At 37.2% G+C, this 141,614-nt stretch overlaps 1 protein-coding gene across 15 annotated transcripts; it reads right to left on the bottom strand.

Moving 5' to 3' along the window:
- Positions 1-3,167: 3,167 nt before the first annotated feature.
- ZNF638 (zinc finger protein 638) lies at positions 3,168-114,341 on the bottom strand. Of its 15 annotated transcripts, none has more exons than XM_081069438.1 (28): positions 114,166-114,331; positions 57,642-59,157; positions 53,217-53,278; positions 51,474-51,512; positions 50,342-50,637; positions 48,378-48,655; positions 44,367-44,513; positions 43,377-43,499; positions 36,831-36,889; positions 36,562-36,614; positions 33,710-33,760; positions 31,634-31,705; positions 30,740-30,826; positions 30,416-30,484; positions 29,782-29,819; positions 28,337-28,468; positions 26,314-26,442; positions 25,015-25,056; positions 24,409-24,543; positions 22,657-22,782; positions 18,209-18,246; positions 12,881-14,087; positions 12,209-12,274; positions 9,891-10,845; positions 8,995-9,099; positions 6,451-6,549; positions 5,553-5,671; positions 3,168-4,250 (listed from the first exon to the last, which is right to left on the bottom strand). In XM_081069438.1, exons 1-28 carry the CDS (start codon positions 114,279-114,281, stop codon positions 4,185-4,187), a joined length of 6,225 nt encoding a protein of 2,074 aa, XP_080925564.1. In that variant the 5' UTR covers positions 114,282-114,331; the 3' UTR covers positions 3,168-4,184. The 15 variants fall into 15 exon arrangements, with proteins under 15 accessions (XP_080925564.1, XP_080925563.1, XP_080925569.1 ...); XM_081069437.1 differs by having other exon boundaries at positions 29,782-29,822; XM_081069443.1 differs by lacking the exon at positions 114,166-114,331 and adding an exon at positions 76,403-76,535.
- Between the last annotated feature and the right edge of the window lie 27,273 nt (positions 114,342-141,614).

Below are 141,614 nucleotides of genomic sequence, written 5' to 3' on the forward strand. Positions count from 1 at the left end.
TTAAAGAAATGGCTGACTTCAGATCTGGGACAGAAGCGTTATCAGGTGAACCTGCAACATCTTCATTGATGGGTAGTAATAAACCTATGAAAATTAGTAGTGTCGCGTTAAAAGGAATGAGGAGTCAAATCAAAAAGGCCCAAAACAGGATAATCTGAGCATCAATAAAGTTGACATTACGAAGGTCTGCAATACCAAACATGTTAAAATTCACGAATTCAAATTAATACTTAAATATTTCCAAATTTGGTGAATGCCAATGCAATAATTCATTGTGGAAAAAAATGGTAAATAAAAATGTGTCAATATAAATATATATCATGTTTCTTTTACATAAATTATACCACTGAGTATCCAAATAGCAAATGAGAGCAAGTTTCTCTTTTTGGAAAAGTATTCCAGCTTATACATGAAGAACATAATTAAAATATTATTGCTTTGCTGCAATGCCTAATGAACCAATAAATGCATCAAGGCTCTGAGTATGAACTGCACCTAATATCGCAAAGAAAACAACCAGATATTTTGTGCCTTCTGATCAGAAGACCACATAATTGTCTGAAGAAGTCTTGCCAAAAAGAAAGAAAACCAAATTCTGATCAAGTTTCTATATTCGATTACCAATTTATAAGATATATAGAGGACAGAGGAATATGTTAAAATTACACTACAAGGCTGCAATCAAAAAATTCAGACTGTGGCAAACCCTTCAGCAAGGCTTCTCAAACTATGAGATGGCTCAGTTTATTTTTCCTTTTCTTTTCCCCCTAATTTCTAATTGATCATGGACTAATACTTAGTAAAATACAGAAAAAATGATTTGTAAAATAGAAAAAAAATTAAAAAAACAAAAAAACATATAACCCCCATTTTTTATTGAATTAAACAAACAGACATAAAGTCACTGTCAAAGTGTGATAAAGTTCCTGAACACTCTCAGTTTCTGTACTTTAGTCACCACAAACTGGTACCAAACAGTTCGTGGACTGGCATCAGGTTGCAAAGACCGTATTTGGAGCAGCATGGCTCTGTAGAACCAAACATCTCATTTCTTCATCAAATAAATTCCAAGAACAGAGTCTATATAATTAAAAATACTAAAAATAACTTAAAAGACCTACTAAAGCCAGTCACAATACATGGATGTTATTTGGATCTTGATATAAACACAGTAAAAAACAGAAATCATTTATGAGACAGGAGAAAACCTGAACTAGATTTTACTTAAATAAAAATTATTTTAATGTTATTGGTTACGATAAAAAGAATCTTTCAGAAATACATAATGAAACATTTATGGGTAAAATGCCATGCTGAGATTTACTTTAAAATAATACAAGAGGTGACAGTAGAGATATATATTTGACCTTGAGCTGGTAATTGTTGAAACTAGGTAATTATATAGTACATAAGGGTAAATTATCCTATTTTTAATATGCTTGATATTTTCCACAATCAAATAAATAAAATACTGAAGTAAAATTTTAGAACTTTAAATCCCAACTCTCATATATTTTTAAAAATAATTCAAAAGCAAGCCACAATCCAATTATATCCATTAACCAGCGAATAAGCAGAAACTGTTATGTAAATGGAACTCAGTATGCGTAGTGTAAAGAAAGGAGGTATTTCAAGGTTTTCTGAAAAACTCTAGAACAATTCTAAAATTATATGTAAAGAGTGTATGTTTATTTTTATAAAAACACAAAACTTTTGTATTTGGAGCCCAATGATAAAAATTCTGTCTTAAGTGCAAAAAGCAGCAGAGAGAAACATTATTTACTACGTACAGCTATCAATATCTGTCACTAGGATGAACACAAGTATTATCTCTCTTACCATATTTATGTTTCAGTGGTTCTTTTTGTAATTTAGAATCCCAAATTCAAGATAACCAATTTGAAGGAAATAAGAGTTTCACATTCAAAGTCTTAAAATTAAACTCCAAGGTAAATCCAATCAAGATTAAACAGGTCATAACTTCTCTGATTTTAAAAGCTTCAGAAGCAGTCCCAGGAGAAGATTCTTTACAAGTAAGATTCTTTTGGGAATTTATATATATATATACATATATATATACATATACACACACATATATGTATATATATATGTGTGTATGTGTATATATATATATATATATAATTAGTTTGAGGTGTACAAAGCAACGTAGTAAAGACATTTAAATCCCTCATAAAGTGATAACCCACCCCCCCAAGCTACTGCCCCTCTGACATCTTATATAGCTGTTACAGTACCATCGACTACCGTGCCTCTGTTGTACTCCACATCCCGTGACGATACATACACCTATATATTTAGTTATAGTTGACATTCAGTATTACTTTACTTCAGCTTCAGGCGTAGAGAGCATTGAACACTCTATGAAGTGATACCCCTGATAAGTCCAGTGCCCATCTGGCACCTTTAAAAGTAAAGATTCTTGTTTACTCTGTGCTGCTTTAGCTTGCTGGCATTTCATTCTCCAAACGTTTACCATGTTTCCCCGAAAATAAGACCTAGTTGGACCATCAGCTCTAATGCATCTTTTGGAGCAAAAATTAACACAAGACCCGGCATTATATTATATTATTATCATATTATACCCGGTCTTATATATTATATTATAGAAGACCTGGTCTTATATTAATGTTTGCTCCACACATGAGAGCTGGTCCGGCTAGGTTTTATTTTCGGGAAAACACGGTAACAGCTCTTCTCCCACTTATTACCTCATTCACCTACACAGTTTTAATTACCACAGACTCTTGGCACTCACAACCCATACCCCTCCCCAACCCATTCCTCAGTCTGTAGCATGTAGTATTTTATCATTTTGCACAGGCTGTGGCTGTCTGAACTGAATGTACAGATGAGTTTGGTAAGCAACAACAAAAAGCTGCTGGTTTTTGTTCTTCACTCTATTCTTGTGGACTGTGAGGTAACTCTTATGCTGTGATAGGAGTAAGAGAGCTATAAAAGTAGTTGTTTTTATTTGCCTCCGCTCACCTTCTATTATTAATTGGTACACGCTAATCTTGGAAGAGCTGAGAAATCAGATACTGAAACAATTCAAAGTCAACAGACTTACGTCCGAGGCATGGCCTAATCTAAAAATTTATAGTACAGGGCTGTGCCCAGCATTTAACAATCCACTGAATTCTTTTTTTGTACCCTTTACAACTTCTTACAAACATTAAATAATTCAAATGTTTAAAAAGCGACTCTAGTGGTGCACAGGAAGTAAAGGCTGCTTTGTCTTTGTATTTTCTGGCTAATACTAAATGACTTGCTACTACATTTAAGTAGCTACTTTAAATGGGTATGGCAGAAATAGTAGATATTACCAGAAGCAGAAAAAATACCTTCCTAACACATTACAAAAAAAATAAGTAGAGTTTTACTCAAACAGACTTGGGCCAAACATGCTGCAAACTAATTTCAGCCAGAAAAATTTAGAGTTTTAAGAAATCTTTGACCTGTATATGAACAGTTGAAGAAAAGTACAATACTATCATGCTACCGTGTTTCCCTGAAAATAAGACCTACCCCGAAAATAAGCCCCAGTTAAGATCGTCAGCGAGAAGGACGCATTTAGTACGTTATGACAATGTTCCAGAAGATGACCTGACTGTAGTTGGATAAGTGTAGATTGTTGTACATGAAAAAATAAGACATACGCCCTAATGCGTCTTTTGAAACAAAAATTAATATAAGACCCAGCCTTATTTTCGGGGAATTATGGTATAAGACCTAGTCTTATTTTCGGGGAAATACGGTAGAAGACCCAGTCTTATTTTCAGGGAAACACGGTATGACTTCCAGTAATACATGAAGAATTCCCAAATATCCCAAGTCATAACAGTTACAGAGAAGCCTGTCTGCAATCAGAGGCAAGCAAGTCTTTAATAAATCAGCCACAAACACAAGATGGTATTTTAAATATACAGTAGGAACATTTATTTTAACACTTCTAAAAGATATTTCTCCATGCCTGATGATTTGATATAAAAATCAAACCCATCATACTTTCCCCATCAGTCTCTCTACATCAAGGGTAATCAGAAATTTGTACAACATGAATATTTGCTTCTGAAACAAAAATTACAAATTAAGTGAAAACAAAAATACACAAATCAACTGGACCCTAAACAAATTTCTAACGAATTCTTTCCCCTTTCACCCAATCACCTAGAGCTTCTTTCTTCCACCTCATTCTGCTCCTTTTCCTTTTTTTGCTTGGCCATGAACTTCTGTTGAAAGTAATTTGCAATATAAAATATTATTAGATGTTGCTTTGCTGTGTGTACAAACAAATCTAAAAATTTCATTTACAATTTAAAACAGCCTGATCCTATAAAGATTAGCGACACAGTGCCTTATACTGACATTCCTCCCTTCATCAGTCATCTGATACTTTATGATATACCGTGCATCATGCTCGATGCCTGGGGACTGACTCGGTTGTCAGCAAGATAGGTAAGGCCCTTTACCTCATGAAGCTTTCATTGCAGTGGGGGGAGAGAAACAAAAATTAAATAAGGTAAATTCTGGGTGGTAGTAAGCCCTATAAAGGAAAAAAATACAATAAGGTGATGGAGACTGACCCTTTTTTGGGGGGTAGGGAGAGTTCTATTTTAGCTAGGTCTTTTTTAGGCAAAGGCCTTCCTTGGAAGCTGATATTTAAGTCGAGACCTAAAATACGAGGAATAGCCAGCAATGTAAGCGGGACTGGGAGAGGACAAAGGAACAGCAATACAAAGGTGCAAAGGGGGTCTTTCGTGTATGAAAAAGAGGCAGAAAAGCTGGAACACAGCAATGAAAGGCTTGAGCTTAGAATAAACTAGAGCTAGGTTCAAATCCTAGGTCTGCCACTAACTAGCTATGTGACCTTGGGATTAGACACTTGGATTTAGATACACTTCAAGTCTGTTTCCTCAACTTTAAAATTGGAATGATAGGCATCTACCTCCTAACATTGATGGAGGGGACTAATTAAGTTCCCTGCAAATAAAAGCTCAAACATTAGATTAGTATCTGTGCCATAGATTCAATATAGAGGATGTGTAAAACCACTAAACAGGAGAAATCAGAACTATGGCTGATGACGATTTTCTAGAGTAGCACTCCCCGAAGATATACACAACTTGGAAAAAAGGGAAGGAGATGTTATAATTACATCAGTTTAGGAAATGGGTTGAAAACTTAAGTAATTCCTTCTGACTAGACAATTCAGAAACTTGAATACGCTGTGTTCATGACTCTGCAACAGGGCATCAGTATATATAGCTTCCCACACTGAACGGAGTGTCACATGGGACTAGTGAGCTACAGAAGCTCCTCTGGCAAATGCTGCCAGAAGAAAAGAAACAGACTAGAAGTTACTGGTAAGGTACAATGAAGGAGAGGAATAGGAACTGGGACTTAATCAACTGGCACAAACCTTCAAAATTCTCTTAAAGGGAAAGACTATACATTTTTGGGTGGACACTTTAGTTTGATTACAATACCAACACCTGAAGATTTTATGAGGAGTTAAAATTAAAAAAACTTACCTCTGTATTTTGCTTATGACGTGTACTCTTGCAGTGATTTGTCATTGCTTTTTCACCTGAGTAGAAGAGGGAACAGATTGGACAGAAGAATCCAGCCTTCGGTACAAGAAAGTCCAAATCTAGAGGACAGGAAGACAGGGGGGAAAGAGAAAGGAGGAAACTTTACATTAATTTATCTATAGCTATGCTAATCAATTTATCTAAACATGACAAACATACCAAGCACAGTATATACTTACATACAAACATAATACACAGTGCTATAGATCTCGGGATCAAGAGCAATTAAGCTTTTAATCACAAAACCAAAGTCTTTATTTTATTTTTTAACAAATTCCGTAATATTCTAGAGCCTCCAGAAATGCCAGGGAATTCCTTCAGAATAGCTATTCATTGGAAAAGAATCTCATAGAGAGTCTTTGAAATAAACCTCTCTGGAATTCCCTATTAAAATTAAACAGGAAGAAAAGGCAGAATGATGGGCAACTGACTGCTTGAGGAATATTCTGGGTAAACACCCAAGGAGCCCCTCAGATCATCTTAGTTACTATGAACATAGTTTGCTAACTAAGCTTTTCAGCATGTTCTACTTAAGTGCAATTGTTGCCTGAGCAAATGTAATTCAATTCTTACCAGAGCAGCAAAAAAACAAAATACCAGGAATAAAAAAAGAGACATATCCCAGGCTTCAAGAGTACAATAAAAAATATCCTTGCCAGGTTAAAACACAGCGTAATAAACTGTTTTCAGAAATGCCAATGTGCAAAACTTTGCAACTTCCACTCTAAAATAACCATCTAAGAAGGTTAAACCATTACTCATCTAAACAACAGAACCCTTATTATGGTACTGAATTTTTATTTCATATGGATAAGGGAAAATGTCACTTTTACTTTACCTCCGGGGACATCAGCTGCCACTGACTTCCCTACAGAGTCCTCAGTCTTCCTGCGTTTTCCTTCTGGTTCTGAATCCTTCAAGCCAGATTCTTCGTCACCTACAGTCATTAAGTTTTTTAAAGAAAACATTATTCAAAATAGATTTATAGATTTTGTGAAGCTAACATTAGATAATCCCCACCTTCAAAGACTAATTTATGGCTCATCTTCCTAAGTAAATCTTCCTTGGTTAATCCCACCTGACCACTTCCAAGATTCCTTAATGTAAGGAATAAATGGGTAAATCTGTTTAATCTTATTAAATGGGTTTAAAGGGAAAAGACTAAAGCTAATATCTTATTTCATTTATAAATTGTTCCAGAAAGAATTTAAAGGGTAATGGAAGAAATTCCAGTTCTATAATTACTGTCAACAGTTAACTCGTACATGCAAAGTACTGGGTTGGGAAGAGTGTGGCTTAAGGGGAAAAGGACATGAGCAGAGACTAATTCTGATGCCCTGTACTGAGGCCCTTCTAAACAGGAGAGGAAAAAAACGCCCAAATACCTTAAGCCTAAACTGGACTAAGATCCTTGGTTAGACAGAACCACAAGTTAAAATACAAATGCTAACGCCCAGCAGAGTGAATAATATGTAAGCAGCACTCAATGTTAGCACACACTGCATAATATGATTTGGGGAGAGGACAAAAACAGAAACTGGCTCCAAGTAATCCTGGTCATCCTCAGTAGCTGAAATACCTTATCAAACACATTTGCTTCTTGCCATTCCAAAGGCACATTTATCTCATAATAATAATAAATTATATAATAATTTAAGTAGATTAAAGCAAATATTTGAAGTTTAAAAAATGACTTTTTCTTTTTTAAAAAAACATCTTCAACTTTTATTTATTTTTTTCATTGGGGAATATTGGGGAACAGTGTGTTTTTCCAGGGCCCATCAGCTCCAAGTAGTTGTCCTTTAATCTAGTTGTGGAGGGCGCAGCTCAGCTCCAAGTCCAGTCACCGTTTTCAATCTTAGTTGCAGGGGGCACAGCCCACCATCCCATGCGGGAATTGAACCGGCAACCTTGCTGTTGAGAGCTCGTGCTCTAACCAACTGAGCCATCCGGCCGCCCCAAAAAATGACTTTTTCTTAAGCTAGAAAACATTGTCAAACATATTGTCTCTAAAATAATGGAAATAAATTGTTACACAAGCAGTAAATAAATCGTCTTTCTCTGTTCTTCTTTCTTCAACTAAACCATTACCTATTGCTTGGTTATCAGGAGAGGTTACAGAGAAGGGACAAGACAGAAGAATATCCACTTGGTAATGGGAGAGAGCTTCAAGAAAGAAAGCATGATCAACATGCAGAGAACTCAAATAAGACTAAATAAGGAAAAAAACACAATTTAAATCAACTTTAACAATCCAATGGAGGTTTTTATCAACATCAATTTCAGGAAGGTGGTTCAGAAAGAATACAAAATATATCCAGTTCGATGGTAGATGAAATAAAAATAGGTGCTCTTTCTAAATGCTTTCCTCTAAAAAAAGGAAAAAAGGTGGGAGCTAGAAGGATTCCAAGGTTCAGGGCACGGTTTTTTAAATGGGAAAGACTTGGGAATATTTTATTTGTGAGAAACCACTGTAGGTAAAACACAAGCTGGCAGACAGGGGAGATCGTATATTTGCTCTGGTAAATAGAAATGAAAACAAGGTTATCCAGTGAGGATGGGCTAGGTGATGCAGAGGAGGGAAAGGCTTATATTACAACTGATTAGGAAATGGGAAAGGAAGGCCTGTAATTGATTGTGGAGCAGCACTGAGGGCCCAGATGTGATCAGGTTCAATGAACTTGGACTGAATCACAGTTGATAGTTTTTCTGTAGAGAAGATAGAAAAGCAAGAGGGCCAAGAGGGTGCTGCAAAGTGGTACAAGGGATCCTCTTACAGAGCTGTTTAAGTCATTCAGGTAGTTGATATTTTGCTTTACCTCTTGGAATCAATAAACTTGAAATCTGGAACCGTGTACTTTTTCTCTACCGTTTAGCATTTTGCTATGAATATAACGGACACAATTACAAATATTGGTTGTGTGACTAGAGTGCTCTCGCCCACTTACATACTGTTCCCTATTTGTTTCAACATAAATTTTATTAATGTTGTTAAGACACCTTAATTCATTGGCTGGATGCTTGGCACCATCCACAAAGCAAGGGATCTGGTGTACAAGTAAGAGCTAGATAATAAATGATTTCTACTTGATGCTACATGGTCAGAATAACCTTTCATGGAACATTTCCACAAATCTGTCACATGTCACATTCTAACAGGATCACCTATTATTCTATTATCCCATTCCATTACGTTCCATTACCTCTCTAAATTACAAAGATAAAAGTCTTTATCCAGAGCTAATCATTATAAAGCTGCCTCCTCTCCCACCCCCGCTCTATTTCACTGTTTATACTGCTCTTAGATGGCAGATCTTTGGAACTTCACCATCTCCTCTGTGTTAGTGTTACTCTCCTGCCCCTTCCATCAATCATGTTTTACCTTTACTAATTTGCAAGGCCTCTTCATCTTGCACTGGTTCTGTTGCAACAGCCTTTTCCAATGGTGGCGTTTTCCCAATTCTACCTCTCCTGGTTGGCGTTTTAGCTTTAAAGAGAACATCTAATTTATTGCTATAGTAACAATACTTAAATTGCTTTTAGCTCTGAACAACAATTTTAACACCTTTTTTGCCAACAAGATAAAACTCAAATTTGGGAAAGAAACCTATTTCTATTATAAAATACAAGAATTCAATAAAAAATATTCAGTATTGGTCTAAATATTCTTTTATTTTCCCATTTATCTTGTTCCAAACTATACCTTCCTACCTGCTTTTCCCAAAGAACCTACACATGTTTCTATTTTGTTCCACAAGCCTGTGGGACCTTCCTAGTATTTTTTATTCTAGTTAACCCTTTCAAGATTTTCTCATTGGAAATTATTTTGATCTCCCTTAAATGCTGAAAGTAAGCTGCCCTATTAGTCTATACTCTCAAAATATTACTTAAAAGTGAAATGGTACCTTCGTGAATTTTTCTAAAACCAAAGTCTAAGCAAAAACTCGGAAGTACTATAAACATCATTCTACAAAAGATGGTTTTCCCAATAATACAAATAGACCATTTTCATCCCAATTCTAATTCAGGTACTCTAGTTTGCTTTCTGGTTTGGTCTTCTTTTCTTGAAGTATAATAACTTGAGACAAGGTCTACGCTGTAACTAAAAGAAATCTGTGAAACTTGTGCACATTTCTTTGGAAAATATCACTCATAATTATTTGTTGCCTTCTTAAATCAAGACAGAGTAAAGTACTAGTAATGCTGCAACGTACATTTTTAAAAATTTAAATGTAATGCCCTGGTAAAACAGGAAAACTACCACTTCTAAATATGTACCTGTGAAATGCCTTTCAATCATCGTTTTCAGATCTTCTTCCACAATGTTCTCACTTACTGGACCCACTTGGGACAAGGTTTCAAGTTTTGTCTTCCTAGTGTCCAGTGCTCTCTTTTTTCTATCACCTCTTTTATCGGTGGGGTGGTCAATTTTGCTCTGTGCTAACTCAACTTTTAAATCACTGTCTCCATCTTCCTCCTCTCCAACTTCATCAACAGTGACAAAATTAAGCTCTTCCTTAAGGGTGTTGAAATCTGCCAGAGAGTCTTCATCCTCTTCAGTTACTTCATCCAAAGTTACTAAGTGCAGCTCACTGCTGTCGTCTTGTATTTCATCTACAGTAACTAAAGTAGAAGGGTCTTCAGGCATCTGAGAAGAAATGAACCCAATGGAATCCCTTCCATTATTTCCTTCATTTCCTTTCGTATTTAAAGTGGCAAAGCTTATGTCTGCAGACTCACTTAAAGGTAACTCTTCTACTTCTCCGATTTCATCCACAGTTACCAAGCATTCTTGTTTGAGAAGATCTTGTTCTTCAGCCACTGACAGTACAGTAACGTCTTTAGGTTCGCTGTGGGTGATGCAATCATCTTGCTCAATTAACTCATCTAACGTAAGAAGTGAATTTGAGTTTTTTACCATCTCTTCCACATTTATTTCTTCTTCATCAATTACTTCATCCACAGTGACTAGAGCCGGTGCTAGACGTGCACTAGCATCTTCCTCTTCCCCTATCTCATCCAACGTTACAAACGACAATTCTCCTTCAACAACATGCGGGGCCGAAGTTTTCCCCGTCTTCTTCCTTAAGTTAAGTTCAGAGGGGGGGATATTTTTGACAGCTTCTTTCCTTTTTCCCTTTAGTGGATTCTGCTTGGCTTGCAAAGGATTCACTTCTTCTATAACCTCATCCACAGTAACAAATTCATCCAAATTAAATGAAAATAATGGTTCCTGTTAGAAAGGTTTAAAAAAAAAATCACAAAATTGTGAACTACTGATAAATGGCTGGGTTCCAAATAGTCCCAATATATATGCATGAAGTATCACTTGTCAATTTCAGTGCAGAGAAGTTTCCTAAAGGCTGAAATTAATTATTTTTAAAATCCCTACAAACGAATCAGCTATAATTCACAAAGTAAACAATGCCAAAGGTAAGAATCCTAGTAATATCAATCTAACTCCACCTTTACTTAATTTCAATGATTACAATGATTTCCTAAATGAGGTATGAGATTTGAACTATTATACACAAAAAATACACTTAAAGCATTTATCAAACAATATAATGTAAAGAATTTACTGTTTCATTTGTTAAATATCTAACAAAGTGTTCTAGAAGACTTAATGACTAATAAAAACTCTTCAAATGTAGCTAGAAAGTAAACAGCTACCTAGACTGCTCCATTGACCAATTTATGTATAATGCATATTTTAAGATATGCTGCACTAAGATATAAAGTTTACATATTGATAAAGTTATATAGAAAATTACTAAGACTTAATGCCAAATATTACTCACTTGAAAAAAAAAGTATCTGTAATTTGAAAAATGATACCAATACTAAAGAAAATTAATTCCCAGCAGGCTTCTTACACATGAAGAAGGCTATCAACAATCAATTACCAGTACAGACAACAATTATATTAGAATAGTAATTATGGGTGGGGAAATCTGTAAGCAATTGTGTTACCAACTTATTAAGCCAATATGCTTACTTTTGCTTCTTAAACTACTAACATTTCCCTTTGCCCCAATAAAATAGGCTCAAATTCATCCCCTACCAGGGGGGGAAAATGACTGAAAAAACATTCTATGAATGGTAGAAATCTAAACTATCAAACAACCAAATATAAAATGTAAGAGGTTTGTTTGGCAGTAAACTCAGTACCAGGAAAGTAAACACTAGAGCCCACACACATAGAGTTCAACTGAACCCCGCCAAAATGCCCATCTATTTGGAACTGCCGCCAAATGTGGAGGATTGCAGTCAAACACCAGCCAGTCTCCTCTCACGTAACATATGATTTTATTCTGTAATATCCAGTTTATAACCTATTCTTATCAATATGACATTAAAGCTATTTTCCTACTCTATTCTCTTTCTTTCCCTGGGTAACTTTATGCCCTGAACAAATTAACCTAGTTCAAAGTCAAAAACGAATTAGTGGTAGGGTCAAAAAAAAAAACCCCAACATTTCATTCCTGTTCTTTGCTCTACATCAAACTCATTATAGGAGAGAGAGACCACTGCAAGATGAACTCTTCTATGGAGGGATGGAACAGAAGGGTTAGTATTAGTGAACTGTTTCTTACCTCTTTACATTTGGAAACTCCACCTGCGGTGCCTTTAGGATTCTTAGTGTTTTGCCCAGCCAAATTCTGAAATATTAGTAAAAAAAAAAAACACACAGAAAAACAGAATTTACAAGTAGGCTATTAATGTTCTTTAAAAAAGGATAATTCAAATAGCAAACATTATTCAAACACATTCAGTTATGCAAATATTTAACAGATAACACCAAACTAAGTCAACAGTCATGTAACAGTATAGGCAGAGTCTGTAAGTTGTGGTTAAATTCAGTTTTACTGACCTTTCCCAACAATGTCTAAGTTGGACAATCACTAAGCTGATAATGGAAGCTTCAATTTAAAACAGAAAAATAGTTTCCCGTTAAGAAGTAGAATGCTAAATCACCTCAGGAGACTCACTGCAGACTTTTTTTTTAAAACCACAAAGTTATGTTTCTGACCACATTTTATCCAAATAATGCTTTTCGAACCTGCTAATAATTATGAATGTGAGCTTAATATTCTAAATGCTTATTGGCTTAAATCAATGAAATCGTTAGGAAAGGGAAATGGGAGCTTGGGAGTGGAGTGAGGAGATGGAAGTAGAAAACAAGATTACATCTCCTACTCCACAGCTACAACAGCAGTCCTAATCACTTCAAAAATACACGGAGCCATTCTTCCTACCCTCCTCACCTTATTGTTGCTGTCATCCCGTTTCATGATGAAAGGTCTAGCCTCTGTTTCCTGAGATTGTTTTGTAATATCCAGTTTAGAATCCTTGTCTTGCGGGGCTGAGATCCTTCCACTGCCCACTTTGGTAATACCGCTCAGAGTGGGTTTGAATTTACTGCTGCTTTCAGCCAACCTGGCACTTGCAGGTTTAAGCAGACCCAATTCCTTGGCTGCAAGTTTCTTTTCAGCATTTATTTGATCTCTGAGTACAGATTTCAGAAAACTTTTCTGGTTTTCAGATTTTGAAGCTGTAGTTTTTGCCTTTGGAGAAGAGACCATAGTAGCCTTGATGCCTGATTTACTGCTGGGTGCATTTGATGCAGCCAGCATACTAGTTTTATTAGTTTCATCAGGATTACTACTGGCCTGGCCTACTCCTTTTTTTGGGTATGCCTTGATCACAGTGTTTTCTGCAGGCTTTTCTTTCACTGATGCCACAATCTTTTCCAACTTCTCTGCAACCATCCTAGCGTCATTCTTTTCAGCCTTCTCTGTTTCTATTTGCAGGTCCATTTTGGTTTCCTTAGTATTAAATTCATTTTCTTCACCCACATCACTTTTTTCGAAAATTTCCTTTTTGCTCACTGCCTTCTCATCCCCAGCGGAAATTCCTGGTACTAAGGCCACAACAGAAGTAGATGGTACTATTTCTGAAACAGTTTCATATTTGTCCACTTCAGCTACAGCTTCTATCATAGACTGTGTAATCCCAGAAAATAAATCTTCTGCTTCAGATGGAGATTCTTCTAGAATTCCTTGGATGTTCCTTTCTTCTATAAATGCGCCGTCAGACGTTGAAAATTCTGTTTTAGGATTAATCATTTTTTCCTCTTCCTTCTCAAAGTCACTGGTGTACAGCTGCTGATTTATAACAGACTCCTCTACATTTTCAGTGAATAATTCAATACTGGTTGGAGTGCATGCTACAAAAGGTATTTCCACTTTGACCTCCTCTCCTTGAGTTTCAACTTCCAACGTTTCAATAACAAAGTCACAGTTACACGGTGTTTTTTCAGGTTCTTCCTCACAAGGCTCTTCCTGTTGTACAGAAGTTTCTATTGGAATGTTGGGAACAGTTTCTTCTTCAACCTCACTAGGTTTAACAGAGGGACTATCAGCTGCTGTTTGCACCTCACTTTCATCAACTTGGCTGTTTTTCAAGTCAGGGCTAAAAGCATTTAAAAACAAACAAAAAAACACAAACAAAAACACAAACAAAAATCAAACTATGATGAGAATTCAACCATTATAAATAATCCTGTTAATGCCAATTGTTAAGACTTCCGGATGCTTTAATAATAAGCACTGGGAAATCCAGTCAATCAGCATTAAAATGGTTAAGATGTTTTGATGTAAATATGTAAACAATTTAGTATTTTTAGAGATTTCCTCCATTGCACTGAAGATTTCTTTCTAGTTCAAAGGAAATGGCAAAATTACAAGCTTTGACAGGATCCTTTTACTCATGTAAGTTATAACCATTTTTTTTCTTTCTGTGTCAAGTTGGCATCTCATATCCAAAGGCTGAGTGAAAACTCTCAAATTATTAGGTCCTATCTATCCAACAGTGGTACCTGAAATAATAAAATGTGTATAGTTCTATAATAAAATTAACAATCCATGCACTGAATATTATAAGTGAACCTTACCTAACAGGAACATAAATAGAATCTGGTAGGGAGAAAAAGCCATACTTTTAACCAAGTCACTTCTTTTTTATTTTGACGTGAGACAGATTTGTTTTTAATTTCCCAAGAACTGTATTTATTAGTACTATTTAAGAGAAAACTTTCTCTGTATATTTTCAATACTCTGTTGGAGAGATATAGTTAGAGGTAAAACTGATAGAATCACCTTCATAAATATGTAGTTTTATTATAAAACATGTGTCTTTGGCTACATTATGAGAAGGAGTATGTTAAAAGCAATTCTTCCAGTTACCAAGAATAATTTAAAACTCCAATATATACCTTAAAAATGTAAAAGTAAAATTATTCAAAAGAAATGGAGAAAATACACGGCAAGTATATGTGTGTAATCAATCTTATTTCATTGTAGTCTTCCCAAATCCACCGTAAGCGAAAGTTTGTGATTCTGTAATTCAACTACTTTCACTGAGACAGAATAAACTATTATATTAATGCTCCATAGATTCAGACGTAATCTTGACGAGTAACAAGGACAATTCAAGCTTGCAAAAACAGTGTACAGCATGCTATCACACAAAGTTCCACAAATACACATTAACTTAATGACATCAGGAGCAGCAGGTAGAAGGAAGAAACCAGAAAGTGATCATGCCATATCAATACCTCATAGTAAAGAGTATGACTTTTTTCTCCTACTTTGGAAAAAGTGCTACCACATCAGGGTCTAGTAATTTGAGCCAATAATAAACTGGTTCTCTCCCTAAAGATGGTTAAGTTTAAACTTCCAAAGAAGGAAACTTTTCTAAGAGATCAGAAAAACACCTTCTGATGAAAAGTTATAAAGACAAAGAGTTTGAGATTTTTATTTAAGTTAAACAGCCAGTAACCACAGACCTTAATCAACACGTATTCTATTCATTTGTGTAAGCTACCCTTTGTTTGTTGAAAAGGTTTTAAAGGTTATTTGAAATAATTCACATACATCCCTTATATTTAAAAAATACCAAAGGCTGATTTTAAGTGTTCCAAATTCTCAGGACTAGTCAAAAGAAAACTTGTGGCCAAGCACAAATATGACAAAAACAAGAAAAAGTTGTGACATTAAGTTACAGCAGTTAGGGAAATATTATTTATCGAAATGTAAGCTTCTGTTTTTAAATTACAAGACTCATCTCCAATAGTGAAGATTAAATTCAAATTCCTGCTTATTACTGAACTGCACATTAACCCTAATGCCTTTACAAATCAGGGCTATACTATACAAAAGCTCCAATCTACTGGGCTAGAAGAGTACCAAGGGAGATTTTGATTCCTGGCTCTCACATATAGCAAGTCCTTCCCCTTTATCATATTGAAAACTTGTCAATTAAATAAAGCTATTATCTTTTATACAAAATGAATCGCTTTGCAGCATTTCCACATTTCAAACAGAGAGCACCCACCTACTTGGAAAAATGGCTTAATTCTGTATTTGTTCTTGTGTGTTGGTCTTTTAAAATTACAGTGCTTTCTTTGTTGAATTTACCAAAAACTACTATCTATTTTTCTGGCTAATGTGGGAAAAAGTCTCAGTGTTCATCAAGTTAGTTTGGAAAGTCAGTTTGAAATGTCAAATAAATGAAATTATTAACACTAGAATCAAACAATCAGTTTTTCAAAAGATCAAAGGAAAACAATCATATTTTGGGAAAAGGCACAAAAAAGGATTTCAGGAAGGCATTCAGGATATAGGTGTCAATTTCCCACCCTATGTCCCACCCCCAACCCGCCTTCATACCAGAGTTTCAAAATCTTCGAAAAGGCATACAATAAAAGCTGGGCATGAGAACAAATGTTAACATTATACCATACACATTCCGAGAAACTTTAGACTTAAAATACTTGAGACTAGTATTTCTTTCAAAGGGCCACTGGATACGTCCCCTCATTATTAAAGAATTGGTGAAAAATTCATCTTGCATCCTTATTCAGAGCCTTAATCACATGATAAATAATGTTTACAAGGGGGGATGAGAAGAGGCAAAATGTAAAGTATTATTAAAATATTAATAGATCCATGTGAGATTCCTTTTAAACAGGAAATATACTTAAATACTTTAATTATAAACAAAAGAATAGTATACATTACGAATTAGCACCTACAAGTGCTTTAAAAAAAAAGCACCAGTATTTTCTCAGGATCATTTTACTCCAATAAAAAAATGTGAAGTATTCGGATTACACGCATCTGTTTCCCTAATGTCATAAGTTAGGAAAAAAATGACTGTAAAATGGGAATTTAAGTTATTAATGCTAGAATTTTTAAAATCAATTTTTAAGGTTAGACAACTATCTCTAAATTCATTAAGAAATACCTTTGATTTTTAAAAGGTAAGTCAAAACAATGAGAGGGAAAAAATGATCAAAACATAGATAATACCTATTCTTACAGACCTGAAAAAATCTTTGTCAAATGAAAGACATAAAATGGATTTATCAAAGAGCCTACTTACTTACCAGCCAGAGTTACTGTGGCCAAACTGCAGGCTTACCTATATGCTACTACATGTGTCATTATTACTTATTTAGCCCTTTCTGGGCTTTTATATTAAACACTTGTAATATTACTTCTTACGCATGTGAATGTAATTGGTGTGATGATGTACAATTCAATGCAAACCTGAAGTTACCAACATATTTTAATGTACTCATAACCATCTTTATCATTCAAAAGTCTCATTGTATAATAATTACAGAGAAGAAAAATCCGTAAGACATCCTGTTTTTCAGGCATATTAAAATTAGACATTGCATCAAATAATTAAACTCTACATATTTAAACACCTTCAAACTGCTCTTTCAAACTTAAAAGTTCTTACTACATGAATTCTAACAAATAAGGGTAAATTACTTAGTATATAAATGAGGGGAAAGAAGTCTTAATCAGTAAATCCCAATAAACAAGAGTAAAAGGAAGGTTACTAATTGGTGGAGCAGAGGCGGTGATAAGGGTGGTTTCATCAGGATGAGAAAGTGACTAAGAACAGGGTGCATCATATGAGCTCAAAACAAAACTGTGAGTCACAAGTTTGTGTAGATTATGGAGAACAAGCTTTCATTCTATGAAAATATAAAGCAGCGTACATATTTCTTTATTTTACAAATATCCCTTCCACCATCCCAGTTGTTTTTGAAAAGTATCAAAGTATATGATGAATATTATCCTTTTTGGTTTTAAGTCAATGAAATTTTAAAAAGATTATGCAAAAATATTAAATTGGAATAAAAAAATCTAGCAATATAATACTGATCAGAGTCAAGTTGTTCAAGAACCTTAGCAAAACATTTCATAAAGAAGTCCTAATTATATATTTAATTCAAATTGTGTTTACTTTTTCTATAAAGAAACCAGTAAATACCTGAGACAAAAACAAACAGCAACAAAAAAACCCGAAAAATAAAACAAAAAAAACCCAAAACCCTTGATCAAACAAAACCAAAGAGAAAACCACAACACTCATATCCTCGTATATGTATGTACAAAATGAAACACGTAAAATACGAATTTTTTGTTACATGTGAACAATTACTATAAAATACAGAAATAAAATTCAGTAATTAAATACCGTATGAAAATGTTAGCAAACTTAAAGCAACATACCTTTCTTTTTCTAGTTCTTGGTCTTTCACAGATTGAGCCTGCAACATAATTCCACACTGTATTAGACGCTATTCTATTGGATTTTAAATATTTAACCCATCAATGCAATGAATTCTAGTTCTTAAAAATTTAAGCTAAAAAACAAAACTACACCTAAAAAATGTACTAAAAGTTAGTTATCAGTTTCCACATAACTATTAGGTTCTAGAAATTTCTCTCATTAGTTAGGTTATGCAGAATAACTGACACACAGTAATTAGGTTCCTCAAAGTTGATATAAATAAGAGACAAATTTTGAACTTTGAAAGCCTGGAAATACCACCTTTTGCTAAGAATAAAAACAATCAACCTGAAATATCAATGTATTCATTGTGCAGTTACTAATTAAAAATACTTCTATTTATAAGGGAAACCAGTTGTCTTAAAAGGCTTTCTACTCAAAACACCTATACGTGCTGGGTGAAATTTAACAATAATCTTTTTAAATATATGTCTGAACCAATAAGAAAGTCAGGTCATAGGCCCCCAAATGGAAGTAGAATTAAAATTCAGTGTCTCTGTACCAAACACTAGTCCACGCACTTTGGACACATCAGTGAACAAAATAGCAAAAATATATGCCCTTTAGAGCTTGTATGTACTAGCTGAAGGCTTTTTCTGTGGTAATCACGTGCACTGAGTTGAGAATCATCTTTCTCTAGATTTTGTCAAGTTAAAAATTGAGAATTGTACTTTAATAAGAAATTGAATAATGTGCAAAGAGAAGATGCCTGGTGAGGGTATTGGGAGTCCCAGAGTAGAGGCTTTCTTTACTGGGTTGTTCTGGTGGGGTATCCAGTCTACATTGTAATGATCTATAACACCAACTAAAGATGGTAGTTGATAAGCACCATCCACAGTGTTTCTAAGCTATCTCCCCATTCATGGGAGAAGCTGTTAGAGGAAAACGAAGACCTATATGATAGTAGAGGAAATCTATATCAGATATAGTCATTAACTTGTTTATTTATTTATAAACAAATACAAGAGAAAAACAAATGCAACAGAGAACAAGCATACAAAATTGGCTGACAGTATTGCAGAAAATTGAAGGGTTCTGAAGAATTTTTCTGGAGAAAAAAAATCAGTACACAAAATCAGTACATGTGTTATTTCCAGAAAGACAGAATACTAAAATTGAAGAGAAGAAATAATCAAAGAAGTAATAAGACGAAAACTTGCTTCAGGTGCAGGAACACACTAATCTTTAGATTTTATAAATTCCTTTATAAAGTACTCTAAGCAGGATATAGGAAATAAGTTCCAAACCAAGATAAAACCTCGCTCACTACACTAGCCATACTGATTCTTCTTGGATATTCTTGAATCACCAACTAGGTCCTTAAGACCTTAGCTCTTCTAAAAACCTCTTCTCCTTGATAATATTCATAGAGCTTGCACTCTTCCTTCCTTCACATTTCTCAAATAACTCTTTTTCGGGGGGCTATTCCTGACCATTCTAAAATACATAGCCCCCATTCATCACTCTCTATCCTTTTATCTTGATTTGTTTCTACACACCTCATAGTACTTTTTACCACCCGACATTACATATATATCTACCATGTTTCCCCGAAAATAAGACCTGGATGGACCATCAGCTTTAATGTGTAATATTAGTTTTGGCTCCAAAAGATGCATTAGAGCTGATGGTCCGGCCAGGTCTTATTTTCGGGGAAACACGGTATATCTTATCTACTTATAGTCCACATCTTCCACTAAAATATAATAAACTCTTTGAGAACAGGGACAACAACTCCTCAGTTCATCAATGTATTCCAATGTCTAAAACAGGGCTGGCATAGAAAAGGAATTAAATATTTGTTTAATGACACTTTCAGGGAGGAAAAAAATAGAATACATAAAGGTATGATTGGAATCAGCCTTCTCAACAGTACAGGTTAGGAAAAACAACCATCTGAGCAAAGAATTCTCCACCTAGAAAAACTATTAATGAAATATGTGAAGGCAAAATAGTCATTTTCAAATATGGAGGGAGGGATTCATATTTGAAAGTTTACGGCCCATACATACTTTCTGGGGAAAAGTATTTGAAGAGGTATTCTAGCAAACAGAAAAGTAATCCAAGAGAGTGGGAGATACAGAATCCAAGAAATAACTAAAATAACTCAGAAGAGCAACAAAATCAAAGATGTATGGTTGTTTAACAAAGCAAATGGCCATCAACTTAGAAGAGGAAGTCAGAAAAATAGCTCTTAGAAGAGAGGGAAAGTCTAACAAATACTGATTAAGTTATATGACCTGAATAACCTGAAGACAGTCTTTATTCCTCATAATGACAAAAAACAGTTCCTTAACTGTATAGAAAAAGCCATAAGCTAAATACTAAAGAAAATAAAAACATAGCATCATTTTGAGAAATGATTGGGAATATAACAAAGTCACACCTAAGTGTACAAGTTATAGACACATATTTCCTTCTTTATAGACCCACTCCCAGTATAACTTAATTCTGCAGTAAATATCTTCATAATCAAGATGTCAAAAATGTAGACATTGGTTTTTAGTACTTAGAATTATGCCTTTATGCTTCATATGCAGGGCAACTATAATTACAGAACTAAAGGTTAAAACATACTATATGTAAAAGTAACTTACAGGTAACAAAAATGGGAAGAGGTATTTGGAGAGGGTAATATAAGGATGTTACGTAACTGATTATAAACACGGTAAATTAAAAACTATTATTTAAAAACTCTGGGAGCAAGACTCATTTCAGTTTTATAGTCTATTCCTTAACTTAGACTTTCACTCTCATACAGACCATTACAATACTTTGAAATTAGTCTACCTGCCTCTACTATCCATTTATTGAATGGCTATAATATACAGTATGTGATATGCTCATGATCATGAGGCCGGTTTATCAGTGGTGTAGCTAATACTTTCACAATAAGCCAAATGGAATCTCCAATTTAATAAGTTGTAAGAATACGGTTCTGGGTAAGGGCTTGGAAAGTAAAGTATCAATTTAGGGAGAGGTTGGAGTATCTGAGGTCTTACTTCCTGTCATCAGTTTTGGTTCAAATAAACTCATAAATTCTATCTCCCTTAAGCATTCTGTCAACACTGGATGTTGAATTGCCAACTGTTTGTTACGATTTAGATGTTTAAGTTTCTTAGTGCTTTACAGTTTGTGTGTATGTATTAATAAAACATTTCTTAACAGACTCTTAAAAAAAAATTCTAGGGCAGCTAAATGACTCAGTTGATTGGAGTGCAAGCTCTGAACAACAGGGTTGCCGGTTCAATTCCTCCATGGGATGTTGGGCACACCCTGCAACTAAGACTGAAAATGGCGACTGGAATTGGAGCTCAGCTGTGCCCTCCACAACTAGACTGAAGGAAAAAAACTACTTGACTTAGAGCTGATGATCCCTGGAAAAACACACTGTTCCCCCCGCCCTCAAAAAAATCTGGAAAAAAAAAATTCAGGTAGAGGTTTTATGTAATTTTCATTTGTTTTATTTTCTTTAAGTCTAAAAGTTTAGGACCCTATTTCTAGAAGAAAAATTTCTCTACAGTCAGTGTTTACTATAATTCTGAACTTAGATGAACAGGTGATAACTTGAAAATATCAAAAACACAATGTGTAAAAATATAATGTTCTGTGAAGGAAAAAGGCAAAAAAGTTTAAAATTGTTTTTCTGAAATTATCAGGTTAGACAACTCTGAATTTGTGCTAATATCAGTACCTATCATGATGCATTTACTTATAGGCACTCTATTTCATTTGGTTTTAATGGGGGAGTTTTCCTTTTCTTGAGCTAGCACAAGATTTTTGGGAGATAAACAAATGAAAAACATGCAGACACCAAACCTAAGTCCAATTGATTACTCGCTGTTATTGAGATACAAAGAAACGATTAGAGAAAACATGAGTTTGAATTTTATTCTTGCAAAGGTGGAGTATTCATAGTTTTCATACATGTATTATTACTGTGTAAGCCAAGAACCTGTAAAATCTTATTTCTTATACAAGAAGAGTTTATAAAAATTTTATTTAAACAAATAAAAGAATAAACAAACTTCTTTCTAGGATATAGCGAAAATGTACTCATAGTAACCTCTGCATTCTAGAGACAATCATGTTACATCTAGTTACATCAATGGAATCACTACATACTTACGTCCAAAGTAAGATTTATGCCACATTTTTCAAAATTACCTCAATTTATTCTCAAATTTGTACTGCTCCATAAAACATAAAAATTGTAGTGCTTTAAAAACAATTTTTTAAACGAAATAATACCTAAACTCAAAACCAGTTTGATTACTGCCAAGAATAATTCTTGCAATTCTCTTCATAAGACATCTTCTAGCTTTGGGAGAATGACCTTCACACTTTCATTTTTCTAAAAGCACAAGTAGATACAAAGAAATCTTACCTCTGATATGTCCACCTTTGGAGATAATGTGCAGGTCAATACATGATCACCTATGTTCTGTGGATTTTGTTTCAGAAAGTTGTACATTGACCGAGCAGATTCAGGACTATCTAACTGAAGAATTGCCTTGGAGAAGATAAAAAAGTTTAAGTATGAATAGTTCCTAAAGAAATTCAAAGTAGAATTACCATATGATCCAGCAATTCCAATTTTGGTACATACCCAAAAGGACTGAAAGCAGGGACCAGAACAGATATTTGTACCAGCATTATTCATACCAGCATTATTCATAAGAGACAAAAGGAGATAGCAACCCAAGTGTCCATCAACAAATGAGTAAACAAAATGTGGTATATACATATAATGGAATATTAATCAGCCTTAAAAGGGAAGAAAATTCTGATATGTGCTACAACACATTCTGGAAGATATTATGCTAAGTGAAACAACCAGTCACAAAAGGACAAATGCTGTATGAGTCTACTTATATAAGATACCTATAGTAGTCAAATTCAGAGACAGAAAATAGAATGGTGGTTGCCAGGGGCTAGGAAGAGGGGGAATGGGAAATTATTGTTTGATGGATAGAGTTCCAGTTTGGGAAAATGAAAAAAGTTCTGAAGATGGATAGTGGTGATGATTGCACAACAATGTGAATATATTTATTAATGCATCTGACATTTAAACATAGTTAAATGGTAAATTGTTATACTTTATCATAACAAAAAGCTTTCTTTTTAATATTTTAAAGTATGAATATTTTTTTCCAGTTTCAAATATGTGATTACAAAGGTAAGGTTGATCCTTAGTTCAAAGTACTAAGTCAATACAAAATTGAAAAGGATGGTACATAATTTTTAAAACAAGAGAACTAAAGATGTCTAAAGTAAAGGCTCAGAATTTCTTATGCTATCTGTCATCTCCCTCCCATCTTACATTATTTTTTCAAGTACCAAACATGCTCTATGTATCAGTCAGAAGCATGTCAAAAAAATTAATAACTAGTTATTGGTCAACCAAGTACTTTCTATGAAGCAAATACTGCAATCTTTCATATGAAATCCTACCTTTCTAGGGAATATAAGGTTGATCAAAATCTACTTTAATCTGAATGTATCTGAATTAAATATTAAACACAGAGGACATAGCAAATGTAAAGAAGTTAACGATTTCTTTTAAGGAAAGAAGCCAAAGCATAGAAGGAATGTTATTTTATACTCTCCATATAATTAAACAGAGACCTAACTCTTTGTTTTATGGCTGGAAGGGACTTTAGAAAATACCTGGTAATACTGTTTCATTTTACAAATAAGAACTGAAAGTGTAAAGCAACTTAGCCAAGGTACTGTATTATGTTGGTGCAAAAGTAATTGCGGGTTTTGCAATTTTTTTACCTGTTAAACCACGATTACTTTTGCACCAACCTAATACGAAGGTAGTTAAGGCTAGATTAACTCAAGTCTAAATTTCCCCGTGAGACAATGCTCTTTGCACTATACTACCTTTCTCCCTTGTGCAAGTTTTATTTCCCCTTAAAACTAGAAGTTCTGAGGAGAGACAGCAATCATCTCTTTCTTCTTGTCACAGCCCAGGAGAAAAATATGGTGGTCATCATAATTCTGCTAAGAGGTTGAATAACGTTTACAGGTGCTTCACTTCAGAAGCTGAATTAAAAGTCGCAGACCATATGAATATAGGGATGTTTTATATTCTCTACAAAATATACAGCTGAAAAAGAAGGGACCTCGTTACCTTGTTTTTATTACTCATGAATACATGGTGATCCACTTTTCCAAACTGAAGTCCGACACAAAGTACATACTGAAGCCCATCTTCTGGTAAGTTATCAAGATGTACAAATTGATTGTAAATTTTATCTGTATTTGCCTGTATTTTAAAGAGACAGCATAGAAAAAGAAAAATACAGCTGAAGTATAAAACTGTAAAACAGGTAACAGTAATTTAATTTTTCAGAGGTCAAGTGATATCCTCTCGCAAGACTAAAAACATGACCACGTGGGCGAAGATAGAGAAATCGTAGTTTTAGATCTGAGTAATCAGTGAGCTGATACACTGAAACAGGAGATACAATCTTACCTCTATCAACATAATATTTACCCGAGACATCCTCAGACGGGTATTGACAATTTGGCCACTTCATATGGCTCTACTATATGGAAAATATTTCATTCACCACAGGGACTACCATCATCCTTTATTTCTTATTTTACCAAGAGAAGACTCATCTGAAATCTCCATCACCTCAATATTTAAAAATTTCTAACAGGGGAACAAATAAGCCAACTAATGTTTCCATCAATTAAACAAGTGTACAAAAGCAGTTGATGCAAAACTCACCTCTGGGTCATTTTCTTTAATCAAAGTTGTAAACATAGCTTCCTAGGAAAGCAAAATAGATCAAGGTTGAAGGTGTAAGCTCTTCCTAATTCATGTATTTAATTAGTCAAGATTTATAATAAAATAACTTACATGAATAAACGTTAAGCACTATATCATAAAATAATCAGCAAAAGCTTTGTTCCTTCCAAAAGCTTTCCCTCTTCCTAAACAAGTTATACAAGTCCCACCCTACCCATACACCTTAATTTATCCTATTCCACGTAGTACATTAAAGATTAATAAGGTGGTACCATTTAAGGGAGGACACTCAAATTCACATACAATGAGTAAGAGATTTAATTTAGCAGACAGAGAATTCAAATTATAAAACAAAACGTTACGGAAGCAAAGTAGAGGATGAGGAAGAACAGAAATGTAGAGTAGTAAAAAACAGCACAGGGTATTAAGTGTACAGCAATTTGGTGTTGCTGAATTATAAAGAGGCCAAGAGTGGCATGTGACAAGGATGTCACAGCTGGCTAATGGAAGGCTCACATGTATAGGAAAGGAACTGGATCTTATGAGACTACGGTGAAATTTATTTTTCTCTATAATACCACCGACATGTATAAAAACATCCCAGCAATTACATCACATAAAGTGATTCTCAATGGAAGGCATTTTCAAATTACATCTATTTCTACCTTGCTCTAGAGATTCTAACATATTCTGCCTCATGCCTCTTAGCAGTTGATAGGAGCATACACAGAAACAATGACGAGTTCCTAAATCAGTTGAATTAGACTAGATTTGAATTTTATGTCAGCCTCATGACTTTGTGGAGAAAGTTTTTGAGGGAGACAAAACTAAAGGTAGAAGATACAAAGAACCACTTTAGTGGGAGGTTTTATAAGGTGAAGCAATGATGGATGGCATGAACAGGGAACAAACTCCAGACATATTTAGGATTTAAAAGAGGCAAGACCCAGGGATGAACTCTTTGTAAGAAATAAGAAGAAAAAAACGAAGACAACCTCTATGACTCTAGTTTGTATGACAGATAATGGCAAGGGATAAGAGTAGACAGTATCTATAGTTTTTAACGTTTTCTCCAATCGAATGTACATGAGGGACAAGACTCCCTCAGTATGGAAGTAACTCTCAAACAGTGAGACAAGACAGCAGAGAGATGGAAAGAAGCTTTCTCACTGTCTGAGAGAAAACATGTGAACCAAAGAAGAAAACTAAAAAACATAACAGACTATAATAATTCTGATAAAAGTTTTTAATAAAAATGATTGTAAGTCTATTATTTACCTCGTCTTTTACATTCATGCTTTCTGGAGCCATATTTATTGAGAGTTGATTTCCATCCACTGATATTGGAAAGCAGGTATAAAATTTTATCATAGAATCTGCAGATTTCCTATTTATTTCTATAATTGCCTTTTAAAACAAATTACAAGAATGAGAAAATAAATGTCTTATTTAAATTACTTTTTCTTGAAAAGATTTAATACTTAGGAGTCAAATGAATTGAATAACTCAGTAAATATTTCTAAGATAAAAAATGTATTCCTCAGAAAGATGAGGCCAAATTTCAGAATATTATAACCATAAGCAAAAAACAATAAATGACTGAACTCATACGGCAACAATAAAGAGAAAAATAGGAGTAAATGACATTAAGGAAAATCTTATTCATCACTGTATCCTTAGTACCTACGAGTAGAGTAGTGTCTAGCATGTAGCATTTCATGAAAATTTGTTATGTAGATAAATTTAATAATAAAATATGAGAAATATGAGAAATGAAAGAACCAAAGGAATGTGTAATGATTGTCAAGTGATTTTTAATTTTGCTGTTTTCATAGGTGTAAAAGTGGAAGTTCCACACATTTTGGTTTTAATTTTCATGCCTAGTTAAGCAGAGCTTTTGATAGTTAATGAGGTGGAAATCTCCCATATATTTGTTTATAGTTGTAACTGTTTAAAAATGAATTGTGTCTTTATGTCATTTGCCAACTTATTTACTGAACTTTTAAATATTTTACAGCATAATGTGTACATGGATGTTTCCCCATTTTACACAGATATTTTAAATTCATTTCTATTTTGCTTTCATGTTAATTTTACAAATATTTAAAATGTTTATATAATTGAATCTAATACTTCTCCAAATATCTAGGAAACTATTAAATCTCCAAATAGTTAATAATTCTATTCAACTAATAAAAAAGGGGCCAATAATAATGTAGATTTTCTCTATTTGGATTTTATATTTAATGTATCTAATTATACATATACTTTGATAAATGATGTGAAGTATGAATTTGAATTACTTGTTCTGAGAGTTCCAGGATTTTTTGTTTATTGTATTGTCACATAAAAAAATTGTAATAAAAATGTATTCCTTTTTTCTATGTCTCTAAACATAGCAAATAATCTGCTTTTAACAGCTTTACTGAAATATAATTTACATATCATGAGGTTTACCAGTTTAAGTATACAATTCAATGGTTTTTAGCATATTTACAAAGTTGTGCAACATTCAAATAATCTACTTTTAACACACGTACTGTGAAATTGCATATAAACTCACTTATACTAACTCTCCTCTCCTACTGTTTTCTTAAGCACACTTGCTCCAATTACCATAAATACTCGTATGTCCTACTCTGCTCTCAAAGATCTCTAGTGATCACCAATTATTTTCTACTGTAACACAACTTTCCACCACTCTAATGGTATTGTTTCCACTATATAAACTTTCCTGATATCTCACCTTCTATAAAATACCTTGCACAATTAGTTCATTATTAACAATACATTTTGTTTTGTTTTAAAATTACAAAAACAATACATACTTACCATATAATACTTAAAACATACAAATAAACCTAGGTTATTCTAAGTACTGATGACATCATTGGTTTGAGTCTGAAAATGGTCACTTTCCATTTGAGTATCATTAATAAAACAACAGAAATACTAGCAAAAAAGTGCTCTGCAAAATTTTATAAGTCATTGAAAAAATTCTGTATTAACATATTAACATTTTAAAACATTGTAAAACATTTAAAACATGTAAAACATTTTCTATTGAACCAAAATTTTGAGCAAAACTTTGACATATTAGTAAGCCATTCCTCTCCATCATTAAAACTTAAAACTATGATTAGAATAATATACAATCAGGGATATCTGTTTAATAGTTTAAAAATTCCTTAGCTTAAAACAGCTTAATTATTTTGAGGTGCTGCTTTTAAAACCTTTCTTTTTTGTGAACTTAATGTTTTTCGAAATGTGCTTGCAGAGAAGAGCTATTATCAACTCTTACCTTTTTATGAGATGATAAAATCAAAATAGCCTTTATATCACCAAATGGTTTTGCTAGATTGTAAATTTCTTCTATAGAGTATCCTTTATTTGGCAAATTAGAAATAAGTACCACACACATTTCCTCTGTTTCCTTCAAAACAAATTCAAGAATTTACATTAAAATTTCTTTAACTGTTTTTATATTTACTTAAGCTTACTCTGTAGATCATATTACGTTAGTATTTAAATTGCATTTACTACTACTAAATCTTATCAATTTGGAAGGCCAGACTGAGCCTCAACTTAAAAACAAAATGCATCTCTCCTCTCTTTAAGTACAGAGAATGAGTCCAGTCCTAGCACTTGTCATCCAGGAAAGGTCTTTCATTTCCTTTTTCAACCACTGTTTAAAAATACAGTTTAAAAACACAAGTCTGCCTGTCTCTAACTACAACTCCTTCTTTTCATAAAAACAATCATTTTCAGGCAATATAAATAAGCTTACCTAGTCTTTTAGGATTCTTACCCCATAACTCAATTCCCACTACAGAGTAAACACTTTCATAGATCTTCTCTCAGATCTATTTTTATTCTCCAAGATGACTCTTTGATCAATGCCAATTTTTCCTTTAGTGGATGTTGGGGAAATCCCCAAAGATATACAATAATAAATTTGGCAAGTTGTGATTTTTTCCTTTGAAAAATAGGTGGGAAGTAATAATTTTCATAAACCAGTTGAGAATTTTAACTAGCATGTTGATTATATTCATAAATGGTTCCTTCTTAAGTGCTTTTAGTAAATCTAAAATACTGTATTAGTGCTTCAAAATATTCTTCCTAAAACAAAACAGGAAGACATCTTTATTTACTACTTGAAAAATGGATCTACCAGTCAAAAGTAAACTTATGCTTAGCATCTGAATGATCTCAATATCTTAACCAGTAGAATCTAAATCAATGAAATTTTTATACACTCATAACAACAGATATAACCACAGGAAAAGAGTAGCCTTTATGCCCTCCCAATAAAAATGCAAACCCCACTTGCTCCTCTAAAAACACAAGAACAACTGGTATTCTAAATATCAACAAATCTCCCATTTGCCTCTAGGAAGAAAAGATTTCACAAAATCCCACTGGCACTAATTTGACAACCTGCTGTGTATGCAAACACCCACTCTGGGCTCACTTTGCTCTCAGTGAAAAGTAATCCTCAAAACCATGTACAAATTGATATCCTGGTTTCTAAACTTTTGTGACTTATTCTGCAGTTCAAGGTTTTTGAATTCAAACCATACTTTAAAAGTCACAAATAACCAGGATATTTCACCATGCCAAATCCTGTACATTTTTTACATGGATTTATAGTTTTAAAAATATATATACGTATATATAGAGAGACAGAGACAGAGAGACAGAGAGCGATTTAAGCTTTAAAAAAATACGTAAAATATAAAAACTGACCTTGTTCATTGTTTCACTTTCTGTGGCCACCAACGCAGCTTCTTTGGACACACACAAAAAATAAGAATTCATGCACATGTATTTATCAAGATCCCACAATGTATTAAATAGTAACTAAATGAAAATGCATACAACTGAGAAAAAGAGTAAAGAATTTTAATAGAAAATAGCTACAGATGTAACAATGGCTTTTAAATAATACAATTGTATTCCTTCTGAAAACAAAATTAAGTGATATAGTCAATATATTAATCATAACCATTGAGATATGACCCTGGTGTTAAAATTTTTTAAATATAACTATACATACCCTATTTCTCCCAAAATAAGACCTAGCCCGACAATCAGCTCTAATGCGTCTTTTGGAGCAAAAACTAGTAATACAAGACATGGTCTTATGTTATACTATATAAGACCCGGTCTTATATTACAGTAAAATAAGACCGGGTCTTGTATTAATCTTTGCTCCAAAAGATGCATGAGAGCTTGTCCGGCTAGGTCTTAATTTCGGGGAAACAGGGTATGTACATGTGTATACATACACACACACGTACATGACACATAAAATTACTTTATTTTCTTAAAAATGTAACTTTCTATTTTTAAACATAAGAGAAAACTTCTATTGGCCTACCTGAAACAGTTTCTTCAACACTTTTTTCAATGGCTTTGACTTCCACACTGGTCTTTATTTCAGAGTTTTCTGCATAAAACAGTCTGCTTTAATAGTCTAGAAAAACACTAATATAATTAAACTAATGAATCTAAACAGGAACTTTAGCTAGTTTATCCTGTCACTTCAAATCTCCTTAGGCTGACCTGATTTAAGTCAAAGCTAACACAAGTTTCTCTAACAATCCCTTTGAAGACTTTTTAAGGAATTTCAAAATATACCTTAAATGTACAGTAAGAGGATCTAAAGAAAAGCAAGCACTGGATGACAGCATTTCAAGCTTACCTGGTACAGTCACAGGTTTATTGGTGTCTTTGTTTTTGACAAGGCCAGCCTTTTTGACATCTCGAGACTCCTTTCCACTAGATTTTGCTGTTAAAATTAAAATTGAACCATTATTCTAAGGGTCTGTTCAGTCATTTAGTATGTTTCATACTAACATACTAGTTAATAAGTAGCTCAACTTTATTATAAAAGCAATTCTGTGTAAATATTTCCATTTATTTTCAATATCTGTTTAACAGTAAAATTAAAACTAAATTTAAACCGAGATACAATTTTTGTTGATGGCCATTAATGAGCCACAAATTTCACTCATGTGTGACAGAGCACACATTATAATCACATACACACAAGAATATTTGATAATTTCTACAAAGGTTCTTTAAAATTGTATTAGTCTATTGGAAAAATAGTAATAGTAAATAGATCATGTTGGTGTCAACATGTTACATTTACTTAAAATAGTATTCCATTTCTTTATATAGGAAATACATTTTTCTAACATGGAAAGAAAAATATCTTTTTACAATAACAAACATCAGAAGAATTATACAAGCTGGGGAAGGTAATATGAAGTGACAACTCTAAAAAAATGAGGAAACAAGATTAAATAATTTGTACGAGGAAAGTGGCAGAGCAGCCTGTGATTATGTAGCTGTCAAAAATAATTCCAACACAAAAATCTATCTACAAAGGTAGATACTGTCGAAGACCAAAGTATCAAAAATTAAAAGTCCTGTATGTTTCAGATTTTAATATCAAAGTAGTATCTACTATAAATTACAAGATACTATTAGATGCTACAAATTATATAAATTTAAAACTTGTTTTTGATATATTGTTTAAAGCAGAATTAAGAATATACTTAATAAAATCTCCCCTTCCCGACAATCTTACCTGTTTTGATTGAAGCTTTATTACCTTTAGCAGCTACTGTTACCACAGATTTTACAGAACCTGCTGATTTCCCTAAATCACAAAAGTTGTAGTCAAAATTGGTTTATTTAACTAGTATCAACAATCCCCAAAGCATATCACAAAGAAAGAATATTAAGGCTGTGTTTTATTCAAACCATAAAATGCCATCATCTTTGGGTGCATGGGCCATTTTCTAAATCTAGCAATGATGATAATGTCTTCAGTAAGAAAAACATTACTGAAATGAGAATTTACTTCCCCAATGGGGTACCAAAAAATAGCATTCAGGCAAGTGAAATAAATCTCTGAATGTGTAGATCAACTAGAAGCAAAATGACTAACCGAAAGGATATAAAAACAACCCCATGTAGCTTTTAATGGCTCCCAAAGCAATTTTTTATATTTAGGGTCTCCCAGCCCATGTTTCCTTGGCTCCCAGTTGATTGAAAAGCATTCAAGAGCACCTACATCATGGTCAGGCCATATAAAAATTACTTACTCTGACTTATTTCTAGTGGGCCCTATCTGAACAGGACTATGTACATTACTCTGACCTTTCTTTTTGCAGGTACATATATTACAGGGGCTTATCTTCCAAGATGAAGTTTATAACGACTGTGATCATCAATGTGTCACTGAAAAGACCACCAGAAAGCCCCAAACCCTTTCCATTTATAGAACAGGAGGTTAGCTCTGAAAATTAGGATTCATTACTAGTAAGGTAGTATTATGAGAAAAAAGCCTGGGTCAGAAAGCAGTAGGTCCAAGTTGAATTCCAAGTTGTGAAGACTTGGGGCATTAAATGATTTCTGGGCACGTTTCCTCATTTATAAACTAACGTGGTAACTGCCATAATTACCTAACAGGACCCTGGGAGAATATGATAATGCTTTCAATTGTTATAATACAAATAAAAAGAATTATTGACATGAACAAAAATCAATTGAAATAGTTTACAAATCAACCCTTTATATCCAAAGACAGACCCTAATTTTTGCCCAAATTTTTACCAATACCTGTCACTTAATCAGTAATGTCTTAGTCATTCCCAAGTTTTGTCACATTGTAGTAGCCTGGGTCCCAATGAGCCTTTAAATTATTTCCTTCACCTATCTCTATGTTACTACCACAAGTCAATTCACTTGACTACTTCAAGCTGGGGACAAAACTTAAAGAAAAAATATCTAGAATTAATTTCCAACAGTTAAATGGGTAGCTAGTGGCTTTATCACCCTTCCCCAAATCTCCACGAGTAATATTACTATCAAAGTAATATCAAACTGTTTGCTAAACAAATGTATCTTCAAAGCAAGCTTTCTAGCCAACTCTGACCCCCTCAGATTACTGCTTCTAAGAAATTATTATATGAAAATTCTAGCTCTGCCACTAACAATGTTATTTGCCAGTTCAAAGCAGCTTCCTTTCCTTTCTACCATTATGGGGGAAAATTTAATACAACACTGATCTCCAACCACTCAAAAAAGATGACCCTGAATTAACTGGCATTTATCGTAAATGGGAGGGAAAATAGGATAATTCAGAGAAAGGGGGAGAAAAAATGAAAAATTATTTTAAAAACTGCAATAGCCCATAAAAACTGCAAAGACAACATAATTTGCTGTAAATTTATCTGGACTATTTTATAAAAGAAAGTAAACAGAGAATGTCCTGTTAACTCAGTTGGTTAGAGTGTGGTGCTGGTAACACCAATGTTGCCGGTTCTATGCCCACACAGGCCACTGTAAGCTGTGCCCTCCTTAAAAATAAATAAATAAAATAAACAGAGAGAAGACCTCAATGAAAGAGAAAGAGGGAAATATCTCTGATACCCACCATAATAGTTTCCCAGTTAAATTGTCTTACTTTGATAATTACTGTAAGGAAAGAGCATTATCTGAGAAATTTCCTTTCTCAAAATTTCTAGATGACTATAAATTTCAAATTTACTATACACTCAGCACATACTACGTCACGTGAAATCCAAGACTACTGTTATATACTTCTTAAATAATTTAAAGTTGACTAACATGTCTAGAAAACTAACAGAAAACATACCTGAAGATTTATTCACTTTGGCTACAGATGTCTTGGCTTGTCCAGTTTTGGCTAAAATAACAAGAAAAATGTATCAACAACACATTACAAATAACATCATTTAGATTTAGGAAAGAGCTAACCTGGCAATGATTTTGAAAAAACACTGCACAAAACATCCCTATACTCATCTTTGTATAACCATGGAACTGTATAAATTCTTACACATGGACTTGCTGACATAAGTGTAACACCTGGGAGGTTTCTTTTCCTTATTTTCTGTCTTCTAGCACAGATTATGCCCCTTAACAAATCATTACCTTATTCTACATAATAAATTCTAACTCTAAATAAAACTAACCTTGGATCACCTTCACCCTGTCATAGCACTTTTCCATGTTTATTATTTGGCAAGTTACAATGTTAAGCTACTTGAAAATAGAGATCATGCCTATTTGATAGTATCCTCATCCTTTAAAATGTGCCTCCAGTTATGGGTACATAGAAGGTGCTCGATAAGCATTTTTATTTCTTTTTAATTAGTACTGGTTAAGGGTTCTAAAGATTCCCTTTCTGATTAAATTATACTTTTGCTTCCTCTTTGTACTTCTCTTTAAACTTTTAGACTTGTGCTTATAATCAAAGTTCTCTTTAAAACTACCTAATTAACTTCCCATAACTATTCAATCTGACATTTCTGATCTCAAAACGATATCCTGCACCCTTATCTTTCCCACCTGACACTTCCTCAGTCTTATTTCCAGGCTCTTTATCTTTCTACATTTATATTGGAAGGGAGTAAGTACTCAGCTTAAAGCACTTCTCCCTCTACTCACTACTTTTATTATGTTAGGACCATTACCAAAATTTAGACCTTAAACTTAACAAAAAATTTCCTTAGTATTTCACTTTCAATGCTCTGTGATTGGCTACCTAAAGGATAATTCCAATAGATATTCTTTGGTAGCTGAAATGTGGCAATTTTGAAATCTAAGCTTATGGTTTTCCCAAGTTCAAATAAATCACTGCATCTAAGTTTTCCTTTATAATCAATATTACCACGCTCTTCTAGTAAAATCCATCCAACCCAAACCTTGAGATTTAAAATTACTTTAATTTTTATATTCTATCCACTAAAAAATTCTATATAACAAAATTCAGATTTTACCATTCCGCACACCATTTTAATTAACCTTTTTATATTAGATTCTAATTACCTCAAAGTGAATCCCAACTGTGTTTTCTCAATAGGATTTTTCAATCTCCATTTATCCAATCTATATGAGAATCCTAAACAAGTAGTGGTTCTTTACTTTCTGTGGCAATTTTCCAGAGTCTGTACTAATTATTACTAGGTCTTACACAGGAAACAATGGGGTATACCTTAGCCAAACTTAGAAAACAGTGGGTTAAACAAAGATAAGTAAGTTTCTTTCATTCAAGGCTTCGTAAAATGAATGTTTCATGGACTTTTTAAAGGAAAAAGAAAATCTGTAATACATATCCCAAACTTTATCTGATCCAAAACATCTCCCTGAAATTAGCCTTTCACACGTTTTGAGAAATGGTATTAATGGGGTCAAATTTAAAAAACTTCCTAGCATGACTCTTCAAGGCCTTCTATAAAGAGATTCCTCAATTCTGTTTCCTTTGTTATATCATCTCCCTCACTCAAGTATCTTCTGCCTCTATAGATACCTGTTTACGTGTTCACATTTAAAACTTTAGTCAAAATTTACTGCCTTCCAGAAGCCCACCACAGTCATCTTCTCTCACTTCCAATAACTTGAGTATAATATCCAACTAACCATTATGGGAAAATGACATTTTCTATATAATCCAATTGTCCAGTCACCAGAATATTAGTTTTAGTACCAAAAACTCTCAATCTATTCTGAATAAAAATCCAGGACACACTAAATACCTGCCTTTCCAAAAGAGAACATACAAAACACACTTTAACTTTCTGAATATGTTTTATGCCTACTTCATTTTAGGTTTTCAGTCTTATCCTTCACTGTTAAGCTGTTTAATTCTTACTAGACTCAAGAGGGTATTATTTTGGCAATAACTTCTTTGTCTCCACCTTTCCAATCCTAAATGGACTGAGGAGAAAGTAACCCAGTTTATTAAAACTGTCTGTACAATTCGTTTAGTTAGATTCGTAATAAAGATCTGAAGTGCTTTCCTGAGTGTAAAGAAACAACTTTTAGCACATGAGTATAACAACATCTATTTCTATTTAGTCTTTTTTGTTTACTTTTTGGTTTTCAGCACACTTTCAAAAACAAAGGGGATCAGACAAGCAATCTTACCATACTTTGTTTTGTCCCGTGGGTTTATTGGGAGAGAATGAAGGGATGTATTGCAAAACTAACTTAAACAGCTATTAACTATATAGAACTACCGTATTTCCCCGAAAGTAAGACCTAGCTGGACAATCAGCTCTAATGTGTCTTTTGGAGCAAAAATTAATATAAGACCCAGTATTATATTATATTATATATCATAACTAATGTTATGTTATAGAAGAACTGGTCTTATATTATATAAGACCCAGTCTTATAGTAAACTAAAACTGGGTTTACATTAATTTTTGCTCCAAAAGACGCATTAGAGCTGATTGTCTGGCTAGGTCTTATTTCTGAGGAAACACGGTATGACAGGCATTCTCCATACATTATCTCGAGTCCTTATATTTATTCAAGAGGTCCCATAATTACATAGTAATAAAACAGCTGAATACAGGGCCAGTGTAGGTCCCTACTACTAACACACAATAAATGTTTTCCTAGTATCATCTTGCAAAAAGTTTCCAGTACACTGACAAAATATACTCATTTGTAGAAGGAACATTAAAAGTAACAACTTACTAGCAGAAGCTGAAGTCACAGTTTCAACAGCTTTGGAAACGTCTGTATCTTTTCTATTTAAAAGAAGAAAAATTTAACAAATTCTAAGTTCTAAAACTTATAAAGATGTAAAGTTTAATCTAAAAAAAGTTTAAAATAATTCAATTTGAACATTGTCCCATTTAAGCTGGAGTCTGAGTAATAAAACATTAAAAATGCAGTTATAAAGTTAAACATCTTTAATTCACATGCAAATTCATTCTCACATATGAAATCATGGAATCACTTACTTTAAAGTAGATGCAGATGTTTTCTTTGACTCTCCTATCTTTTTCTTCACCTCTTTGTTCTATGAAGGAAAAATATTTTGAAGAAAATTTAGTTTCTTCCCCAGTTATAAAAAGCTTTCAAAAATACAGAAAAGCATAAGAAATACAACACAATCTAAAATTGTCTAACCCTAAAATATAAATACATATTACCTTTTATACTTATATAGAATAAAAATATTTTCTTCAATATGTGATCATATGGCACAATTTTACATCTCACCTTTTACCACTCATCTACATTTTCTTATCATTTTCCTTCAAAAACATTGTTTCAAATAGCGCTACAACATTTCCAACGTCAAATTGCTATCACCCTGGTCCAATCTACCACAACATCTGTTGCTCTGATTACAATAGCCTCAGAATGGTCTCTGCTTCTGTCCTTGCCGTTTCACCCATCCCCACTCTATACTCAGCATAGGTATTGCCAGTCCCAGACTCAAAACGTTTCATCATACTCAGAAACAAAAGCTGATACTTAACAATGGCCTACATACCGTTTCCCCGAAAATAAGACCTAGCAGGACCATCAGCTCTAATGCGTCGTTTGGAGCAAAAATTAATATAAGACACAGGGTTTTATATTAATTTTTGCTCCAAAAGACACATTAGAGGGTCTTATATTAATTTTTGCTCCAAAAGATGCATTAGAGCTGATGGTCCGGCTAGGTCTTATTTTCGGGGAAACATGGTATGTGAGCTTACACCCCACATTCCACCTACCCTCTCTGGCCCCAAATCAGCACATACCTCTTCCTATACTTCTCTCCTTCTAACTCCTAGCATCCTTCAGCATCCTCAAACAAGCTACAGAAGTATGTATCTCAAGCCTTTTGTAGTTGCTGTTCATTCTGTCTGGAATGCCTTCAACCCAAGTAACGGCTTGCTCCCTCACCACCTTCAGGTGTGTTCTCAAATATCACCTTTTCAATGAGCCCTTCATAACTACCTGATCGAAAGTTACATAGCTCCTCATTCTCAACAAAAGCACTTCTATTTCCCTTTTTTGCTATTTTTCTCTACAGCACTTGTTGATAACAGACATAATATGTACACATTTATGATTTCCTTGTGTTCCTTCTCTTGCTACCCCTTGAAGTTAAACTCCGTAAGAGCAGGGACTGTTTTGTTTTACTGACTACTGTCTCCAGTGCCTAAAATCGTGCCTGGCAATTACTGAACATTCAGTAAATATATGTTAAATTGATCTGCTCTTCATAATAACTGTCATTTTATTTTACATTTTCTGTTCTTTTTGGGCAGCCTTGCCATTTCCTTTCGCGCTATATGGGATTTTTATACGAAACACCTGCACCACTCTAATTATTTAGAAGATATATATCCTCTTTTCATTCTACTAGTGGTTATCTTCAATTTTCAAAAGGAATCAGAAATAATTGATTTCCTCTGCATAAGTTTAAAAATTTAGCCCTTACCTCTTGACTATATACCAATTTTTGACAAAAATATTTTTCGTAATGTTTTACAATTTATTTTATAAAAATATGCTTAATTTTAGTTCAGTTTCATTGCTTTATTACCAATCATTTTATATCATAACTTCTGTATTTCTTAATGTTCTTCATTTGTATAGCAATATTTTAGGAAAGATATACAGATGAAATAACTTTATAAGCCCACCCACGTCTGAGAACTGTCATAGCACACCGTTTGGTATTTGACTTGAAATAGATGTATTGAACTACAATGAATCAATCTCTCTTTCCATTCAACCTTGAAAATTTGTTGTTCTGCTGTCTAAGTCTCCACTATTCTTTTTTATAGTTACATTGTTTCTGGCTGGATCACTATAGGTTGCACCTCTATTAACTATGAAATTTAAAATATTCGCCAGTTTTTTTAAGTGGCATCCTCTTTCTGGAATTCCAGTTAAATGCAGATTGGGTCTCCTAGATATGTCTACTATGCCTTTCCACTTCATCATTTTAGGCTCTTCAATCTTCACTAGTAGACTAAATAGATTACAGGTTCCAAGAAGGTTGGCAGCACATCTGTTTTGTTCACCACTGCGTCTTCTGCAGATACCAGACACAATGCTTGAAACGTAACAGATATTTCAAAAATAGGTTCTGAATTCAAATGAAATCAAATTCTCATCTGAATTCTAACTGTACCATTTTTTGTTTCATCTTTTTGTTACTCATTAGATTTTCCATAATGCTCAAACCAGTGTTCACGGCTTCCCAGCACTGTTTTTCATTTCCACGCAATCTTCTTGGAATTTAAGTTGACTACGTGCTCCAGGTTTTAGATGTAATATCCCCATGAATCTTGCCGAAACACAATGGAAATTTTTAAAGTCTTGTGTTTTTTGTTTTTGCAGAGTTGAGCTACAGCAATATTTCATAGTTACTTTCAACAGTTTGTTGAAAATCTGATCATATGTTTTTCTAGATCAATGGCTCCTGCTTCTTTACAGAAATTGTATGGACATGTGTCCATTTCTCTGGGGGGAAAAAGAATGGTTGCTGTAATCATATTATTGGTAGTGGTGGTGGAAAGAGTAGCTCAAAAAAACGTTAAGAATCATTGTTAAGGACTGAGGTCTAGGCTGGCCTACAATTCAAGAATAGGTAATTGAGTTTCTGTCAGAGTTGTGTAGACCCATACTTTAATCCTTCAGAGTTAAATACAGGGATATAGGAAATTTTTACCTTTTCTGTAATATTTCTTTACTAATTTCAAGAAGCAGCAAAATGGAGAAAATGTTCTCTGAATCACAGCCAAAGTCAAAGGCAGTCCTAATACGAAACATCAAATGTGAGCAGAAAAGTTTTTTCTTAGTTTTGAGTATTCATGCCAAAATTAAGATCAGGATCAAAAATATTATAGCACTGCCATTCTTTTTCCTAATTTGGGCTTCCAGCCTCTTTTGGACTCACTCTGGCAAGAAAACTTGAGGTCTTCCCCTGTGGTAATAGCCCTGAAAGATTGTTCCCACTTCCAATCTGAAGAAGCTATAACCAGAGTTCAGTTGGGAGTCCCCTCCTGTCAATCCCGAAGGCTGCTGATCTATCACAAGGAGTCTTGAGTTAGTCTTTAAGGCTCCTGTAATTCAGCACCATCCAAACCATATTTAGCTGAAGAACATCAATGTTTCTGAAAGGTAGACAGCATGTTTTCTAGTTTCCTGTGCTGATACTTTCAACTACTCATTTTTATTAAAATCAGGACAGTAAATATGGTTAGACTCTTGAATTTTTGTTGCTACCTTACCAAACTCATCAAAAAGTCACCCAAGAGAATTATTTTTATCTATACAAAATACTCTAATACCCGAAATGTACCCTTACCTATTTTCCAGATTAAACTTTTCAGAATTAAAGACTGACCTGACAACCCTCTCCCCCCAGTTCTCCAAATTTAATAAGCCAGGTGTTGCTCAAAGGGTCACTGGTATAATGTTTCTCCTTTCTATTTTCAAGGTTGCTGATCTACCTAGAACTGTTCTATTACCTCAACAGACAGATGACTACTAGATGAGTTCTCTAACTGGACTTCAATGATCTTTTCTCCCCTTTAATCAAAGCTTTCTTTGCCTTCAGAGTCATTAGCCCGACTAAAGTCATTCTTCCAGATGAATCTTTCTAATCCATCTATTTTCATGTGATACCTCTACTCCAAACCTTGAATAACATTTAACTGTCTACAGGATAAAGTTTATGTTTTTAAATTATACGTTCAATTCTTGCTTTTCCTTAACCTCATCTGCAACTAAAGGTGGCTATGTGTCACAGTTCTGGTAAATCAAATGTGGGTAAAAGTCACTGGGAAAATCATTCTCCCCAGAAAAAAAGAAAAAGAAAATCAAAATCCATTTTGCTCTTAAGATTTTTATCCTCTTTTTTCTTCTGCTTAGAAGTGAGAAATGATACTAGGAGGCACAGCAACCACCTTACAACTAAGGATGAAAAGTACATGCTAAAGATGGTGGAGCAGATAAACAAAAAGGCTGGGTTCCTGAAGATATTATGGAGCTGCTATACCAAACATGGACTACCTAACTGCATATTTCCTATCATAGGTAAATAAACCTCTTACTTGTTTAATAAACACTTGTGACGTTTCTATTGATTGAAAATAAATTCTAAATGATAAAATTGGTAATCTCTAGGGTTACCATATAATCCATTATTCAAATCAGGACAATGAGAATAAATGGATGGCATGTTGCAGGTATAAACTACCACGATGGGTTCCTCTAGCAGTTAACTAATCAGAAAACAGTAAGAATGAAAAAATAAAGATCCAGGCCAGCCTGGTGGCTCAGGTTGTTGCAGCACAGTGCTCCTAACGCTGAAGTCGCCAGTTCAATTCCCACATGGACCAGTGAGCTGTGCCGCCGTGAGCAGCCGGGGGGTGGCATGAGCTGCTGACTGCTGTCGTGTGCTGCCGTGGGCTACCGTGTGCCGCCATGAGCGGCCAGTGGCCAATGTGAGTTGCCGGGAGCCGTTGTAAGCTGCCGTGGGCTGCTGTGTGCTGCCATGAGCGGCCGGCAGCCAGTGTGAGTGGCCAGCAGCCCAGCAAGAGCTGCTGACCAATGACCGGAGACAGACTGCCTTAGTGGGGGGCAAAAGGGGGGAGCAAGGCTCATATACCAGCATGGACCAGGGAGCTGTGTCCTAGATAACTAGACTCAGAAACAACGGAAACACCAGTACACTCAATTATGAGACTGTAAATCATTACAGCTACTTCATGGGTGACCTGGTACTACCTATTACTGTATATCCCATAACCCAGCAATTCCACTATAGATATCACCTTAAAAAACTCTATCATAAATATGTAAGGAAGACTTTTGAAAGCCATAATATACTAGGAAGTTAAAGTCCTATAGTAGTAAAAAATTAGAAATAACCTAAATATCAAATATATAAGGAACTGGTAAAATAAATGTGGCATACTCATACAAAGTAATACCACACAGAAGTTTTAAAAAAATGAGAAAAATCGACATGCACTAACATGGTTAGATCTCCAAATCAAATTTGATTGAAAAATATATTACAAAGCTCCTATAAAGCAGGCATTCTTCAGTAAATAAAAAAAAGTAAAAGAGCACACATACGCAAAGCAAAACTTCCTGGACGTTTCATATTGCTTGTCTAGACATTATCCGGGGCTATGTAAACTGAAGCATCGAAAGTGATCTAGAGAGACTAAACCCATAAACACTGAGGCAGCTAAGGAAGCAAAATGACCAAAAGAATGCATACTTCAAGACTGTATTTATATCAAGTTCAAAACAGGCAAAACCCAAACATGGCATTAGAAACCAGTAAGGGGCTACTTTGGGGCAGAAGAAGGGATGGTTGTAAAGATTTGGAAGAAGTACACAAGGGGCTTCCAATATGTTACCAATGTCACAGTTTGTGACCTCGGTAGAGGTTTCACAGATATTTGCTAATTTGGGTTAAGTATTTTCTCCTAGTCTGTTGCTTGCCATTTAATACCGTGTATAGGCTATGTTGTCATGCACCACATAACAACCTTCGAGCCAATGACGAACCCCATATAACAGTGGTCCCATAAAAAACCCCAAGAAAATTCAGTGAAAAGATTAGCAAAAGCTTTTGCAAACTTCAGCAAGCTCTTTGAGAAGTTTGAAAACATGGACCCCAAAACTGAAAGGTTTTCATTGACAGAGAGAAATGTTCATGATGCATTATCTGTTTACACGCAAATCTATGATGAAAAAAAGAAACAAACTTAAACCATCAGGAACATATTTCTGAAAAGAGTGACACCTCCTTAGGAAGAGCCTCAAACAGGTCCTTCCAGAGGTATTCCAGAAGAAGCTAATGACAAGAGCTGAAAATTTTTAAAATTTTTAAAGTTTATAAAGAATCTACAGTAAGCTAAGTTTAATTTATTATTGAAGGAAAAAACGTTTTATATATTTACTGTGGCCTGAGTGTACAGTGCGTATAAAGTCTGAGATAGTGTCCAGTAACTATCCTTCACATTCACTCAGCACTCACTCACTGACTTACTCAGAGCAACTTCTAGTCCTACAACTTCCATTCATGGTACGTGCCCTATATGGTATAGCATTTTTTAAAAATCTTTTACACTGTATTTTGACTGTGCCTTTTCTATGTTTACATATACAAATATTGACCACTGTTTTACAATTGCCAACACTATCCAGTACAGTAACATATGCTGTACAGGTTCGTCCTGCAGGAGCAATGGGCTACACCACGTAGCCTACGTGTGTGTGTAGGCTATATATACCATCTAGGTTTGTGTAACCGTATGCTGTTCACATGATGAAATCACCTGACACATTTCTCAAAATGTATCCCCATCGCTCAGCAACACATTACTACATATGGACATATATGCTAATTTCAGTGTATTTGAATTTATACACAATCTGTTGTTTAAACATTTATGTTCTATGCAGTTTTCTGTATATGTCAAACTTAAGCAAAAAACTTACAACAGTGAAACAAGTAAGATCCAAATGTAGTTTACCTGTACTTTTTTCTTTCCGGGAACACATACTTTCACATTTTTCCCTTTCACCAAAAGAGGTGTTGTTTCAATGTACTTCATGACGGCATTAACTGCCTCTTTAAATTCCATTTTTAAGTAAGCCTATAATAAAATGTATTATTAGTAAAAAATTTAACATAAAAATTCTCTGCATGACTTAATAATACTACATTGTGGAACATAAAACTATGAAATTATCTCAAGTCCTGGCTTTATCGCTTTTGGTTTTGCTGAAGTATAATTTAATCTTTAGGATGTTTTCACATATGAATTTCTGTACCATTACCAAGATAAGAAGAGGGAAACAGGGATCCATGGCAAGCTCATGGAACAGTAAGAAATGGGAAGGCAGGGCTCAATAAATAATCAGGGATAAGGCAAGATCTGGTCATCTGCTTGAAGTCTGACATTTTTAAGGCTTCTTACAAATAAAACACTACCCACTGTGTTCCCTTTTCTTATCTCACAACTTTATGTTACGTTTAGTCTAAGATTGTTCATAGTATTGGTGAACCTTATTATGGGAGTTACAGGAATACAACCCACATGTAAAAAAATACTGTTAAACAAAATCAGTTGTTTTAGTATAACCTTACTGGTGTGATAAAGGAAGAGCTGGCAAACCAAGGCCCGCCACCTGTTTTCGTAAAATAGGTTTTTTGAATACAGCCATGCTCATTCATTTACACATTATCTATGGCTGTATTACAATGACAGAGTTAAATAGTTGCAATTCTATGGAGTGCAAAGCATAAAAGTTTACTATCTGGCCCTTTACAGAAAAAAGGGTGCTAACCCCTATTCTAAACAGTATTTTGAGACCATGTTCATTTGAACCCAAATTATTTCCATAACTCTCAATTCACAATTATGTATGTTATACATGTAATAAAAGCAGCTAAATGATCCAACAAGTCTTTATAAAGTAATGACTTTGTATGCATTTTTAGAACAGATTGAATGATTCACCTCCTTTCTATATGGAACAATCAGGACATCATTAACTTTTCCAAATGGTTGAAATAGTTTTCTAATATCTTCTTCAGTATAGCCATCCTCTGGTAATTCAGATATAAGAAGAACTGAACCATAATATAAAGGTTGGTCTTTCCGAACCTTTTTGTGGGATGGAAGAAAATTTAAAATAAAGCAAATTAAGGCACAAAGTACAGTAATAACAATTCCCAATAAAAGTTCTTCTACCATTAATCTTAGTTGTTTAAACTGTTTTCTAAATATTTTAGCACAATTAAAACAAATTTTACATGCTAAAGTGGTTAAGAAATGTATTTTATAATTCACCACTCACATCCAACAGTGGAAATGAATTTATACATAACCAATCACAGATGCTTTTTTCTGTTTAGAAGAATTTTATAACAAGCAAGACCTGTTAAATGGTCCAAAACTATTGCAGCATGTTTTCTATATGAATCTGCGTGGCCCATCAATAGTGAAGCTGAAATTACAGCTTTGTTCACTCTGTGTTCTAATAATTGAAAATGATGTATTGACGGGCATAATATTTTAAAAGATTCATATATTATACATACAACTTCCATGAACTGTAATGTCAAATTTACACCTATGTTAAAAAGTAACTTTAAAAAAGAGTTTCAAAACTCCCACCGCCACAATTACAAATTGACAGTTACAAGATATACAGTAGAGCACAGGGAATATAGTCCACATGATGTGATAACTATGTATGGTGCCAAATGGCTACTAGACTTATCAGGGGGAACAGTTCCTAAGTTTTAAAACTGTCTAACCACTATGTTGCATACCTGAAGCTAATATATTATTGAATGTCAAAACTATAATTGAAAACTAAAATTTTTAAAAAGTAACATAAAGATATAAATTGATACAGAGGTACACTGATACATAGGAAAAGTCACAGAGGGCTCTGCCAGGGAACCCGCCTCAGACAAGGTACACCTGACTCTCACTGCAGCCAACTTTCTCAAGCACAGCACTTGCCTCCCCTTTGGAAGCAGATGCCCACTTCCAGCAGAAAAACCTGTGTCTGCCCTGTTCCACGCCCCCCCCCCAAAAAAGCCTGACTGGGTCCAGATCTGCTTGGGCATCAAAACAGAGTTAAGTCTCAAAATTAGTCTCACAGAAGATAAAACATGGCTTTGGAAGAAGCGCAAAGGAGCAGCAGAGTAACTCTTTCTGATTGTTCTCTGGGTCTCCATGTGTCCTGAGCTTTCATCCCATTTATTGTCTCAGTATCAAAAACTAGGCCCAGCCTGGAAAAGGGAGACAACTCTGCTCTAGGCAAGCACCTAGTTTACTCAGAACACATTGCCCCATTAGATAACCTCAAAGTCACATGTAGGACCCAGGACGAGCGGAGTAACTGAAACAGAATGGCCAGGAGTGACACTGTTATTTATAATAAGAATTATATTTTTGGTCTTCATCCCCATTCCTGTCACAGAGCTCCTGAAATCCTTGGAATTTCCTAAGTGATGAGAGCAATAAAGGTGTGTTTTGTTGCAACCCACCCCCCAACCTCTGGGGAGGGCAAAGGGGCTAGGGATTGAGTCCCATCACTAATGGTCAATGATTCAATCAACGATGCCTATGGAATGAAGCCTCCATAAACCCCAAAAGGACAGGGTTTGGAGCGCTTCCGGTTGGTGACTACATGGAGGTGCTGGGAGAGAGGCGTACTCAGAAAGGGCCTGGAAGCTCCGAGCCCTTTCGACACCTTGCCCTATGCATCATCCAGCTCTTCCTGAGTTACATGCTTGTATGAAAAACTGGCAACCTAGTGAAAAAATACAAAATAAAAACTCCCACTGCCACCACCTAGAAATCTTGAAACAAAAATGAAAAGAACTACTGATTCAGCCTCTTCAAAGACTAATTCAGCCTCTTCAAAATTTTCCCTATACTCAACATTTCATCCCCACGCTGTTCAAAATTATGTAATTACAGGTTGATAATTTTAAGTTTATCCTTCTAAATGTAAGTTCTTTAGGGCAGGGAACTATAGTTGTTGAAAGTACTTAAAACAATGTTCAGAGTAATGTGTACCTAAATACTTGAAGACTTGTTAATACCGTGTTTCCCCGAAAATAAGACCTAGCTGGACAATCAGCTTTAATGCATCTTTTGGAGCAAAAATTAATACAAGACCCGGTCTTATTTTATTATAAGACCGGGTCTTATATAATATATAACGTAATGTAATACCAGGCCTTATATTGCTCCAAAAGACATGTTAGAGCAGACTGTCTGTAGAGGTCTTTTTTAGGGGAAACAGGGTTCGCCTATTACAATAAACTAAATATTTGATAATCTGGCCTATTAGCAGTTACTCTGCTAATCTCAGGATGCTTTATCTATTATTTACTACAATAGTAATTTAAAATTACACAGACAAACAATGCCTCAGTATTTTAACTAGCAGGTTAAAAGTCAAAAAACACCAATAAATCAGTACCCAAAAATACAGAATACCAGGTGTGATTAAAAAGTAACGTGAATGTTTACATTTAAAATATATATATATATATATATATATGTAGGCAGCCGATGGCTCAGTTGATTAGAGCGTGAGCTCTACAACTAGATTGAAGGACAATGAGTTGGAGCTGATGGGCCCTGGAGAAACACACTGTTCCCCAATAAAAGTAAATAAATAAAATAAATAAAAATATATTACAGTAAAAGACACATTGTCATTAACCCCCCTCACTTCAAACATACTTATCTCATCGTTCTTGCCACTTTCTGAAGCAGTTCTAGAAGCCCTCTTCTGTGAGTATCTTTAATTGCGCTATTATGGCTGCCTTGATGTCCTGAATCAATTCAAAACGTTTTCCTTTCATGGCCATTCTGACTTTGGGGAAGAGCCAGAAGTCACACGATGCTAGATCCAGTGGATAAGGTAGATGAGAAAACACCGTAATGTTTTTATTTGACAGAAATTGCTGTACCAGAAGTGGTATGTGACACAGAGCTTTTCCACTGTGATTACAAAATACGGTGAATGCTGCTGCTGAGTAACATCCAATGGAAAGGCAGAGATCTTCCATTTGGGAAGCGCAGCATTGAACCTTAGTTAACAGTGTGTAACAAGTTTTAACTTGTTCTGTGCAGTCAGTCAGATTTGAGCTAAAGTTCAGAGAAGGTATGTTTTTAAAGTGTGCCATAAATCATCTTCCATCATGACAACGCTCCATGTCACACTTCACTTTGGTATACGGCAATTTCTGTCAAATAAAAACATTACGGTGTGTCCTCATCCTCCATATTCACCGAAGCTGACATGGTGCAACTTCTGGTTCTTCCCCAAAGTCACAATGATTCAGGCAGGACATTGAGGCAGCCACAACAGTGCAACTAAAGACACTCAAGAAAGACGACTTTGAGAACTGCTTCAGAAAATGGCAAGAACCATGGAATAAGTGTGTTGGAAGCAAGGGGGAGTACTTTGAGGAAGATTAATGGCAATGAGTCTTTTACTGTAATTTTTATTTAAACATGAACCGTACTGTTTGATCACATCTCATATTCTACACTGGACAAAAGAGTATTTGAGTTCTGAACTGAACTGCAAAAGGTATAGAACAGGTTGAAAATGATCAATTCCCTGTACAGATTCACTTTTATAGCTTACTAACAAAGATTACAAAAACTCACTGGTGATTACATTCACTCCCCAATCAAATAGCAAAACTCATCATGATCTGCTTGTGTAGCTAGTCCAAAACAACAAACCATCAAAATGTTCTCACTTTTGATACATCAAATGCCAAACCTCTAGAAATTAAGTTACAAGATTTTGAATTGTTGGTTTTATTATATTCATGAGACAAATCAACAAAAAAATCCATACCAACGTTAACAAGTTATGATTTCAAATTTTGGGAAAACGAAAATAAAAAATTCAGACAAATGTTTTCTCATTGTCATAATAGCAAATCTATGCACACACTTGAACTAACAAATTAAAGTACTGACCTTACGCTGGAGAGAAACAGGTTTATTGCACACCTGTTTACATTCTGCTAACGTGCCATCTTCAAGATTTTTTGATTTGTAACGAGTAGAATATCCTCCTAAATTTGAATCATTCTTTGCAGAGCTTATAGATTTAACTGATGGTTTTGATCCACTGCCAGTTTTAGGCTTTTGTGCTGGTGACTGTCCTTTATCAACTGCTTCCAGATGTTTCTGCTTATTGAGTTCCAACACATGCCCAGATCGTTGTGCTACATCTTCTAATGCTCTTTTTCTATCTAGTAAAAGGGATATAAATACAACCTTAATGAAAAAGAACTCAAAATAGGAACTATGTCACCACATTACAAAAGAATTCCTCAACTACCCAAACGTTTACCACATACAGCCACTGTCAGGTCAACTACGGAGCATACAAGCAAGGTCAGACAATTAAGCTCGCGAACTCATCCTAGAAAAAGTGCTACATACCTGAATATCACTCAGCTCATTGCTGAATATCACTACAGTCACCTTCGAAGTACTACCCTTGGGAAGCTATGCACCGACACCAGCGCCTAGTCTACCCTTCAAAGCAACTTTGGAACTCGTTTTCTGGAACGGCTAGAGTTGTCATCGTATTACCCTTGATGTCCTGAATATCATCAAAGTATCTTCCTTTCAACATTTCCTTTCTCTTCGAGTAAAGAAAGAAGTCATTGGAGGCCAGATCAGGTGAGTAAGGAGGATGTTCCATTACAGTGATTTGTTTACTGGCTAAAAACTCCCTCACTGACAGTGCGATGTGAACTGGTGCATTGTCGTGATGCAAGAGCCATGAACTGTTGACGAAAAGTTGTCATCTAACTTTTTCACGCAGCATTTACTGCACTTCCAAATAGTAAACTCATTTAACTGTTTGTCCAGTTGGTACAAGTTCATAATGAATAATCCCTCTGATATCAAACAAGTTCACAAACTTAATTGTCAGACCTCACACACACATAAAAATATCTAGTCTTTATTCACTCAAAAGGCCTTTACATGAAGTTCCTTTATTCAGTGAGCTTCTCTTACACCAGTGGTCCTCAAATGTTTGGTTTCCATATTCCTTTACACCTTTAAAAATTGAGGACTCCATAGAGCTTTTGTTTACATTCAATTTATCACTATTGACCATATCAGAAATTAAAATGGAATTTAAAACTAACTATTAATTCACTTACTAATAATAAACACCTGTGTTAACATAAATAATTTTTTAAAAACCTGAATTTTCAAAAACAAAAAATTAGATGAGTAGCACCGCTGTACATTTTTCCAAACACTTTAGTGTTGGACTTAAAAGAAGACACCTCAATTCTCCTATCTGCTTGTGCTGGATATATTATTCTGGTTAAAATATATGAAGAAAATCCAGCATCACGCAGATGTGTAGTTAGTTGGAAAAGGGAAGACCTTGCAGACCTCTGAAAAGATCTCAAGAAAATATGTATAATATATAAAAGAGTTATTTCTAGAAAGGTCGCTAAATCAGTATTAACACACAGGTTGAAAACATGAATAATTTCAAAAATTTTAAATTAATTCATGGAAGACAAGTCTATAATCAATTATTATATTAAGGCAAATTAAGATGTTTATATAACCTTGGTTTTTAAATTTGATGTTGGGCGGATACCCTCCTCCACTTCTTCTGATAGTTAATAAAAGCAAGAAGAATAAACTAGATTGGGATGTGGGTCATATTTCATACAGCAATTCTAAAATTTAATAAAATAGAATATTTCATTTCTTAAAAACCTTGAAAGGTTTAAAAAGAGCTGAAGCAATAGCTCAAATGTCAACTTTTCTTAAATCTTGATGATAGTGTATGAGTCACCATTTCAAAATTATTAAAAATATAGAAATATAAAATTCAAACTAATACAACCTAAAAAAAATTTAGGCAAAATAGGTAGCTTTATTCATGACCGTAAGTATACCTGATGATCTCACTGATCTCCTTGATGTCCTTTCAGGGCTCACTGAAGGATAGCTTTTTGGACTACCTCTAAATGGATTTCTCATTCGATATGGTGAACGGGATCTGGATCTGTATCTAGGAAAGAAACGATGGCAAACCCTTGGACTTCGACTTCTTGGTCTGTACATGTAACGTGCTGGTGGGCTTCGAGATCGATGGAATCTGTGACTTGAGCTTGATCTCCTAGAATGTCTAGGACTGGGGGAATGAGAACGTCTTCTTGGAGTTTCATTTTCTTTTCTATTGCCTTCATTTCTACAAAGTACAAAAGACAAACAAGATACAGTAATTTAATGTAAATTTAAACAGTTTAAATGACAGAGTACCTTCTTAAAAACAGACTTAACAATACCAAACTCTGATATTATGTATTTATTAAAAACAAAAACCTGTTTGTTATGATGTAATTCAGGCTTGAGATAAATAAGATAATCAGAAGAGATGATCAGCCCTCTAATTGGATCCCTCTGTTTTGCTAATTTACAGAATATCATCATCAATTTTGTGGGCTTTTCATGTACTACTACGATATCCAATTATGTTTTGAAAGTATTAAGCTATATATGATTTATAATATATATAATATATAAAAATATAATTATAAAATTATAAATATAAATATAATTATATATAATTATTATATATAATCATTTATATATAAATGATTTACATAAATAAGTGATTTTCAAAAATTTTTTCCCTAAAACATTATGCCATCTACAAATACAATATTTGACTTCTGTACTTGTATGTACACACATTGAAGAGGGAACCTCTAAGGGATATAATGCTTAATAAAGCCATTTCCAGCCTTCAAGGCTTTTATAACCTAAGATTCCACAAATATAAAATAATAATAAAAGCATCAAGTATACTGAGAAAAGACTAAAAAAAAGTAGTTCACAGAGGAGAGCTACATTTAAGCTGGGGTAATTAAAGATTCACAGATATTGTTGCATTTGCCTGCTGTTTAAAAGTAAACATGGTCAAAACAGGACTCAATTCAAAACAATACCTTTAAAAACAAGTACTTGCTTACTTTTAAAGGAAAATCGAGTTTCAATAATACCACTATTAAAAAAAATAATTACCTTCTTGATGGGAGGATCTCAGGATTCCAATCAGGATACCTATTTAAGAATAAACAATATTAATTAACAGTTAAAAATAAGACTAAGGTCAACTAATCTTTCTCTGCAATGTATCTGTTCAAAATTATGTTGACATAATGATTTATTAGCATCTTAAAATACGAAAATTTTCTTGGGAATAAAATACTTTGAATGTCTAATTCAATAAACAGTATTATGCTAGTAGGCAATTCAGGGAAAAGAAACACATTCCCCACACTTTAAAGGTTTCCAAATTTTTTTAAGTAAAACAGGCAGTAGATATAAAAGTGTTAAGAGGTACAATACACAAGCTTAGGTAGGAGATAAAAGAGGGAAGACAGTTAACACATTTTGCAGAATCCAGGGGGCACCATCCTATAGAATATAACATGAATGGTACCCTTTACATTGTACCAACTGGTCCTCACAAAGACACATCTAGAGTAGGAGGAATCAGGAGAGAATTCACAAAAAAGGCTTTACAGATAGCCTTTAAAAAGGTCTACCAGTAGGCATGAATCAGGCTACATCTCATGCAGTGGCAACACAGAAAAGGCAGACTGGAGGCAAAACATGTGTTCTATTCCAGAAACCAGTCTGGCTGCAGCATGAAAATAATGAAAAGGAATTATGCAGGGGGGAGCGGGGGGGGGGGTGGTGGGTAGAACCTGGAAAGGTAGCTCAGAGACAAACTGTGACGGTCCTTGAAATTAGGTAAAGAAGTTGCACATAAGTAAAAGGCAAGGGGGAATCAATACATTTCTGAAGCGAAAAGAACACAGGAATGTTTTCAGAACTAACAGAAATAAGAATCTGTGGGGCAGGGCCCTGGAGAAACACACAGTTCTCCAATATAAATAAATAAATAAATAAATAAATAAATAAATAAATAAATAAATAAATAAATAAATAAATAAATAAATAAATAAATATATATCTGAAATTGGGAAAAGATGAGGGCTGAGATCTTTAGACACCAGGCACGTAGAAGCCACAGTTATATGAGGTCAGACAATTAAGTTCGTGAACTTGTTGCAACAATGTTGCTAACCTTTTATGGTATCAGAGGGATTATTCCTTATGAATTTATACCAACTGGACAGTTAACAAAGTTTACTTTTTGGAAGTGCTGAAAAGGCTGCATGAAAAAATTAGACGACCTGAACTTTTTCCCAACAATTCATGGCTCCTGAATCACAGCAACGTACCAGCTTACAGGGCACTGTCTACAAGGGAGTTTTTAGCCAATAAACAAATCACTGTATTGGAACACCCTCCCTACTCACCTGATCTGGCCCCCAATGACTTCTTTCTTTACCCAAAGATAAAGAAAATAGTAAAAGGAAGACATTTTGATGACATTCAGGACATCAAGGGTAATACGATGACAGCTCTGATGGCCATTCCAGAAAAAGAATTCCAAAATTGCTTTGAAGGGTGGACCAGGCACTGGCGTCGGTGCACAGCTTCCCAAGGGGAGCACTTGGAAGGTGACCGTAGTGATATTCAGCAATGAGGTATGTAGCACTTTTTCTAGGGTGAGTTCGCAAACTTAATTTATCGGACCTTATATACTTCTATAAAATTAATACTTCAGATAGGCAATAGCTTTCTAAAAATGTTTTTCCTCCAAGGTACCACTGAAGGTATTCAATAGTCATACATGAGCATTAACTTTTTTGTAAATCTGCTTCCTATAAAAAAGAAAAAAATTGTTCTTACTGTTCATGTAACTGACGGCAGCTCTCAATATGAGTAGATGTATTTTGATGCTGAATCCAATCCTATTATAAAAGGGGAAAAGTGCTGAAATTAGAATATTCCTCATATTGACTAATGAAATTAGGCTGTTTAAAATGACATCGCATACTTTTTTCAAAAATTAAACAAATCTAGTTACAAATAGCATTTGGCTACTCAACAAAATTTTACAAACAAAAACAATGGCCTCCAAACAAAGGCACTTAAGACCATATACCTCTCTGATGCCATTTAAAACATTTTAGTATAGAAAGCATTTTAAAAATCACACCCATGTATACTCATTTTGCAACCAAATACATATTTCAACTTGAAGAATATAAAAGCATGGATCAGAAACAACTCATCTCAAATATAAAAACAACATTCCAAAGAACACCAAAAACTCTATAAACAAAATGGTACCTGAAATGGCATCTTCAAAATATGGGATTTCATTGACTTTACCTCTAAAATTCATGCTAATAACATTAACAACAAAAAATCCTACCTCTTAGGCTAGTACCACCATTCCAAACAAGGTACTCACTATATTGGCAAAGGATAAAATTAGTAAAAATATAAAAAGCTGTTACTGATCAAACCTAATTTATTTAAGGGAAAGTAACACCATTTCAAAGACACAATATATTTCCCTTACATATAAAGCTTTACAATGAACAAAATGCTTTCTTATACATTACTTCATTTACAAATCTGCCCTAAAATTACATTTTGTACCCATAAATAGCTCCTGGAAGATACATCAGATTTTTAAAAAAGCAATACAGTTTTCAAAGATACAGTTCCCCAAGTGAAACAATTAGTTAAAAGCAACATATTCAGTGTTTTATTGTTTCTCCAGCATTTGGACAGGCAGAAAACTTACTGAACAGTTCTGTATTTGAAAACTTTCCTTGAGAAAAATGTTACTCATTTTCATTTCAAAAAACACTTTGTCATTGCTGAAGACGAACTCTAAATTGCCACAGTTAAAATCAAAGTTGACACTAATTATGGAATCTGCCTTGTCAAGAACTATGTGAAAATAAGTGAATGCTACTTGAAATACTCAGCAACAGGTTATGACAAACCCTAAACTACTTCATTAAGACATGGAACTCATTGTAGACTGCAAAAACGCAATGTTTGCACATCCTGTTCAGCGATACAAATAGAAAGCTAGGAGAGATTGGCAGTTACCAGGTCTCTAGTACTGCTAAACCCATGTCTTTGACGTTAACTGAACACTATTTACATCAAACAGACACACTGGCAGGTAGAATGAGCATGATTTATTTGGACCACAAAGTGTTGTTGTTTTTTTTAATAAGTCAACATTTAAAAATCCAGAGATTTTACGCCCAAATCCAGATTTCCAGGTTTTCTTGAAAAAGAACATGAAGTGTAATACTGGGTATGTATGTACTCTATACAGCAACTATCAGCTAATGCTGACAGCTGCCTTATTTAAGTAAGCATATTCTTGCCAGTTATACACAAACCTACTCTCTTTTAATAGGTCTAGTTTACTCACTGACATTACTTACTAATTTAAGTTCAGTAAATATATCTATTCCACCTCAGTTTCCACTAAGTAACAGTATACAGATTAGAAAAGGGATTCGAAGCAGTACTGCCTATCCAGAGAAGGAGTGATAATTACCTACTAAGTAGGAGACGCTACAAGGACTACAGACTTGAGAGAGCCCAGAATCAAACCATAAAAATACTTACCCATATCAGAGCTCACTCTCCATCCTCCAACTAACTACCTCAAAAATCTTTTGTTGGTTCTCAAACTGAATTATTTCAGTCAGAAAGACACAGTTTTAAAACAAAGGACAGCCTTCTAAACCAAGGACAGTCAAAAAGACATAACTTCTAAGCTCAAGACAACTCCTCCTCTAATGACTAAATCCCAATTTAGGGGGAAAAATACATTTCATATCCTATTGTTGCTTTTGTCAGGCTAGTTTTTAAAGACTCCATGGGTGGAGAACATCATTAAATGCTCCTTAGCCAAGAAAAAATTTGCAACTGGTAATTTACATTTATTGGCCACGGTTATGTCACATACTCATGTATAAACACTTACAAGGCAGCAAGACATGTCACAGAAACGAGAGGTAGTTTATGTCATGCAAGTCTATGTTCACAAATCCCTATCATTTAGTCATCTAGTACTGAAGAATTCATTGGTTAGCTCCACTGTGCTGTTCCGACTGTTAAGAGTTTGTTTTAAACGGCAATCAATCTCTGTGAGCTCTAATCACTTAATGAATGATTTCTTTTCCTCTCAGAATTTTACTTTCATTATATGAATCCAGCCTTTCACCAGGGAAGCCTCAAACTAAGTGTCCTACCTATTTCAGATTCTCACTCCTATTCACCCTGCACGCTTCAGCCAGATTTATCTCCTTAAAATATACTTTTAACATGTCACTTCACATATCAAGAACCTTAAGTAGTTTCCCAATGCCTCTCACCTGAAGTCTAACCTTCGTAGGATAGCTTTTCGAAGCCCTTTGTACTCAGTTGTTGCTCTATCTGAAATGTTACCCTTCCTCCCCTACGTATCCTGAAGCCTATTCATCATTCAAGACCCATCCGCAACCTGCGCCATGACGTCTTCCCTCCCAGATCATTCGAGGCCGGAAAGACTGGGTGTAGGAGTCACTATCCCTCAATGAGTTTTTAGCGAACTAGACTACAAGCCTTGTGATGGCAGGAAGTATATTTACACTTCTTTTAAATTACATACTGCTAAATACAATATAGGTGTTGATAAATTGATAATGCTGGCCAGAACTGATATAAGCCTGAATGAAATTAAGACAAATATTAAATATCTCTCCCCTACAGCATACCCAAACAAGTTAAATATAATCACCAAACCATTTGTTGGCCTCTGGTGGGTTTTTTTTATTCCTTAGATGTGTAATTAGGAGACAATGAGACTATATAAACTGTTTACGAACAACATCTACATTTTACATTCTTCATTTCTGCCCCAGCACTTAATAGTCATGTACAAAACTGGTGATCAGTAAATACCAGCTGCACAAATGTACACCTTTTCTATTCTAGAGAAAGAAAACGAAAACTTTTAAGTTCTTTAAGATGTGTTTCTTGGATTCATCATGACAAATTTAAAGTTCAAAATAAATGGAATACAGAGAGCCTAACACAATTCAGTGTTCAGGCTAGGGCTACTTACAGATAACTAAGTGTTATGAATTAACTGAGATTTTTCAAGACTTTGCTACTCCCTTTGATAGGGTAAGGCAACTATTATTTTATTAGAACTCAGCAAATCTGGTTTAAGTGAGGTAGAATGCTGCTTTTCTTTGCTGAAGTTAACCTTAAGACAAAAAGCATCAGGTCTAGGTATCAGATTCTTTTTGGCTGAAACCTGGTGAGTGAGTAACAGAAAGACAATAAAAGGGCAGCACTGGAAGGAGAGAAAAAAATCATTAACATCCAGATTTTTTTTCAGCTTATTCAAAATGTATAACCAACACTGTGGCCTTGAATAAAAGCTTGTTCCCATGGGAGGTACATTCCTTCCTGACCGTTTATGATATAAACTTACAAATTGCATCAGTAAATAGAAGAAATAGTGGTTTCCAAACATATGTAAGTAAATAAAATATCCCTGGAAATTCCTACTCAAATCCACCAATGATTACTATCAAATAGTATATTCTACATTACCCCTCGTGCTGAGGAGTAATGTATTATACTAACTATATTAACCATGAAGATACCTAAGGCTTTATTTTTAGAAGATTTTTCTCTAAATTTCTATAATTTTACACTCTATTCTGAGCCCACAGCTGGTCCCTAAATAACTCTTTCTGACTCAATTTTGCTATGGATGAAGTTATTTTAGGAAGCTCCTTCTCATGCAACACTAAAAATCCTAGTCTAGATAGAGTCAGAAAATATTTAAATTGACATTAACTATCTTTAGCTCAAGATAGGTAGATACATGCAAGGCTAGAATATACTGTCTTTTCAAAGTGTGCAGTACAAATGTTTTATTCCAGCTTTTTTTTCAGATTCTTATTGAAATAAAAGTGACTCATGTGACACTGTCTTATAAGTATACAATTTGTTATATAAATTTTATGTTGCATAAATTTTGAGATAACTAATCAAAAGTTCAAAATAAGGACGAACCATGTGGCGTGCCTAGTCACAGGAAAACAGAAAGCCTAACACTCAATTCAGTACTGAGGCCAGGGCTACTTAGATTACAACTAAGCGTTGCTGTCGCAATCAAAATTAATTCCTGTCATTTCCTTAATGCCTGAGCATTACACGACAATTAAGCATACATGAGAATTGAGAGGAAACCTGGGCGCTGAGTACCATTATACAGTGATCTTTAAAAACACTCACCTTCAAATGACTACATTCTACGTTACACAGAGAACACAAATGTGGAAATATTCTTGGAGACGCTGCATAATAATCATTCATCATAGAAGGAGTTGGAAGTCTCTTCATCTTCTGGGCATCGGCATGTGAAAACTTTGGTAGCCAGGATGCTTTCACAATCCCAAAGGGAGACTGAATGGGAATGTCAGCCTCTGACTGGTAATTCTTCTTACTTCCTCCTGATCCGTGTACATTAGATGAATTAATCACAGGCTTCCGTGGGATCCGCTCTTGTGGGCTTACAGCTGAAATTAATTCTGATGAAAAAGGTTGCTGGTTCATAGGAGGAGGAAGCAGAGACTGACTCATTGTCTGGTTAACTGTTTGGCTAATGGATTGGCTGACAGATTTTACCGGTGCAAGGACTGACTGTCTTCCTGAAATGTGTAAGCCTGACATCTTGGTTCCCCTCTCAACTGGGAAAAAGGACTGATTATTGGAGGACTCACTGGGAAAGTCCATCTGTCGAAACACATCTTCAACAGGAAACATAGAATTACATATCACATTTGGTGGGGGAACAGATGCAGAAATGCTGTGCTGTGACCGAAATTCATTCTTGATCTCATCAGTGGGAAACTCAGGATCATAAATACATACTTCAAGTGGATCTTCTGTGTAGCCGTATTTGCTTGCATGCCCATAATCAATCACGTTACTCGACACTGCCTCACTACCCAGTGTTTCTTTATTTCTGCTCTGAGAAGGAATATTAGGTAATCGGCGCCCCATTTTTCGCATTCTTATATCCCTCAAAATTAATGGCATATTTTCAGGAGTTAACTGTTCATCAGGATAGCGACTGAGCTCTTCTAAGTCTTCATTAGATAATCCAAAACTTGCTAAGATACTGGAGGCACTCTCTTTTGTATAGCGGCTCTGCACTTTAGGGCTCTGCTCTGTAACCTGTGTCATAGAACTCCGTTTCACTCCCATTGATGCAGGAATCTGAGGCTCATCATCCCACCGGCTACCATGAGGCTTCCCCTTCTTTTGTTGTGCTTCATGAAAACCCAATTTTTCTTTGGTCAATCTTGGATCAGTTTGGTGTTGAGTTACCTGAACATTCATTCTCTGTGGTCCCATGTTCTGATAAGATTCATGGCCAGCAAATCTGTGTGGAATTCCACAGGCTCTCCCTGCTGGGTAAAATCTTGGAAGATCCATAGATCCAGGCCTCATAAATGGTCCTGGAGGCCTCATCCCAGAAGGGTTAGGTGCTCGTGGCCTTTGAAGTGGAAAGTTTCCTCGAGGATTAAACCCGGGTCTCGACATGGCTATTTTCAAGAAAGCCTGATTTAATAAAGTATAAGGTGGTGTTGAACTATGTGAGGCAACGGCATTCAGCTGCTGAAGCGCCAACTGAGTCTTAATGTGAGCAAAGTGCAAAGGAGATGGGCCCAACAGAAGTGGGTTTGCAATGCCCAGGTTCAAGGAATTCACAAGTGGTGCGAAATTTTCCAAGAATAACACAAAGCTGAAAGTTAAAACACAAATATTAGATCATTTTAACTCAAACTACTTCATGAAGTGGGTTCTACAGCCAGTGTAAAACATTTTGAAACACAGCCATGAAACCATTCTGCATTTCATACATTTAAAGAAAGTGTTTATGAGGATTTTAAACTTTCCCGAAAGCTTTCTCTTCTTTTCTTTCCCGAATCCAGAACACAAACCCCAAACCTCAAGCCAGAGTTCATGTCTACTGTGGCGCACTGGGTGCTGTCCTAGGTGCTGAGTGGGAATTACAACTTCTAAATAATCTTGAAATACAGTGGGGATTTATTTCACGCTTTAATACTGAAAAGAAAAAAGATGAAGGCATTAAAATACTTAGGAAGGCACACATTTAACATGTTATCAGATGTACACACAATAAAAATAGGAACTATAAGCCTAAAATTTTACAAGTCCCATTTTTTTCAAGACACAGCTTCCTTGGAATCCCATCAAATAAATTCCATATAGCAATTAGACTGTCCTTAAGTTTCTGCTGTTAAACAGTTGTTTAAGATGAAAACTAGTCACCAATAACTTGCCAATAGTCTGACATTGAGTGTGCAGCAGCATGGAATTGATTATAACATACAACATAATATGTAACAAAGTCAGTCACCTTTCTCTTGGATTCCCTTCATAGAGTACAGACAAATGTACTCTAATAATAACAAGATTGACTTTATAGAACATTGTACATGTGCTAACGACTGTTCTAAGTGCTTTACATGGATTCATTTCAATAACCCACTAAGACATGTAGCTTTACAAAGGAGGACACTAAAGCCCAGAAGTTAAGTCATTTATAAGTGGCTGGGCCAAGATTTGTACTGAAGGTAATTTGCCCCATAATCCATGCTCTTACTACTAACAGATGTGAGCAAGACTATCTTGCAGTTCCCAGGCACTGTATTAGTTAAAACTGGTTGCTGCCTAGCCTATCACAATGCAGCACGCATTCCAAAGGACTGCTCAGAGAAATAATACTTTAGCTATCATTCAGGACCAAGGCCAGCAGTCACAGTACGTGCCTTTCTCTGTTAAAAACAAGACTATGCCTATGCTTTCTCACCTGCAGGGTGGGAAACATGAGGTCTTCAGGCATTTACACCTACTATGGAAACGTCCACTATGGATCCTATTGGATGGGCATCACTTTTGATTCCAGCTACAATTTCATTCGTAACTCTATTATATATTCTTCTTTATATATGTTAGTGAAATGTTAATTTGGCTGAGAAATGAGCTTTATCTGGTTAACATTCACCCTTCCAACCATCTTGCATGCTGTTACAATTAATCTTTATAAAAGGCCATTTTTGCTACATCACTCCTGTTCAAATATCCAAGAGAATCTCATTCCCTGTACTTACTTCTTAGCTTTATGTTTAAGGTTCAACCTTAAACATAGAGATTTGTTCAATCTCTACCCTTCTAATTTTACCAAACACTTACTCCATCTAGGCCTTTCCTCCTATTTTGCTCTTCCCACCTGCCTTCATGTCTGCCAATCAAAATATCGTATTTTGCCATGTATAATGTGCTCCCGAGTATAATGCACTCCCACGTTTTTGGCCCAAATTTCCAGGGAAAAAAAATCTTTCATTTTAATTTTTTTATTCAAATGTTTATTTGTTTACATTTAGGTACTTGTTTTTTGTATTATAAACAACTTTTAGCATTTATTTTTTAAACATATTATGGTACAAGAAATTTTACGTAATAATTACAAACACAAGAACAGATACAAGCTACAATAAATTTTATGTGCCGGTAACACATTTACAGTATTTATGCATCGTAGAAGGCCAAGAACTCTTCGTCGTTACAAATTCGTCGTAAGTTCAACAAAACCAATTAACTGTATTCCCGGGTATTATTTTGCATACGGGTATCATTATTGATTTCTAGAGTTACACTTTTAACTCATAAACATAAATGAATTAAAAACATTTATGTAGACATGGAATTAGTACTACCCATGTATAATGCGCATCCTTATTTTTCCCTTACAAATGTGGGCAAAAACGTGCACATTATACATGGCAAAATACAGTAAATAAATAAAACCTTGCCCTGGAGTTATTTGATTTTACTCATTCTTCAAGGTCAGACTTCATCAAACCTTCCTTGACCATGAAGGACCAGAGTCAGTCTTCAAACAAACTTTCTTATTTATTGCTTATACCATTTGGGGACTCGTACCTTTTACTCTTTTATGTTTTTGTGTTCATACGTGCAATCTTCTTCAACAATCGATTGTCACTTGAAGGCACGTTCATTGCTGTCTTACCTCCCAAGGATATCTTACTACTCAAAATACCCTCAAATATTTGTTATCTAAATGATCACATCCAAAGTCCTCATAACTGACATACATAGATTAATTTTCAAATTAGAATGAAACACAAAAATACAATAAAAATTACACAGGCTTCTGATTCACCAGATACAAGCAGCAGACACAAGCTTACTGAACAATGATATCCAAATTCTCTGTAAATAATGTTCATTTATAACAAACTCCAGGTCTTTTTAAACAATCATATGAAACTATACCTTCTACAAAACAAAAATACTGCCAAGAACAATTTTGTCTTCAGTCGGTCCTTAAAAATCAACCACTGCTTACAAAAGCAGTCAGTCATCTAGTAACACTCTTTCTGCACTCTTTTCTTTAATTGATGAAGACTCCTCTCACAACTTTAGGAGCACAAACTCTTCCAAATATTTTCTCTCCCATAACAAACCAAAAAAGAAGAGACTTCAGTCATCTAATTATTATATATGGAACTATAAATAACACTGGAAGTATCTACATTTTAAGTTCTTTAACGGTAAAAACCTACCTATGTATTTCCTAATGTGCGTAGCACTGTCTTCCACTGATGTACATACACATTTATAAAATGCAAGAGAGCAGCCCTTCACGTGTATTCTGCAGAAACTCGTGTCCTAGAAGACTGTAGGTCTTCTACAAAGGAGTTCCCTTGTCAAGAAAGTCTGAAGTGTACGCACGTGCTGCCCTTCTTAGAGGGGCACAAGACCTACTTTATACTGAAAAGCTGAGATGCTATGCTGCTTACCAAAACCCTGTTTTCACTGTGCACTTCCCAACCTTAAGTTTTCATGTATATACCCAGGAGTGACAGGTGGAATATTTAGTAATCGGTGAAGCACAGGCACTGAACCATCGGAACAGTAATCTGTGCCTCAGTGTGCCAGCAGGGTCCTGAGTCCCTCCGCTCACCCTTCAGGTTTGGTTGCTGTGCACAAGGTGATGGCAGGGCAGTCCTCAGGAAGGGACTAGAAGAGTGGGGACAGAGAGGCCCACCGCTGGGGCAACAGCTACTTACTAATCACGGCAGACTTATTTCAATAATTTAACAACTGGCATTATCTGCATCAGTGTGTTGTCACTGAATTATCTCCTGAAAAGACACTAGTCTTTCACAGAACAGTCTAAAATATACTTGAAGAATTAAAAGACCTTTTCCTAATTAGGGAATCTGAATTATCAATAAGCAGAGGTTTGATTTGCATTTTTTAGAAGCCTTAAAAACAAAAACAAAAATCAGACTAGACTTCCTATATCATTCATTATTAGTCCACTGTGAAATCTAATATGAGGACAGAGTCAAGTTAACAGCCCTTAGGAGATCTCTTTCCCCTTTCTCTCGGTAAGGCAAGTTAGAGGCGTGCTCAGTCATAGCTATTTATTAAGCTAAGCATTTTGATCCCAGGACCTGCTACCTAGAGATAAGAAAGTTTCTCTCTTGGCATGCATATCATGGAAAATCCATTATAAACAAATACCACTTTCAATAGGTCTCCTTCACCAACCTTTCTCAGAACAAGTTTCTTTAATCCTCCTGTACACTTTAAGCCAATACTTCTCCTAACCTTTATCCGACTCCTTCCAAATTTCAGACTTTTAAGTCTAACATATTTCAGTTTAGTTTATATTTAGTAACATTTTCAGATGGTAATCCACTAATATAAAACCGTCAAACACCTTATGCTACCATATCATTTCTAATCCTGGTAGAGAGGTTTCTGACAAAGTAGTTCACCAAACAGCATCATGAAGAGAGAATTATAAATTACTTTACATGTGTTCAGTTGTCTACAGTACTATTCCCACTACAATGATGTGAATTTTAAATTAGAAACATGAAACACAATATTGGGTATTGTTGGGCATTGGTAAGAACTGACAAATACATTTTTGAAACTATAATCAAATCTGCTTACAATCTACATGTGAAATAATGTTATCTTTGATGGTTAAACAGTTTTTAAGTAATATTTTCTTTGTGTATGAAATTTAACTATATTCATATTTCATTTGCATAATTTTCAATTTTATTTTAAAAGTGTAAGTACATTTTTAATCATTTAGGTGTTACTGTTTAATCTTGTCTCTTAGAGAACATTCACTACAAAAAAATATTTTGACTAAAAAGGTGCTTGTATTTGTATGTCAAACTTCCTACCTATAAAAAGCATTATAAACTTCACTTAGCAATTATTTAATTCTGAAGTCTTATTCCTTCAAATCTTTCCTAAAGACAAGCAAGCCCCCACACCATCAGCATCCTTTTCTTTCTTTGTCACTTCACTTTTCTCACCTTTCTCTTATTTAAACGTATGCCCTAACAATGATGCCCCCCAGGGTAAAACTACTTAATGCAAAGACTAACACAGGACAGTAACAAAGGTATTTAGGGCATTCTCAATCTATCCATGGCAATTAAAAAGTACAAAATCAAGTATCAGGTCAGTCAGGATATCTTTTAAGAATGCCAAGAAACTGTCTTAACAATAAATATATCAGAGAGTAATTTCAAATCCAGCTGTTAGTTATCCATTTAACAAAAAGTAGCATTGCTGTTCTAGGTGGGGAAATTGCAAAGTTATTAAGCCAGAACAGATCCATTCCTTCATAGAGCTAACACTTCAGTTTTTAAGATGGAGCTAGTATCTCATAAGAATTAAGGAAATCAAAACGATAAAATATAGTTAGAAATCTGGAAGTTTCCCTTCTCACACCTCTGCAATTAAGAGGGTTTACAGAGACTGGAAACTGGTTGAATAAACTATGGTATATATCCATTATTTTGCAGCTGGAAAAAGGAGGCTATTATACATCCCTGTTGGGATAGATCTTAAGGATAAGAACTGGTGGGTTAAAAAAAAACCTTAAGTTATTTCCCTTTTTTATATTAGCCTATGAACAAGAAATAAAATAAAATGTTGGTTAAGATGAAATGGCCATGTAATAGTATTACGTATGTAAATATGTAAACAATATTAAATTACCTATATGTAAAGTCAAGTTGATTGCTAACCCAAAAATAGGAAATGTAATAGAGTCCTGGGTATTCCAAATCTGCTATTAGAAGAAAAGAGATTTCACCAACAATGGTATTCACTAATTTGACAATAATTTTTAAATACTGTTAATATCACAGAATTTATACAATCATGGTAAGTGAAGCAAGATACTCAGAACAAAGTTGGATACAGTAAACAATCTTTATTATCTATAACCATTAAAGAATATGCCACTTTCTAGATAACTGAGTTTCCTAATAGCTAAAAAATTAATCCTTTACATTTCAATTTAAATATCTTTAAAACAAATACTTCCTAATGTGTTTCAACAAGCAGTTTTAAATTTTTCAATTTTCTTATTCTCCAAACCATGTAATATACAGCATCCATGGCCTGAGGGAGAAATACAGCTTACAATTTGAAAAAAAAAAAAAAAATCAATGGAGGGTCTAAATGAATTTTTTTTCTAACACAGAGCATAGGCCATAGTGTTGAAAGGCTTTTAATGGCTAGGGTCGGGTACCATACAGAAAACATACCAAAGCTCTTTCTGGGTTGGGGAGGAGCTTCAGAATTTTGAGACGGAGGACAAATTGTTAATGTTGAAACCAAGAGTGTTTTGTTTTGTTTTGTGTTTTGTTGGGGGGAAGGGATGGGAAAGTAGTAAATTCAAAGTGAGAAAATCTACTATTCAATTTTTTAAAAGGCCTGTAACCCAAAAAGGTTAACAAGTCCTATTTAGGGGTTCCAGAATCTAAGCCTTCAAAGCATAAATTTAGCTGTGACAACTCCCTATGCGCTTCTCTCTACATAAGCAATTTTTAGCTACTGACTCTTACTTACACTGCCACATACCTGATGCTTTTTGTTATCACCATTTCTGTACATTTCATCTTTGTTTTTCTGCTGTTGTTGTTTTGATTTTTTGACAAACAGAAGCACTTAATAGGCAATGTCAGTAGGTTCAAAAACACTGAAAATTTTTTTAGAAGTGTCCAAATCCTGCTTTCCTTTGGGGGATGAGGTGAGGAGATGGCTATATATTCCGTTGCTATAGTCAATAAGTTCTCAGAGGTTGTTTCTTTACAACCACAGATCTCTTTTCCCCCTTTCTGATTTCAGAATCATTCATTCAATGTATTAAACACTTTTTGAATCTACTAATGAGAGTCATTATGTTAGATAGTCCCTGGAGTTTTAAAGCCAAATAAAACAAGATTTCTATAGCCAAAGTGCAAACAACCTAACAACAGAAAGTAAGCCAACTGCAGTACAGTCTGTCAAAATTGTTATAATGCTAAAGTATCAGAAAAGAATTTATTTCTGGAAGCGGTAATGAATGGTTCAGTTTAGTTTTGTAGGATGAGTAAATTCTAGAGTTTTGATAGAACAGGGAGAAGTGAGATTTCAGATAACGAGGTCTAACAAGCATGTATTTACCAACTTTTGAAAACTTTAAAATACCCTGGGTTAAAGTTTCTAAATGAAAATACAGTAATAAGACAGCTGTACTGGAATAACTTTAAAAATTATAAATAAACCTTTTAACTGCATATTTCTGACAAAGCTACAAAATTCTGGACCAAAACAAAACATAGCTTTAGTTAAAACATTCAAATCTTTGGTAACCTCAGGATGATTAGTTAAAATCATCTATGAACACAGAAAAAAATATTTGATAGGTACCTATTTCTCTTATGCCAACTATTAGCTAGCTTATATTGACTTTTGAATTTTCTCCAAAAACTATCAAATTTCAACCCCCTCTGCTCTCTCCACCAATTCCCTTAGTAAACAAGATCCCAATCATTTTATTCACCTTCTCTAACTAATCATAAAATTCTATGTATTCCAGTCTATGTACTTCCAATCTATGTACTTCCAAAGTACATTAATATGTACTTTTCTTTTTTCCTTTCATCACCATCACCATCCTGTTATAAGCCTTCATCGCTCGACACCACAGCTGACCTCTGTCCCAATTCACTCACTAACTGATTAGTATCTTTAAAACACTTCTTTTAGTACCATTCTTCTACATGAAAATTCTTACCACTTTACTGTTGGCCTTCAATATATTATCCAAACTTATTAACCTGGCATTTAGCATATAACTTGATCCCAATCTACCCTTCACATCTTACTAGACAATAATACTTAAGATCTGGTACAGCCAAACTGGTCTATTTGAGATCTCCTGACCATTTCCAACACAGTTTTGCTTCCATACTTTATTCATACTCCACTACCTGGAATGCTGCTACCTCTCAGAATCAAACCCACTCCAAGATTTTTTCTAAGTACCAAGGAGCTGCCCGTAAGTGTTCCACTTTTCAGGCAGACAAGTCACACGGCTGAGCACCAATACCTTTTAAATCTCTGCCTTTGCAAAGCAGAGGTTAAATTTGGGAGGCGTGGTGGTAAGAGATGAAAAAAGTAGAAATTATAAAAATAATTCGTATCCCTCTTCACACACATCTATCTTAATAGATTCACAAAAAATACAATTAAAATCACTAAAAAACGAAACGTATCCTGTAAGAACAATGTAATAGGTGTTCTAGAACCCCAGAGGTAAAAGCAACACAAAAAGTCAGCTGCTCTTTATAAGTGTTTTGAAGCAGTAATTCCTAATAATTTAAGTCTGGGTGGGGAAAAAAGGCTCAAAACACAGATCAGAAAAAAGCACAACAGTAAGCTCCAGTCTAAAGTTACACTTTTTCCTTGGCTATCATAAACTGAAAATCTTCAGTTATCCATATAGATTCGCTGATGAACTGGCATAAAAATCAAATTTTATAGATTCAAATAATTAATACTTAACAAGTGACATAATAAATTTGGGATTTTCTTTAAAATAATCTAGAAAAAACTGGCGTGTTTCTGAGTGGGGGGGGTAGGGGTAGGTGGTGGGTAAGGAAGTTTGATGAAGCAGAACTGGCAAAAATATTTACTGTTGAAGCTGAATGACGATTTGTAAGGATTTACTACCTTTCCTCTACTTTTTTACACGCTTGAATACTTCCAAAATAAAGAGTTGAAGTGCTAAATATTAGGTATGACATTAATAAAAGGGGGGGGCAGTATAAAACCAACATAACTTCATACTTCTCAATCTAACATCACACCAAAGTCTAACAAAAGCCAAAATCAGCTAACTTATAATTAACAAGCAATGTATAAATCACAAATACAGATTTAGGCCTAAAATCTCATTTTAGTTCATTATTCCCTACACCCATCCTTCCAACCTGATCTTAACTAACTTATCAGTTATTAAACAATTTCATATTCCACTCTTTTTGTTTCATTTTATCTTTCTGGTGGAAAAAACTAATTTATGAAACAGAAAATTAAGCAAAACAAGCAAACGGTTCTTGATTAAGAAAACTCTGATTAAGAACTAGGTTCTGTCACAGCCAAGAAAATAAACCCTCTGACTTTTGAGAATGATAATGATATAACCTAAAAACAATGTGGTAAGAAAGAAGAACCAGTCAGACAAGGGCAAATTTGGCATTAACACCTGGAAAACAACTGAAAAAAATAAATACAGCCGTTATAAAGCCTTTTTTATTTAACTCCAGGAGCTCTGGTCATAGATGTTTGTTTACCTATAGGAATTTATGGATAGCCAACTTATGAAATCATTAAACTAATTTGGAAAAATCTGGGTTGAGATCTGAGTTCTTCATTATTAACGCCTTTGAAAACAATTGCAATTAAATAGTATTAACCTTTCAAAATAATTTTTCCGGATGATACAAGTTACAAATCCTTGTTACAGAAAACAGTAAAAGCAAATGAAAACCTTGCCAATAAAACCGTCACCTAGAGTGAACTAATCCTTTGGTATTTCTTCTAGTTTGGTATATGTGCATGCATGCATGCGATGGTAAGGGGAGAAGAGTACACGAAACTTTACTGCATGAAATCAGAACTATACTATTTGCTATTTTCAATCAACATTTTATTTTCCTATATTTAATATTTTTCAAAAACAGGATATTTAATAGTCACAAAACATTCTGAACTCCAGAACAAATTTTTATTATTTGGACAAGTAGCAGTTAAAACTCTTTTCTGTGCCCTTTGAAGAACTAAAACATACCATTTTGTAACAAGAAATATTCAAAATGTCAACCATAAAAATTCTGTCAGAAGCACCTAGTACAAACTGAGTTCTTGAGGCAGACATGAAGAAATGACTTGATGGATTAAAAAGCTATCACCGTTAGGTTCCATGAGGTATCTCTGAGATGTCCACTACCCTGGACAATCAAGAGATGTCTGTTATTTCGATGTAGTCTTTCAGAAAGAAGGGAATCATTAATTTCCTTTAGATATTGGTAAAGAAATCTGAAATCTGAGTGTCATCAAAAATTAGTCAGCCAGATTATAATAGCTCCATTAGATTCACAATGAAAAGATTTATATCAAACCCCCCACTTGAACTTCAGACCACTTCATTTGAGCCTCACAAAATCCTGTGAGCAAGGGAATCCCAGTTTAAGTAAGGCCTTGGAACTAAGTGGTAAGATCACTAGAACCTTAACTCTCAGTGTTCTTTCTCGGCTGTATTATAGATATAAAAAATTTATTTTATAGCTTTGTTTTTCTAATTATAAAAACAATATGTTCATTACCACCTCCCAAAAAAAAAAAAGAAAAATCACCCTCATGACACGCAGAAAAGTTTTCTACAACCTTGCCACAAAGGGAAAACTACCATTAACATTACTTTTCTAGGTATATGCCCCATACTTCATGTGGTATTGCTTTGTCAGAGAACTGTTTGTCTCAGAATATATAACTCCACATTTGTACCTAAGAATGCAGGTATTACACTGGTTAGTTAATAATACAAGAGTGAGTACATGTCATTTCCTCAGTTTAACTGGCACTCAATCTGCTGATCTCTTCTAGTATATAGATAGATCCACTCAGCCAACTCTCTCCTACCATTAGCTTTGTACCCTGTATCTCACAGGGTATGCAAGGCATCATTCTGAAGATGCTCTAAGTGTGGATAGAGTGCCGTGCTGTATGTTAAATGCCAAAATGTGGTATCTCAAGAAAACTGTCAAAGAAACAATAAGCAGACAACATGATTTGATAACATGAAAGGCATCACAAACTTCACTGCTACCTGGAAGGATTGGTAAACACCATGATTTCAGATTAGGAAAAAATGGAAGATCAACTTGTAATGACCAGAACACATCACCATGAGAACCATGCGTTAACAACCCCATAGCAATGATTTAATAGTTATTATTTCCAGGAAAACAACTTTTTGTTAAATATGTGAGTATAATCGGATATACTTTTTTAAAAAGGATCATGTGCACCATACACGTAATTGTATTCATCGTAACACACCATTGTATTCATAGTAAAGGATGCCCCCCAGATGTGCACTGATGGTCCCGTCCTCCTTACTTGGCTACACTCAATAAATATAACGCATTAATCCAAGAGAAGCCACCTGATTCAAGTTGGAATAAAGAAATCTTTCTGAGATTTTTTTAAACCAGAAATGAGAAAAACAGTGGATGCTGATAAAACTCAAATGTTGTTAACAGCGTATTTACTGCCTTAGTGGGAAAGCACACACAATGAAACAAAATAAAGCTGACATAACGGAGGTAAGCAGGACCACAGAAACGCAGTACTGAAGACATCCACTATCCAGTTCGTTGTTTGGGAGGCCCTGTCATTTGGTTGTTCACGTTTTTCATGAATTGCATGAGTCAAGAAATGTACCCATCAGGGGCGACCGTTAGCTCAGTAGGTTGGAGTGTGGTGCTGGAAGCACCAAGGTTGCCAGATCAATCCCCGCAGGGGCCACTGTGAGCTGCGCCCTTCTTAAAAAAGAGGGCGAGAGGATTTGCTCAGTGGTTGGAGCGCAGTTATCATAACACCAAGGTCACTGGTTCAATTCCCACATGGGCCAGTGAGCTGCGCCCTCCACAACTAGATTGAAAACAACGACTTGACACGGAGCTGATAGGTCCTAGAAAGACACACCGTTCCCCCAATATTCCGCAAATAAAAAAATTTTTTAAATTGTACCCATCTGCCTAAAACAGGTTTCCAAAAATCTTCAGTGAAGCATACTATCTGGCCAAAAGCATAAAATGCCAAATGGCTTAAAGTCTTTACAAAGTAAAAAAGAGCATATACAGCATGTTACTTCTGTAAAAGAAATGGAAATAAGAAAACACGTCTGCTTATGGTTACAAAAGAAACATCAGTAGAATAAGACAGAAAACAGAAAACAAAGAAGTTGGTTACTTACTATAAGAGGTAATGGGTAGAAAGGCATGAAAGGCTAATGGGAGTATTTCACAGAGTACATCTTATTACACAGTTTTTTTGAAGCATGTTAACAACCTACATTTTACTAAAAATTAAAACAGGGATAGGAAGGAGGGGAAAAAATCTAAAATTAAAAACAAACTAATTCAATCATTTTTCAAATGAATACCATAACCCATTGAAGGGGGAATAGAAAACGAATGTCAATTATGAACCCACTATTTGAATTATATACCCTCAGTTTGGACAGAGCTAGGAGAATGGGGAGAACTACAAATTCTTACTCTTTTTAGTAGTTTTTTGTTTTTGTAGTAGTATGGGTGAAGCAGTTCTTAAATTACTTTAGATGATTGAGCAAATAATTAAATGTTTTTGATAGTGCTGGGAACCAGGGCTCTCACCGTGGAAGACAAAATATATAAATATAAAATGAAAGAAAGAACTGGCCAGTAATAAATTATAAACCACGGAGAAACCAGGAGCCCATAACCCCATACCAACTGAGCAATGTAAACGGAGAGGGACTTCTAAGTTGGAAAACCATTTTTATAACTACCACAAAAAAGATTGGTTCAGGCAATAATCAATCACCTGTGCGTGTTAAACCCAGAGTAAAATTTTGATGAACAGTAGGACATTTGCATAATGCTAAAATGTCTCTCCACAGATCAGTTAATTCAAGGGGGTAAAAAAAAAAAAAAATCAAACATTTTGACCAAACAGGTAATCAAATATCACCCACAAGGGGCAGCTGCACATCATGCACCTCCAGATCTGATACCATGGGGACACAGCATCACTTATGTAATTTTTCTGGCCAGGGGTGCATAATCTGAATTTAATCAAGGGGGGGGGTAAATCAGACAAATACAAAATGAGAAATGTTCCGTTAAAAACAAAAAAGCATCCAAGTGCCTCTGCCACCACTTGGCATTCAGCCTGCAATTTCTCACGTCCCTGGAATTTATTTATAATGTTAGGGGTCTGATAATTTTTCTTTTAAGAAAAACATGTAGAACGTTAAAAAGTTGTAAAGAAATCAGTGGGGAAAAAAGCAGATTGTATTCTTCAAAAGTGTCAACTCTGCAAAGATAAAGGCTATGGAAATGTTCCACAGTAAAGAAGACTAAAGAGACATGACAACTAAATGTAATTATCTAATCCTATACTAATCCTATACTGGAGGGGGGGGAAACTAACAAAAACTGCTATAAAGACATTATTGGGTCAATAATCAGAATACAATAATTTTATCACTTAACTTTACTGAGCTTGGATGGCTGCACTGTGACTATGAAAGAAAATATCCCATTCTTAAGAAATATACTAGGATAAAAGGACAATATAGGCAACTTACTCTAACATACATAGTTGGGAGGGGGGATAGTTGTGTGTGGGGGGGGGGGTAAAAGGATTGAGGAAAAGAAAAAGGAAGACAGGGAATTCTTCTCAGCCAGGGCTTTAATTCATTCAAAAAGTTAATGACCCGAGGTTTTAAGTCCAACACCAGACTACCTAACTTCTTAGTTATATACTAAGTCCAGAAAAGAATGGAAAACCTGCCACGTGATAAAGAACATCAGGCCTAAGCAAATGTTTGGACTCGGCCCTTCTTTTTCTGCATCATGTTCACTCCTCACTATTGACTGTTAGTCAGCCCATTGTGCAATCCATAATAATTTGATCTTTAGGGAAATTTCCACTGGTTTGAAGACACCCACCCTGCTAGGAGGGGTGCCACTGAATGACTTCATGCAAAGTTGGTTAACTCCCATAAGTAAAATTTAACACTAATGTAACATAGTGTTTTTAAAAACTTAGACCCTATAATTCAATGTTTTAATTCTGGTTTTGCTTTCTGAAAATGTAACCCCCCAGTCAGCTAGTTAGCCCAAGCCTCAGTTTGATCATGTGAAAAATGGGAATTAAAACAATACCCACTTTAGAATGTTGATGTGAAGAGTAATTAAAATTATACTTCCTGATATGCAATAGGTGCTCAAAATACCATTGGTAAGACAGTAAACAAAATGCTTTACTTAAGAGCAGGTAGGTATTTGTTCCTTTTATTAAGACTTGGGTAATTGCTGAAATTTTCAATATGGTAATAGAAATTAAATTAATACATGTATATACACACATGCGTGGTATGAGACACAAATGGGGAAATTTGAATACGGATTGAATAACATTAAAGAATCGTTATTTTAGGTGTGATAAGCACATGCTTTCTCTAAATGTTTTAGAGAAAATTTTTGAACTATAAAATTGATGAATGATATGATGTGGGATTTGCTTAAGAATAGGGTGGAGGGTAGAGACAAGATTGACCATTAGTTTATATTTGTTAAAGCTGGGTGACAGGTACAGGTGGTGCTTTTTGTGGTTAAAATTTTTCCATAAAATGTTTTTTTTAAAGAAATGAAGAAATTCAAAAGAAAATAGGCAACATTCACTTACTAGCAGGGACAACAGTGAAATCAGTTTAAAGTTTAATAAAATGAAGACTGCAGAAATGAGGCAGGAAAAAAGTATAAAAATTTTAAAAAGATTTGAACAATAAATATATTTTGGTATTTTAGGAGTTCAGGAGTTGAAAATAACCCAACATACATACATACATACATACATACATACATACATAATCTCCCAAGATAACCGCTAAGAAAATATCAAAATATGTACACCTTAAAGCTTTCTCCTATAGTTCTGGAACTTTTGAAAGAAAACCCTGTTATTCTTGACCCTCACTGATCAGTTACAGCTATGTTTTATTTCTACACTTCACCTTTTCCTTACCCTCTTCCTTTTCCTTATTCTCTTATCTTCCATATACCCATTTTCCTTCCATTTCAATTTTCGACCACAAATTTCAGACTACAGTAAATATAGCTGAAGCAATGAAAAAGTCAAGTTAGGTACAAAGAGGGGCTTATTGGCTTTAGCTACAAACATAATTACTTTCAGTTTGGAGGAACTGGAAACCACCCCATTTCAACATTCAGTAGCTCCTGTTTCCAGGCTGAACAGCCCAAACTATGTTACTGGTTACCCTACCAGAAACACTGTTTCTCTGTAAGTCTAGCATTATATTAAATATTAAGATTTTGAACAAATTTACCTAAACCTTGACCAGTATACACTTAGTCATAATAGAAAGCAAAATTTCGACTCCAAGGGCCTGTGTTTGTATTTAGACTGGCAAATATCAGCTGAATTCATTCATTTAACATGTGAGCATCTAATACATACCAGGCACTGGGACAGATAACAAAGGTGAACAATCATGTAAGTAAATAGTTACAATGTCTTAAGAAATGCTATGAGAGGCATATATAAAGTTTATAGATGCACAAAATATTTTAATAAAGATTAGATGATCTTTCAGCTCCAAAATTCTAACAATTTAATGTAAATTCCTTTAAGCCTCTTCTTTTTAATTAAAAGGGAGTATGCAAGGGTTGCGATTTTCTATCAAATGGGGCTGCCTAAGCATTTAAAAATTTGTAATAAAAGTAACAGCTGACATTTATTAAGCATTTACCGTGTTTCCCCGAAAATAAGACCTAACCAGAAAATAAGCCCCAGAATGATTTTTCAGGATGACATCCCCTGAACATAAGCCCTAATGCGTCTTTTGGAGCAAAAATTAGTATAAGACCTGGTCTTATGTTCGGGGAAATACAGCAGTATGTGCCAAGGAATAGGAGCTTCCCATACATTGTCTCACTTAATCCTCACAACAACCCCAAGCAGTAAGTCGTATTATCACCATTGTACAGATAAGGAAGCCAAAGTTCAGAAAGACTAACTTACCCACAATCTCACACACCCAGTCAGAAGAAAACAGGGACTTGAATCCAGATCTTCCGATTCCAAAGCCTATTCTCTTTCCACTAAACTATTTCGCTCATTTTCTTTCACTACAGGAAAACAAAATTTCCAGAGCTCACCTCCTTAGGGGCCCCCAAGAGAAAAATCTCTAAGCCAGCAGGACATGCAAAGTGATCACCGACGGTAAAGAAGCGTTTTTTAAGCCAGACTATCTGCTGCATACACCCTCTACAATGAAAGAGCACATACAAGAGAATACAACACTAAAATACAACCAATATTTAAGGTAATAAATATCTGACACGAATACACAGAAAACTAGCTATTAAAAATGAATGACATTTTGTGATTTCTTCCGTTTTATCTTTTACCTTTATTTGCTTCAACACAACCAACTTAGGGGGGGGATGGCCCAGCACATTTTAGTGTATTAACATGCTGAGTCCACATAATTGAAAAGTGCATATTACCGTGCACGGGAATACAAAATAAAGTACCTATGACAGGCTGTCAGAAAATGTTTAGATGCAACGTGAGCCCACTACGTCTAGATTATCTAATCACCAACCAAATTTAAGGCTACTGTGAAATAACGTACATGATGTTTACTATCTGCGGAAACTTCATTAAATTCACCTTTTCTGTAATTTCCTCCCCGTTTATCAATTTTACCTGCCCATCTGAACCAGCAAACACCCCTGAAAAAATAACACTGGACAACAAATGACGAAAAATGGTTGTGCGCAATTCCAAAGCTCTTCAGAAAAAGAATCTGAACCAACCGAAGTCGCCGGAGCCTGGTAACAAGTTTTTCTTCAGAATTCCTTCCAATGCAATAGTATCCCCCCCCCCCCCAAATTTCGCCTAACCGCCAATTTTAACATTAAGAAAAACATTCGCTTGAGGCAGCAGCCTTCGTGGTTCAATCACAGACTTTGTAGGAACACACGTCGCTTCAGTCGCATCCCCCCCCCCAAAGGATCCGTGTAGGACGTCCCCCAGGATTCACGTGCCTGGCGCGCGGCGTGTGTTCCCCGCACCACTAACAGAACGGGGCCCAGGCCGGGAATGACACAGAACAAGCCACCAACTGTCTGTATTCACGATTCCTCTGCGGCGTGGTGCTACGCACCAGAGCCATCTAACAGCGCCCCGCGCCCCGCACGGAGCGGACGACGTCCCGGCGCCCCGCCCCGCACACGGCGGGCGTGACAGCGGAGCCGCCGCCGGGTCGCAGCGCCCCTCCCTCCCCCCGCCCCCCGCCCGCACACGCCCGCCCCTCCGCGTTCCGGGCACAACGTCGCCGGCCGCCGGGAGTGCGTGCTCCCTCGCGGGGGCTCCCTCCCCACCGCGCGCTCGGGCTCCGCGCCCCTGAGGAAGGGGCCGCCAGGGCCTTGCCAAAGGGCCGTTCTCGGTCCTCCGCCCGTGCAGCGGCGTCAGGCGGCTCTTCCAGAAGCACGGGGCTAGCACGGGTGCCCGACCGGCCCCCCGGGGCAGCGAGGTGAGCCGACGCGGTCGCGGGGCAGCCAGGCTCCCTTCCCGCCCCATCCCGGGGGTCCCGCAACCTCCTCCCGCCCCCGCCGTCTGCCCGCCGCCATTTTGTGCGCAGTCGCTGCGACACAGATACAATAGTCGGCCCGAGTCTCCTAGGAAAGGCTCAGGACCCCCACGCTATGGGCTCCCGCCATCCAGCCCCCTACTCCCCGCAAGGCAGCGGTCCTACCTATGCCTACCCGACTAACAGCCGGATCCCATTTGCTCCCCACACAGTTTAGCTCGCAGCCTCCAGTCTCGACGCCGAAGAAGCTACCGCCTCCAGAGAGATGCACGCATGCGCGCCTGTCGAGCCTCGGCGAGCCCTCCTCTGTCCCCGGCGCCTGCGTACCGCCGGCCCCGCGCTCGCCTGGAGGCACGAAAAAGGGGCCAGAGCGGGTTGGCTCCGGAAGGGGGCGCTCTCGCGTCTCCTCATGCATCTGCAAAACTCGCGCACCGGTGTGACTGCCTGTGCCTGTCCTATCCAAATCATGCACATTTCTAACGCTTGTACTGTCTGACCTCCTCCGTGCCGCCTTCCCAAATCATTTTTGCCTTCAATAATACATTAAAATAGGTAATATTCATCTGGCATTTGATACAATGCTTTGTACGGTTAAGATTTTACCTGCCTTTGTTCTCTAGCCTTGTACACTTTTTTCATCCCCAGAGCAATCATGTGATGGCCCATCACAGCCACTCAAAAATGTCAGGAAATTAGAATTCAGTTAAAACTTATTGAGTTAAAAGCTTAACACTCTCAAAATCCTTTCACATGTCATTTCACAATAAAAATGTGTGGTAGATATTTTTAACCCTTATTTTACTGATGAAAAATCTTAGGTTGAGAGAACTTGAGTAACTTCTCAGGGTTGCTCTACTTACTACATCAACATAACTCAACCATGGGGCAAAATCTGGGAAAACTCACAAGTCCTGCCTTATGGATACTAAACACATCACACCACCTACCCAGTTTTAACTAGCACCCAAGCAGATGATTTTTCTCTCATTCACATTACAGCAAGCATAGGAAAAACTAAAATGAAAGTCTTTTAAAAAATATCTTACTGGATTTTCCTTTCAAACTGAAAATCTTGCCTAAGGCAACAAGCCAACAAAGAAAAAGCCAACAAGCTATCCCCAAACTCCTAATCAATGTTTGATGTGTTTCCTTCCATACATTTCTCTATAGTCATACAAATATACACAAACATGTTATCTGCGTGTAATGGAAAATATTCTTTAGTACTTTTTCCAAAAAATTATATATTAGCCTGCTATTTGCTTTTCTGATTACTGACATTTCTCCAATTAAGCCATATATATATACATATATATGCGTGTGTGTATATGTATATATATATATATCCCCTCTTTTAATTGGGGCATAATATTCATAGTATGGTCCATCATCAATCATTCAACCTGTTATTGAACACTGAAGTTGTTTTCAGTTTTTTTGATACTACAAATATTGCTGTATACAAACTGCATTATGAAGTGATACATTTTTTTCTAACGGTTAGAATCCCAATAGTGAGATTGGGTTTAAAAAAATCTATATAGGGGCCGGCCCGGTGGCTCAGGCGGTTAGAGCTCCATGCTCCTAACTCCGAAGGCTGCCGGTTCAATTCCTACATGGGCAAGTGGGCTCTCAACCACAAGCTTGTTGGTTCAACTCCCACAAGGTATGGTGGGCTGTGCCCCTGCAACTAGAAAACGGCAACTGGACCTGGAGCTGAGCTGCACCCTCCACAACTAAGACTGAAAAGACAACAACTTGAAACTGAATGGCACCCTCCACAACTAAGATTGAAAGGACAACTTGACTTGGAAAAAAAAAAGACCTGGAAGTACACACTGTCCCCCAATAAAATAAAATAAAGTCCTATTCCCCTTCCCCAATTAAAAAAAAAAAGTATATATTAGTAGACATTGTTGGAATATTTTCCAAAGAGTTTATACTGTACAAATTCCCACTTACACTAAATACGTAGAAGAATGACCATTACTCCACAGCCTCACTTCTTTCTCTTAACTCTGAAATAATTTAAGTATCATTGGACTTGTCTGTTCTTTAAAGGTTTGGTAGAATTCACCTTCGAAATACTGTGTCTGGTGCTTTTTGTAGGGGCTGCTCTTGAACAACTTTACATATTTTATGATATCTGATTTGATTAGAATTTCTTTCTCCTCCACAATCATTTGTTTCTTCGTTGTTTCTTATCTCTCTTCACTACAACATGAGCTCTATGATGTCAGGCATATTTATATTTTCTTCACTGCTTTATCTCCAATACGTAGAATAATACTCAGCACACAGTAGAAACTCAGTGTGTATTTGATGAAAGAATGAATGACACTGATGGGTAAAAAAATTGTGTGTGTGTGTGTGTGTGTGTGTGTGTATGAATGAAACTGTTGAGCATCCTTTCAGATGTACTAGCCATGTGCACTTCCTCCTTTAAAAAAAAATCCTTTTAATATTCTTTGCTCATTTTCTAAGGAGCTGGTTATCTCTTTTTATCAGGAGATAGTTGTTAATATATGAAAATATTTATTAACCTTTTGTCAAATATGTTGCAATTGGTTGCTCTCCACTGACATTTTGTCTAATGTCTTTTGCCATTCTAAAATTTAATGTAATCAAATGTGTCCATCTTATTCTTTATGACTTTGGAGTGTTCTTTTTTCCTAAGAAGCCTCACCCCACCCACAGAGGCATACACACCCAGAAATTATATTAAAATTCTCCTAAGCTTTTTAAATTTTTGTTTATAATTTCACAATTTTAATTTCACAGTTAACCGTTTAATTAATTTAAAAATATTTTTTGTGATATGAAGTACATAACTTTGTTTTCTTCCAAATGTTTTAAATCAGTCATGAAGTTTCCAGATATTAGCTAAATCATTCTTCCCCCCACCTCCATTGAAATGTCCTTTAAAAACCAAATACCAACAACAAAGTATTCAGTTCCCATATGGGAAATAAATTTATGGACTTTCTAGCCTGTCATACTTATCTCTTTGTCTACCTATGGATCAGTTCCATTTGTTTATTCACTAGCTGAGCCAATAAATATTACTTCAGGGCCTACTCTGTGCCAGGAACTCTTAGGAGCACCAAAAAGACAGCAGCAAACCAGAAACCAACACTAACTCCAACCCTCATAGCACAAACAGCCTTGATGGGAAAGACATCTCTGAGGTGAAAGCTAGTTTGGCATACTTGGGAAACAGCAAGAAGGCCAGAGGCTGCAACAGCATGAGTAAGAAGGAACACAGGAGATGAGGTAAACGGAATCGGGAATACTTACAGGCGATATTAGTCTGCTTAGGCTGCCACAACAAAATACCACAGGCTGTGTGGCTTAAACAACAAGATTGGATTTTCTCACGGTTCTGGAGGCTGGAAATCAGAGACAAGGTGTAGACAAGGTTTGGTTTCTCCTGAGGCTTCTCTCCTTGGCTTACAGTTGGTCACCTTCTTACTGTGTCCTCATGTGGCTTTTCTGTGTACACATGCATCTCTGGTAAATATCCTTCTTCTTATAAGGACACTAGTCACATTGGATCAGGGCCCACCCATATGACCTCACTTAACTGTAATCACCAAATACATTCTAAGTCGTACCGGAGATTAAGACTTCAACAGATGAATTTGAAGGGGACACAATTCAGTCCACAACAGGGTATTTCAAGGGCTTTGGTTTTTACTGTAAATGAGATAGGAAGGTTTTGAGCAAGGAGTGACATAATTTGGCTGACATCAAATTGAACACATAATCTGTGTCACTATTCTAAGCACTGGAAGACACAGCAGTCAACTAACATCAAGCACCTGCTTTCCATACAATTTATATTGTAATAGAAGAAAAATAAACAAATATGGTAAGAAAATAAAGCAAGTAAGGGGGAAATGATGAAGTAGGGGCTGGGTAATGCTTTAGACAGAGTAGTCAAGGAAGTCCTCTCTGATGATATGACATCTGAGCAGAGATATAAAGGAAAAAACCATTTAAAGTCTCTCCAAAATTGTCCAAAGGGCATACAGCAAGTGAAGAAACATTTATTCAAGAAAATCTACTAAATCTTGGTAAGAACAGTGAGAGTCTGTGGCACTTGACCTGCTATCTCAGTGTAATGGAAGTTCTACTCCAGTTGTTATTGAAAAAGATGAGGCTCCCACTTCCCCTAGCTCCCAAGTGGTATGTTCTCCCTCCAGAAGGACAGGCCAGTAACCTTTCTTCTCCCTCCCAGCTCCATGTTATAGAGGATACATTTCTGGCAAATAAAGCAGAGAGGTTTAGGGATTTCTTCGTAAACCCAACCCACACTCATAAATTCAAGGCTCAATCCCAGATAAAGCAGGTCAAAAATATTGTGGCCCTAAGTGGCCTTGTCCTAACACATTGGTAGGGCAGAGGTTCCATTCTAGGAGAGGCAAGGCAAGAAGACCAGAAGCTACTGACCCACCCCAGAGTTCTGCTCATAAGCCAGGGTTGTCATCCCACAAAAAGTGGGCCACTGTCCCCAAAAGCTGCTTTGGAGCAATAGGTAGAAGATTTTGCCCAGGAGGAGAGGCTAGCAATAACAACAGAGAGCTTTTAAGCTCTCCTCTGAAGTGACTTTATTGAAAACAGTGTAGGTAAGTTGCATGCCTACAGGCAATCTCAGAAATAAGAGAGAAATTGAAGAAGAAATTGGATATTGGATAAGAAGAAGCTGATAGCTTTATGATATCAACAAGCTAAACTGGTAGGCCAGTAGGTTTAACAGATAGAACCAGGGAAAGAAAAGGCTAAAAGAGCCTCCTGAGGATAGAAAAAAAAAATGTCAGAAACTGGTCTCAAAAAGTACCCCAGCAAAGGAAACCAAAATGAATTGGATCAGATTGTGGAGAAATTTATGTCTCAGGATGATCAAAACTAACAGAACCATCAGCCTAAATACAAGTGTGATACCAACAGAGGCAGACAGCCTAACAGAGAGATCAAAGAAAGAGACAAAGAGGGCCCCACTAAGACACTGTCATCCCACAGTGACTTATGCACATCCGAGACTGCATCTTCTGAGGAGCAAGAACAGAGGCTGCACATTGCAGGGCAATAGACTTCACTAAAATAGTTCAGTTAAGTCACAAAACAAATAAATAAGCAAACAACAACAGAAAAAAAGTGCCAGGGAAAACAATCAGTATCTGGGTTTGCTACAATATATTACAGAAAATGTCCAGTTTTCAACAAGGAAAAGTCACATGACATATGAAGAAACAGGAATGAATGTGTGACTCATATGCAGGAAAAAATACAGGCAACAAAAACTGCCTGTGAAAAGTCCCAAATATTGACTTGAACAGACTTCATAATAACCATTATAAATATATTGAAAGAACTAAAGGAAACAATGCTAAAAAAAAGTAAATAAAGTTATGACAATCTTGTAACAATTAGAGATGTCAATAAAGAGACAGAAATAATTTTTAAAAAGAACCACATGGACATTGTGGAGGAAAAAGTACAATAACTAAAATAACAAGTTCCCTAGAGGGGTCAATAATAGCTTTGAATTGGCAGAAGAAAGTATCAACTATCTTGAAGACAGACCAATGGAGATTATGCAACCAGCAGAACAGAGAGAAAAAAGAATGCAGAAGGGGCGGCCAGTTGGCTCCGTTGGTTAGAGCGCAGTGCTCATAACACCAGGGTCGCCAGTTTGATTCCCACATGGGCCAGTGAGCTGTGCCCTCCACAACTAGATGGAAAACAACACAGTGTTCATAACACCAAGGTCACTGGTTCAATTCCCACATGGGCCAGTGAGCTGTGCCCTCCACAACTAGATTAAAAACAATGAGTCGACATGGAGCTGATGGGTCCTGGAAAAACTCACTGTTCCCCAATATTCCCCAATAAAAATTTAAAAAAAAAAAAAGACTAGAGAAAAGCTAACAGAGCCTCAGACAAATGTTGGATATCAAATGCACCAACATATGCATAATGGGAGTACGAAAAGAAGAGGAGAGAAGAGACAAAGAAAGGAGCAGAAAAAAAAATTTGAAGATATAATGGACAAATACTCCCCAAATTTGATGAAAAATATTAATATATACATCCAAGGAGCTGCATCAAGTAGTATAAACGCTGAGACCCACATACAAAAATATCATAGTAAAAATGCAAGATATTGTTCACTTAATCAGTTGGGCAAAAATGAGAAAGACTGATAGTACCCAGTGGTGATGAGGACGTGGGAAATTAAGCAGCCTCATATGCTGGTGAACACATAAACTGGTAGAGCCTTTGCTAGAGGGCATTCTGATGGCATCTTAAAGAATATACAGATATCCTTTAAACCAGATAGTATAATTCATTTACACAATTCCAGTACTTACCACAGTACCTGGTATATAAGAAATCAGTAAGTGTGTGCTAAAAGGATGAAAGAAGAATACTTACAGGGTAGACATAATTAGTGAAAACTGAGCTTTTCAGGTAAGGTTTTCTGGAAGAAAAGAAAGTTTGAGCTGAACCTTCAAGGGTGGCTGGGGTTTAAATCAGTGAAGAGAAAAAAAGAAAAGGACATCCTAGGAGAAAAAAAGCTGAGCCATAGGGCCTCAAAAGGCACAAGAAATATGGCAAATTAGCATTAGTCAGGTTTCAGTGAAGGAGAAGAGTAGGAAGTTGGAGAGAAAAAAATGGAAATTTATTCACATGGAGAGGTCTACCTCCTCCTCTAGGGCCCAAATTAGATTCCACCTCCCCTAAGAAACCTCCCCTGTACCCAGAATTAATTGCTAGTTCCACTGCACTTCCACAGCCCCTGAAGGAAACCTCCTTTTCAGGGGTTCTCAAACTTTATCCTGCATCAGAATCACCTGGTGGGTTTATTAAAACACAGATTGCTGGCCCCACCCCCAGAATTTCTGATTTAGTAGGTCTTGGAACCACAATCTGAAACTTACTGCTCTAGTAAAATTGCCTCCTTTGAATTCCTAAAATACCATTAGAGTGAGCTGCGATTATTTTTGCCTTTCAACATTCGTCTTTCCTTCTTCCTAACCAAACCCTTGTCCAGCGGGGAACCACATCTAAGTAGCTTAGCTGTGGCTGATCTGTTTCCCCTAACCATAGCAGATACACGACCCAAACCTGACCGATAAAAATATTCCATTCACAAGGCCACAGTAATTGATTCAGGAATGAGAATGTAGCCAATTAGAATCTTCCCTGGGATTTTTCTGCCAGACTTATCAGAGACAACGCTGTCTTTCTGCCAAGGTTGCTAAGCAGATAAGATGTGAGTCCTGGGCTTCTGGTGGCCCTCATGACTACCATATAGGGAAAATCTGTTAAAGAGAAAAGGAGGATGTGGATGACATCACTTGAGTCCTTACATCCAGCCATACCCAAAGTCAGACTATTCCATAGCCTTCATAGTTCCATGTGTCAATAAATTCCCATTTTCCTTAAACCAGTTTGTGTTGGGCATTTGTCATCGAGAACTAGAGTCCTAACTAACATGAATTGATAACAGAAAAGGGGTGGGGTGGCAATGATAGAGCTTAAAATATGGAATGCCATGAGGATCCCTCTCTCCCTAGCTGGGAAGTAATAACCCTAAATCCTTACAAAGGAGCTGGTTGAACTGCTATAACTTGGAACACTGATTTTGTGCCTATCAAACCTAAACCTTTAAAGGCTTTGAGAAGTATTTTAGATTTAAACACATGACCTAAGTTGATCCAAACAAAGAGAAAATATGTATTTCATTTTAATGGAGAGTCCCTCCTTGCCTCTACCCAAAGACATCACCAAGGAAGTCTCTGTCCTCTATAGTTACTGGCAACTCCCTTACCAGCACAAGAAGCCAATCTTAGGAGGAAGCCTCCAGTGAGAACAGCAGAATGAAGAGAGGAATAAACTTGGGCTCATAATGACATAAGTGAGCCATGGCTGAACTTACCAGTTTGAAGCCCACCCTACTGCGGGACTCCAGTTATGTAATACAATAAATCGGTATGTTTGAATCAGTGTTTCCTTTTTCTCAAAGTAAAAAAATATCAGAAGTCATATAATTGGCTACTTTTGACATCTAATTCTTGCAAGAAAGAACAAGCTTCAGTCAAATTGGTCCATCTGAAAGCAAATAGGAAATACTGTTGAGCCTTGCAAAGGAGGTATCTTTATTGCCTATAGGCAGAAATCCCAAAATGGGTGTGAGTCCGAAAATCACTAACTATACTAGGTTGGAAAGCCGAAATGTCTGCCAAGCTAAATTAAAGAAGACACAATGGGAGATCTGATCAGAATCTGGGAAAATTCAAAGAACCAGTACAGCCTAAAGGGCCAAGGTCCCTTTTGCCTCCTCCCACCCCACCCAAATTACTCTAGGTGGGACTAAGATAAAGACTAGCACAAGGTAATAACCAGTCTCCGGAATGCAGGTTGGAGACAAGAGGGAAGATAAGCTGTGCTTCCCCACCTCAAAGATTCCCCAAGACCGAGGCCAAGACAAGTAAATTGAGTGAAAGAGCTTAACAGGGAAAGAAGCTTATTCCTAAGGAACAGAAATGAGCATTCACATTATGTTTCAGTGTTCAGAAACGTTTATACCAATTTGACAGAGCAGTTTTATGTGTGTTACTTCTAATAAAAATGCAAGGCTTGTGTTTTGTGTACCTTTGCTTTTTACTTTTTTTCCAGTAACTTATTTTTATTGTATTTTACAAAGATATTGGTCTGTGACAGACTGGAAATGTTTAAAAACTGGTCCCTCACCACAGATACTTTGGGAAGCACTGGTGCAGAGAATTATAAGATGAGGGCCTGAATGGGTGCAGGAAACCAGTTGGGTGTGGCCAAAGATCATGATGGCATAGACTGAGATATTAGCAGTGAAGACACGAAGAAAGGTAAAGACTTGAGATATTTAGGAGGAAAATTTGGTAAGACTTGGTAATACAGTAGATATGGGGAGAAGTGAAGGATATGTCAGTGGTGATATATCAGATCTAAGTTTATGGCTTATTTAGATGATCTTGCCATTCATTCACTGAGATAGAGAACGCAGGAAGACTGTCAGGTTTGGGGGAGGGGGATCATTAGTTGTCTCGCTTGGATATGCAGAGTTGGAGGTGTCTCTGACACATTAGAAATGCTAAACAGGCAGTTAGATGCCTAGACTGGGACAACGGAAGAGGCTTATAAATTGTAAATTTAGAAGTCACTGGCAGGTATCTAATAACTGATGCTAGGAGCCATCAAAGAGATTACCTAGGGAGATAATACAGAGTGAGAAGAGAAGATGGTCAAGGCTAAGTGTTGAGAACAGGTCATATTTAATGACTATGGAGAAAAGGATGAGCTTGCAGAAAAAATTGAGGACAAACCACACAGTTGTTTCATAGCTATATAATAGAATATTCTTCAACAATTAAATTTTTTAGATTTGTAAGATTAACTGAAAAAGTTTAAAGTATCCCTTGTATATTCCTCTTTTTAAACAGAAAAATACATATATATGTAATCATATATCCAAAAGTACCATATTTTGCTGTGTATAATGTGCTTCTATGTATAATGCACACCCCCATTTTTGGCCCAAACTTTCAGGGAAACGGAATTAGTACTACCCACGTATAACGTGCATTGTTATTTTTCCTCTCACAAATTTGGGCAAAAAAAGTGTGCATTATACATGGCAAACTATGGTATATGTCATAAAAAGCCTGGTGTTAACAGTGGGAGAGATTGAGGGATTCTCTTCCTGCTTATTTTTATTTCTACTTTTGCTTTTTCTTTTTTCTTTTACAACGACCTGTTTTTTTCCTTGTGCCAAAGTAAATGTTTAAAAATGTATGTGTATGTCAGGATACAGTTCTCAGAGTCAAATTTTTACCTGAAACACAGAAGGTATATCAAATAAGAGCCCTCAAGTTGTGACTAAAGTCACATAAGGATTTGTTGAAAATACCATCTCTCAGGCATGATAAATTTGTACTTTCTTTTGGCCTGGCACCTATCACAACTATATACTAGCACCATGGAAAGAAATAACATACCCCAAAAATTCACAAAATCAGAAAGTGTGAGAACATTATATTAAAGAGGAAATGTATCTAGGAAAATATTTGTATTAATAGCTCATATTATAAAGAACTAGTTCTCCTCTACAGCCCTATAAATCTATAAGGGGGGAAAAATAACTCAGTAGTAAAATGGGCAAAGGATATAGCAAAGAAAGACATACAAATGGCTGTTAAGCAAATAAAAAGATGCTCAGCTTCACTTATAAGGAAATGTACCTTAAAACAACATGGAGATACCATATCACCCCTATCGGATTAGCATAGATCAAAAAATATGACTATGTTGGCTAAATTGTTGTGATCTTTTTGGAAGGCAATTTGGCAATATCTATCAAAATTATGAAAGCTTGAGAAATTACATGCTCTTTGAAACAGCAGTTCCACTACTAGGAATTTATCCAGCAGATGTACTCATAATTCTATAAACATACAAATGTATTCATTGAACACTATTTGTTATCGCAAAAAATTGAAAACATCCTATGTATCCCCAATAAGGAATTAAATTATGGTACATCCATCCGATAAAAATACTACGAAGTTATAAAAATGAGGAGGAATCTTGCTGTGTACAGTGGGGAGTGAGAGTAAATATGCGTACCCTTTGTTAAAGAGAAAACTATGGGCCCAAAATGGCATCACTTGTGCTAAAGCCCATGATGTCAAACCTAGACTTAACACCTAACAAAATTGCAGTTTCAACCTTCTCCGGAAATATACTGTTAATCAACCAATCTGGAATTTTCTGGTCAAGCACAAGTAAAGTTATCTGTGACTTGGGCCCTCATTCCCAACCCCCACTCCCACCAAAAGGAAGAGAGGCAATCTGCAAAATAAAACCCTTGCCATTCACTTGTCCCCCAAAAGAAGATGTGCTGGCCTAAAAATAATCCTTTCTTTTCTTTTGCTAATAACTCCCTTGCCCTAGCCTTCTTCCTGTAAAATTCTTCCATTATTTACAACCCCTCTGTGTCCTTCTACCAGTAGTTGCTAGATGGATGCTGCCTGATTCAAGAATTGCATAATAAAGCCAGTTTGATCTTCAAATTTACTCAGTTCAATTTTGTACTTTAGCACCTTTTAAATTTGACCTATGTGAATACACTGCCTATTCAAAATAATTTTTAACAAGAATGTAATAAAAAAACAAGGTTCTCTCAAATTTAAAGCTGAGAGAGAGATTAAATAAATAAGGGAAGGACATCAAAATAGAAAGATGCCCATTGCATTAGTTTCCTAGGGCTGCAATAACAACCTACATACGAGGTGGCTTAAAACAACAAATTTATTCTCACATTTCAAGAGGCCAGAAGTCCAAAAGCAAGGTGTTAGTAGGGTTGGTTCCTCTAGAAAGCGCTGAGAGACAACCGGTGATATGCCTCTCTCCTAACTTCCGGTGGTTGCTGGCAATCCTTGACATTCTTTGGCTTGTAGATATAGCATTACAATTTCTTCCTCCATCTTCACATCACCTTATTCTCTTTGTGTCTGTATTGTCCTTTTCTGCCTCTTATCAGGACACTTTCATTGAATTTAGGTCCCATCCTAATCCAGTATGATCTCATCCTTATCCTTAGTTACGGATGCAAAGATCCACTTTTTAAACAAGGTCACATTCTAAGGTTCCAGGTGGATGTGAATTTTGAGGGACACTATTCTACCTATTATACCCATTATGCCTGCATTTTTTGACATTATATTGGCTATCCTCGCTAATGAGGAAAGCCAAGAAAAAAAGATGGTATAAAGATTAAAAAGAAATAGAATTATCACACTGTGAAGCTATGACTGTGCATACAGAAAACTCCAAAGAATCTACAGAAAAATTACTAGAATGAGTAAGATTGATTAACAGAGTAACAGTATAAAATCAAATTACAAAATCAACTGTCTATACATGTTGATGTCCATACATCAACAAAAAAGTCAGAAATATTTATGGTAGTGATAAAAATTAAGATACCAAGAGCAAATCATTTAAATTATATGCACGATCCCGTGTGGAGAAAATTATAAAACTTTACTGAAAGATATTAAGATCTAAATAAATGTGAGCTATGTATTTTGTTTATAGATAGTAACATTTAACATCACATATATAGCACTTCTCCCCCAAATACATGTATAAATTCAAATGTCAATCAAAACCTCAACTACACATTTTTGGAATGTGATAAACTAATTCTAAAATCTATATGGAAGAATGATGGGCCAAAAATAGCTAAGATTCTTATGAAAGAAGAATGAGAAGAGGAGAATTGCCCCACCAGATATCAAGAGACATTGAAAGTTATAATATACAAGAAAGTATGACATTATGCAGAAATAGACAAAAGCTAAGGGAAGGAAAAAGAGAGCTCAGAGAAAGACCTATGCAATCTCACAACATACCCCCAACTCCATTAGAGGTAGATTAGATACTTGAAAGTGAAAGGCAAAGCTTTAAAACTTTTATGAAAAGATACAGATACCTATCTTTATGACCTCAGGATAGGAAAGAATTGCTTATGCAACACTCAGACAACAAACTCTAAAGAGAAATATTAATGAATTCCACTTAGAATTAACTGTTTATCAAAAGAAACCAACATTTAAAAAAGGTTAAACAATAAGTCACAAAGTGGAAGAATATTTATTATACAAGTAATTAAGACAAGTTTATATCTGAATTTATAAAGACCTTCTGAAAATCAATACAGTATTAAACAACCTGGTAGAAAAACCAGCAAAAGATCTAACGAAGCTTTTCACAGATAGGGAAATACAAAAAACGAATAGAAATCTGCTTGAACTCATTTATAATCCAGAAAATGCAAATGAAACCTCAATGGCATTCATTCCTTTCAGTCAACAAATATTTATTCAAGTCTACTCTGTGCAAGGTACTGCTCCAAACTCTAGAGATGCAGCAATGAACGAGACATAAAAAATCCCTGCCCTTGTGGAGTTTAAGGTCTACTGGGGAAAGGCAGTGGTATTAAATGCTCTGAAAAAAATGAAGCAGTGAAGGGGGATAGGGAGTAGGAGAGAGGCATGTCAAATTTTAAAAGGGATTGACTGGGAAGGCTTCACAGAGAACCTGACTATTGAGTAAAGGCCTGAAGGAGGTGAAAGCAAACCATGAGGCTATGGGGTAGGGGCGGGGGAAGAACATTTCAGGCAGAATAAGTGCAAAGGTCCAAAGTAATTAACTAATAAGGAGGCCAGAGTGACTGGAGCAGAGACCATTTTGTACATACCAGGCAAAAACTAAAAAGCCAAATGTTGTTGGGGATATGGAGTACAATTAACTCTTGTATACCGCTGATGGGAAGGCACACATAGAATGATCACCCTAGAAAACTATTTGCAGCTTCTAGCGTATTACCCTCCTAGGCATGTAGCCTAGAAAATTTACTATTGAACATGCGTACCAGGATATTAGTACAAAATGTTTATAGCAGCACTGATTTTTTTATAGCAAAATTGAAAGTCTTCTTGATTTTAATATCATTTTTCATTGACAGAAGAAAGGCAAAATAAATGGTATATTCACACAATAGACTACTATACAGAACTCAAGCTAAATGTATCTACACGGATGAATGTCAGGAATATAATGACTAAAAAAAAAATCAAGTTGCTGAAGAATCCTTATATGATTCTGTTAATGTAAAGTTTCAAACATGCAAATATAAGCAATCCATTGTTAATGAGTATGGATGAATATGGGAAAATATATTTTCCCCCCCTTCGTCCACCTTCTCCCCCACAGACACTCCGGTTCAAGCTGTTGTTTCTCAGTCTAGTTGTGTAGGATGCAGCTCCCTGGCCCACGCTGGTGTTATGAGCCTTGTGCTCCCCCGCGCTCCCTCCCCCCCAGCTGAGGCAGTTGGTCACTGATCAGCTCATACCAACCTCCAGCTGTTCACTGCAGCCCAGCTCCAGGGAAAGAGGTTGTTCAGTCTTAGCTGTAGAAGGCGCAAGTCACTGGCCCATGTGGGAATTGAACTGGTGACATCGCCGTTAGCAGCTCCAACCTGAGCTACTGGGCCGACCCGGGAAAATTTTCTTTTTTTCTTTTTTTCAAGATTTTATTGGTGAAGGGGAACAGGACTTTATTGGGGCCAAGTCAAGTTGTCGTCCTTTCAATCTTAGTTGTGGAGGGCACAGCTCAGCTCCAGGTCCAGTTGCCATTGCTAGTTGCAGGGGGCACAGCCCACCATCCCTTGAAGGAGTCCAACCGGCAACCTTGTGGTTGAGAGGACGCTCTCCAACCAACTGAGCCATCGGGGAACTCAGCGGCAGCTCAGCTCAAGGTGCTGTGTTCAATTTTAGTTGCAGGGAGCGCTGCCCACCATCCCTTGCGGGACTCGAGGAATCCAACTGGCAACCTTGTGGTTGAGAGCCCACTGGCCCATGTGGGAATCAAACTGGCAGCCTTCGGAGTTAGGAGTACGGAGCTCCAACCGCCTGAGCCACCGGGCCAGTCCCCCGGGAAAATATTTTTTAATGCAAGAGATTAAAAGTTAGAATGCAGAAGTTCAAGTAGTGGCATGGAATCAGTAGGGGTATGAGGGAGTACAAAGTGTTATTAACATTCTATTTCTTCAACTGAGTGGTGAGTACAAGGCATTAATTTTTTATTTATGATTTTATCATACAAATATATCATACAAACATACACAGTATCTTTTGGATCATTGAAATACTGTATTTATATTTAACAACCTTCAATTATATAATACAGTGTTATCAACTATAGTCATCATGTTTTGCATTAGATTCTCAGACATTATTTATCTGATAGCTGAAAGTTTAAACGTTTTTACCAACCTCTCCCTATTTTATCCACCCCTCAGCCCCTGGCAACCACTTTTCTACTGTCTGTGTCTATGAGTGTGAGGTTTTTCTTAAGATTCCACATAAGTGACACCACAATATTCCTCTTTAACATGGATGAAATCCTTCGCCTAAATAATAAGCAAGCATTGCAAAAATTTGCCAGAGCAAGTATTTTAATCATTCCACAAATTTTGATATATAGACATTCTTCAACTTTCTTTTCCTTGTTTTCATCAGGAAACATCTGATCTCTCCCAAATTTAGCTTTAAAAAAAGAAATAAAAGGTATTTTAGAGTTCTTTTGCCATCTTGTGGTCTTTTATAGTATTGCTACTGACAATTAAATGCTTCTGGCCTAGGCTCCGGAAAAAATTTCAATCTCAGGGCTGATATTTTGCCCGCTTTTGATCATTTTGATCACCTTTATAGGCTCCTGAATCTATCTACATCTTTTTTTAAAATGTGGCGACCAAAACTGGGCACTATCCAGTCTATTACTGAAGTACTAGACCAAGGCTGGCCGTATCCAAAATCTTCTAAGGAAAGTTGTTCCACCTAGCCTCCGATGAGGGGAAGTCTGTGTGGTTCTTCACAGTTGGAACACTCTCAAGACCATACTTCATGACGAACTCATTTTGGATTTCCTTACTCTAATCCAGTAACACACTGCACCAAATCAGAATTCTTAAATTAGTCACTATCCTATTTCCTCACCTCAGGGCTGGTCTCCCGTCTCAGAGGTATTTTCCCCATCCCCTGCTCTGGAAGGGAGGAGAGACAGGCTGGCACTGAAGAGATAAGGCAAGTGCAGGTGTCCGGGGAACACCTCAGTGTGAGGGTCAAAGGAGAAGACTGATGAGTCCCTTAAATACAAGTCCACTTCCTGGCACCTGCCTGGTGTTGGCAACTGACAGCTCAACTTAAATACCAGATAGAACTTAAGTGCAACCACCTGGCCTGCTTTTCTGCCTTACTTATAGTCAAAACAATCTTTGAAAAGTCCTTAAACTCTTTATTCAAATAGAGCATACACATTTCTGTGCAACTAATCCCAAAGACCCGGTTGTCAGTTCCTCTCATTCTTCTTCATTCAGCTTTCACCATGACCTTTTATTATTTCTTCTTTTTTTCCTCTAGTGGTCTCAACCTGAGACAGCTCCTAAGCCCTGCCCCACCCACTACAGTTTGAAGATCTGTAAGGTCTCTTTGATTGACCCAATAACTCAGGAACTATTGGTTGAGGGCCAGATATACTAAAAATTGTGCAATGTGTGAGACACTCTTTTAAAACACTCCTCACAACCAATCAATCTCAGGGACAATCCCTCCCATTGACATGCAAACAGCATCCAAGGCTCAACTACAACAAGAGGACACACACAACCCACACAAGTGACACTCCTGGAGCACCTGGCTCATGTGACCAGGGAGACTGCACAACTGGGCCCCTCAGGACACTGCTATATAAAGCCAGTCTACTAAGACTGGGAGACATAGGGGCTGGCCCGGTGGCTTAGGCGATTGGAGCTCCATGCTCCTAACTCCGAAGGCTGCCGGTTCGATTCCCACATGGGCCAGTGGGCTCTCAACCACAAGGTTGCTGGTTCAACATCTCCACTCCCGCAAGGGATGGTGGGCAGCGCCCCCTGCAACTAAGATTGAACATGGCACCTTGAGCTGAGCTGCCGCTGAGCTCCCGGATGGCTCAGTGGGTTGGAGCGTGTCCTCTCAACCACAAAGGTTGCCAGTTCGACTCCTGCAAGGGATGGTGGGCTGCGCCCCCCACAACTAGCAACAGCAACTGGACCTGGAGCTGAGCTGCGCCCTCCACAACTAAGACTGAAAGGACAACAACTTGAAGCTGAACGGCACCCTCTGCAACTAAGATTGAAAGGACAACAGCTTGACTTGGAAAAAATCCTGGAAGTACAACTGTTCCCCAATAAAGTCCTGTTCCCCTTCCCCAATAAAATCTTAAAAAAAAAAAATTAGACGGAGACATAACAGGACTACCTAATACACAGAAACAAACACAGGGAAGCAGTCAAAGTGGGGAGAAAAAGAAATATGTCCCAAATGAAGGAACAGAATAAAGCTCCAGAAAAATAACTAAACAAAATGAGACAAGCAACCTAACAGGTGCAGAATTCAAAACACTGGTTATAAAGGTGTTCAATGATCTCAGTGAGAATTTCAACAAAGAAATAGGAAACATAAAGACGGAGATAGAAAACATAACAAAGAACCAGTCAGAAATGAAAAATACAATAACTGAAATAAAGAATGCATTAGAGGGAATCAATAGTAGATTAGATAAAGCAGAGAATTGAATCAGCAATTTGGAAAACAAGACAGGATAAAACACCCAATCAGGACAGCAAAAAGAAAAAAAATAAGTCCAAAAAAGTGAGGAGCTGTTGTGCATAAGCTGACCCTATAGAGCAGCATTCGCTTTAGCAGGGCTATGATGCCTGCCCAGTGTGCACTTTGGGTTTGTCTTTTGTGAAGGTGCTTGGGTGATGCTCTGGTGTGGTCTGAAGCTGGCCACCGAGTATATTCGTTCTGGGGCCTCTTGGGAGGGGCTCTGTTGTAGGCCAAGGTCAGTCACTGCCTGTCCCCTGCCTGTGGCTACTTGGTATGAGATGCAAAGTGATCTGCAGCTGGTTGCCATTTACTCTGGGCGTCAAGGTACCTGGGAGAGGCTAAACTGTGAACTGATACTGGCTCCCCTAGGGCCAGACTTGGGGCTGCTTAGCAAGAAGCATGGGGCACACTGAGGCAAGATGGTGCTTGTTTGGGGCTTGTGAACTTTTGAGAGATTTTAGGAAAGACCACAATATGAGCTAAGACAGGCTGTTTGTAAGAAAAAGCCACTGACAAATGAGAAACAAAAAGTCATAGATACAGACAATAGTTTAGTGGTTACCAGAAGGTAAGGGGGGTGGGGGGTGGGAGATGAGGGTAAGGGGGATCAAATATATGGTGATGGAAGGAGAACTGACTCTGGGTGGTGAACACACAATGGGATTTATAGAGGATGTAATACAGAATTGTACACCTGAAATCTATGTAATTTTACTAACAATTGTCACCCCAATAAATAAATAAATAAATAAAAGAAAAAGCCACTGGAAGCGGCTTGGGTGGGACTGTAAGTTGGGTGGGGCGGAGGTCTCAGGTAATCACCACAGTGGGGTGAACAAGTTGATGGGGACTCAGATATGGTGGCCACCTACATCTGCATACAGGGAGGGGAAAGGGCTCAACAAAGAACCAAAATGGCGCCTGCCCAGACAGAGCTGCCCGTCCAGCTCTTGCCCTGCAACAACACAGTTCCTCCCAGGATGTCCTTGGTGCCTTTCAAGCTATTGCCCCAGCACTGGAGCCCAGAGCAAGTGAGTCCATCAGCAAGTAAGCACATGTTAAGCCCCTTTAGGAGAAACACCTGGGACTTTAGCTGCCCTCCATCTCCCTCAGCCTCAATCTCTGCCTGTTTTCACAGCTAGAAATTATGGGAACTTCTTTTCCTGGCACTGGAACCCTGGCCTGGGAAGCCTGGTGTGGAGCTGGGACCCCTGTCTCTTTAGGGAGAATCTCCATGGCTCAGTTTTAACCACCACACGCAGGTGGTGTTCACATCTCCACCCCTTCTACCAATCTCGATATAGCATCTTCTGTATGTCCTTAGTTATAGGACTTCTGTTCAGCTAGACTTAAGACTATTCTCAATGATGGTTATTCTGTAATTTAGTTGTAACTTTGATGTGGTCATGAGAGGAGGCAGATAGAGCATTTACCTTCTGCTCCATCTTGGCCAGGATTCTTTACATGTTTTTCTTGTATCTTGCAACCTTACTGAACTCACATATTAGTTCTAGAAGTTTTTGTGTTGACTCCTTGAGATTTTCTATGAAGACAATTATGTTATTTGCAAATAGGCACAGTTCTGTTTCTTCCTCTCTAATCTGTATGTCTTTTTTCTCTGCTATAACTTCCAACGCTGTTCTTGTTCCCTGTCTTAAAGAGAAAGCATTCAGTCTTTCACCATTAAGTATGATTTTTAGCTGTAGGGTTTTTGTGGATGCTCTTTACCAAGTTGAGAAAGTCCTCTCTTCCTATTTTTTGAGAGTTTTTATCATGCATGGATGTTAAATTTCTCAATTTTTTTCTATATCAAGTAATATGACCATGTGATTTTATTTCTTTACCCTGTTAATATGGTGATTAAATTGATTAATTTTCAAATAGTAAATCAGCCTTGCATCCCCAGAATAAATCCCACTTGGTCATGGTACATAATTCTTTTTCATATCTAACTGAATTCTATTTTATGGTTAGACCATATATCTAACTGATTCATGAGGAATATCAGTGGGGTTTTTTTGGCATTCTTTGTCTAGTTTTGGTATCAGGGTAATACTGCTTCATAAAATGAAAGAGAGAGGGGAAAAAAAACACCTGATCATCTCAATTGATGCATAAAAGATTTTGACAAAACTCAGTTATCTTTTCATGATAAAAACACTCAACAAACAAATGGATTTCAAGACTTAAAATTATTAAAATGTCAATAATTCCCAAAGCGATCTACACATTCAATGCATAAACAACAAAAAACCCTATTAATTGGACTTGCATCAAAGGATAGTATCACAAAGTAAAAAGGCAAACCACAGGGGAGGCTGGTTAGCTCAGTTGGTTAGAGCATGGTGCCCTTAACAACAAGGTTGCGGGTTCGATCCATACATGGGCCACTGTGAGCTGCGCCCTCCACAACTAGTTGACTTGGAGCTGGTGGGATCTGGAAAAACACACTTAAATAAATAAAAGTTTACAAAAAAAAAAAAGGCAAACCACAGAATAAGAGAAAATATTTGAAAACTGTGTATCTGATAAGGCATTAATTACCTAGACTATATAGAGAACTCTAACAACTCAAAAAACAAAATGTACTGTGAACAACCCAATTGAAATAATGGGCAAAGGACTTGAACAGACATTTCCCCAAAGAGGATATACAGACAACCACATGAAAAGATGTTCAATATCACTAATAATAAGGGAAATACAAACCAAAACCACAACAAAATACCACTTCACACACATTAGGATGGCCATTATAAGAGGAAAAAAAAAAGACAGAAATAATAAAGGTTGCTGAGGATGTGGAAAAATTGGAATATTGGGCATTGCATTGTTGGTAGGAATGTAAAATGGGACAGTCACTATGGAAAACAATATGGCATTTCTTCAAAAAACTACATTGAATTACTAGCAATTATACCCAAAAGAACTGAAAGCAGGGACTTGAACAGATATTTGTACACCAGTGTTTATATTCACAACAGCCAAAGGTTAGAAACAACCTGTGTTTACCCATATGTGAATGAATAAACAAAATGTGTAATATACATACAGTGGAATTTTATTTTGCCTTTAAAAAACACGAAGTTCAGATCAAATATATGGTGATAGAAAGAGAACTGACTCTGGGTGGTGAACACACAATGTGATATATAGATGATGTATTACAGAATTGTACACTTGAAACCTGTGTAACTTTACTAACAATTGTCACCCCAATAAACTTTAATTAAAAAAAAAACAAATATGAAATTCCAATACAGACTACAGCACGGATGAAACTTTAAGACATTAAGCTAAGTGAAATAAGACAGAAAAGAAAAAGAAAAAGAAGACAGAAAAGAACAAAAATTATATTACTCATATGAGGAATCTAGAATAGTCAAACTCATAGGAAAGAAGGTAAAACAGTGGTTATCTGGGGCTACAGAGAGGCAGGAATGGGTAGTTATTGCTTAATTGGTACTGAATTTCAGTTTGGGATGATTGAAAAGTTAGTTCTGGAGATGACAGTGGTGATGGTTTTACAACAATGTGAATATGCTTAACACCACAGAACTGTATACTTACAGATGGCTAAAGTAGTAAATTTCATGTTATATACATTTTACCACAATAAAAAAAATTTAACACACAATTTCACATACAAAGTCATAGACTTAAGACTTTTTTTTTTTTCTCTAATGGATTACTTACATTAAGTAACAAGAATGAGAATGACTGCTCTTGGCCATTATCTCAAAACCAGGTTTCCCCCTGATCAATAATAGTTTCTGGGATGCCAGATCTAACTGACTTCTTCTGGAAGTGCCCCAGGCATCCCTGTCTCACCCAGTACCTCCACAATTAGCAGTTGTCATTCACGGAAGTTAACTGACTGTAGCTACCACAAAGTCCCAGCCAGCTGGGTTCAATGTCCGCTGTTCATAATATATACTGTATCCCAGACTCCAAAGCAATGAAAGGAAAGCAGGAAGACATTAAAAGAGTTTGAAAACTTGTATAGGTTTCCATGTACAAATCTCACATAGGTGTTATATAATTCAAGTTATATAGAGCAGTGGTTCTCACACTTTACATATATCAGAATCACCTGAAGGGATTATTACACCACAGGTTGCTGCTCATCCTACTACCCAATAGTTTCTCATTCTGTAGGTCTGGGATGAGGCCCCAGATTTTGCATTTCCAGTAAATTCCCAGGTGATGCTGAGAACTGCTGCCACAGGGACCACACTTGAGAAACACCGAAGAGCGTATTCAGAAACATAACTCCCATTATATCTGTCTGACCCCAAAGAAGGATCAAAAGGGAACAAGGAGAAGTGTGAAGAATGGAGAGCAGCCATTTTACCCCCTTAATAATTCTCATTTCTTAAAAAATATTTTTTTTCTAAACAGTCAACAAAATTAAAACTTAAATACCCAAATAGACATTGAACTTTAGGGAGGAAAAAGGGACATATTAACAGTGATGACTCAGTACCTACAAATTATATAAGATTCAGCAAAACATTTTTTCATTGTCCTCTTTTGCTCTGTTTTTGGGGTCTAGTTTGGAAACATTAAAAAAACAAATTTTTTTTCTGCTTCTAAAGCTTTACTACAGAGTCTTTTAAGGTCTATAATTCTATTTAAAAAAAAGACAACACACAGCAAGCAATTGAGAAGGCAGAGCCATAGCTGCATCTGAGCCAGGGTGAGGATAGCACTGCCAGGAAGAGAGGAGTACCAGACAGCTTCTCACAGATGGCAGACAGCTGTTCCCAAACCAAGGCATTTCAATGAGGCAACAACAGAAACTCAGGGGTTATATTACAAAACACAGCACAGCCTCTGACTCCTCACCTGAACAGAATTACATGTGTAAACAGAGTCAGGGTGGACCCTCTGATCCTATCAAATGTTATGGGTGTTATTTTTTAATGGTTTGCTCTGAAGCTTTCATAGGGAATTCTCGTTGAAGATTCCAAAGAGAATGAGTGAAAGAAGGGTGAATGGAAAAAATCTTGTTACATGTTTCAGGGCTAATATGTACTTACAATGTTGAAATAAATAATCAGGAATTTTCGATTTTCATTTCCTAAAACTGCCACCATGAAACAAACCACCATGAAAATATGTTTTAGTGCTTACGTTAAGGAAAATAAGTAATAGTGTATAATTAATTAGAACGATGTGACCACTACATTTTCATAGACCTCTTCCCCAAGAAAATGCTAAGATTTTACCTGTCACCTACAACAACAGTCACAAACTCAAATACTTATAGGGGAAAGGCTGGTAATAAAAATAATTGAAGTTGTTAAGACAGAGGGATTGTAATGGTGGCACTAAATCTTCTATTTTGAGGTTTGAATCTCTGGTATAATTTGACTTAACAAGTGTAATTGAGCTTGGGACTTTTGAAAGCTTTTTGCAAGGCTTCCAGCCCATCCCAGCGGATGATCCTAAAACATCCTCCAGCCTCAGAGATCACAGCCCCAACTCCCAGCCTGGATCCCCCACCTCAATCCAGTTTCTAGGCAGAGCCGCCTTTGTATATGGTATGTAGATTTAAACTGGAGTCAGGAGTGGATCCCATCGAGATGCAAAGTCTTAGGGTCCACACTGGGCCGAAGTAAATAGAAACATTCAAACTGGCCTGCCTAGTAAATGTATAGGAAGCAGAATCATTAACAGTTGGTGAGAAGGAAGCCGCCGAAAGGAAACAAAAAAAAAGAAAGAAGAAAAACTTTCAAAAAGTCCTAAGCTAAATTACACTTGTTAAGCCAAATTATACCAGAGATTCAAACCTAGAAAAAGAAGATTTAGTGCCACCATTACAATCCCTCTGTCTTAACAGAAAAGGAAATTCAAATACCAGGAATTAATATCACACCTTATAGTTAATGAACTATAATTTCAACATGTAACTAGCATTTATGGTATTAGAGGTTATAAATTTGAAACTGAAAAATACAAGTTAAAAAATAGGAACACTTAATTATTAAATTTTCCTTGTAGTTCATAACATCTTTGATCTAAAATCGAAAACTTGATACCCTTTCCCCTGTACCCAGATGTCCATATAGAGTTGCATGAATGTATAGTATAGAATTCAGCCCTGAATCCTTGAATTAAGAGCAGTATTTTTTAAATTGAGTTTCATAAGCGAAAACAACTCCTCTTAAACACAGCCACTTTCAAACAAAACTGAAATTTTTGCATAGTGAGTTTTAAATGTAGGATAATCTAAAGGTATTTGCAAAATTCTGGTGCTCCAATGTTATTTGGTTTTTAACACTTTCATCTGTAGCTGTCCATTCACATTATTGCTATTAATTGAGAAATGTTAGTGCATTTTCATAAAGTATAAAATTAAAGAGTTTGCCTTGGAATTCAGTCTTAAATTCCATAATTTTTGGAATGAAGTTAAGGCCATAATTTTTATTTCTGGAAACCAACTTAAGTATATGAAAGCAATCCAGATTATTCCTTGCCGAAAAAAAAATTGTCAAAAAACATATATTTGCTACAAATGAGAGAACTGAATCATAGAATGTGGCACTCCTTGTGAATGCCCCTATAAAGAAATATTTACAGTATTTAGATGAGCTGTAATGTCAACCAAAAGCCAAGTCTTTGAGCCATTCTTCATTGGTAAACCAAGGCAAAGATTTTCCCTTGAATGACAAGTACAGATTGGTTTCCTTTAACAGTTAAAAAAGCATTTCTAGCCCTAAATTACATATATGAGAATAGAGTTGTACATACCACAAAAATCCGGCAAAACCTTGAAACATCTGAAGTTCAAGAATCAGTATCCAATTTATGGTGGTGATTACTATATTGGTTGCATTTTTAAGCTTTGGGCCTAAAATTATTCCTAGTAAAATCTACATTAAGCAAATTATTAAATCCATGTCTTATCCTTTCAACATGTTACCAATGTCAACCCCAACTATTCACTGTTCCAGGAGTACTATCTATAATCAAGATAATATATTTTTAACCATTTTCATTAAATTTTGACAGACTTTTCTAACATACATAAATGAGTCATTCTATATTGGCCTTTTTATGGGCAACAAATCCAAAAGTTCCTCAACCCATTAAAATTTTCAGAGACTATAAATATTGTTGACTGTGTGGTATTATCTACATATGCGTTTTCATGAGCTTAAATTGAAAATGCTATAAGTTAAATTTGTAATGTAAACATTTTAAATTCTCAGTCATATCTTCACTATGCTATAAAATTGTATTTCCACTTTTATTTATTTATTCACATATTTGTTTCTGTTTGAGGTACGTAATTTTGGCTCTACTCAAAAGGTACTGTTTAGGAACTTACCGTCTATATCAGGTACTGATGCCCTGGAAACTTTTTTAACCAAATAAATAACTACACATCATAGGGCATCGTTTATTTAATTCCCATTCAAAAACAAACCCTATTGTGTCTTTCCTGTAGAGTAGTTTGGGTATTATACTTACTATGCATGGTTGGTTTTAAAATTTCATCTTAATTTGCATTCTTTTGACATAGATACACTTTGTTTGCATATTCAAACAGCAATATTCTTTACTTTCATTCACAAAACAATTCTTTACTTCTACACACAAAAATATCTCTTTCCTTTAAAAAAAAAAATAATGAAAAAGCCTTTTTCTTTCCCCACTTTTGAGAGAAAAGTGAACCCAAAATACATTGTCCTTCTTTCTTATAATAAAACTATAGTGGAAAAACAGCAGCACAAGTGCAAAGGATAAATGACTACTGACACTTAGCCTAGACACTGGGGGTAAGAGGGAATGGTGGGGGTGGTGTAAGTGAAGAGCAGGTACCTCTCTAAAGGAGGTAGGTGCTCCCCGGCTCCAGCCTATTGGCAGCCTTCTCAGAGCTTCCAAGTCTTTAAAAGCTGGAAATTCGGGAGGGAACGACGGAGGGAGAGAGAGAGACTGCTTTATTTTAAAGTGTTGACAACTAATTCAAACACATAGAAAACTGGCGGCCAAATAGCTCAGTTGGTTAGAGTGTGAGCTTTCAACAACAAAGATGGGGGTTAATGGGATGGTGGGCTGCGCCCCCTGCAACTAAAGATTGAAAACAGCGACTAGACTTGGAGCTGAGTTGCGCCCTCCACAACAAGATTGAAGGACGACTTGACTTTGGAGCTGATGGGCCCTGGAGAAACACACTGTTCCCCAACATTCCCCAATTAAAAAAAACAAAAAAAAAACAGAATACTGTGAGGACCCAACATGTGGTCCACAGGCCATCAATTTGGGACACCTTCCCCTCCATCCCCTCACTAACCCACCGTGAGATTTAAGTCCTGTCAACATCAGTCTATTAGGTTGGTGCAAAAGTAATCGCGGTTTCTGCCGTTATTTTTAACCTTTTAAACCGCGATTTTACTTTTGCACCAACCTAATATATTCTTAGTAAAACTAGCAAAGTAAATAGTAGTCTTTTTGCACAGAAAAGCCTCCTCTTTTTAGCTGAAGCTTAACAATCTTCTACCAAACCTGGTTAACTGCCAGGAACACTCAGATTCATCTAAAAAGCCTAACTTTTGGGGGGTTTGGTTTTTCTTTCTTTCTTATTTATTTATTTATTTATTTATTTATTTATTTATTTATTTATTTTTAGGTTTTGGTTTTTCAATAGCCTCACCTCCTAACTTTTGTCATTCAAACTGCCCTCGTTCTAAGACAACAGCTCAAAATGGAGCTGTTTAAATTTTTTAAACTATGCTTGTAGTTTAAACTTGTAGAAAGTTTTTGTAGAAAAACAAGAAAACTCCTGGGATGAGAAATTCTTATTCTGTTTCTGTAGCCAGTTCATGTCAAAGCTCTTAAATACAAGGTACATATTCTGCCTACCTGAGAAGAAATTATTAATTCCATCCTTCTTTATGAAAAGTGAAAAAAACCTACAGAAAAGTGCTCAAGCAACTATGTCATTTAGAGTAAACAATGGATGAAAAAAAAATTTTAAGTAGAGATTTTACATGTCATACTCTCTAAACATTCAATAAAATTCCAAATAAAAAGATTTTTAAAAATCATAAATACTTGAAAATGAACAAACATCCTACTAAACAAGCTTTGGATTACAAACTATTTAGAAGATGATGAAAAGGAGAAAAAGGGGGAAAAACCAGTGAGATACCACCCTAGTAGCTAAAACAGTCCTCAGAGGAAATTTTAGAGCTTTAAATGCCTACGTCATTAAAAGATTTTTTAAAATGTGAAAAAAATATTATTCAAAGTAAGGAAAAAGGAGGAAAAGCAAAAGACAAAAGGAAGCAGGAATGAATAAAAATAAACCTAAGGGTGCATTTTTAAAGTAATAGCAAGGATATGTAAATCCAAAAGCTTGTTCTTTGAAAGAATAAAACAAAACCGTGATTTTGGCAGAGTGGGGAAGGAGGGAGAGGGCTGAACAAAAATGCACAGGATTAGAAATAAGAAAAGAGATAGCAAAAAGCTTAAATAAACTACAAGAGAATATCATGTGCAATGAATTTAAAAAACAAAAAGAAAATGAATGAGTTTTTTAGCAAAATATAGATTATGAACATTGACTCAAGAATAGAAAATTTGACCAGATGAATTACTATTAGAGAAAAACTCCTATATATTGTATCTATATATGATACACATATGAAGATGAAGAAAAGTATAGCTGTGTGTGTGTGTGTGTGTGTGTGTATACTAATGTATGATTACATTGCTAAGATGTGGTACATAAGAAGGGAAAGATTAAACAAAAAGTGCCTATCAAAAAGTGTGAATATGATCTCATCTGTGTAAACTTAAACATATTCATGTGTATATACATAAATAGATGTATGAAAGCATGACAACCAGCATGTTAATGGTGGTTACCCCAAGATAAAGGGATACCCCTGCTTTCAGACACACATTTCATTCCCACCTTCCTTGGCACCTGGTGCCAGCAAATACCCAGCATGGAGGCTGAAGGGAGGCCAGTACTGGTGAACTAGCTTACTTTTCAAGGGAACCTCCTTGAAAAGAAAGTGCTGCTCAAACTTGAACACAATCAGAATCACCTGGAGAGCTTGTTAAAACAGATTATTGGGCCCCACACTTAGGGTTTCTCATTTAGTGGGTCTGAGGTAAGGCCCAAGAATTTGCTTTTGCAGTAAGTTCCCAGGTGATACTGAGGCAGTTGCACTAGAAACCATACTTTGGAAATCATTGTCCTTAGACAACTTTCAATACCCTAAAGGTTACTTGAAACCACAGTGGTCTCCTATTCCATTCTCAATTGCCTTTTTTATTTGTTCATATTATGATTTTATTGAAGTTTTGAATTAAATTCTTAAATACTACCTTTTCAAGTTTCTGAAATGTACCTTAAATTATTCCCTGTAATAAAAGTAATGACTATTTATTGACACAGTACAAATTATGTAATACACTCAATAATTTACTAGCATTATCTTGTTTAATCTTCATAAAACCTTGGGAGGTAGGTACTACTATTAGACCAATTTTACAGATGAGGGAACTGAATTTACAGAAGATCCTATGTGTGCTCTTAGTCAGTATACTCTACTGCTTTAAAACTAAAGGTTAATAAACCAACAAAACTACAGCAAACTAGCAATACATGCAATGAGATAAAGCATGGTAAGCCCTTGGTTCAATGATTGAGGTATCAGCTAGATATGCCCAAATTCTGGATCGAATAATGTTAATACTTATACAATTCACAGTACTGGTAATCATAAGGTGTCTGCAGATGGCAGAAAGGTAAAAAACACTTCTATACTCATAGGTAAACAGACCAGGGTGACACGGAACTCACAGAGCACATATTTAAAATTTCTAAACAATTTTGAAGAACTAGGATGCACACTTGTTAGAATACAGGCTAAGCTTCTGCAACAAAGGCCCTAAAATAAGATGGCTTAAAGAAGATCAAAGACTGTTTCTTTCTCAATTAACTGTCTAGACATAGGCTAGTAGCTTTGTTCTATGAACCTACACATAAGCCTCCAGATTCCTTCTATCTTGTTGCTTGCATTCTCCTTTTGTCTGCCCAGTTGAAGTTAGCTCATTGCACAATTCTGCCTTCCAGCTCACATGAAGGAAGAAAGAGAGAGCAAACCCAGTCCCTTTTTAAAAGCATGCATTCTCAACAGGGACATTACCCACAAGGGGGCAAAAGAATTTTAGTCTTTTTATGGATGAAGCACAGAGATTCACATACAGTGTATACAGATATATAAAATATCTGAGGTATTAAAATTTCATGGGGGCAACTAGGAAAAAAATATCTAAAAAGGTTCCTAATGGGAGTGATAGTAAAAAGATTGAGAAACTCTGTTTTAAAGGCAAGTGCCAGAAATTGTACACATCTCTGCTGCTCCCAAGAACTTAGTCACAAAAATAAACCTTATCTACCAAAGAAGCTAGGAGATATACTCTCTAGGTAGGTGGTTCTTGGCCCGGATGAAATTCCGTTTCTTCCCATTTGAGCCTCTTCATAGGGCTACCTGAGTGTTCCCACAACATGACAGTTGGTTTCCCTCAGAACAAGCAAGCCAAGAGACCAAGGTGGAGGCAGCAATGTCTTTTATGACCAAGCCTTGGAATCCACACACATTGCTACTTCTACCACGTGTACAGTCCAATTCTGATACAATGTGGGAGGGGCCTACACAAAGGTACGGATACCAGGAGGCTAGGTATGGGGATCATCTAGGAGATTGGCTTTCTATTTGGAAGCATACTCAGAAGTTCCCATATTTACATAACTGGAAAAATCATTCTGGTTAAATTCTAGTTGCCCTCCACGACCTTGAGGATGAAAAAGGGGTTCTACACAAAGTAATCTCACAGGGTGATCTGATCATACATTCCTAACTGGCAGGTCATGGTGGGTAGTCACGCCCCAAGCATCTAACTTCTTCAGCAAAAAAAAAAAAAAAAAAAAAAAAAAAGGCTCTACCTTTGCCTTAAGCCTTAAGCATTGCTTCTGCATCTTTGAAATGCCTCTGAATCAAAACCACCCTAAGAGTACACAATTTGGTTAACTATTCTGTAATGCAATTCCTGTTTTGTTTTCTCCCACCTTTATGTCATCTTCCCTCCTTAAATAAAAAATGCATTAAAGAAGCTGTAGACCACCATTCCGAGAAGCATTTTCCTCAGTCTGCTGAGATCTTGCTTCCAGGCATATCCTGTTTGACTCAAGTTAAATTTTATAAAAATTTTCTACAAGTTTGGACATTCTCATGTAGACAGCCCTGATGAAATGTTAACTTCCTGGCCAGAACTCATTGCTACCTCCTTTGTGATTCTATATCACACTGTTGCCACCACACTGTACAACGGTTCACTATGTACAAAGCTGTCTCTCCAGTGAGAATACAGGACTGAGGCTTACTTATTTTGATGCCCTCCAAGTTCAAGTCTGTTGAACTTTAAAAAATTGCCAGCCACTGTCAGTTATTGGTAAGAAAACCAGTCTGGGACCAAAGTGAGCAGCATTCTAAATTATCTATTTAGCACATCACTGGCTTGCCTTATAAATCTAAACAACTTGCTTAAACAATACCTAGCTAACAAAACAAACCCAGAATATAAATTTATTCATTTCAATGTTAAATGTAACTTCTCTGTCAACCATGATTTTCAAATACATACTTTTACGTGGGCAGGCAAATTAAAATCAAAATTTTGCTCGATGAGTTTTGTAGGAAAAAATGTGTGCTTCAAGGAAAAACTATGCTTTGTTTAGATCACACTCTTCCAGATTATCTGATCCTAGCCTTTCATTGCTGTTGGGCTATTTTACTTTATTGGTTTCTACTGAAGAAAACTGATAGTGATGCACAATAACTCTTACCTCTAGGCATGCAAATTCTGGCTGATGGAGGTTCAGTGGACTCCCTTCTGCTGTGGAAAAGGCCAGCTCTGCTTTCATTTGCACGTTCGTTTCAACATTCCTGATCTATAAATGTGTCTGTTCTTTGGATTCTCTCTTTGAACTAGCTGTAACATCTTACCAGTTCCTTCATTTAATTAATGAGTTGAATAAAATCTTCAACACTTGTTCGTTTTATATCTATATGAGAATTATGATTTTACCCATTTTTTAAAATTATCCTTCCACATCACATATACAGAGGGTGCCCCAAAAAATGTACATACATTTTAAGAAAGGAAAACTGTGTTAAAATTGTAATAATATATACCAATAACCAAAGATGAATACAAGTCACATTTGAAAGTCACATTTGACTTCTGCAATTACAAGAGATGCTCAAAATGGTTACCATCAGTGTCCAGACACTTCTGATTATGGCGAACTACTGCTTGAGCAGCACTGACCAGTGTCCACTTGTATACATTTTTTGGTACCCCTGTATATAGGACAAGAGGGATTGATTGGGTGATCCTAACCAAAGTACTGTTTCCCCAAAAATAAAAGCTAGCCAGACAATCAGCTCGAATGTATCTTTTGGAGCAAAAATTAATATAAGACCCAGTATGGTATTATGTTATGTTATATTATATTATATCATATTATATTATATTATACCCGGTCTTATATTATAGTCAAATAAGACTGGGTCTTACATTAATTTTTGCTCCAAAAGACGCATTAGAGCTGATTGTCCGGGTAAGTCTTATTTTCGGGAAAACACGGTAAAAAGCACAGACTGTGGAATTACACAAACAGGGATTCAAATCCTGGAGCTCTGAAGCACTCTGGGCCACTGCACTGCACTCCTTCAGCGGGTGCCATTCACATTGCAGCCTTAGTACATGGTGCCTCCCTGCTTAGTACTTTACACAGCTCTGCACTACAGTCCTGGCATTGTCACCTCCACTTCCAGAGCAACCTGAGTGTGCATGGGTGTGTACACTAGGAGAGAGCTTGTCCTGACCCTTTGCCTTGGTGATGGCTAGATGTTTATGAACCAATAATACTAATGAGGTTAACTGAAAGCCTACATATTAAACTATGGGACCTCAGTCAGTGTACAGAAAAGAATTAACATAATACGTAGGCCTGAGACTGCTATCCTTTAAGAGGCTTACTTGCAGGGTTAGCTCTTGGCTTTCACTTGTGAACTCTGATTTCAGGAAGGTTCCCACCATTCCCTAACTCACAAGAGTGGTTTAACGTGCCTAAACATAGTCTGAACAAATAATGTGATTTGTGCTGAACACCTGCTTTCCTCTGGCAGTTTGGAATTTTGGTGCAGGCTAGGCAGAGGGTACCTATGTGAGCAGTCCTCAATAAAAACCTAGGGCACTGAGTCTCTAATGAGCTGTCCTGATAGACAACACAACAATTGTGAATGTTGTCACAATTCAATGCTGGAGGAACTAAGCGCATACTGTGTGACTCCACTGGGAAAGAATTCTTGGAAACTTGCATCTGGTTTCCTCTGGGCTTCACCCCAGGTACGTTTCCCCTTTGCTGATTTTGCTTTGTATCCTTTCAGCTGTAATAAATCATAGCTGTGAGTACGACTATATGCTGAGTTCTATGAGTCCTCCTAGCAAATCACTGGACCTGGAGTGGTCTTGGGACTCTAGACACACTCCCATTCATTGGCCCTGCTCCCAGAATGATGACATCCAGGATTATATCCCACAATGCAAAGGACTGGAGGCTTCTCCCTAAAGAAACTGAAAAGCCAAAGAGGAAAAAAGGACTGCAAAAGGCAAAAATAATGAAAAAAGCGAAAGCAAAGTCCAAAAATAAAAACAATTAATATCTTTAAAAAGATAAGAAAATATATTGCATTCATAAGAAGATGCTATGGAAAAAAAGCAGAGAACAAGAGCTCTATAAAATTAAAAATATGATAATCAAAATGAAATTCAGAATAGAAGGGCTAGAAAATAAAGCTGAAAAACTTGTCCAGAGAAGTTGAGAAAAAAAGAAAGAGATGAAAAACAGAAGAGAGAAGACAAGAAAATTAAAAGATCAATCCAGGAGATCCAAAACCCAACTAAAGAGAAAGAGAGAGCAGAATAAATGGAAAGGAAGAAATTATTAAAGTAAATTTTACCAGACTGGGGAGGGCGGGAGGGGAAAGAGGCCTCAGGTTGAAAGGGCTCAACAAATGCAGAGCACAATGAGTGAAAAAAAATAATCACATCAAGGTCATATAACCATAAAATTTCAGAATGCCGGAGAGAAGATTCTAAGAAGTTTTCAGAAAGTAAAAACAACCCATAAATAAAGGTATGTGAAACTTAATGATATCAGATTTCTTAACAGTAATAATGACAACAGACACACTAAAATTACATCTTTAAAAATTCTGAGGAAAAACCTAGACTTCTATATTCAGCCAAACTACAATTCAAGTGTAAGGGTAGAATAAAGACATTTCTGAGACGAGCAACGACTTAGAAAATGTATCGTCTCTTACACAGTAACTTGAATAAGTACTTTACCAAAATTATTCAGTAATCCAAACCAGGATCTAGGTAACAGGATTCAAACAGAGAGAGATGTGAAGTCCCATGACATCGGCTATGCACAAAACCTAGAGAATTTTATCTTGCCGTTCTTCCATTCAGAATTACAATTTGTCTAGCATATTTTTAGTTTCCTAGAGAACTTTCTTGTTCTCTGATTGTTTCCATAGCACCCAATTCTTATTTTATGGGTGCAATCTCTTTCTTTATCTCTTTAACGATACTAATCTTCAGGTTGATGCAAACCTAGAACCAGACCAGATTAGAGTATGAAGAATGAGATCTACGGGAAGAAAGTGTTAAGGAAAAATGAAATTAATAGATACTTGCATTTGTTTGAGCATTTGGAAAAAATAACCACATGCTGATAGAAAATTAGATAAATGAAAGAAACAATCGTAAGTTTATCCTTTGGCTCAAAAGCTAATCATATTTACCTAATCATAATAATATAAATAAAACCTAACTACTGATTTACCTAAATCTCAACTGAAATTATGGAAGACGTGGACGTAGAATAGGAAAAGGAATTAAATTCTCACCTTACTTTATCTACTCTCAATTTATCAAAAAAGTCAATAAATATCTAACACTGAAGTTAAGAAGTAATTATAAAGTATACTTTTTAGAAAGACAGAGGTAAATACTAGAAGAAAAAGTTAAGAGTTGAAAGTAGTTGCTTCCAAAGAAAGAAATAAGGACTACAGAGGAATGAACTTGTGTGTCATATTTTTGTGGTAAATTTTTAAGACCTGCTTTCTTTTTCCAATGATGTATATTACTTTGATTTTAAAGTAAAATTTAAAAAATAATAATTTAATGATTAATAAACTGGAAGGTTTTACAACCCCTTACATAAGGTATAAGTAGTCCAAGTGATTTCCTCTTCACTTAGCAAGAGTCTTGTATTCAACACCACAACCATAAAGAAAGCTCTTCTTTTAATTGTCTCTTTAGTATTTTGATCAAAGTCTATCTTCTGTTTATATTCTCTCTTTCTGTACTAATCACTTCTTAGAAAAAAAACTTTTGTTGAGGACACTCTATGTACTGGTACGGAAAGATCTCTATGCTTCACTGTCACGTGGAAAGAGCCACAGAAGAAAACTGCAAATACAGCCAAGAAGGGGAAAATGTATACTGTCTGTTTTGGCTCAGCTATGCATCAAGTATCTCTGGAAGGAGAAGCAATAAACTAGTAATAACAATAACCCAGGGCAGGCGAATTGGACCAAAGGGAATTGAGGAGATGAGCAACGGGGGGGGGGGGGGGGGATTTTTTTCCATTGTATACTTTCTTTACTTCTTGATTTTTAACCCTGTGAAATTATTGCCTACTCAAAAAAAATTTTTTTTTTAAATTTTAAGCCTTACTTCTTCATTTTGGTACCAAATTAAAATATAACTATCTTCAAAACTTTGAGAAATTATGAAAATAATCAATACCCTAAATCTCATCTTTGCAGAGATAATATTCCCCAAAAATAAGACCTAATCGGAAAATAAGCATGATTTTTCAGGATGACATCCCCTGAACATAAGCCCTAATGCGTCTATTTGGAGCAAAAATTGATATAAGACCCGGTCTTCTTTTCGGGGAAATATGGTATTTTTAACATTTTGATGTACAGTGCAATCACATAGCGACATCCTGAACCTGCATGCTTACATGCCAATTTGAGAATATAACTGTCAGTCTTTCAATCCTCACAACAGAAAGTCTATTAATCTGTATTAAGATTATAAGGGTTCAAATAAAATAGAAAGGAGTAAGCCTGTGGATAAGCAGGGAAACTTGAAAACTCCCCATTCATTCCTAGGAATTCAATGATGTCAAAGGCAGAGTGGTTTCAATGCCTAGATACGTGAATATTGCCTGCCTGTTTTTCCCTTCTTTCAATGTAGCTCAAGGGTTTTTAAACTTTGCTATGTACAAGAATTCCTCTCAAAGTGCCAAGCCTGAATATTAGATTAAGCATAATCTTTACTATACTTCAGATCTTTTTGTACTTCTGTTAACCAAAATGGAAAAGTTAGACTTTTTAAGAATTTGGGGTTTTTTTACCCTGATATTGTAATATACCATCTTTTAATTTTCTCAAATTTCTTCATAAGTTTACATTATATTAACATATGGATTAATATATAAATATATTATGAATTATTACATCATATATATTCTATCATTTAATTTATTTTATCATTTTTACCATTTCCCTACATAGAGATATTGTTTCCAAAGTTTCATCATCAGAAACAAAATTGCAACAAACCATCCCAGTAACTAACCCTGTGTACATATCCATTATTATTTCCTTAGAATAAATTCCTAGAAGTGGAATTGCTGGGGCAAAATGTATTTAAAAATTCAAGAATGTTAATGAGTGTGGGCAAAATGCCCTCCAAAAACCTAATTAACTGTTAGTGGGAAAGTAAATATAAAATACTTAGGGGAAAGTACTTAGAGGATGCTTTACTGATTCCATCTGTGAGTCTACAGGTACCCCAGTAAATCCCAAAATCTCACACTGCAAAATTTTGCACATGTAACATGTCAAAAATTCAAAAAAGAGGGCAACAAACCTTGATATCAAAACCACAGCTGCAAAGAAAAAGAGCTCTTTTAGCAATGACATGTCACTGAGAGATGACAGACTCAAGTTCTCAAAGCCGTCCAACTTAACGACATTAGAAAAATTATAGTATTCAATGTTAGCAGTTATAATACTCAAAATTATGACAATGTCAACTATAATTTAATAATATATATGGTCACAGGGTTTGGGGCATAGCATAAGGAATAGAGTGAATGGAATTTTAACAGGGGTAGTAGATTGGGGGAGGGGTTTAGCACTTTATGAGGGGTGTAAATGTCTAATACATTGTTTTGTACACCTGAAATTAATTTAAAAAATTATTAAAGCATGTTATCATCATATCCCTTTCTTGAATGAAAAAAATGCCATAATAGTCTCTGCTTGTGCTGACATTTCATTGGAGAAAAATTAAAATTTTAATACAACCTATAAACCCCCCACTCCTAGAAATAGCATATTCAACACTATTAACACCATTCCAAATTTGGAAGCTGGGTATGCAGTTGTGGGTGAAAGCAGAACTAAGTAAATTGGGGGAAAATAGTCTTTCAAAATCGACGATTCAAACAACATACATTTTTTCTTTTATTTTTCTGTATTTTGTAAAATTTCTTTAATGAAAGATAGCATTATTGCCACAAAATAAGAAAACTCAAAACTTAGTATTTAAGAAACAAGTGTCAGTATTGCATTCAAATTACTCTGACATTAAAAAATATTTTTGGATAAGATACAGCACAGTATACAATTCTAGAAACCATAATGAAAACGATGTAACTTTTTTTAAAAAGAGCAACCTCCAACAAATTCTTTAAACTATTCTATTCTCCTAGACCAGTATTAAACGAATTTTCTTGGCCACCACGAAACGTCCCCAGAAGCATAAGGAAAAGAATTACTACATTTTATAGCACCCTGCCCTCCCTAAAATACACTTCTTGGAGTTCAAATCAGAAGTCACCAAGAATTCTGAAAACTAGGGACTGCAAAGCACTACCCAAGTCCTGCAAGCATATGCAAAAATATGTTTACAGGAAAGACAAAGGTGCTTTGTGACTTTACAAGAGAATTCACAGCAGCATTAGCAATTTTAAAGGGTGCATTTGAGGTACTTACTTTTCCTAACCACTGAATAAAAGAGAGCGGCTTTTCTTATTTCCCAACCCCCTAACAAATAATTACAGTATTGTACAGTCTCCACTATGCCCTCACTTAAAAAAGAAAACTCCATAATCTTCTGGTCCTTGGAAGTTGGCACTCTCAATTCCAGCATGTTTTTCTCAAGCCAGCAATCCTTTTTCCTAACCCTTACGGGATAAGATAGGCAGTCCTTTTTGACTCAAACTAACCCACGGGGGCTTGGGAAAGGGCAAAGTAGGCTGAAACATCGTCACCAGAACTTGGACCTTGAAACCAGCGCCAAGAAGTGTGACATAACACTAGAGCGTTCCGTTCTGCAAAACTGCTTTCTCTCCACTCCCGGCTCCCATCAACTCGAAATAAACGCCACAAAGACTGGGAGAGCAATTCACGTCAATTGTAAGCGTCCGCTCAGCCCGCTCCAGCGAAAGAACTCAGGCCACAAGGGTGAAAAGAAAGAGCTACTGCTGCTACGAAGTGTCCCCAGGCTGAGACGTGAGCAGTGTCTTAACAAGTATGCAGCTCGGCTTCCTGGGGACTCTCCAACAGGCAAATCGCTGCAAAGAACTCCGGACAGCGTCAAGTCTGCAGGCGGAGTCTGCAGGCGCAGCGGGGCTCCGGGGCGTGGCCGATGTTCCCTGGGCTGTGCAGCCGGGTGGGACTGGGGCTGCACCGCTCCAAAATCTGGAACCTGGGTATGCAGTGGTGGAAGCAAACCCAAGCAAACCGGGGCGCGGGCGGGGGGTGGAAATCCCTCAAAATTGATGAGTCAAGACACTACGCAGGGCTTCTTTTATCTTTCCGTTCTTTGAGAATTCCTTTAATGAAATGAATCTACTACTCTAAAATAAGCAAGTTCAAAACTTACTTAGGAAACAAAAGTGTCCGTGTTGCATTCAAATGACTACCCTGACATCAAAAACTATTTTTGGAGGAGACACACCATATTATGCAATTCTACAATGTCTTTAAAAAAAAAAAAAAGAGCAATCTTTAAAAAGATCTCACGTTCGAAGGAGCTATTGCCCCGCCTTAGAAGTGAACACGAGGCAATCTGGCGACAGCTCGTCACCACCCCCCCGCCCCAATCGCCCTGCTGTACAAATGATACTTTACTTCACCGTGATGTCCCAAGACCTGCCCGCACCGCGCAGCGTCCACCGGGCCCGTCCAGATCCGGAGGCGAGTTGCTGGGGCTGCGAAGCCGAGCAACAAGTGTCGGCGAGGCACTCGTTCCGCAGCTACTCGCTCCGCGGACCAGAGGGCGCCTCCGCACACACCGCTTGCTCCGCGCTACAGCCCAACCGATGGGGGGAGTGCCAGCCCCGGGAGGGCGGGGAGCCGGACGTGATCTGGGCCCGAACCACGCGACGCGAGGATGCCGGGGCGCGGACCCTGCCGGCTCGCCCACCCACCGCCAACTGCTCGCAAGCACCCACGAGGGCGGGGACCCAGGGGGCAAAGGAAGAGCTCACCGCTTCAGAGGGTCGGTAGCTCGCGCCACCGCGGCGGTCCCGGAGACGGAGCTCGGCGCCGCGGCCCCGGCTGCCGCCCGGGTTGTAGCCCCGGCAGGAACGCGGTCCCGGGGCATCGCCAGCGGCCGGCGAGCAGAGTCCGCACAGCTCCCGGCGCGCCGCGCTCGCGGTCCCTTGGGCCCCAGGGCGCCCGACTGCGCGCAGCGGGCCCCTCCCACTCCCGAGGACAGCCAATGTGCACGGAGCGCGGGAAGCCGGGGGCGGGGCGGGGCGGGGCGGGGAGGGGCGGGGCTGGAGCAAGTCCTGCGGCCCACCCACGCCGCGGGCTCAGCGCTCCTCGCCCTTCAGCGAGAGCAGTCCGGGATGCGGCGTCGCCGGGATGTGAAACGTGTGTTTCAAGTGGGTGAGGAGTCGGAGGGGATGCAGTTTTTGCAAATAAAAGATCCCGGCGAGTCTAAGACTTTCAGAGCACTTCTGATTCTTCGGGGTCTCTATCTTTCCTTTTTTATATAATAGAACACCTATTGAGAGCCAGCCACAGTGCTTCGGGACACAGGAGAATGAGAGACATCCCCTGCTTTTGAGGATCTCCCAGTCAGTCGGGTGGAGGCTCAGATAAGGAAATAGGTAACTACAGGAGCCCAGGTAAGGCACATTCCAATGTAAAAAGTTGTATGTTTTGCGGTGGGGGGTTGGGGAGTGTGGGGGCAGTTTCGGCCAGGGGAGTACTGAAAGTCTTGTTACCCTGGAATTCTAGTGGCCGTGATTCAATGGAGAACAGTCCACACGTCATTCTGTTTTTTTTTCCTTAAAGACGGCTAATATGTGTGACTTAGGTAAAAATTTCAGTAGCGCCAAAAGTACATGATATGTAATGAAAAGAAAGTTTTCATCATCCACTGCCCCCCAGTTTTGTTACTTTTTAGACTACCACTGTTAACTAATTTCTTGCATATCCCTTCAGAGATATTCTCTGTGTGTGTATATATGTGTGTGTGTGTGCATATCAGGCCATTGTGAATAAATTACTTATCTTTTACCCACCTTATCTTTTGTGTTTATTGTATTTTTTACAAGGAATTATTTTTTATTTTCATATAGTCTCATTAATTGATTTTTATTTTAGTTTCTAGGTTTGTTTTTTTATCCCAGAAAAGGTGTCACTACCCCCAAATTTAGAAGAATTCTCCCATGTTTGCTTCTAGTATGCTTGATATCTATGTATATGATTCATCTATATGCAGATACTCTACAATAAAAATAATATATGTTATAACAAAGAAATAAATCAGGCCAAAGCATATGCATTGGCAGTTCTCCAAAGAAGATATACAAATGACCAACAAGTACATGAAATGATGTTCAGTGTCAGTAGCTCTCAAGGAAATGAAAATCAAGACCACAACTAGATACTACTTTATACCCACCAGAATGGCTATAATCAAAAAGACAGATATTAACAAGTGTTGATGTCTTAAGCCGTTTAGGTTGCTATAACAAAAACACCATAACTTGGGTGGCTAAAACAGCAAACATTTATTTCTCACAGTTCTGGAGTCTAGAAAGTCCAAGATCAAGGCACTGGGCAGGTTCAGTGTCTGATCAGGACCAGCTTCCTGGTTCAAAAATGGCTGTCTTCTCCCCACATGACAGAGGGGGTAACGGAGCTCTGGGGTCTCTTTTAAAGGGCACTAATTCCATTCATGAGGGCTCCATCTTCATGATCTGATCACCTCCCAAATGTCCCACCTCCAAATATCATCACGTGGTGGATTAGGTTTCAATATATGAATTTTAGTTTGTAGCAGTTGGCAAGTGTTATGAACTGAATTGTGTCACCCCAAATTCACATACTGAAGCTCTACCCCCAATGTGACTATTTGGAGATAGGACCTTTAGAGAGGTAATTAGATGAAATGAGGTCATAAGGGTGGCGCCCTAATCTAATATGACTGGTGTCCTTATGAAAAGAGGAAGAGATACCAGGGATATGCACACACATAGAAAAGGTTATGTGAGGACACAGCGAAAATGTGACTATTTGCAAGCCAAGGAGAGAAACCTCAGGAGAAACCTAACCTGCTGACACCTTGATCTGGGACTTCCAGCATCCAGAACTGTAAGAAAATAAATTCTGTTTGAGCCAACCAGGCTGTGGTATTTTGTTTTGGCAGCCCTAGCTGCCTGATGCAGCAGGAATGTGGAGAAATGAGAACCCTCATACTCTGCTAGTGGGAATGTAAAATGGTGCAGCCACTTTGGAAAACAGTCTGATAGTTCCTCACACAGTTACCATATGACCCAGCAATTCCACTCCTACATATAAATCCCAAAACATACGTCCACACAAAAATTTGTACATGAATGTTTATAGCAATATTTATAATAAAAAAAATGGAAACAACCCACATGCCCATCAACTGATGAATGGATAAACAAATGTGATAAATCCACATAACTGAATATTATTCAGCAATAAAAAGGAATGAAGAAATGATACATGCTACAACATGGATGAACCTTGAAAATACTATGGTAAGTGAAAGAGGCCAGTGACTGAGGACCACACATTATATGGTTCTATTTGTACGAAATGTCCAGAATAGGCAAATCTAACGAAAGATTAGTGGTTGCCTAAGACTGGTGGTATGATGGAGGGATTGGGTGTAAATGCAGGGGGTACAAGGTTTCTTTTTGGGATAATTAAATGTTCTAAAATGTATTGAAGTGATGGTTGCACAGCTCTGTGAATATACTAAAATTCATTGAATTGTACACTTTCAATGGATGAATTGTATGCTATGTGAATTATATCTCAGTAAAGGTATTAAAAAAAATGAATACCCAGGCTTCACTGGACAAGAGGTCAAAGTATATGACCAAATATTTCAAACATGAAGAAACTCAGAAAAGTAAATCTTGAGGAAATGATTAGCCTTGTTGCAAGGCTAATTAAAAATCACAAAGGAGAATATTGGCAGAGCTAAGAAAAATGGCTAAATTCATAAGCTGATAACATTATTCAGACAACTGTTTTTGAAAGTATTGAGGCAAAGCAAAAGATAAGTGAAATTGTTCATGCTTGTCCCACAATCCACATTTGGAATATATTCCTTCAAAATAATCCAAGTGAGAAAGATCAGTTTTCACCAAATGTTTATGACAGCACTATTCATAATACAAAACAAAATATAACTGGAAATAACTCAAATATTTGATAATTGAGAGGATGTTTATTAAAGTAGCAAACCTGACGTGCATTAATAAATGGGAAAGTACATGCAAAAGAATGAGAAAAGTAGAATTCAAATTAGTTTATAAATGCTGATGAGTGTACTTAAATAAATGTACATTGTTGAGGATAATGAGGAAGAAATTTAGTATTAAATGGTACCAGGATTACTCTTGGGGGGGAGGGGGGCAAACTGTCATTGTTTGGGAAAATACCCTGATAATTTGTTTCAGGTATAAGGTGAGACTCTGAAAAAATGGATATGAGCAGAAGCCCTAGAAACACAAGAAAAGCTGCTGTGCATGCACACATGGGAGAAATTTATGTCTGCTCCTAAGAAAGAGGTGAGAAAAGATGGGTCAAGCAAGGAAGGGATGGGAGACAGCAGTCAAGAGAAGTCTGGGTTGTTGCATAGAGTGAAGGGCTACTGGGAAATCTGGTGATCCAGTGCGGGGAAATGACATTTTAAAGAACACGAGTGTCGGTGGTGGTAGATGAGGGTAAAGGGGATCAAACATATGGTGATGGAAAAAGAACTGACTCTGCGTGGTGAACACACGATGTAATATGTATAGATGATGTATTATAGAATTGTACACCTGAAATCTATGTAACTTAACTAACATTTGTCACCCCAATAAATTTTAATTAAAAAAAATAACAGGAATGTCTAATATAAAATTTTAAGTTGTTTTCTCAAATCTTCAAATCTCACTTTTAAAGCTTTTTTTTTTGTGGAAACTGAGGAAGAGGCTGAAGTTGAGGCAGTTGGAACAGTGAAAAGACAGTACCCATGGATGCAGGGTCTCAGGGGCAGAGGGTATAAAGAAAGCCCTGCAAATTATTGGTAACCTTGGAAATGGCTCTAAACATCCAAATTCGATGTTTGGGACAATCTTGCTTGGATTACAAAGGAAGGGAGGCTGTAGCCTTACATAAGAATAAGAAAATAACGTGAACGAAATGTAGGTGTTTTAAGTTTATGAGAGGCTTAAATGGATGAATTGGGGTTTTTAAATTCTCATTTGTTCTAACAATATCGATGATCCCCATCCACTGACTAAAACAATGAATGGATCCTAGCTAAGCCCCTGCCATGGCAAAATTCAATGAACGCGATGTTCAGGTACCCCTGGAGAATATCTAGGGGGGGCTGGAAATGAATATGTAAGATGGCAAAATTTATACTCATTCTCTCTTAGCAGTAGGCCTGCAAGGAATGGAGTTAGGTTTTCCAACTAAGAAAAGTTCTCCTGTATTTTCTATGTTGAAGTGTTGTTAGAGCAAAAGCATGATCAAAAATCAAGAAAGCTGCTCTGTGAGAAAAATTCAAAAGAATTAATATGTAAATGATTCTCAGTGACCATGCTGACATTCTTAATTGCCCAACTCCAGAACTGGTGACTTCTACTGACCTAGCCAGAGGAGGGTTACTAACCAGCCCTAATTTACCAGATGGCAGGTCTATGGCACCAGGCCTAGAAGTGATTTTCCCAAGGTTATAGAGCCAGCCAGAGGGTGAGCTGAAAATAGAACTGTACCTCACACTCCCATGCAGGCTATATGATAACTTGTGTACTGTCAGCAAAGAGTTGAGAAATGAATGTCTTGGCGAGATTAGCATAATTTTACAGCTAAAGGAGTCTTGCTCACCAACTGCAAATGCCACTTGACAAGAACAAATGACCTGCCTAATCCTATAAACAGTAATAAAAATCTGGACACTTTAGCAAAAGTTTCAGAAAACAATGCCTCTCTGGCAATTGCAAAATTTTTAAAATGCACAGTTCTACTGTCATGAAGCCACCAGTTGTATAATGCTTCAATTCATTGTCACTTTTGACACTCCCCCTCTAAAGACTAAACTTCCAAATAATAACTCTCAATACTGTAATACCAGCAAGCTTATAGGATCTTGCAGATATATCTAAACATTTTCATAAGTATAGGATTTTCTGAAGACTTAGGCCCTCAGTGATAACTCTATGTAAGTTTCCTTACTGAATGAACAGAACTAAAAAGTAGAACAGAATAGTCAGATAGTTAAAGCCCCAGGACTTAGCCACTAAATTTATATCTGTAGGTACCCATACCATGGAGGGATTGCTCAACTACCGTGTTTCCCTGAAAATAAGACCGGGTCTTATATTAATTTTTGCTCCAAAAGACGCATTAGGGCTTATGTTCAGGGGATGTCATCCTGAAAAATCATGCAAGGGCTTATTTTCTGGTTAGGTCTTATTTTGGGGGAAACATAGTAGCTGCTCTGTCACACCTGAGAGCTGCTGTAGAAAACAACAAAAGCTGATACCACTGTTAGTTGACCAGTCTCTCGAGTAGATTCTTACATTGCACTGATCTAGTCAATAGAAAACTCTAAAAATTTATGCTTCAGAGTGTTGTTAATCTTATTTCCACTTTCAGAAAAAGTTCTTTGTGATGATTGCTGTGTAAAGTGAGTTAATACTTTTGGTCCAGCTCTGAGTGGGAATACCAGGAACAATCACGGACTATGGACTTTACTGCTACTTTCCTCCCCTTCATATAAGAGACTGCACTACGTCTTCAGTCATGCTTTCTAGAAGACTGACCAGAAACATAAAATCTAAATGTACAGTAAAGAAAGTGATAGGTCCAGCAAGCTCTCACCTAACTAGTAAGAGTGGTAGAAGCCAGTCCCCTTTCCATAACATAACATCATATCTGACAACATCTTAGAGGCCCCATTAAAAGTGGGAACAATAAACTACCTGGAAAAAATGTATATCAAAAGTATATACCAATAAAATTAGGGTTATTAGAAATGGTACCTTTACAGGAACTACCTGGAAAAAATGTATATCAAAAGTATATACCAATAAAATTAGGGTTATTAGAAATGGTACCTTTACAGGAAATACTTTATTAATACATTAATAACCCAGTTATTGTGACGTGAAGAAATAACCCAAACATCCAAATTTGCATGAAATTTTTTGCTCCTTCAAATTCTTAGCATAAATATTTTGGCTGCTGTCTTTTTTTTTTCTTTACCTTTTGCACAGTGACAGATTAGTACTTCCTGGGTTAAATATACATACATACATACATAGGTTAAATACAGTTGGGGTGGGAAGTGGATCTAGCTTTATTCAGAATGCCATTTGAACATTCTTGACTATTCTGTCAAAATTCTGTCAAACACAGGATTTGTCTCTGCTCACCCAAACAGACTATGTTTCACACAGAAGGAAAAATAAATTAGAAAAACTCCATAGGGATAACAGTGTATCTGGGTTGCCCCCTGGCAATCACCTTCCCTTCTCAGTTTGACCCATGCTCTGTTTTATAGTTCTGTTTTATTTTGAACTGTGGTTTAGCAATTTCTGTATGCATACTTCCAACACAGGGACTATTTTAATTGATTCATGTATTCACCAACATTTTTGTCACTTAGGGGACTTAAGTATCCCATGCTCTTAATAAGACTGCAGTTGAATGAAGGAGATAGCCACAGTGACAAACAGAATGTAAGAATATATGAAATAAGGGCTAGAGATAAGCTTTGGGGTCAGAACGACTTAAGTTCGAATCCAGCTCCGCCATTTACTAACCGAGTGACCTTGGTCAAATTATTGAACCTCATGGAGTTTTTCAGTTTCACCATCTAGAAAAATAAGTATGGCAGTTATCATTCAAGATAGCCCTCAATGACCCTGTATTCATGCCCTTGTATAATCCTCTTGCCTTGAACGTGGGCTGTGTGGACCTTGTGACTTGCTTCTAACAAGTAGAATACTATTTGTAAAACTGATGGAGATTTTAAAAACTGACTTCCAGTTGAGGTCTATCCTGATGGGGCTTTTTCTGTAGACTTAATCGGTGAAAACACTTCAGAGAATAAATATGTGCTTTCCTTTATTCACAGAACTATGTGGTAAATCTGTGGAAAGGCATTAAAAGGCAGAGCTGCTAAAACTGGGCCCATTTTTTTTATCTTAGGTATTAGTATATCCCATTGATCTATAGTATTCTTGGGTGTGATAGCTCAGGAGTGAATATGACTTGAACTTATTTATGTTTAGAGGGTGTCTGACATTGAGAACCAGGGAGCTCCACCTACTCTGACCCTAACCGTGACCCTAAAGTAAATTGCTTGAAGAAATTGGGTCCCAACAATTAAAGCATTGACTGTCATCACAACGGGATTGAGCAAAAATTATTTTTAAAAGGGCTATCTTAAAAGTCAAGACCCAAACTAAGGCAGTAAAAAGAATCACAACATGTGAAATTCCTTAAACAAAAATTTAACTTTACATAGCGGTGCCTATGTTGCACGTGATGGGAGGAACCCCTTGCACTTTTTGTGGACAGTCAGCATGTAATTTGGCCCGAGGTTTCTCTAGTGTTTTCTGTGGAAGGAATACAAATAAAATTTAGTAGTTATAAAAGACTGACTTCCATTTTACTGGATTTTCTCTATTGCCTTCTTAGCCTATGAGCTTTAATGAAGCACGCTGTCATGTTAGAGAGCCCCACCTGGCAAAGAAGTGCGGCCTCCAGCCAATAGCCAGGCAAGAACTGAATCCTGCCAACACCATGTGAGTCAGCTTGGAAGCAAATCCTTTCCCAGCTGAGACTTGTGATGACCATAGCCCCATTCGATACCTTGATTGCAGCCTATAAAACAGGGAACCCAGCTAAGCCAGCCCAGGCTCCTAATTCACAGAAACTATGAGATAATAACTGCTGTTTAAAGTCACTAAGGTTTTTGTGTTTGTTTTGACCCAAACTGTCATTGATACTGTATGAGTAGAAAGTTTCTAGAAAGCTAAAGCCACTAAGCTTGAGGGGTAATTTTTGTGTATGGCCATAGATAAATAGTACAATGGGATGACATGTTTCTTGCAGACATATTGTGAGGATCATATATAAAGATTAGGATGATGAAGAGGAGGAGGGCAATGACGACAGGCGATCCCAGCTAAGCTTAAATTAAGGTTCGGAACCTGGCAGAAATGCGGCTATTGTGAGTAAGATATATATATATATATATATATATATATATATATATATATATATATATATATATATATATATATAATGTTTTGTATTGGGGAATATTGGGGAACAGTGTGTTTCTCCCGGGCCCATCAGCTCCAAGCCGCTGTCCTTCAATCTAGTTGTGGAGGGCGCAGCTCACTGGCCCATGTGGGAATTGAACTAGTAACCCTCGTTGTTCAGAGCTCATGCTCCAACCAACTGACCCATCCGGCCACCCGTGAATAAGATATTTTTAATGGCTGAGCCCCTGAGGAGTACAAAAGAGATGAAGGTATGGGGAACAGGGTATCATTTTCCCATTCAGGCCCAGACTCTCTCTGTCTGACTCTGATAGAAAGGGGCTTATGAGCAAAACTAAAGTAGCAAATTTGTGATAGTCTGCAAAAAAGAAATGGTACTTGGGGGACTAGATGACAAAGTTTAGCATAGAATTAGGGAGAGGGTCATTCTCCTACTTCTGCTCAGATTGGAGCGTGACTACAGCTATAACATGAAAACTGAAGGGATAGTGCAGATGTTCAACTCAGGGGGTTCCTGCCTTGGAAACATGGAGAGCAGCACCCTTGGCAAGGAGGAAGGTTTCTCAGAGGACAATGGCCACAGCATAGGTGACAAGGCCCTGCCACGTCTGCTGAGATTGGCACATAACTATATCTATACTTATGGTTGGTGAATGATAAGGAAGAGATTATGGGGAAGGAACATAAGCATACTTCATTCTGGGTAGCTCACTGGCCCATGTGGTAGCTCACTTCCCTGAGAAGGGAAGCTAAAGACCTACCTCACCATAAGCCAATGCCACTGGGTTGTGCCTTAAAGGGTGTGCAGTGTTCTCACACACAAAGAAGGGTAAGTATACATTCCACACTGAGGGGATCTGAGGGAACAGCATGAGAGAAGATTCAGAGCTCTGAGTGTAAATCCTTTCCTTAGGGAAAAGCAAGTAGTCTTCTGTGACCAGAGAAAGGAGTACAAACTAGTTCACATTTTCTATTCTGATTTTGGTTTAGTCCCTAGAGCAGTAATTCTCAGCCTTTTTGGTGTCAGTTTCCCTATACACTCTTAAAAATTTTGGTGACTTCAAAGAGCTACTGTTTATGGGGATAATATCTTTTGAATATTTACTGTATTAGAAATTAAAAGGAGGGGCCAGCCCGGTGGCTCAGGTGGTCAGAGCTCCATGCTCCTAACTCTGAAGGCTGCCGGTTCGATTCCCACATGGGCCAGTGGGCTCTCAACCACAAGGTTGCCAGTTCAACTCCCCGAGTCCTGCAAGGGATGGTGGGCAGTGCCCCCTGCAACTAACAACAGGGACAACTGGACCTGGAGCTGAGCTGTGCCCTCCACAGCTAAGATTGAAAGACCAACAACTTGACTTGGAAAAGTCCTGGAAGTACGCACTGTTCCCCAATAAAGTCCTGTTCCCTTTCCCCAATAAAATCTTTTTTAAAAAAAAAAAGAAATTAAAATGGATAAACTTTTCAAATATTTAGTTTGAAATCATCCAAAGTAATAAACATGTTAATATAAATAGCATGTTTTTATGAAAATTAACAGTGTTTCCCAAAACACAATAAGAATAAGTGAGACGAGTAGCATTCTTTTATAGTTTTGAGGAAAAAAAAATATATATATATTTTATTTTATTTATTTGGGGGCTTCATTAGAAGACAGCTGGATTTTCATGTACACTTCTGCATCAATCTGTTGCAATATCACCCATCACATGGCCTCTGGAAAACTGTACCGTACACGTGTGAGAGAATGAGAGTCAAAAAGCCAAATCATATTTTCATATTATGAAAATAGTTTTCATTTCCCAGACTTTCTGGGTTTCAGGGACACAAAGAGGTCCCTGGACTACTCTTTGAACATCACTGCCCTAGAACAGGAGCAGTAGATATCACCAAGAGAAAAAAAGCCAGAATTTACAAATATAGTGATGATGATGATAATAGTAGTAATAATACTGAGAGCTAACATTTATTGGGTGCTTATTATGAGCTCTTCTAAGCCCTCGCAAGAACCTAAGGAGTGGTCACAATTGCACTTTCCAGATGAGGACACTAAGGACAAAGAAGTCAAGTGACTTGCCCAAGTTTCCACAGTTAGTAAGTGGTGGGGAAGCTGGGCTACGAACGCAGGCAGCCTGGCTCCAAAGCCTGTACTAACCACTGCACATCCTGCCTCTCTAAGGGACAAAGGCCGATAGTATAAATGACAAAGGGTTGAGTCATGTCACTCACCCACTCTTTCTCCCTCCTCTCCCTGCCATTTGAGATTTCAATGCTCTTTTCTCTTTCCCTGCCTGTTTAGGAAACTCATGTTTCTTTTCACTCTGTACGTCCTTGTCCATTGCCCTGCTGTTCATTACTCCCACCACTCCACAGAAACTGCTCTCTCCAAAGACACTGACAACCTTATAATTTTCAGATTTAGTGGCCACTTTTCAGTACTCATCCTTTTTGCTCTTTGAGGTATGGCATATTATTGACCTTTTTATTTTTTTCATTGGGAGTCTCTCCTCTATTGGTTATTCTGACACCAGACGCTTCTATTTCTTTTACCACATATTCAGTAATTTTTTTTTTCTTTCAGAAAATCCTTTATGGGGTCCTCTTCCTTGGCCTGTCCCTTAAACATCTTTCTCAGTGTTTGGCCATATCTCTTCTTTCTTTTCATTCTATAATTTCGCCAACTGCCACATCATTCACCTCCACGGCTCTAATTACTAAATATATCCTATCGATACCCCAAAACACTTAAATCCCAGCCTTCTGTCATACCACCATTCTCCATGAGCTGGACACTTGGGAGTCATTCCAGATCTCTCGTACCTCACCCTAGGATTCTGCTGAGTCTACCTCTGAAACATTTCTGAAATGTCCCCGACCCTAGCTCAGACCCTCCTTTCCTCCCACCTGGATTATTACACTAGCCTCATTGGTAGTTCACTTCCTTTTAGTTCTGGCTGCTGAGAGTTCATGCACAGCAGCGGGAGGTGCTGCTCTGCGCTCTGCACAACTCTAGGTCCTGTCATTACTTCGTATCTTATATTATCGCTGCCCCCTGGATTGTGCAGCCCTGAGGCTTTGTATATACTACTGTTGGAATACGTTTTCTAAATCCCATGTGGGACTGGGTTACTCCATAGCCTGAAACAATTTCCATGATTCCCTATTGCCTTCAGGATTAAGCCCCAAAGCAGACAGTGTTCCAGTTACTACGGCTGTGTCACAAACTACACTAAATTCAGCAGTGTAAAACAATAACCGTTTTATTAGACTTGTGGATTCTGTGGGTCAGAGATCTGGAAAGGGCATAGGAGGAACGGTTTGTCTCTGCTGCTCGGGGTCGAGGGCTTTACCTGGGGATGTCTCCTTGGATGGTGACTGCAATCATCTAAGGCTTATCCACTCACATGTCTGGTACCTGGGCAGGGTCAATTAAATTAGGACTGCTGACTAGAGCACCTATGTGTATTCTGTCCTTGTGGCTTGGTTTCCCCATAGCTTGGTGGCCTCAGGGTAGAGCAATTTCTTACATGACATTTCAGAGTTCCAAGTGCGAGTTCTCCAGGTGGAACCTACACAACCATTGATGAGAGCCTCTGAATTCACATAGTGTCACTTCTACCATGTTCTATTGGTTACAAGTAAATATGTCCCAATTCAAGGGGAGGAGACATAGACTTCATTTCTCAATTGAAAGAGTATCGGGTCACATTGTAAGTGAGCATGTGAGATGAAAGATATTTGTGGCCATCTATGGAAAATACAATCGGCCACAAAAACCATAGCAAACCCTGCCAATAAGCCCAGCCTCCCCACCTGCCATCTCTCCTTGACCTCTGTGCTCATGTTACACAAACCTATGGCTGCTCCCTTCTGAACTTATTGCTTCCTCTACCTGCACATTCCTGTGCCTCCTTTAAGAGTTTGCTCGAGGGTTACTTACTGAAGGCAGACTCAGGCAAGCACACATTAAAAAATAATTCTATAAGCTTTCAAACAGGACAAAATAAGTGGCTTTAAAGAGTTAAACCACATTACAAAATGGCAAGAGAATAGAGAGAAAGCTCACTTAAACAAAATAGAGGGGCTGCCGGTTGGCTCAGTTGGTTAGAGCACGGTGCCCATAACACCAAGTTTGCCGGCTCGATAACCGCATGGGCCACTGTGAGCTGCGCCCTCCACAACTAGATTGAAACAACTACTTGACTTGGAGCTGATGGGTTCTGGAAAAACACACTTCACATAAATAAAAGTTTTAAAAAAATAGAAATCAAAAATAGACACAAGGATATACTGAATTTAATATTTGGTATATGGGTGGATTTTCAAGTAAGGGAGGGAAACAATATATGCCCCAAACATCTAAGACTCAGCTTCCTCTGGTAGGTATTAAAAAAGTAGAAGTTTTCTCAAACATCCCTCTTGTTTCCCCTTGAGTTACCGACTCTGCACACACTCTTCCCTGCTCCACTTTCGCCGACTCCCTCCTTCTCTGCCTGGGGCTCCTGGACACATCTGTCCTATAGATTCTGCTCCTTCAGTGTCCACACTGTCAACATACAAGGCTGCCCACGTGTATTCCACTCTACTGAAGTTTGGGAAAATGAAAAGAAATTATAATGTAAGAAGGGAGAACTTAAGAGCTAAGTCGAAAATACGATTTTTTTTTCTAGAAAACATCTATGATGTTTGTTCATTTAACATGTGTTTATTGAGTGCCCACCATGTACCAGGCACGGTTCTAGGTGCTGAGGATTGAGTGATATGGCAGTTGGTTTTGTGGCCCCACCGTCATCCCTTTGGACCTTATAGCACACACCATCCCATTTTAATTATCAGGATCTGTATCTCTTTGCCTGTTGACTATCTTCAGCAGCCAGAACACGGTATGGCCATGGGCAAGTGGGCCCACCAGGCCAGAAGTACCCAAGAATTAACACCCTAGAAACAGCCCTTATTTGGTGACTAACAGAAGTTGGTGTATTAATATCTCAGCAACCACACCTCCCAGGGTATATTCTTTGAGGCCCAGTGTTCCCCTGCGGGATTAAGCTCCAGTAACCCACAGTGGTAACTTGCCTGATAATGCATCCTTAACTGACTGCCTTCTGATCTCTGCCTCACTTCTCCACATTCCTGATATTTCCAGAGATCAGACCTCATATAAACAATTGCACTCAAATTCTTGTCTCAGGTATGCTTCCGGGGAAACCTAAACGGAGATAAATGGTTTTTAAAAATACTTTAGATCAAATATATGGTGATGGAAGGAGAACTGACTCTGGGTGGTGAACACACAATGGGATTTATAGATGATGTAATACAGAATTGTATACCTGAAATCTACATAACTTTACTAAGAATTGTCACCCCAATAAATTTAAAAAAAAAAAATAAATAAATAAATAAATAGATAAATAAATAAATAATACTTTAAAAAAGGCAAGGTCCTGATCTCATAAAGATAAATAATAAATAAGTAAACAAATATATGATTTTAGGAAACCAGAGATGCTATGAAGAGAAACAAAGCAGGGTAAGGGATAGAGAGAGTGACTGGTGGGCATAAAGGAAAGAGATACTATGTAGATAGGGCTATTAAGAAAGAAGCCTGGAGGATGTGATATTTGAGAATCTTAACTGAAGTGAAGAAGACTTGCAAATGTCTAGTAGAAGAACATTCTTGGCAAAGGACCTGAAGCAAGAATGAGCTCCATGTGTTTGAAGAACAGCAAGAAGGCCAATGGGGGGGCCCTTTCGTCTTCTCCATCTACACTCACTCCTTTGGTGATGTCACTCAGTCTCATGGGTTTAAATATCATCCATATACTTTCAGCTCCCGTAATCTTATCTCTAGTTAGACCTCTTTCCTGGAATTCAGACTCACAGATTTATCTACCTATCTCCATTTGTGTGTCTAACAGACATCTCAAACTTGGGTGTGAAACCAAACTTCTGATCGTCTCCCTAAACTTTCTCCTCCCACGGAGATGTCTTCCCCATCTTAGTAAGTCGGCAACTTCATCCTTCCAGTCTCCCAGGCCAAAATTATTAGAGTCATCTTTGACTCCTTTCATTCACCTCTCACATCCAATACAGCGGTAAATCCTGTCAGTTCTGTCTTAAAAATATCTATAATCCAGTCACTTGTCGCCACCTTTACTACTTCCACCACCATCCCTTGCCTTCCTGGTCTCCCTTGCCTGCCTCTTGCTCCTCCTATAATTTACTCCCACCCTGCAACTCAAGAAATATTTTTTTTAAAATTTTATTGGGGAGTATTGGGGAACAGTGTGTTTCTCCAGGGCCCATAATCTCCAAGTCATTGTCCTTCAGTCTAGTTGTGGACGGCGCAGCTCAGCTCCAAGTCTAGTTGCCGTTTTCAATCTTAGTTGCACGGGGTGCAGCCCACCAGCCTATGCGGGAGTTGAACTAGCAACCCTGTTGGTTCAGAGCTCACGCTCTAACCAACTGAGCCATCCAGCCACCCAGTAAATAAGCAAAGATATGAAGACAATTCCCGGAAAAAAAATACAAATGCTATATATATATAAAATCACTAGTAATTAGAGACATGCAAATTTAAATAAGATAATATTGTTTGACTATCAAATGAAAAATATTTTAAAAGATTAAAAAAAAGGATGTTATTGTATTAAGGTAAAGCCCAAACTGTTTTCAGTTGCTAGTCTGCAAAGATGGCCTCCAACAAAACAAAATTCTTCCCTTCCCTCTATGTCTATGCTGCTCCTCACATAAAGAGGTGAAGTTTATTTCTCCTCCTATTGAATATGAGCTGACCCTGTGACTGCTTTTACCAACAGGTGGATATGATATTCTGGGACTTCTGAACCTAGGCCTAAAAGAACTAGTAACTTCTGCTTCCTTTTTCTTGGAATACTTCTTCTTGGAAACCAGTTACTATGCTGGGAGAAACCCAAGCCACATGGAGAAATCATGTGGAATACAGCCAAGATTCTCCAGTTGATAGCCTTGACTGAGCCTACATCAACCATCAGCCATGTGAGCGAACCATCTTCCAACCCATAATGACTTTGATCACTAATGAACAGCACCCAATTAACATTTTACAATCTGATCAATCCAATCAGTAATTTCTCTTTCTTAGGGAAGAGATACAGCAGTTGGGAGGGCTTAGAAAATATTAGTAACCCCAGTCTACAAGGAGTGGGGAGGGAATTTATTTTGCTTATAGGCTTGGTGTCCGATAAGCGCCTGAGTTGAGCCTATGTGCCCATCAAATTACATCCCAATGGGCCCAATTTTTTATTGGACTTTGAGACAGCCTCTGTGCACTACAGCTCCCATCTGTTTCATAGCTGGATACTTGTTCTTTATTCTGGGGTGACCTGGCAATATATCATGCCTTGACTCTCCTATAAAATAAACCATAACTTCCCACAAGTTAGGACAAGGAGTTAAACCTATTTGGAATCCACTTATCTCACGTAGTGTGCATGAGAGAGGAGAACTAGTAGGGAGAAAATTGGAGCAGTCAACCCACTTTCTACCAGTTAGATGTCACCAGCATTTGGAGAGGAAACTCAACATGAAGTCATCCACCAATGGATAAATAATGGTCCCTCAGTAGGTTCCACTGCCCATACACACACTTGAAATCTCCCTGCTTCTGGTTTAGGTAAGAATGATCAAGGCGCCTGCCGTTATCTTTTTTTTTTTTTTTTTGTCTGCCCAATATCCCTTTTTGCATTGGAGAACTTTCCTTTCCCCATCCTTCGTGAGTCTGGTAGTGTTATCAACCACAATGCCTTACTCGTCTCCCAGTGCAGGGCTGGGAAGGTGACCTAGCCTAGACAATTGTGATGCTTCCTCCTATTATCCCCAGTAGTAAGTCAAATGAGTGGGCATGTAATACAATTCTAGCCAATCTGAATCACTAGGTACATGAGATGTGCTAGAATCATGAATGGAGCAAGGCTCTTTCTTTTTCGGGAACTGAAAGTTGTGAGAATCATAAAGTCAAAAGCTGCATGTGTCCGTCTTTCTTACCACAGTAAGACAATCTGCTTAATGATGAAAGTACTACCCAAGATAACCAAGCTGAGAGAAACAGAAATAGGGCCTAATGACATGGTTTGAATACCTGGATCCAGCCATGCTTGAAGCTAATACTAATCATTGGACTTTTTTTTTTTAAATTGGGAAATATTGGGGAACAGTGTTGTTTCTCCAGGGCCCATCAGCTCCAAGTCAAGTTGTTGTCCTTCAGTCTAGTTGTGGAGCACGTAGCTCAGCTCCAAGTCCAGTTGCTGTTTTCAATCTTTAGTTGCAGAAGGCGCAGCCCACCATCCCGTGCGGGAATTGAACCAGCAACCTTGTTGTTAAGAGCTTGCGCTCTAACCTACTGAGCCATCTGGCCACCCCAAATCCTTGGACTTTTTAGTTAAATGAACCAACAAATTCTCTTTTGCTTAAGCAAATTTAGGGTTAGTTTCGGTCAGTTACTTCTAAATTCTTACTAGCAAAGGGCACTGCCCTTGATCCTTTCCTGATGTCTATAGCTTGAATTCTGTGAAAGGGAAAACACTTATCATTTACCCTACCCAGATAAAATATGTTCATTCTTCAGAATCCTTGACCATCAATTCTAGAAGGGGATAAGGAGGGCAGGGAAATTCTCTTCATTTTTCATATGGAATATCTGAATCCAACAAAGAGAGATGAGAAGCATTCTAGTAATTCAGTAACTGTTCAATTCAAAATACATATTGAGTAGCTATTATACAATTACTACTATGCTTGCCATTATGTGACATTACAAGATAATCACCATAATCAAGTAAAGGATCTCAGGAAGACAAGATTTCTGTATATGTAACACCTAAATAGCTATCGAAGGCTCAACACATTTTACACGCCAAAATAAAGTACACAGAGAGCATGTACCATAAAAATTTAAGGAATTTCAGGGTTTCCTGGTCAGATCGAAAACCTTAAAAACCAAGCTTGGACAGTGTTAGCATGCTGAAATGGTTAGGAAATTTGGCTTCTTCGGGCAAAGGAGCAGGAGGAAACTCAGGAGACCCACAGTTTATTCCATTTTTATTTGTGTGTTCTCTTTATGCCCCATAAAGTCTGAAACCCTTTGTTGCTCTTATTTATATTTTGGTCTTCTCCACTCTTGCCTTTGTGTGTCCCTGAAAGACAAGAACCGTGTCTCATTCACCAGTGAGTCCTCAGCGCCAAGGTCAGCAGCTGCTATGGAAGAGACGGTCAGTAGGTGGGTGATGAATGGATGAGGCAACATCACCTGGAATCTGAGCCATCGGAAACCACTCCTGTTCTTACCTCCTTCATACACTTCCTGTCTAACTTTCCTCTCTACTCTATAGGTGCAATGAACACATACGTCATTTGCCAGCATACAAGATGCAAATACGTAAGTGCTGGGAAAGTAACAAATTAAGAGTCAGTGTCCTACCTACTCGTATTTCCCTAGGCCTTGAAGTCCTGGCTCTGCCAAGGGCTCCCGGCCCAGGGACAGAAGCTGCTGTCTCTCTGGCCAGCTTGCTGTGCTGACAGCTCTAATTGCTAAATGAACAGTCTGTGTTTCTAGTGAGGAGAGAGGTTCGCAAAAGAGTATTTCGGCTCCCGCAACCCTGGGACAGAATATAATATTGTGCAATCAAAACTACCACCTCAGCAGGAGAGGTCAGCGCTGGATTTTCCATTACAGGAGGGGTAAATTTGGAAGCCAGAGGCATTCTTGGAATTTTGGTTCCCAGAGTATGGTGGAGCCCTTCTGATCATTGGGAATGTGGATGAGTTTGCTTTCAGACTGCAAGCTCCTAAAATGAAAATAATGGTTTGCAAAAGATAAATTGGGTCGTGGTGGTGGACTTTATAGGCTCTACAAATGTATTCACACCATGAATTTTTGAAGATTATCCATAAATAAATATTTGTTGGGTATGTGCATGTGGAATAGAGAAATCAAGAATTCTAAAACATGACCCTTAAAGAGGTGGCAATTTTACTGAGTAATAAATCAAGCAGTCATTACTACATAATTAAAAATGCTAGACAAAAAAATGATAAGAATCACATAACAGATACAAACGCTCAGAAGAAAAAAAATCATTACTCTATTGTCCTTCAAATACATGAATTTACAAATGAATTTTAGATTATTGAAACCAGGAGAAACCTAAGAAACTCCTGGAGAAATTCGGAAACTATTTTATCAACCAGCTCTACTCTCAGATTTACTTTGCAAAGTCTTTTTATGTTAAAGACTTTCTGTCAAATGTTTCTGGTCAACATTGATAACTGATAAACATATTTCCACCCATATAGTCTTGATTTCTCATTAATACGTATAGTCATCTATTACATAGCTGTACTTTAGTTTCTGATCTATTTATAAACAGTAACACTTCAGCTTTCTTATTTTTAAGTTTTATTAAGAAAAATATTTAATGAAACAGGAAAGTAGAATAGTACATTGAACAGCCATATACTCATTACTTGAATCCAAAACTAGTTAACGTTGTATCATATTTTTTTTAACATTTTATTATGTTGAATTTATATGTATATGTGTACATATTGCTAAACATTCCAAAGTTAATTTCAGTTATGACAGTTCATTCATCCTTAAATATTTCATCTTGTAGCTCTAAAATTTAATAATATTCTCTCTATTAACCACAGTACTACCACTACACCAACAAAATGAACAATTTCCTAATGCTAACATCCAGGACACATGTATATTTTCCCAACTATTCCAAATGTATTTTACAGCTGTTATTGAAATGGTCATTGAAATCACCTTTACCATTAAATAACTACCGTTAGTATCACTTATATTCTTAATTGCATAATGTTGCCTCCTATTCTGTGTGAGGTCTGCACCTAACACAAAAGAAGTTTGGGTATCTCAGCCCTCTTTACAAATCCTAGCTAGATCCTTTCCCATTTTTTGCCTTTGTTCCTCAGCTTCCTTTCACCTGGCTCCCAGCCTTCTAGCTTTATCTGCTTTTTGTCATTACTCAGACTTGACACCATTGCCCTCTCCCGTCTTGGCCTTGGCTCTTTCCTAGGCAGTTTTTGGACCCTTCTTCTGGATCTCTTTTCCTCAGCTGTTCTACCCTACTGGACCAAACCAGTGCCAACAGCAGCCAAACTATGCCTGTGAGTTCTACTAGGGTCCTTATCTAGAGGGGATGGGACATTTTCATATTTCGCCCATGGTGGTGAGGTGGATTTCCAGCACTATGGAGGACCTGACTATCATAGTTCTGTCATGTCAGCATTGCCTTGTCTCTGGTGTGCTCACCAGTCTTCCATGGCACACCAGAGACACCAGTCTATCCTGCTCCCATCTCTCCACCTGGCATCTTCCGATTGATGTTTTGTTGAACTATGTGTTTGGTGCTGTGCTGCAGACCTCAACTACAACAAGAGTTTTTCTGCATTCTCACTGTACTTAGGCAGAGTCTTCCTTCTTAGGGTAGGTAGAGAAGGGCCAGATCCAAATGTTGATCCCAAGGAAGCTAATGATTTGATGCTCCATTAAATCAATGCTTAAAGAATATTTGTTCAATGTTTCTTTAGAGGAAGAGTTGCACACAACGTGGAGAGACGTGGAGAAAGACTATAGGTGGTCACATATCACTCATATACGTGGCTCAGCAAAAGAAGGCTTGCAGGTAACTGAACCCGCTCTTTTTAAAAAATAGCTGGGAAGAAGAAAGGAAGCAATATTACAGAGGTTGAATGGAGGGAGGGGCAGGGAAAGAGGGCAGTGACCCAGAAGACTACTTCATTCTAGCTGTTCTGGGGGGCAATGTATCCAAAGTCAGCTGCTATTAGTCCCACACTACCCCCACTGAGTTCCTTGGACTCTCCAAACTGAAGGTCAACAACCAAGTCATCTCCTGAAAGACTCATGCCTGCTACCCAGCATTGCTTGAGCCCCTGGAGCTTCAGGTCCCCTGCCAGAGACTCCAGATGTACACCACCTACAAGGTGGCTGCGGAGCTGCCCTGTTACCACGCCCCTCCCTAGGACAAGTGTCCAGTTGAACATGTGCCCAGCCTGAGATCTTGCCAAACAGCTGCATTCCCTTTTCTAGCCTGAAAAGGAAGCTCTTCTCAAAAACCATAACACCAGTCCCCCAGTAAGACCCACGCAACCTTTGTAAAGAACTCCTAGCAGAACTTCCAAGGCCTCAACACAGCTCATCACTGTATCTGGGGGCATTGGATATTACTCATACTCACGCCTTTCCTACTCTGAAATCACCACAATTGACGAAGTGATTTGTTAGGTCCCTGGAAGTTGCTCTATAATCCAGAGAGGCTGCAGGCTTTGTCTCTGCCCTAACTTTATCTGAGCCAGTATGGCATTTTATAGTCTCCAGACTCTTAGTTTATCATGAAGTTATGGGAGTAACTATCTCAGAAGGACATCAAGTCGAGTAACCTTGACCCTCTGCCCATTTCTCAGGGAAGATGATCCCAGTGGAGGTCAAATATTATCCCAGGGAATGGGAATTCCAGCCTAAAATCAGCATTTAGTCACCATTTCCTAAGGGCTCTGCACATCCCATCACAGTCCATAGCAGCTACCACACGCAGAGAAGTTCTGTTCACACTGGGCAGGCTGCCTCTTTCTAATGCTCTGAGTTTTCAATCTCATACATTCTAGACAGCCAAAATGGTCAGAGGGACACTCTTTCGCTAAAGCTCAGGGAGCATGTGCTTAGGCTGACGCTCTGTCACATGCTTCTTGACTAGTTTTAACTAACCCTGAATATGGTCTACAAAGTATAGAATCAAAACTGACCTCCTACACGTTACTGCTACATGAGACTTCCGCCCTGAGGCCCAGGAATACCTGGGAAGCTTGAGGATTTTAATGGATCCTCTCCAACTCCCAAGTGCTGCTTGCATGTTTCTGACTCAACCTCCTCTCCGGGACGTTTTCCATATTAACCCCTATCTGCACCTTTATGGCCTATCTGTTCATAAGCGAGGTCGTCTTCCTCCACAGTCATTTCACTTCTGGCCTAGCCCCTGATGTGCCTCCTGGTTTACCAGGCTACCTCCTTGTCCACCTGAACACTGCCCAACACACGGTCATGACCAGAGACCATATGCCATCCAAAGGCTCAAAGGGAACCTATCATCATCACTCTGCAGAACACCTCATTTTTGCAGGTTTGTGTTTAACAGTTTGTTCGCTCTCTAATCAGAATGCCTCCACCACATTTCCACACCCCCCTGCACTACCAACCTGAAGGTCCACAAGCTCCATAGTAATGATGCTTGAACCACTGTCATATCCACTTGACCGTGAGCCTTCAAACCCACCAGACCAGCCTGGGGATCAGAACAGAGAGAACAATAAAAATAAGTATTGCTCACTTGAATTCAGTTCTTTCCTTAGGAATTAACTAGCATCCTCGGAATTTTACTTCCAATCTATTCTCATCCCAGTCCAGCTCTCCTCACCTCTTGACTCTTCACTTTGCTATCCTTTCAGGCTTTGTTTCTGCCCTTGGGATTCACTGAATGAAGATGCTTTTCTGGGTTTGACCCACCGAGTTCTTAAAGACTCTGCCCTGTGTTCATTGCTCTGGTACATGGGTCATGAAGGGTTAGATCAGACTGTGGTCACAAACAATCCCAAGATCTGAGAGCCTTAATACAACAAAAGTTTGTCTCTCGTTCTGCATGTTCAATGTGAGTCTTCAGGGAGCTCTGCTCACTGGAGTTACTAAGAGACCCAAGGTGATGGGGGCTCCATCTCACCATCTGCTACGCGATCACTACAGTCGGAAGAAGATGTGGCATTTAATGTTCTGGCTCTTAATATACCTGTCCAGAAAGAACACACATTGCTTCCACTCACATTTCATTGGCCAAAGCAAATCACATAAAGTGCCACCTACCATGAGTTTAAAAAAAATACTAGGGTGTTTGTTATTGATTCTAATGACACGTGTAACCACTTATTATGGCTCATTTGCTTGTCACCTCCAGTCACGACCCATCCCAGTGCCCCAGTCCTCTCTGTCACTCCTTGTTCTTGGAAGAAACTTCCATGTTCACTCATCCCATGTTGGCTCTACAACCTGGCTCCTGCTCTCTTCATTGACCCTAAGATGAACTCCCTGGCATATGATCTTTACTTTTGCCTCTGATTCTGGTCTCTGCCTTCTGGCTTCAGGCCACATGAATATGGGAAAGAGATGCTCTGCCCACATACTACGAGGTCAGACAATTAAGTTCACAAACTCAAACTCATCCTAGAAAAAGTGCTACATACCTCATTGCTGAATATCACTACGGTCACCTTAGAAATATTCCCCTTGGGAAGCTATGCACTGATGCCAGTGTCTAGCCAAACCTTCAAAACAATTTTGGAACTCTTTCTGGAATGGCCATCAGAGCTGTCGTCGTATTACCCTTGATGTCCTGAATGTCATCATAACGTCTTCCTTTCAATATTTCCTTTATATTCAGGTAAAGAAAGAAGTCATTGGGAGCCAGATCAGTGAGTAGGGAGGATGTTCCAATACAGTTATTTGTTTACTGGCTAAAAACTCCCTCACAGACAGTGCTGTGTGAGCTGGTGCACTGTCGTGATGCAAGAACCATGAATTGTTGGCGAAAAGTTCAGGTCATTTTCATCTTAAGTTTTTCACGCAGCCTTTTCAGCACTTCCAAAGAGTAAACTTGGTTAACTGTTTGTCCAGTTGGTACAAATTCATAATGAATAATCCCTCTGATATCAAAAAACATGTTAGCAACATCATTGCAACAAGTTCCCAAACTTAGTTGTCCTACCTCGTATGCCTAGAATCCACCAAAACCAGATTAGTCCTTGTCTGTCCCCCTTCTGATGGGAGGTTTAGACACTCAGAGTCCCAGACTTGCAACTGGAGGACAAATACCAAAGCTGTGTCCAAGGAAGAGTGCCAAGGCTGAGAAACTCGGCCAAATCTAGTCATCATGCCAGGAGCCAGAGGCAAGTAACAAGATCCTGAGACAAGGTCAGGGAGCCAGGGAACATGAGAGTGAAGACCAGCATGGAGGATGGAGGACGCTGCAAATAGAACTCCATAAACAGGGTCCCCTATTCACACCTTTAGGTTTTCTAATTATATGTCTTTAACCAAAGTAATGCCTGCACACGTTTTACAAAATTAATTGTTTTTTCCAGCCTTTTTTTTTTAAATGAGGCTTTAAACAAAAATCACCCATCCCTTTCCTCTTCTCTGCCCTTGAGGCAATACTTTCCAACATATATATACATGTATATCCTCATATATTAATAATTCGGATGTATATTCTTGGATTTTCTTTTTAAGTTTTAGACTATTTATCACCTTTCTGCTGTTCAATATGGGGAATTAGCTCTGTTATGCTACTCACTGCATACTTCCCTTCTCCCTATCCTCCCAGTGTGGTTATATCCCAAATTCTGTTAAATCCATATTCAGTGTTAACATGGTTATGACCATGTAAATACTGTAATAGAAGCAGCAGAGAATAATGAATAAGCGTAAGAACTCTGGAGATAGATTTGAACCTTGCCTTCACCCTGAGCTGTGTGTGATAGGCTGATTGATGTCTCCTCAAAGATGCCCACACCGTAATCACCAGAAACTCTGGATATGTTAGTAAAAGAGACTGTGGTATTTTTTTTTAATTTTTTAAAAAGATTTTATTGGGGAAGGGGAACAGGACTTTATTGGGGAACAGTGTGTACTTCTAAGACTTTTTTACAAGTCAAGTTGTTGTCCTTTCAATCTTAGTTGTGGAGGGTGCAGCTCAGCTCCAGGTCCAGTTGCTGTTGCTAGTTGCAGGGGGCGCAGCCCACCATCCCTTGTGGGAGTCGAACTGGCAACCTTGTGGTTGAGTGGACGTGCTCCAACCAACTGAGCCATCTGGGAGGCAGCCAGCTCAAGGTGCCGTGCTCAATCTTAGTTGCAGGGGGCGGAGCCCACCACCATCACTTGCAGGACTCAAGGAATTGAACTGGCAACCTTGTGGTTGAGAGCCCACTGGCCCATGTGGGAGTCGAACCGGCAGCCTTTGGAGTTAGGAGCACGGAGCTCTAACCGCCTGAGCCACTGGGCCGGCCCAAAAAAGAGACTTTGCAGATGCAATCAAGTTAAAGATTTTGAGATGGCGAGATTATCCTAGATTACAAGATGGACCCAATGTAATCACCAGGATACTATTAAGAGAAAATCAGAAGAATCAGACTCAGAGAGAAAAGATACAAGGATGGAAGCAGAAGCCAGAGAGAGAGAGAGAAGATGCTGATTTTGAAGATGGAGGGAGTGGCCAGGAGCCAAAGAATGTAGGTGGCCTCTAGAAGATGGAAAAGACAAGGAAAAGGGCCCTAGAGCTTCCAGCTGGGATAGAGGCCTGCAGACATCTTGATTTTAACTCATTGAAATTTATTTTGGATTTCTGGCCTGCAGAACTGTAAGATAATAAATTTGTGTTGTTTTAAGCTATTAAGTTTGTGGTGATCTGTTACACTAGCAGGAGGAAACTAATACACTATGTGGCATTCAACAAGGTACTTAACTTCTTTGCCAAAGATTTGTTATCTGCAAAATGAGTTACTGTGAGAATTAAGTGAGTTTATAAATGTAAACCATTTAGAACATAGTAAGTGCTATAGAACATAGTAAGTAAGTGCTATATATATTTTTACTGTTATTGTTTGTAGCTAAGCCACCAGGAGTAGTGTTATTATGTGCCTTTTCTTTTGTCTTTTCCTGGTTCTTATAAATTCCCTCTTCGTCTTCTATGCATTTATCACTACCTCATCCCCTGCTAATAAAATCTCCTGTCAATATGGCCATACACATAAGTAACATATCCGTTTCATTTTTTCTAGGAGATATCACTCCTAGAGCTTCAAGTTCTCTCCACTATAAGCAGCTTGTCTGCCTCATTGCTGTTGGACCTTTGTTGTTATTCTGGGGATTCCCTTCTTTTTTTTTTTCTTGTTAGATCTGCTTTTCTTGATTCTGTGTCTTCCTCTTTCTTTCCTCCTCCCAGTTTTATTGAGATATAATTGTGTCTTCCTGCTTCTTGATTTACTTTCTAATTTGATGGTACACATTCTTCAATAGCTTCTGATAAAGGATACCTGAGTGGTAAATTTGTTGAGAAATTAATTGCCTGAAAATGTTTTTATTCTACTCTCATAGTTAATTCATAGTATGGCTGAATATAGCTTCTAGTACCACAGGCTGAATATTTGTGTCCTCCCAAAATTCGTATCTTGAAGATAATCTCCAATGTGATGGTATTTGGAGTGGAGCCTTTCAGAGGTTATGACTGAGATTAATGCTGTTAGGAAGGAGGCCTCAGAGAGATCCCTCACCCTTTCCACCATTTGAGGTTACAGCAAAAAGACTGCCATCTTTGAGCCAGGAAGAAAGCCTTCACCAAACACCGAATCTGTCAACACCTTGATTTTAGACTTTCCAGACTCCAGAACTATGAGAAATAGATTTCTGCTGTTTTAAGCCATGCAATCTATTTTGTTATAGAAGCCTGAACAGACTAAGACATGTAGGTTAACATCCTTCATAATTTTGAAAGCATTATTCCATTGGCTCTGACCTCCTATGTTACCTGGGGAAAGTCTGATTTTCTTGATTGCTGATATTGTGTGTGAAATCTATTTCATTCTAGAAACTTTTCAGATCTTCTCCTTATCCCTACTGCTTTGCAAATGCTTTGACTTGAATTCCAGCTTGTAATAAAGAATCTGACTCCATTTTTTATATATTCAGCAGCTGACAGCTTCCCATCCCCACCCTTCCCTCTTCTCTTCTTGCCCCACATGTAGGCAAAGCAAAAAGCTCCTTCCTTTGGGAAATTCAAACCATGCAAGCCTCAGCCTATACATGAAAACTCTTACTACAGTCCTTTCACCTCAATTAAAGCCAAAGCCCAAGTCACCCTTTCTGCATCTCTCAGGACATTTTCTGCCCTGCTTGGGAGCCAGGGGCATGGAAGACCTTATATTCATGATAATTCTCTTCGTGCCTTCTTGGTATGTTTGTGGTGTCATCAGAATTAGCATCCAAATCCATTCACGTGCAGAGTGACCACAACACAGATCCACCACTTACTACTTGTTGAATGATCCTGGGTAAAGGACATAATCTTATTCCACCTCAGTTTACCTGTTTGTAAAATGGGGATAATAACAGTACTTATACTGTCATTTTGAAGATTAAGTGGATTAATACATGTTAAGTGCTAAAGCAGTGTCTGACACATAGCAAAAATTTAACAAGTGTTAGTTATTACTGGTGTGAGCCTTTTTTTCCCCAAAGTTTTGGACACTTGTTGAGTTATGATTGTGGTAATATGAGATAACTACAGTAGTCAAATTCACAGAAACAGAAAGTAGAATGGTGATTTCCAGGTGATGGAGGAAGGGCAAATAGGGAATTATGGTTTAATGAGTACAGAATTTCAGTTTGGGATAATGAAAACCTTCTGGAGATGGATAGTGGTGATGGTTGTACAACAATGTGAATGTACTTATAAATTGTATACTTAAAAATGGTAAAAGTAGTAAAATATATGTTATGTGTATTTGACCACAATAAAAATAAAATAAATTATCTTCAAGGATGGAGATTTATCACCATGACAGCAATGGGATGTGGGGAAGGGTTGGTGGACTCCTCTTAGCTCCCTCTCTCCAATTGACACCATCCCCTATAACTTTATGACTGGTTATTGTCTCCTATCTGTTCCTTTGAATTCCTATTTATTCTGCCTACCACTACCAAATATCCACATGGCTACCTCCCTCCTTGTCTTTTGACTTCCATAGTTTCTGATAAGTAGTCTGCTGTAATTCTTATTTTTCCCCTTCATTATGTAATGGACATTTTTCTCTGTCTGCTTTTAGGATTTTCTATCATTGGTGATATTCAGTAATGTGATGTCTCCTCTTCCCATTGCTATCCTGGTAATAAATCTTACCTTTGAAAAGTATTTCTGGTTGTGCAAGGATACCATATGGACCCAAAGACCCTGTTTTTCAAACTGTGAGATCATCTAAGCTGCTCTCTCACCAACACCTAAAGGCTTTTTTTCTTAGGAAAAAAAGACAGT

Source organism: Rhinolophus hipposideros, assembly GCF_964194185.1.
Source record: "Rhinolophus hipposideros genome assembly, chromosome: 12".
Taxonomy (NCBI): domain Eukaryota; kingdom Metazoa; phylum Chordata; class Mammalia; order Chiroptera; family Rhinolophidae; genus Rhinolophus; species Rhinolophus hipposideros.

What these genes read in the sequence shown, in the direction of transcription:
- ZNF638 (XM_081069429.1), bottom strand. Translation starts at nt 114,281, where the DNA reads ATGCCCCGGGACCGCGTTCCTGCCGGGGCTACAACCCGGGCGGCAGCC. An exon ending in TAGAATGTAGTCATTTGAAG is followed by an intron (nt 53,279 to 57,641) that starts GTGAGTGTTTTT and finishes CTTTTATAATAG; the next exon opens with GATTGGATTCAGCATCAAAA. An exon ending in GGCAGCTGATGTCCCCGGAG is followed by an intron (nt 5,672 to 6,450) that starts GTAAAGTAAAAG and finishes CCTGTCCTCTAG; the next exon opens with ATTTGGACTTTCTTGTACCG.